A 144179-nucleotide genomic window follows, 5' to 3' on the forward strand; every position below is an offset into this window, starting at 1 on the left:
ATAGGCGATTGGCTCTTATTTAGAAGCTGGGAATTATTCTGCCATAATGTGCATTACACTTTCTCAGTAAGTGCACCGTCTTTCTGTACATAAAGTATTTGGTATTACTGGCTTTATCTATCCTGTAATTGGACAATTTCATTCATGGAAAAAATTAATCAAGGCTCATTGGGAATATATTTCAACAACAGCATCTGCACCTGAAAGCTTTTGCTTTTAAGAAATACATCCACACCACTAGGTGTCAGTATAACTCCCAAGATTAAGATCATATCAGCTAGCGAAATATATATAAAAAAATACTGAGCGCACCTTAGAGCAGAAGACATGCAAGGCACATCGGATATGACAAATGTGTCTCTCTGACCACTCTCCACTTCCTTGACTGCCACCATCAGAACCACTGGTGTTTTCTTGCTTGTTTATCTGATGCGTCTGACAGCTAATCTCTCTCCAACTTCCAACAATCACACTTGTAGAGTGTAAAAAAAATGCTGGGGGAAAACTCTGACTGATGAAATCAGTTAGTAGTTATCATGCTAACCATTACCTGTCGGTTCCTCTGCTTCAATTTAAAAGGGCATCAATTTCTGAAGAAGAAACCAAGGGCAAGAAGAGAAAAGGCAGCCAGATAAACAATGACCTTGTATTTTTCTTTGTCTTTTACTTTTTGATGGAATGTTTAGAGCAAGTGAGAGCTGGGGAGACCTCTTAACCTCATAGACACACAAATGATAGAAAAGAGAGTACTTATTTCAGATGAAGTGCTTATTCTGGATGCTTTTAGTCTTTGTATTGAATCCTGAACTGAAAGAAAATTCACTCATAAAAAGGAGGGCTATTATCAAATAAAACTATTAGTTAAATCATTAATTATTTAAATGAAATTAATCACATCAGGAAAAAGCTCTCAAATGAAAAATTACACAAAGACAAGTAAATCAGTATATTAATTTATTGTTTGTTTGATCTATTAATATTTATGATTAATAACAGTTAAACATAAAATTGACCATTTTGCTACTTCAAGGTTTGAATTTCACTGATGACAGGGAAATATGGATCTTACATTTTTAATTAAAAAAATTAAATTGACTGGCTAATTTTTTTTTTTTCAATGGAAACAGTCCATATAGTGTTTCCTTATTTGAGACCTGAAGATATACAGTTAATATAAATATGGTTCTATTTTTTACTTCTGCAGTTAAAATAATCCAAACATACTTATTATCAATATCATTTAATCTAAAAAAAATATTATTTATTATTCTTGTGCACAAAAGTGGTCCATTCCCAGGGGCCTTTTCTAGCGGTATAATATAGCCTATGTTTAACTGAATTTCCCCTCTTAAACTTCCATGGAAACTTTTTACAAACGTTTTGCGTTTTGCACACGTGCCAGGTGAATAGGTTTTCAATACAATGCTCTTCCAGGGCCATTTATAACGTCCTTGCCTGTAAGCTTAAAAAAAAAAAATATATATATATATATATAAAAATATAAAAATATATATAAAAACTTTATCCAAATACTTTGAAACGAACTAAGCACTTTCGTGTCTAACGTTACAAGGCGGATTTGCAAATCACTTCTAGAGAGGAAATAAATATCCCTCACTTTCTTCTCTGATTGGAGATGTTATGGAAAGACATTGGAAATCCCCACAACATGAATACAGATCCCATTTAGCAAGAAGAAGAGCGGTAATTACATGCTATGCTGCAGTCTGACAAGATGAGGTGTTTATACCTGAAAAAACATGCTGCCAATTATGATTGCTACCAGGACCAGCCACGTAAACCAGCATGACCTTAACCTCTCTCAGCGCCCCGCTGAGACATACACGATAATGCATGCAATATACAGAGCATCAAACCCGTCACGCATACCTTGACAGAAAAGATCATCGTTTTTTTTTGCTTTGCTTTTCCTGTGTAGGAATTATATAAAGTATCACAGGAAATGCAATCCAGGTAGAGTGCGTTTCATAACCTATAGATTTAGACCTGCTCCTCCATTATCTCGAGTTACTCGTATTCTCCAGGCTGTTTCTCTTTCTCTTTCCATATTATTGATGACAGCAGCGAGCACACGGTTAGTCAAGAGCTTTTGACGCTTGACCCTGCTCAGTATTTGCTCTCTATTCATAGCCAGTGATAGCTTTTTGTTTGTTATAACCACCCAATTTATGCCTCTCCGGATAACCGAGAGCATTGATTGACTGACAGAGGGTTCAATGCAGATTGCTGGAGGTGAGGAGTGCCTGTAATGGTTCTGCTCCTCCATGCATTAAAAACTGCAACACATCATCCAAATCTCTTCGAATCACACATTATTAAGTGCTCAGCCTATACTATGAGGAATCGATGGTATAATAATTGCATTTGTTTTCGCCCCAAAATGAAAAAGGTTCATTATGTCTCGGCTCTCGGCGCGATGTTGTGGGCAGATTATAGTACACCGTTCACTCTTTCGGTTTTGTTTCTTTCTCTCTTCTAAATGTTCACTAATCGTTAAGTTTTGTAGCACTGCATGCAGCTGTCAGATGAACTGAACACATCCTCCTACACTCTAATTGACCCAATCTCAGTTTCTCGTGACAAACAACATGACCCCATGGCCTCTGAAATTACTACTTTGACTGTGAAACCTAAAAAAAGAACTAATTGCTACTTTAACCCGCTTATGGCATGCTCATGAAGTTTGACTTTAATTTCATTGACACAAAAAAAGTTGCCAGGATTAGTTTGGCAACAGCAGTTCAAGATCTAAACGAGTGTAAAAGCGAGTGTTCAGAATCATTAACTCATTTTTAATGGTCAATATTTTTGTGCTTGATTGCAAATCAATGTAATCTATATTGTTGAATGGCATTAGGTTAAAGGGTCAATGATGTATGAGTGGTCCACAGTAAAGAAAAGGTAAAATCTTTCAAAAAACAAAAAGCTTAACTCATGCCAATTACGTTCTTAGAAATGTAGTCTGTGTTGGTTTCACATTTCACATTTTCAAGAAAGGTTTCAATTTAATCCCTCTAAACATGTAAAAAGTAATAATACATTTTCCTTAAACCTTGAACAGATGAGAGTGTACATATAATCATTATTTAAAAAAAAGTTTTTAAAATATATTTTATAAATATATATCATCACTAATAATTAAATTCAATATTATTAATAAAAATCTTTGGGGGAGTTGCACCACATGAACTACAACCAGAAGTAACTATGTCTTGTTATAAAATGGTCAAATTATAAAAAAAATGTGGAGACTTGTTGACCTTGAAACACAGTTATAAGGGTCTGCAGGGATCTTCTCTATGATATAATTTCCAGTTTTACATTTTTCAGCATGTTTGTTGCACCACATGACAGGGATTTGGCTAGTTTTTCACGTTTATAATATTTTAACAAAACTTAACTTCACTGAACACCCCCAAAAAATAGCATTACACCACTGAGCCTAAAATGAAACATAAATGCTCAATTATAGGCTCTTAACATATTCAAACAAATATGCACTTTTGCCCTCATATTCTTCTTTGTCCATAACGCACTTGTTAGTGTATGCATGTGTGTGTGTGTGTGTGTGTGTTTGTCTTACTGGGACCACCCCTCCACTCCCCCTGGCTGTGTGTCACACTTAACAAGATTATCCCTGTGGGCTCCCGACACCCCTAACACCCCTGACCGCTCCCGCTGAGCCAATCACCCATGGTCCCATTCACACAAGCAGCCCCCTCTGCGCCTCACACGGGGGCCTTTCAGATCACAGACCGTACGCATCTTGGTTACCGTCGAAGTCAATATGGAGCTCCTGTCTAACCTCTTAGCCAGAGTGCTTTAACCAAAGTCACCTCTTTAAAGAGAGAGGATGATGGGTAATAGATTCTCTAGAGACCTGTGAGGGGCTGCAAACGGTCAGCGGGGCAGTGCTCTAACCATTAACCCTTGAGCCAAACTCACACCTCCACACAATCAGAGCTTGTTACGAGCTATTTCGGGTCAAAAAACTCATCCGTTCTTCTTCTGACATTCGCGATTCCATCCGAGACTCTCATATCAAAGCGCCTGCTTGCTGGCGGGCTTGTTCGCCTACATGCGTAACGACAGATCCTCCAGCCCCGCGTTATTCCTCCTCTGCGCTGATGTGAAGAGTCGAGCGTAAAATGGAAGCGATTTATTAACGAACCATTAGGGACTGCTTTATAAATGCCCCTTCCCAGCATGCTCGGCGGGTGGTGTGGCCAGGCGGATTAGGCCATGCCGGTTTCGGTGACATGAGAAAGGAAGTTCCCCGCCGTGCGTGTGAAGAGCGGCAAGGGAAACACAAAGCAGGGGCCGCCCTTTCCCCCTGCTCGCTACAGGGCCCTGGGTTCCAGGGGCCTCACAATGGGCTGAAGGGACATGAATGAGCTGGCCAGGCCGGTGGCAGTGGAGGTGGCTGGGTGACAGGGTGTGAAAGGGGCCAAGGAAGAAGAATAGCACAATGGGCCAGATAATGAGGTAGATTCCACGGGTCAGCAAAGCATTGCATTCACCTTCAGAGGTTCACACACACACAGATACCTGTGGGACTCTTGCCGCCCGCTCTCCATTCACAAAAATCAGCCATGAGGTGTGTGAGAAAGTTTCCCCCAAAAAAGATATGAGTCGGCCTACGTGTATTGTGGCACCTCCTTGGCTCGTTTTCCAGTCATAATTATAAGTTCTTTATTGGCATCAATGGTTCCATGAAGAACCTTTAACACTCCATTGCACAAAAGGTTCTTCATGGTGGTTCTGAAATGTTCTGAAAAGTCCTTTGGGGAATCTAAAATGGTTCTTCTATGGCATCGCTGCAAAACCCCCTTTTGGAAGCTTTAGTTTTTTAAAGTGAAGATGCACGTTTATCTGAACAAGCTCGCTGCATCGTAACCAAACGCAATAAAAACAAGTAGAGACTTGCAGGACAAGCCGACACAACTTGTACCTGCAATCAGCGAAAGGAAAAACAAAATTTTGGCCTGCTTTTCCGCACTGACAGATTGCCATCATGCTGTTTAGGACAAAGTGTGGCAGATCCAGTTTAACCGACAAATCAGGCCTCAGTCTAAGCGTAAGGGGGAGGATTAGCCAAACTGAATGGCTGAAAGAAACTCAAGGCTATCAAATAGCACATGTTCGTGCAGCGCTGTGCAAAATAGCCACATTAAGAGCTTTAGACAGGGGAATTGGCGCTTATAATGCTTTTAGTATGGAGCTTTTGTCATTCAGTTCAGTTCAGGTGATTCCAGACGAGCACTGAGCAGCCACATAGGAGCCGGGTGTTAAAATGGTTGTCATCTAACCACCCTCGTCGGCCTACTTCAGATAACCGTTTCACAGTAAGCGCGACCCATCAAAATTAGACTCGGTCACTAGGAAGTGCCTGCCATCGGTATCATCATAATCCTCCTCAGAAACATGAGGAACGTAGCGGAGATGCCCAGACATTGTGCTCTCCGGCTGGAGGGGCCGCGAGAGAATACGGACAGACAAGATACGCCTCCTCACTCTAGACAGGGCCTTTACAGCGCTCTTAATCTAATTAAGTAAATAACTTTATAAGTGATCACCTCTGTGACAAAACACTACTGAGAAAGCTAATTTGCTTCTTCCCCAGTGCAACAGATAATGCTGTTTTATTACACAAAGGTCACAAGGGAAATTAACTTCTCCCCAACAAGCAGATAAAAAGAGAATGCACAGGCACCCGGAATAACAAGTGCATACTGATTACATTCAACCCGGTGAGTCCCAGATGGGTTACAACAAGTGACCTTTCTCTAAGCTCCTACGAAAATGGGACATGCAAACGTCAACGCACCAACAGTGCATGCGAGCCGGTGTTTATGGGTAAAGTAATAGGGAAAGGCAAGAACTACAAGGTAGATTGTAGGGATTGTTCATTTGTCGGTGTTCGACCGTTTTTGTTGGGAAAGAAATGAGAAGAAAAAAGATTTTGTTTTTTCACAGAAAACACCCGAATGAATTGCACGACTGCAGGGAACACACGTTTTCCTGCTCTTTTTTTGTTGTGTTGAGTTTGTCTGATGTTTAGACGGAGATAAATCCAAGGTAGTGAAGTTATTGCCTCTGTTCACCTTAAAATGGAAGACAACTACGCAACTATGTTTTCTTATTGATTGAAATGTATGTAAATTTATACAAATTAAATATCCTGCTTATCATGGATTATATATCTGTGCTCACGGAACACAGATTCTGCAATTATTTGTTCGGCAAAACCACATTTTTATCAGCCATTACAGCACATGATCCTTCAGAAATCACTCTAATATGCTGATTTGGTGCTCAATTTCTTTACATTATCATTGAAATAAACAGTTGTGCTATTTAATATTGTCATGGAAACTGATGCCTTTTTTTTCAGGATTCTTAGAAAGTTCAAAAGAACTAAATTTATTTGAAATATACATTTTTTGTAACAGTGTCACAGTTTTTACTGTAACTTTGATCAGTTCAGTACATCCGTGCTAAATAACAGAATTAATTACTTTTTGTCTATATATGTTCTGAATAATTTTAAATGAAATTATATTCATGCTATTTATATATTCCTATGCATTTTAGCCTGTATTCAACATTTCACACTGTCAGGATCAGAGTGCAGACATAATGTTTTATATAAATCTGATAGATGTTAATCTAAATGGAGATTTTGGGGCTTTAGTCGTGACAATATCTCCCTGAACTATTGCATGTTTCAGAAAATGCAGGCTGGAGTAAATAAAAAAGCAGGGGGGAAGATTCACCGTCATTGATCGCGGCTCAACACAGACCCTGCTGACAATCTAGGGTATGCGCCAGTAATGTCCGCAGTCATCGACAAAATCAATGAAACTCATCCTTTCAATAGCATCCAATTATTAGCACAAAGTAAAGGCAGCCATCCCTGATAAATCACAAATACTTCATTGAGAAGACACTGACAAGATAAATGTTAATTGAAATGCAAATAATGTTCAGCCTACAAACAAGCTGCACTGTGAACAGTGAAAGTCAAATGTTCAAATATGAAATGAGGATCTGGTGGAGTTTCGTTTATCTATTTCAAGAACATCAATTACATTATTAGACATTCAAATTCTTGTATCTTTCAAGACTTAAATAATGAAAATATCCTTCTCGAACTATTGTCTGCGTGCCAACTATTACCAAGCTGTGATTCTGGCAGGTGCGCAGCGAAATTCCACCCTTCACCACGAGTGATCTTGATAACACATCTCCCATTCTAATCATCATTAATATCTCATCACGGTTTGTGTTAATTAAAAAAGCTACAAGGCTGATGAGTGTTAAATGTGATGTGGCTGGATGTTATATTCATTGGTTTGGCTCATCCCATCTTTAAGTAATTTTATAAATGTGCCAAACGTAATCAGATAAAGCGAGACAACTTTGTCTGGCAACTTTTTTTTCTTTTCTTTTTTTTTACAGAACCATTAAGCTACCCTGAAGAATGAAAACAACCGGTTCAGATATGACAAAATCATCATCATATACACTTTTTGACCTGCACGGCAGTCCTAATATCTTCCTCAAATTTAAAAGTCATATCCAGAGTTTAATTATATTACCTACCAAAAAGCAGATGGAATAAGGCGGCACAATTATTTAATCATTAAAACACAAATGATACAAAGAAAAATATTGAGCATCGGAGGTGGAATATTTCATTTTGTCCACTTATGAGTAAATGTTGATTATTTAAAGTAAAGAAATCAATAATTTACCTTGTTGTAAGTCATTATTATTTTTGATATATTGAATATTGGTCAATAATTATTGAGCAGAGCATAAAAAAATAAAAAAAATATGTGTATTTATTCCATTTATCAACTAAAATAAAATCATGTATAATTTTTTCCCCTTTCCTATTGGTCTTATTAAATCTCCATTGTTGCAAAGGTTCTTACATGATTTGTGATTTAAATTAATATACAGTCATAACATTATAAAAATCTCTGACAAGAAATTAAACCTGCCAATTTTCCAGGAACTCGATGCGTTTGCCGAAAAGCCCCGGTATAAGACTCGGTTGGACTCCATATTAACAGCATGAAAACATTTCTCCTGCATCTTCGCTAATGTTAAATATAGAGGCACTGTTTGTCTAACATTTTTGTCTAATGAGCCATGAAACACATTTGCTACTGTTGACCTAGTAATTTTAAGTAATATGGCTATTAAAAGCCATTATGTGTCAGTCAGCTGGAACAGAGTGGGGTTGAACTGTTCTCAGAGGGGTTTGAAGAGCACTGGTAAATCAGATCGACTGAAGCAGCCTTGCTGTTCGCACTGTGTGATAACCTGACTGAAGGTGTGCGGGCTGACCAGGGCTGGAAGTTTGTATCCACATGCCACACATTAGGGGAGAAAGTCACCCTTTAAGATCACTATACCCAATAGTTTGCAGTAAAAGACAGCGTAAAATATTGCACAACATTATTCTCCCGATTCTCCTTCATAAATGCGAATTCCCTCGAGAACCATCAGACATTCCAAGAACTAATTCCCTTGGAATATGCATGAACCTCGACCACACACACACACACATCCATACACGCACTAATATCCTCCCAGACCTCATTAATACAGTGTTGTGGATGACTGCTCTACAGGGCCTGACTTAGAATCACAGTGGAAGGCAAGAAAATCAGATTAAACAATTAGTGTCAATTAGCCCCGGCCAAATCATTCCACAAACAATTGGTCTCTAGTGCCCCGCTTAATTACGAGCGACTCTCAGCGCCTTATCAAGAGCCTCGTCTGGCCCGTGATTCATGTCCGACTCTCCACTGTCCCGCAGGCACCATCAATTATCCTCCTGTAAACAAATCCTTGATAATAAATGACATGCCTTGCCGAGCTCTATTAGCATAGCCTTATTTATGCCTGCTCGCTAGTCCCACTGCAAAACTGCAAGTGATCATGAGGCCCTCCTGATTAGAGAGGGCCGGACACTGGGGGAAACTGGGAAACGATGAGGATGTTAATAGAAACACCAGACATCCCGGGCAGAAATGATGTAGTGCACGTGTGTGTCACTGTTTTTTTTTTCTGTTCACCTATCAAAGTGATAAAGTTGTTCACAATATTAAAGATTTAAAAATAATTATATGGCTGCGTTTAAGTCCATTTTTATGCCCTTCCCTCACTAAGTTCCCTCCATCTTGTTCACTCGGATGTATGCCATTGCTTACGTTGTATGAGTGCCCACTACTGGCAGAACCCTTCAAATGTGTTTAAATGGAACCCTAAGCCCTTGGTCACTTGGAATCAGCAGGGGTGACAATTTATTATTCACAGTATTTTTCCTTATAAATTTGTTTTACGCACCATTCTATAGGGCCTGTATGTATGCTTGAGCTGTTACATAAATGAAAATGACAAGAATACAATAATCTATAGCCTAACTGTGTAAAAAAAAAAACAGTCAGCTTAAGTTAGCTACAAGTATTATGCAGTTAAATGCCAAATGAACTCAAATATCATTCACTAGAGTTGTGTGGGGGTTAATTAAGCGTGATCTGCTGTGATGTCACAATCATGTTGCATTGTGGTCTATGGATTTGCCTGAAGTGTGCATATTGAGTAGACTCTGACCTTTACACAAAATGGGGGGTCGAGTGTCTGTCCAAATAAACTACCCTTGCCTTCTTGAGGAAGTTGTATGCGCTTCAAAATGGCCTTGGGATTCACCCGAGAGGACGTGCTTATAGGGAAGTTTGCGAGTGTGTCAAGTGGAGTTAAACGCAGCCTAGGTGGATAATTTTTGAAAGGAAGATTTTTATTAAAATGATGAATTCATTTTTTTAATATGAATTCCATATTGATTTTTTTACCATGTCTTAATCATGTTTAGATAATGTCTTATGTGTAGCCTAATTTTTTATTTTTTTAACAAAACACTAGACTATTATGCTAGTACAAAAAAATCTAATTCATATCCTTGTCTTATCCTGGTTCACTGGAGTAAGCCTACAATAATGATTTATATATGGAGCTGTCGGGTCGGATTTCGTGGGAAAATGTATTTTGGATTTCGTGATTTGCTCTTGTGTGTTTACGCCATGTCCTTAAAGGTAGTTCACTTTCAAATGAAAATTAGCCCATGATTTACTAGGTCCTAGGTGTATATGACTTTCCTCTTTCAGAAGAATACAATCGGAGTTATATTAAAAAATATCCTGGCTCTTCCAAGTTTTATAATGGCAGTGGATTGCAACCAACAGATTGAAGCTCAAAAACTTCCATCCATCCGTCTTAAAAGAACTCCAAACTGCTCCGGGGGATTAATAAAGGCCTTCTGAAGTAAAACGATGAGTTTGTGTAAGAAAAATATTCATATTTAACACGTTACAAGGTAAAATTCTAGCTTCCGGTCAAACGGCCATTCGCAGTCTACTTGCCCCTAATGCGCAACTTACGAGATTTACGACGTCAGAAGTAATGTAGAGCATCATGGCGTAGAGTAAATATCAGCAATACGTCGCATTACTCGCATAATTTGCGCTTTACACTTAAGCGGAATCCGTATGTTTGTTTGGCCGGAAGCTAGTTATTTTACTTCATAAAGTTTTAAATTTGAATATTTTACTTACACAAATTCATCGTTTTGATTCAGGAGGCCTTTATTAAGCTTGATGGTGAGTAAATCATGGGCTAATTTTCATTTGAAAGTGAACTAATCCTTTAAAGGAACACTCCACCGCTTTTTCATATTAAACTATGTTATTCCCTTAACTAAGACGAGTTGATACATACCTCTCTCGTCTCAGTGCGTGCACTCAATCGCTCTGGCGCGCGGCGACACTTTGATGACACTTAGCTTAGCCCAGTTCATTCATTAGGGACCAAACAGAGATGAAGTTAGAAGCGACCAAACACCTCCACGTTTTCCCTATTTAAATACAGTTACACGAGTAGTTAGACGACCAAGTATGGTGACACAAAATAAAATGTGGCACTTTTCTAAGCGGGTAAAAAGGATAACTATAATGTATGGCGGAATAGCACTTGGGAGCACTTCGACTCAGCGCAGTAAAGTTACGCTGGTTCTAATGACAGAAGTGAGAGGGAGAGGGGGAGAGGATTCGAAGTGCTCCCAAGTGCTATTCCGCCATACATTATAGTTATCCTTTTTAAACATTTTATTTATATATATATATATATGGTTGAGTGTTCGTAAAAACAAATTTAAATTATAAAAGTGCCACTTCACGTGGAGGAGTGGCATTTTGCACATATATGAGCGGGTTGAAGAACTAAAGTTTTAAATTCATGAGGTTTTTATTCATTTAGCCTAATGTGTTAATTCTAGATGTTTATGTAAATGCGCTTGACTGACTCTATGGGCGTGCGCGTTGAACATTCGAGTAGCTTTCAAACCCTGGAGCGGCGCAGAGTTGCCATGGAAACGGTGCAGCAACACAAATAACAAGCAGCAAACTCCCTCTCTCGCTGTTGTTTTCACTGCTTTCAGGTTTAGTCTCTAAAACCACACAAATAATACACACAACTGTTCCTGACACTTTTCTTACGTGTTATTGGCACACATCTGTTGAATATTTACTTAATAGAAATAGTTTAGTGTCTTCGAAAAAGTCCGTTAGCATCTCACCCATTTTCAGAAGAGGTAACATTAACTGTTAGGCTAACCTAAACTCTTGTTTATAAAAGTTTGGGCTTTTATTTAAAGGGGTCATATAATGCCATTTTTGTACAAGCTTATATGATTCTTTAGGGTCTAAATTAAAAGTTTGTAATATACTTTAAATAAAAATTATCATTAGTATTGTAAGAAAACACTAATTTTACCTGGTCAAAAACAATTCTGTTTTCAGCACCGTTTAAGTGCATGCGTCTTTAAATGATAATGAGCTTTGCTCACCCCGCCCCTCTGTTCTGTGCGTACACCGTTTTTAATAATAATAGCCATATGTCATGTGGAAGGAGGCTGATGACGAACCCAAAAGCAGACTGAATGCTCAGACACAGTTTATTGTGACAAAACAGAGAAAACAAAACCCACGAGGGGGCAAAACAAGGGCAAGACAGACGAGGGATGACTAAACTAGACTAACACTAGACAAACTTGACTATAACAGTAACAGGATCAAACATCTACTTAGACAAGACTCTCAACAGATTTACTCACGGACAGATCTCACATTGATTGACAATGAACCAGCACAGGACAGCAAACACAAGGGGATTAAATAGGGAACTAATGATAACATAACAGGTGACACTGGTGAAGTAATAATGAAGACTCAACAAGGGTAACAAGGGGGCGGGGTAACGTGACGAGACAACGCAAGCACATGGCCAAACAAATGGCCATGTGCTGCACATAAAAACATGGGCCTGTCATGATTCTGCCACAAGACAAGAGAAAATCAAGAACAAGATGGCAGAATCATGACAGAACCCCTCCCTTAAGGAGCGGCTACCAGACGCTCCCTAAGGGAAACTAAACACGAGACATAACAGACTGTGACAAGGACACAAACCAACAAAACATGACGAATAACACTAATGGCAAAGATGAAAAAACAATCACAGGGTTAGGGTGCAAAATCAAAAACAATAAACAGGGCAGAGGAGGTGGAGGAAACACAAAGTCCTTGGGGGGCAGTCCAGGGAGAACAGGCGGACTAGGGGTCTTGGGTGGACAGGACGAGGGCTGACGGCGAGGGGTCCGGGCAGACATGGATGGGGACACATGAGGAACAGTCTTGGGAGAAACAGTCCGGGGTGATGTGGTGACAGGGGTGACCGGGGAAACACACAGGGGTACAGAGGGCGAAGAAACAGGAAACCAGACCGGGGGAACAGCAGGGGACACAACATGACACATGACATGGGGTGTAGCAGGCGGCTGAGGCGCGGAGAGAGGAATGGAGCTCACAGAATCTGACTCAGATCCCACGCTCCACATCTCCGCCTTGGAAACAGCGTTGTCTGTGGCTGTCTCTGTAACGGCGCTCACGGCAGCTGACTGGGGTACGGCGCTCACGGCAGCTGACTGGGGTACGGCGCTCACGGCAGCTGACTGGGGTACGGCGTTCACGGCAGCTGACTGGGGTACGGCGCTCACAGACTCAGTGGACTTAGGACTAGACATGACAGGGGCTTCTAGAATCTGGACAAGACGTTTTAGATATTCTGCAAATGTTTCAGCAGCAACGAGGACAGGCATCTCTTGATGAGCCGAAACAGAGCGCAAGACAGCTTCGGCAGCAGAATCAGCTGCTGCTTTCTCCTCAGCACTCACGGCAGTGGGCTGAGGAACAGCGCTTGCAGTAGCGGGCTCTGGAACAGCGCTTGCAGTAGCGGGCTCTGGAACAGCGCTTGCAGTAGCGGGCTCTGGAACAGCGCTTGCAGTAGCGGGCTCTGGAACAGCGCTTGCAGTAGCGGGCTCTGGAACAGCGCTTGCAGTAACGGCGGGTTGGGGAGTCAACACAGACCCAGGGGAAGACTGAGACAGAGGACAGAGGGCTCTCCTCCTCCTCTTCTTTCTCCTGGGTCGCGGGGCTGAGGCCGTAGCCGGACTTGTGACCGGTAAGGAGGGAGCAGCGAGGACCGTTGCTGGAACAGGGGATACCACTGCAGGCAAGGTAGATTCTGTGGAGGAGGACTCTGAAGCTGACTCCCACGACAACCGTCTACCTCGTTTTCCGCGGAGACTGATGGATATGGTAGGTGTCTTGGGAGTCGAGGTAGAGAGGGCTTGGTCCCCAAGCGTAGCAACGGCTAACACACGACCTTCCGGGATCACTGGCAGTGAGGCAGATGGTGGAGATCTCGAGGAAGAAGCCCTTGTAGAACCCTCTCGATCACCTCCTCTACTGCGGCCTCCACGGATCCCGCGAAACACGACCAACCGGGTCCCTTGAAAAGATTGTCGCTTGAGCTGGGAGGACATACTGTCTGCTGGGTTCTTTCTTGGCTGGTTCATTCTGTCATGTGGAAGGAGGCTGATGACGAACCCAAAAGCAGACTGAATGCTCAGACACAGTTTATTGTGACAAAACAGAGAAAACAAAACCCACGAGGGGGCAAAACAAGGGCAAGACAGACGAGGGATGACTAAACTAGACTAACACTAGACAAACTTGACTATAACAGTAACAGGATCAAACATCTACTTAGACAAGACTCTCAACAGATTTACTCACGGACAGATCTCACATTGATTGACAATGAACCAGCACAGGACAGCAAACACAAGGGGATTAAATAGGGAACTAATGATAACATAACAGGTGACACTGGTGAAGTAATAATGAAGACTCAACAAGGGTAACAAGGGGGCGGGGTAACGTGACGAGACAACGCAAGCACATGGCCAAACAAATGGCCATGTGCTGCACATAAAAACATGGGCCTGTCATGATTCTGCCACAAGACAAGAGAAAATCAAGAACAAGATGGCAGAATCATGACACCATAGTGTAAACCTTAGCCGCATTCATCATGAAGCGTGCAAGCGATTTGCAAAGATTAATATAAATATTAATATAAAGGTTAATAAAACGTTACACTCACTTCTTCTTCTGGAGGTTCAGCAGGAACACGAATAGTTGGTACCGATCCTTTTTTCAGGAGCAGCTTCTCAGCAAAACCAGCTTTTACCTTGTTTGTAAAGCAGTCTGGTGTGTGAAATGATTCGCGCAAGTACATGAAAGCATTGACGTTGATCGTGGGGAATATTCCCTTCGAAAACAAACTCAGCCACTGCGTCTTCAGCTAGTGGTGTCAACAATAATCGATTCGGCGATGCATCGCAATGCGGGGCATGCACGATTCAGCATCGATGTGGCAAAATGCGATAATCGATTATGTCACTGTTTATTTTCTGGCCTTGAGTTGGACAATAAAGTTGTGAAGTTTCAATTACTTCCGGGACTTTCAAACATCAAAATAACATTTATTAATATGTATTCTTGTCAAAATTACATATAAACATCTTTTCCTGTTCTATTTTGCCGGGAAATGCTTCCAACACGCTTGCGTGTCGCGTGAAAAATAGGCGTCGGTTCTATTTCTAGCATGCACGCGTTTTCCGCCTGAGACGCGCGTGTCACGCAGGCAGTGTGCAAGCTCCATGGCAAGCTCCGTACTACGCTGTTAACATGGGAGCCGGAAAAAAAACGGACACGCTACGCAGCTGAGACGCTCACGCCACGCAGCCAGTGTGTTGCCGGCCTTACGCGGTGTGTAAAACCTGCCACACTAAAATCAAGCACGTTGGCAATACAACTAACTTAAGTTAGTTTAAAACAAGTAATAAAAACTCGGTGAGTGTTTTAGCGCAATTTTCTCACCTCATGTGATCACAACACTAAGAGATAGTAAATCTTTTCCTGGATTTTTTTTGTGCGTTCCCGAGATTAGACCTTCCTTAACATAATGCCGAAAACCCGAAGTCTCTAGGTGGTCTGGTTGAGGAGTAGATAGAAGTGCAAGATTGGTGCGCACAGACGCACAGAACAGAAATCATGAGTTAACAATCGCAATTTGTCCGGTGGAAAATTGCGCTAAAAACACTTACGTTCACTGCTGGAAAAAGTTGGCTGTTATTATTGCTCTATTTAATTTCAAATGGTTACAAAGAGAAGAGAAACATTTCTCATTCAAAGCACTGAAAGCAGGTGATTTATGTTTTCTTTTTCAGTTTTCAGTTATGAAAATGCCATATCCAATACCCCGTACCATTCAATTTTATTTTATTTAATGACATTTATGTCAAAGATACAGGAGAGTGATAATACACACATAGCAGACATAAAATCTGTTGTTCAATATCTGACTGCTTGTATTTCATCAGTCACTAGTCATGACTGATGAAAAATTTGCCTTGTTGTGTGCAGTAGAATTTTGATGCATCGCAATGCATCGTAGAATCGAATTGAATCGAATCGTTACCTGGTGAATCGTAATCGAATCGAATTGTGAGGGCAGTGCCAATGCACACCCCTATCTTCAGCGGTTCGGATTTAGGAACATCAAAATGACTGCTGTGTTCCTTATTACACCCAAGAACAGAACACCACAATCGATAAGACACCATTCTGCTCATAGACAGTGCTCCAGTGTATCAACAATGACCGCACCAGTCCGCGTGGTCTATGATTGACAGCTCGCTCACGAGCGAGGGCGGGTCTGTGTTGAGACGCTGCTGTCAATCAACAATCGTGGGAGGGGCGTCCGACCGTGTGACGTCACACGGTCGCACGGCTTGATTTGAGACAGGGGAAAACATATAAGAAGATAAAAAAAAAAACCACTGGATGGATTTTTATCATTTTATGATGGTTGCGTACAGGCACTGCCAACACACATTTCAGTAGTTTTTTTTTTGTTAGTTTTGTAAAGGTTTTGCTGTCAGTTGAATGGGTGATAGGACGTTGGCTAATTTATTTAACGAACTGATATTTAACATGTATGTGCTGTTAATCGATGACGTCACTTACGACCCTGAAACTAGTTCAAATGCGTTTTGATCTTTCACGGTAAACAAATATTGATGAATGTTCTGTTATTTTAGCAGCGACAAAATAACCTCTCTACAACAGAGGGAAGCTCCACGATTTCAACATTTCTGAAGAAAGCTGCCAGAGAGGAAACACAGGTGAAGTGAGGAAGCTTATTAAATAACTTTACATCCATTTTTTCCCACAATATGTTTTACCTATATCACCATACATGTTTTTTCCTTCTTTTTATTATCTCAAATTTAAAAATTGTATTCATTTAATTTATTTTAAGAAGGCTTTGACATTCAAATGTCAGTGACGCTATATGAGCAAAAATCAATTAATATGTTCTAAAACATAAATTCTGTTATCCTAAGAAATTATTTTCTGTATATTCTTCTTTCTCTTTTCTGCATTTCACCTTCTTCTGTAGCTTCTTTCCTTTTATTAAACATGGAATTTTCTGCAAATAAAATAGAATAGAATTTAATAGGGGTTTGTATTGGTTTCCATTGATACCTAAATGTATTAACTGAAAACAATATACAATTCCCTATTATAATTTATAAGGTTTTTATTTGAGTTTATCAGTTCTATGCAGATTTCAAGGTTATGGATCAAGCACATTCCCAGGACTAAAAGTGAGAAGTGTATTAAAAATAAATGCGGACGTCGAATTTTGGTCGTTAGGACGTAGCCTACCTGCCATGCTCCAGCAACGTACAGTTATAACGTCGCCACAACGAATGCAGGAATCACAAAGTTATGTTGCTGGAACGTTATTTGTCACGTCCCACCGACAAATATGGTCCTTTGATGTTACGTCCTCGCAACATGACAGTTTGGTCACTGAGACGTACCAGTTACGTTCTTGCGACATGCCACTCTATCGTCGCCACGACGATTATGGGAATCACAAAGACAATGTAACTGTGTTAGCTGGGTTTGCATCCTAAGGGAGTGGAGTTAAGATGCGAGAAAAGGAAACGAGGATGCACAATAAGAAATGAAAAGCACCCCATATATTCGGTTTGTGAAATATTTGGCGCCAGTGGGTGGTGCATGCATGAATATTCATGAGTTTCCCATGTTGTATGTAGGTGTGTCTTTGAGACAAAAAAAAATATTACAAGCTCCTCAAATTGCAACTTCATGGGTTATTTCGAAAAGGTAAAGTTTCAGTGTTAATCATAAACTGCAACAGTTCACATTATCTAAACATTTTGTGTATTATTGTGTACTATGTGATTAACAGTGAAACTTTATTATCTTTTCGAAATAATTAATTAAACAATTTGCGATTTGAGGAGCGTGCGTGCACTAATTTCTCTGTTCCATTCGTTTGCGCGTGGTCTCAAAGACACGCCCACAACATGGGAAACTCATGAATATTCATGCATGCACCACCCACTGGAACCAAATATCTCACGAATCCTAATATATTGTAACACAGGCGCTGGCGGGTTATTCGTCAGAACATCGGCTGCTGTCTTGTGTGGCTTATAGCTACAGTAAATAGTGTTGCGTAGGATTTTAACTAGTCAGATAGCATCCTAACATGTTTTAAACGTCAACCCTAGTTGACCTCTATGGAACCACCCATTGTCAAAACAAACCTCTAACTTCAACAAGTGAAAGTGACCAAATCTGCCTGTGCCAAAACCAAATTCAAACGATATAGGTAGACAAGACCCTTACTTGCTCTGATGACTTTTTTTCTTCAGTAGGCTTTGTTGAAAATTTCTGTCAGAGGCTTGATACAGCGTCACAGACCGACCGGCGATCACAGGTGAGGATTCATCCGCGCAGTACCGAAGCACAACCGACGTAAAAGAGCTACTACGCAAGTAATATGCAATTTCAAAGACAGATGGCGATAGAGAGGTCAAGGTTAATGTTACATTACATCACATGCTAGATTACCAAAAGACAATTCTGTAGCCTACAAAGAATTATGTTGCCAACTATGAAAAAAAATCAATAAATATCACTTGTTTTCATAATATTTTTATTGTACATAATTTTCATTCAAGTTGTTTTGATTAACATTAAAATGTTAGCCAACTTGCTAGACACATGAGTGAGAATCTGAAATGTGTTTTATGAGAGTTTATTATTGAAAAGTGCACAAGGCCATAGTGCCCACAGAAACATGTGAAGGTTACCCTTCCAAATTACTTCTTACCCATCATGCACTTGCATTTACAAAGGAGGGGAGGAGCATATAGCAATTACACTTATTTAATTTCAGCTTGGTACAATGCTGCATATCATTCCTCACAAAATAAGCTCCGCCAACACCCAAACCTACACTAATTCTTTGATGTACCATGACAAAAAGCACACACAATCTCACACCCCCACACACACATAAATACACGTGTTGCAGGGGGAGACAGCAGGCGTGATGACATGTTAAATTACCCTAGTGATGTATGGTTTAATGAACCCCCTTGTGTTGATCATGCTTCACATTAATCAGCCGGCTCCAGCAGATTCCCTTATTTTCTCAATGCTCCCCTGATAAACTGCAATTTCATTTAACCTTGGACAGCAACTTTAATAGCTTCCACAGGACAACTGTCAATACTTGCCTGGGTATACAGTGATTAAATTGCATGGCGAGAAGACTGTCCTGACTTCCTTTATCAAGCCCCTCCCTCATCTCTCCATTCCTCAATTCTCTCATTTTTACTTCCTCAACAAGATTTTTACTTAAGGAGGGAAATGCACATGGGGTTTTGAATGCCAAGTTGGACAATTTAATAAAAATGATTATGATATCATGGCCATTCACTGAGTAGTTTTGGGCATGTTAATAATATGGCAATGTTAGTGTATTTGGTCTTTGAGGATTTGATCTGCTACGCATGCTTTTGCTGCTGCCAAGCAAGTATGGACTTGCTATTGCCGTTAGATACACAGGCACATTTCTGTGAGCATATATGCTGCATGAATAGACATATATAAATCCTGTGTCCGATCTAGGCAGGTGGAGCTGGGGAGGTGGAGGGTTCCTGAGAACTTTGATAGTGTTAAGACTAGCCTACAGCGAACACTTACACATATGTATCGCAGATCTCATTTAGCCTAAGCCACCTCTAAAAATGAGTCAAGCAAAGAGAAAATTGGAGCCAGTAAAAAAACCCAATAAAGAGCTAAGCATAATCTGAATGCTCATTAGCTTGTACTGTATGTATCCACATGTTGTAATGCACACAATCAAACTAAAGATACAATTTCTCATATCAGTTACATCTTTATTTCCCCTAAAGTGTCTCAGACTTGCAGAACATGGTCGTGTGTCTACTGCCAAAAGTGATTTCATACATATTATTTAGGGCTTTAGGGCTTTTGTTCAGCTTTCTTTTTCAGATGAAGCAGTGCTGAGAACATCAGATCCAGGTCCTCCAAAAGAAGTAGAGAGCCCAAATTTGAGACCTTGGCGACTGACGGCACCAGAAGATTTGAACCGGCAATATTCCTAAGGTCTCGGTGGCATCTTTCTGCGGGTTTTCTGGTAAGTGCCTAGAGAAAAATATAAATAAATAAAAAATATATAATTTGAGACAAAAAGTGTTTGACAGACATTTCATAAAAAGGGAGCAGAAGCAAACTATATCTCTTGGTTTTTAGGGCTATTTAGTACAATGCTTGTAGGATTTTTTTTTCTTCGAGTACAGGAACATTATTTGTTGCAATGACATGCCGCCAGCTATCTCTAGAGTCTAGCTTTGCAGGTGCCTGCTGACCTCAGCACAGTTACAGCGCCTTTCTGTCTGTGACATCTAAATTCTCTTCGTGTCAACCGAGCACAAATTATAAGCCAAGAGACATCAGCTGACTGATTAAAAACAAGTGTCAGGCTATGGAAGGACAAAGGAATGTCTGTGAATAAATAAAAAAAATCAATACACCTCCCTCCCCAAGTGAGCAGTGTATGAAGAAGACCATACTCTGGAGGGCATCAACTATAACATCAACAAATATAATAAACATAAATGTAATAATTGAGATGATCTGTCAGTGATTGCATAAGTTTGTTTAATCGCAATTATTAAAGTGGTCATCGGATGCCCATTTTCCACAAGTTGGTATGATTCTTTAGGGTGTTCATGTAAAGTTTGTAATATACTTTGGTTAAATTTCCTCAATGGTTGTGTAAAACAACAGCCTTTTTATCTCCTCAAAAACAGCTTTGTTCACAGTAACCTGTTTCGGAGCATGTCTCTTTAAATGATAATGAGCAACTGCTCACCCCACCCCTCGCTTCCATGGGGGGTGTTGAATGGCTGAGGGCAGAAATATGCTAATATGGGACAGTGGGCGGAGCATGAGCATTATGAGATCAGTGCTCAGAAAATCTAAACGGCCTGATTATTGAGAGTGTTTAACCTTGCATCACAATAATTTGTGATTGTCAAAACATTTGGTAACTAAACAGAATTATATTAAGTTTAGTGACAACATGTTACAATGTTTAGCTACATGGTACAATGACTGGTAGGCTACTGTTTTTATTCTTGCTTGACATCTTGATTCAATATCGATTCATTTAGATAATTATTAGGTACAGTAGATACATGTTCATTTTTCTCAAGAAAAAAATCTCACTAATGCTGTAAACATAGCCTACAGAGAGCCCTGTCAGCTGGTATTATTATTAAAGGTTAAAAAAATAACAACAAATGAAATAAAATGTGTTTTTTATTATAATAACAACTTTATAATATGATATAAGTAAAAAAATATAATATGTAGCCTAATATAGTGGACATATTTTAACAAAACAATTTTTTCTAGCCTATATATGGTCATTAAATGGCTTTCCTGAGGTAAATGTAATGTTATGTGACATTGTTCTGCAGCTGTTTTATTGACCCCTTACCCCTGTTGAAAAACACTGATTGATCCGAGGTATATACATTTTGGTAAGTCGGATAAGGTTATTTTTCAGATAGGAATGTTGTTCCAGGATCAGCAAAATATGTCGATGCAGGAACTAGGGCTGCACGATTCATGCTAAAATGTGAATCACTATTTTTCTCTTACACGATTCTCATTTTTTTAACCAAAGATTATTGCACTCAAGTACAAAAAAAAAAAAAAAAAAACACAGGACATTCAGTATAATAAAGTGCAGGAGTAAAAAAAGGAGTAGGCCTACATAGTAGCCTACTTACATCTACTGTGTTTACGGGAATACTCGACTTGGCTGTTTTATACATTTGTGTTTATTTGGCCGTTTAGGCGCGCAACCGAAGACAAAGGCTATACTATATGCTTGTCCGCGTTGCGCTCGAATCATCAACTGAAATCTGCGCGGATTATCAAAAATAGGCCTACTACACATTTATAGGACATAAAAGGGTCTCTGCGGCAAAAGTGAAAGTAAAAGCACAGCAAAGCACAGCACCCGTTTCAATAAAAGCATATTAAAGTTTATATAGCCTACTTTTACATTTTCGCTGCTGTTCTAAAATGATTTTCTGCTTGAATCCCAGTGCAGGAGCTGTAGGTTACAATTTACATATTACCACAGAAACGTAAGCGGTTAGTTGATTGCTGTGGTGACACTCGCGAACAGCAATGAACACGCACTTTTGCGGTACAACCGCAAATATTATTGAATATTATTATTATTATCATAAAATAAAATAATACACGGAAAAAGAAATACACGGAAGTGAATCGCCATCATTAAGAAATGACATCGCATTTATGTTTGAATCGAGATCGTGATTTTTTTTTTTTTTCTCGATTAATCGTGCAGCCCTAGCAGGAACATGTCTTGACAAACTCACGGCGAAACAGGCGTGCTGATTGGAGCCCAAAGAACACTGAATGTAACATTATGAAATCTGAAACACTTTTATAGGCTATGTGAAAATAAATTGGATACCTTTAAAAAAAAAAGAAAAGAAAAAAGAAGTTGCTGCCTTAAACTTTTTAAGTAGCCTACGTGATTTAAGTTCAATCAACTTGGATATTTAAGTAATTTCAACTTAAATTACATTAAATTGACTTTAAAAAAATAGTTTAATCTTGTATAGCTTATAAAGAAGTTGTAAATTGCTTAACTTATTTTGATGAGTTAAAGCACTGTAAAAACATGTTGTCAACTTATTGATCATATAAATTTTTTTTTACAGTGTACTAATAGTTTGCTGTCAATGCAGACTTTTGATCATGGATGCTTTTATTTGGAAAAGAAAATACAATATTGTGAAATGTTATGATTGTTTAAAATAAGTCTTTTCTATTTTAATCTATTTTCAAATGTACAACTTATTCTTGTGAAAACAAAGCTGAATTCTCAGCATCATTACTCCCGTTTTCAGTGTCACATGATCCTTCAGAAATCATTCTAATATGCTCATTTGGTGCCTTATCAAAAGAAACATTATCATTATTTATTATTATTATTATGTGTGATTTCAAATGTTCTCTAAACAGAACCTGAAAACAAATATAATTCTGGATCATTTCATTGTCTAATACTGTAAGTCTAAAAAGTCCATGAAACACTTCACAAAGTTATACTAATAGAAGCAAACCAATGACAATCATGCAGGGCCCCTCTAGAAGTGAGTTTGCTAAGTTAAATGTTTTGTCACAATGGCAAAAGAAAAAAGAAGTTGCTATTGTGTCACCGCAACATAATGAGGTAGGCAAATACTTGTCTCTCCGCCCTGTCTCTCCCCTGTCCCTTCCCTCCCTTTCTGTAGTGGTGACAGGCACACGCTCTGGTCTCCATTATGGCTGTGGATGGACAGAATGGGCAGTTGTGGATAATTACTGAAACTGTAGGAGTCAGGGCTGACTCTCAGCACTTTACTCAGAGCCACTGGCTCTATGGCTGTCCCTCACATTGACAAACTTGCACACACCCAATGGAGTAATGTAGGAGACAGAAAAGTGAGCTATCTATCTATCTATCTATCTATCTATCTATCTATCTATCTATCTATCTATCTATCTATCTATCTATCTATCTATCTATCTATCTATCTATCTATCTATCTATCTATCTATCTATCTATCTGTCTGTATTTAAAAGTTGATGAATAATTCTTGACTTATATGTTATTGTACTGATTTTTTTAGGTTGACATATTTAGTGAATATTTCTTTCATATTCATGGTGCATACTTTTTATAAGAACATGCTCACATTAGCAGCTCAGTTAACTGTTTGCAAACCATGACTCAGAGGCATTTTTCCCTCTTTTTGTCCGCATGCTTTTAATCTTTCAAATAAAGACTATTATCTAATTAACTAGACTAAACTACAACTTAAAGAATGCCTTTTAGAAAGAAGCAACACCAGTCTACCCAACACACACACACACACACACACACACACACACACACACACACACACACACACACACACACACACACATAAACTGCTACCCATCCCTCCCAGCCAAAGGGGCTTCCATCCAGGCTGACAATAACCCAGTGGCAGCTGGTCGATCGATACCCGACAAAAGCTCTGAGGTTGGGGCAGTCAAAAGATTGTTAACTAGCCATTTCATCTCACAGACATTTAGATGATTGTTTCGTGCTTCACTGCACTCCTTCAGCGAGGGCTGCTGCCACACCTGTGCAGGGGCCTTTACAAAGCCTGCTTACCCACTCCTGATGACCTCACTGGACAGCAAATTGCCCGACAAACCCTCTCACACAAAAGCATTGCTCCTGAGAATGCATCACACTTAACCATGCATGGCTGAAGGAACACAAGTGATAGATACTGTATTTGCATTACCATATTGCCAATAGACTACTACCTATTTTTTTTTTTTTTTTTAAAAAGCACTTATGTAAAAACGATGGAAATGTGTACTGTGACATTTGTTTATTTATTTATTTATTTATTTTAATTGTTTGTTTATTAAAAACTAATCTATCTATCTATCTTTCGTTCTGTCTATTTTTCTATTTTATCGTGTATTCTATCATTCTAGCTCTCTCTGTATATTTATTTATTTATCCATAAATCAATCTATCTATCTATTTATCTATCTATCTCATTCTATCTCTCTCTGTCTGTTTATTTATTTAATTATTCATTCATTTTATTATATCTGCCTGACTGTCTGTCTGTATGTCTGTCTATCTATCAATCTTTCATCTGTCTGTCTATTTATAATTGTATCTATTATTTATTTATTTTGTTTTTATGTTTTTATTTATTATTGATCCATATTTTTTGACATCTGTCATGTTGTATTGTCTGTGGGATAAATATAGGCTATATATTGCCTATATTAGGGGTGTAACGATACACGTATTCGGATTGAACCGTTCGGTACGAGGCTTTCGGTTCGGTACACATTACAAACCGAACGGTTCGTTGGACCATTTTTCCTGCCGAACAACATTTCGTTATTTCAAATGTAGGCTCATAATCGACCACAACATTGCCCAACATCAAATGACAAACGCGGAACGAAACTGCGCTAGGCTACTCCTTATTTTGTGCTTCACGGACCGTTTATCAGTTTTGACCATAGACTGTAAAAAAATAGTTTTGACCAGTTCAGCGCGAGCCGATCTTGATCAAGCGACACTACACCGCGCTAAGAGATCCAGTTAAGAAAGCATTTGAATTCGCCACTGAAGTAATAACATCGCTGCGAGTCCGAGATCTAGTGAGAAGCATTCACATTTCTCCGTTATTAACGGATCAAACAGCGCTGACGTGGAAACCAGGAAGAAGCATTGTGCTTTCAAGTAACGTTACGTCGGTTTTATTTCGACATTATGAATAAAATTGCTGCCCTCAGATGTTAATCTGAAATAAAATAAACCTTTGTTTATTACTATTACATTTATTTTTTTTCATAAGGAGCTGTTTTTGTTTTATATGCTCCTAAGAAGAGTCAAGTAGGCTAGGCTATAGCTCCATCATTGCTCAAAGTTAAAAATGACCATACTTTATGATGTTAGTTTTAGTTTAAAAAAAAATAATTAAATCTTCAAATTTCTCTGGCATTTCTTTATTTTTGCTGTATCGGAAACGTACCGAACCGTGACACCAGTGTAGGCTATCGTATCGAACCGAACCGTGAATTTTGTGAACGTTACACCCCTAATATATGGCTATATAATCACTTTGTGATTATATTGTAGATCTGAGAAACTCATGTCACTTGTCACCATATTGCAATCCAAAGGATTAACTTTTGAAACATCTTAACGCCCCATGCAATCCCCAAATTAAAGTTTTTGATCAAAAAAACGTTTAAAATCATAGCAAAATATGACCTGTTGTCATATTTAAAACCTAAGAAAATTTACATCTGTAATTTATTAAGTGCATTGGCTCCTACTGTGTTACATTAGCATGTGATTTGTTGGTTAATTAGAGGGCTTATGATAATGATAATGACCACATAGCCCATGATGCCATGTTTCCAGGTGTTTAGCTTTGGTGATTAGCCGCTGGATGCCTCCTCCCCCATCTAGTGTCCACACAACACTGATTAAATCAAGATGAATGAGTTATTGGACACGGGACACATATAAGCGATGTACGCTGATGTATGTCATGACAAATACCACCTTATCTGGTTGGTGTGAATTCATTAATTACCCAAATGCAGCTTATTTTCGTTGCCAACAGGGTGTTTTAAATACACAAGTGCCTAGAATAATGTCATAAAATGACATGATAAATGTGTTTTTGAAGGGAGTACGCTGTGTGCACACTTGTCCTAGTGATCATATGTCAGCTTTTACACTCCTGTGATCATGTCTATGGTTGTGTGATCCAGCAAAAAGTCAGCACATGGTCTGTGGCCCTGCTCTAGTAGTTCAATGGGGTTGTGGGACGTGGGCCGAGGGTTGGGGCTGGGATGTGGATGTGGACTAGCGCTCTCTGAGGTTCATCCAGGCAGAGCCAGGCTTCCTGCTCCTCCTTTGTCACACCATTTGGGCTCTTGTGTCTCGGGCTTCACTGCTCTAGCCTCACTTGGCAGCCCTGCACACACAGGGACATCTGGTCTCTCTGTCCCACCTCCTGCTGAAAAGAAAGAGTCCGGCCATGGCCCCACATTTATGATATTTTACAAAAGCATTACACTGAACTATAGAAACAATTCATAATGCTTGAAATAATTTGTAAAGCAAGTGTGTGTATATATATATATATATATATATATATATATATATATATATATATATATATATATATATATATATATATATATATATATATATATATGTAGGCTATGTACACACACACACACACACACACACACACACACACACACACATATATATACAATTCATGGCCTATAAACAACTACTTTTCTTTTTCTTTTTGCTAGAACATTTAACCTGTAATCCTTTAGACAGAAAACACAGATTGTTAGTAAATAAACTCTTTAGCAAAACTATATGCCAACTTTAATCTTATTTAACAAGAAAATCTGAATTTCGATAAATAGATAGATAGATAGATAGATAGATAAATAAATATGCATAAATATATATATATATATATATATATATATATATATATATATATATATATATATATATATATATATATATATATATATATATATATATATATATATATATATATGTTTAAACAATATATAATTGTCTTTCATGAAAGTATTAATTTATTTTTTAAATCGATGCTTTCAACGTTGTCCTAAATCTTTATTACTAGTTTCGAATTCCGGCAATTAGTCTGATGTTCGGCAGGACTCGGACAGGTAGACCACTGGATTATCAGTTTTCCTGGATAATCATAAGATTAAAGAGGAAAGTGCTCCCACCATCTCCGGGACACAGCCGCTGACTTCCCCCCTTTTCTTTTCGCAAAATTATTGAGAGCAAGCAATATTAAACCCATTTTGTTCGTGCGCACTGGGCCAGAATAACGCGATGATTAGGGCCACGAATGGGACAGGTTTCTTCAGCTTGATTTCATGACGGTAATATAGCCCATGCATGGGAGAAGAAAGGCAGAAATGGGGACATCTGTTCAATGCAAGCCAAAGGGAACCTCAGTGGCCTATATGACATCTTGGGAAAGAAAGCAACAGGATATTACATGCACTAACGTTTTGTTGTTGCTTTTTACTCCTGGTATATATATATATATATATATACAAAAATATATACGTTTTGTTTTGTTCGTTATTTTCTTTAGTTTGATGATTTACAGTATTAAACCTCTGCTCTGATATGTTATACACCACGAATGAACTTATTTATTTTATATAGGCCGCTATATTTATTTGCACATTTTGCCCCTTTACGTTCTAACCTTTTATTAATTTAATTTTAATTTTTAAAATTGATTAAATTGTTAGCAGTGTTTTAATATTAAAAACACACACATTGCTGCGCATGTATCTAATGCTCTGCAGATCACACAGTTCTCGCGCATCTCTCGCGCTGTCTTGTCAGAGGACATGAACACATGTTTTGATTATACCACCGGTGGCCGAGCGGCTCCTCCGTTATTCGTAATTAAACTCAATTCCCAAAGTAACATTTATCTTCCAGGGTCTGCGCGTTCCCTGTGCGCGAGCGCCACTACCTTCTGCTGTGCGAGAGGAGATGCGCGCGGGGTCAATCAATAAACCGAGGACACAGACACGGTATGTGCATCATGCATCTGTTGCAATCAAACAATGCTGCAGTTTATGGGACATTTGTGTGTGTGTGTGTGTGTGTGTGTGTGTGTGTCATTTGTATTTTGGTTGCGCATGCACGTTATGGATGTATATTGCCGCGAAGTTTTACTACATTTAGCCTGTTTGTCTGATGCTTTGGTATGAAAATGTTTTACTGTGAGATAGAGATTCCATAGTTAGAAATGTTATGGGGTTTTCTTATTTTTCTAATTACAAACCTTCTGAAAAAAAAAGAGAGAGAAGTAGCTAGTGAGAAAAGTTAAATGTTGCTGTATCCTAATGTTCTGGAAAACTGAAGCAAAAGTTGTAGGTTACGTTTATTTTATTTATTTTTTATCTCAGTTGCATTCAGTCTGTAATTCAGATGAATTTCACGACTGAAATTTCAAATCGGCGCGAATGATTCCCTTTTAATCCGACGTCTTGGTTCATTTTTTGTTTCGGATTTTATCTCCATTTTGAGTTCAACTGCTTCTTGTTCTCTGAATTAGAAAGGGTAAGAGGAAACAACAGAGCTGTTGTGCAAATCGAAGAAACAGAGAAATGAATCTGATCAGCCATCTATCACTTCTCGCAATAAAAGAGGCGACACGGCGGAGGCAGATGATTTGATGAATAATCTTCGGTCGTTTTAATTAACTTTTTTTGCTGTCCTATAATGACCAAGTTGGTCAACGGAGCCGGTCAATAAGAATGTTAATATCAAACAAATAAAACTTCTCATGATTAAAAACCTCCTGCTTTATTAAATTTGAAATTCAAATGAAATTTATGCCTCCGGTCCACGGCGCATGTAAATAGAGTAGCCAGGGCTGCATCATTATCCTGAGAGCATTTCTGCATTCATCGTCCTGATATCAATAGCTCGCCACTGTATTGCTGTTGAGAGTTAACAGAACACAAAAGCCATATTCCAGCTTGTAAAGACGCTTACATGCATTATGTGAAATGTTTTTTTTTTTTTTTTTGTACTGACCAACACGAGTTAACAAGTTCACTCGTGCGTAATAAAAACAACAATATATTTCGGAAAACACACCAGTCCTGAAAAAGCCTTGTTTGTTACTTGTCGTTATTGTGTGTTTTATGGAGAGCGGGAGAGAGATGTCATAATTCTATGAAAGTTGCGAGAGTTTGTAGGCCTATTTATTTAACTTGCAATGCATATACATTTTAAATGTAGGCTAAATTTTGTTTATTACATGAAAGTTTTATTAAAAGTGGTAGTTTTCCAAACAAAATCAGGTGGTCAAACATTTGAAGATCAGTTCAAATTATAACCTGTTCGTTTTGGTGCATAATTTCTTTAAAATAGTAGTTTGAGAACACTGTAAAAAAAAAAGAAAAGTTGCTGCTTTTTAAGCATTAAACTGAGTTGAATCTTGTACTCATGAAACAAGTTGAAAATTGCTTATTTTGATGAGTTAACGCATTGCAAAAAACACGTTGCAATAACATATAATTTTTTACAGTGAATCTACAAAACAACCTGTAAGACAATGACAACGACTTGCATAAGAGTGATATGACAGTTGCTCTTTTACCATTATCAAATTGTAGCAGACGTTACACAGTAATAATACTAATAATAATAATTCAAAACAGATCAGGGGCAGTAAACTTATTAACCTCTTTACAAAAGAATAGAAAAGTTTCCCCCAAAACTTCCAGTCCTTCTCATTTAACTTCAGTTTTATTATGAGGGGGGTGTTGGAAGGGGTGGAGATCTTGTCTGAAGTGCTCTATCGATGACCTCACGCTAGAATGTGGCCGCGTGAAGGTACGGCTCTTCCTGATTGGTCGCCCGTGTCACAGCGGCACTTCAAAGCCGTGAGAGGAGCTACAATTGTGCTGGAATGGGCGGACCACATCATTGTATTGCACACCTCTAAAAAAACAGTGCTCTGATTCATAAATATAAAAAGATCCTCTGAGGAGGGCACTTTTGTGATGGCAACTTCACTTCTAGGGGTGAGTCTAAGGAGTTTCGTGCTGGTTTAATTAGTTTCCTTTATTGTCCTGCCGTGGGGATTAAAATTTCTTGGGTCAGCCGGGGAGAGAGTCACTTGATTATGTTTTAAGCGAGAGAAACGAGCAGGAGTTCCATTTCTCAACTACGACATTGTATGTATAACATTCATTGGTATTTATATGCTGTGTTTCGCTTTTGTTTTATGCTTGCGACTGGTTGTATTTCTTTCCTACCACCATTCAGGTATGCTAAGGTTGTTGGATAGCAAGTCAAAACTGTTCTCTTAATGCACTTAGTTCCCAAATGCACCATCTTTGCTTACCTTCTAATTCATTTTGTTCCAGGAGGAGCCGAGATTGGGGTCGACTCCTTTAGCCATGTTGGCTGCGACGTGTAACAAAATCGGGAGCCCGAGCCCTTCTCCTTCCTCTATTTCGGATAACTCCTCTTCGTTCGGAAAAGGATTCCACCCGTGGAAACGAGCGGCGGCCAGCAGCTGTAGTTTAGGGTCCAGTTTATCCTCTTTCACTCGGAATGGTGGTGGTTTAAGCGACTCTTTTGGCACGAACTCTTCCACGGGATCCAGTGCCTTTTCCTTAACTTCTGGTACTTCACCCAACTCTCACTTCGGAAACGACTACTCCGTTTTCCAGGCTTCTGTTTCCAACAACTCTCAAGAGCCCAGCCACCAGCCCATGTTTATTTCCAAGGTGCACACGTCCGTGGACAGTTTGCAAAGCATTTACCCGAGAATGAGCGTGGCGCATCCCTACGAGTCGTGGTTCAAGTCCTCGCACCCTGGCATTCCCACGGGGGATGTGGGCACCACGGGCGCATCCGCGTGGTGGGACGTGGGAGCCGGCTGGATTGACGTGCAGAACCCGAACGGGGCCGCGCTCCAGACGTCCCTTCACTCCGGTGGGCTGCAGACTTCTTTACACTCTCCTCTGGGCGGATACAACTCAGACTACTCGAGTTTAAGCCACTCTGCCTTTAGTACCAGTGCGTCCCCGCATCTCCTGACCACCGGTCAGCACCTCATGGACGGATTCAAACCCGTGCTCTCCTCGTACCCGGACTCCAGTCCCTCTCCCCTGGGTGGAGCGGGAGGCTCAATGTTGACAGGGGGTCCGACGGCCTCGCTGGCGGGATCTCCGCGGTCCTCAGCGCGGCGCTACTCGGGCAGAGCGACGTGCGACTGCCCGAACTGTCAAGAGGCGGAACGGCTGGGTCCAGCTGGCGCGAGCCTCCGAAGAAAAGGGTTACACAGCTGTCACATTCCCGGTTGTGGGAAAGTGTACGGCAAAACGTCGCACCTCAAGGCTCATTTGAGGTGGCACACCGGAGAAAGGCCGTTTGTGTGTAACTGGTTGTTCTGTGGGAAGAGGTTCACGCGCTCCGACGAGCTCCAGCGACATTTACGCACGCACACCGGCGAGAAGCGCTTCGCTTGTCCCGTGTGTAACAAGAGGTTCATGCGGAGCGACCACCTCAGTAAACATGTCAAAACGCACAGTGCCGGAGGCTCGTCAGGGTCGGGGTCTGGGGCGAGTGGAGGGAAACGAGGGAGCGACACCGACAGCGAGCACAGTGTGCCCGGTAGCCCCTCGTGCCACTCACCTGACCTGTTGCAACCTTCCGAGTCTGTCCAGACCACGGGCATGAACGGCCGAGCGAACTCCATCGATTAATCCCATTCAAAATGCACGTGACACAATTTCTCGAATGGACTAAACTTATTTGACGGCTCACAAAAGGTTGTGCTGTTCGGTCGGTAACACTTTATAAAAACTTCCAACAATTCAAGTTGTTAACGAACGTGGTAAAACGGTGAACAGATCGATAAATAATACACATTCAATTATCAATATCATGTGATGTGAAACAATATAAACCAAAGTTTCATTCCTTTTTAGCTAGTTGAATGTACATTAACTAATTTTCTGTTCAGCTTGATAGCTCCTATTTGTTAAGGTTAACAGTAAAAGTTATTATAAAGTGTTACTGGTGAGAAATAACCGTGTGGCCATTTCACTTGGATGTTGTAAAGTGATTTAATTTACGATTAAAATGTAATTTACAATGAAGTAATGTTTTGGTCTGCACAGATACTACGCGACATGAATTTGGTAAAATGGTGAATATTAAAAAGGACATAATCTGATATGTGCATTCTGATGAGGGTTTTGTCGAATAGTCTTATTTTACTTACTGTTGTTATGAAACAGAAAAAAAAAAAAGTATTTTACCCATCAGTGAAGTGGCCTGTCATTGCTAACTTTTTTTTTTCTCAAAACCAAACTGTGGCACTTTATTCATGAACACTACTAAAATCCAATTTCGTAAGGATAAATTGCCGTAGTGTTGAATAGACTTTGTTCTGTCATTTACAAATTCATTTTTTTATATTCGGGGGGAAAATAGTCTATATATCGCACATTGGTCTTTGTCGAAACTACAGACTACAAATCCTAAGTTGTATGAATTGTACTTATTTCCTGTTGCTGCAAAAAAAAAAAACTGTACATATTGAAAATAAAAAAAGAATAGACTAGAAGGTTATTCCACACTGGTGTAAAAGTTGGGTATGTGTTTGCTCAAGACGCAAATTTTGAATAGTATTTTTTAGTTGCATATATACTGACTCTAGTAAATATCCAAAACTGTATACGGGAGTGCTTTTTGTGAAGAAAAACGTCATATTTATCCACGAGTTGGACTTGATTTTTATTTTTTATTTTTTTGGAGGTCTGTCTTAGACGCACTTTTGAAATGATTTGTAAGATTTTCAATTCAGAATACAGTGTTTAATCACGTTTTCTAATTTATGTAAGCATGCACATGTAAGGTGAGCGTTTATTTCACATCATTTATTTGAGAAATTGGCTTTCTAATTTAAGCCACTCAATAAAGTCAACATGGATTCAGCCACAGTGAACGATTTGCCGTTTATATTATTACTGCAATGTCCAACTTCTATAAATGAATCTGTCATCAAGTGCAGGACCTGTTACGCCATTTCATTACCAATTGAAAAAATAAATAAAATGTGTTAAAATGTTAAAAACTGCAGTTGTTGTGAAACCCACGAAATAAAGCAACTTTAGTAAATTGACGTTACAACATAGCACATATTTAATTGTAACTTACACATTCCTTCCTAAGAATATACAATAAACGTAAACCTGTGTTTCCGATATAATTTACACTTAAAAACATATATAGGCTAGTAAACCCGTTGCCTTAAAATTAAATAAATACAAAAAAATACGTTATGTGAACTTTTTTATTTTTATCTCTTGATTAAGCATGAAGTTTATTTACTAAATAGTTTAAGGCAACGGGTTTCCTCAATTTCTTTAAGTCAGCTGATCACTTTTTACAGTGTAGGTTGTTTTATTAGCTACTTCACGGAAGATACAGCCTACTTAGAGTTTTTTTCAATAAATCTCAGAACCAAATTACACAAATTATTCAGTGGGATTTTTGTGTTTTTCTGAGTGTCTTTCGAAAATAAATTAAAGTTTATTATCAGCGATAATGTGTATGAACAAATTAAAATGTACAAAGAAAAAAAAATGCACAAAAAGTTAAAACAGGCTGACCCAGAGAAGAGTTTACATTAAACAAGATTGTTTTACTTTTTATGAATAATTTCATAATTATTATTATTATTGGGTTTTTTTTAATCAGAGGAAGGAACGACAGCAGATAATTATTGATAATTACTTTTATTAAAATATCGGGGAAAAAAATAAATCATCTTAACAATAAACAGTACATATCAGACACAATACAAGAATAAAGTAGCCGTTTCTGTCCGACTCCGAGAGACAGTAAAGTTAGCCGGTGTGGGGAAAAAGGTCCAACATGTTGGAGGCTCAAACCACGAGCACGAGCGCCCCCACGCGCTCATGAGGTCAGGAACAAAACACTTGTGCAATGCGCAGAGAACCAATATTCACATTCAAAGGGTTTATGTCTACTGTACAAACTCATACAACCTGCAAAACATGTGTAACTGCCTTGTTGGGGAAAAAGTGTCAAGGGAGTTTTACTGTACATTGTTTTATGTACAATAAATAAGCACTAGGCTACTTTTAACATTTACAATACAAAATATTTGTATATAAAATTTGAGAAAAATAAATCTATAGATATACAACATCTTTCTCGTTTTATATAAGAATAGTATCTTTTCAATGAGCTGTAACAAAGTCACAAAAAGCAAAGAGCAAAGAAAAAGAGGTTCAATATTTAAATGCTGTTTTTCAAATAATATTGTGCAGATATTGATGGTAAGCTTCTTAAAATGAACTCACGCAAAAACAAGCATTTTTAGACATAAACTGTCATTTCAATTTAAATGCAACCATTCAAGTGCCTTTCATTTTAGATTATACAAACACTAGATTCAATCAAAGGGAGTTGAAGTTAGTGAGCAGATACTTGTGCATTGACCAGAGCGTGGTAGGCCCCTTGCTTGCTCATGAGTTGGGCATGTGTTCCCTGCTCAGTCACCTTGCCATTCTGAACCACCACAATCACGTCAGCGTTCTGAATGGTGGTCAGGCGGTGGGCAATGACGATACACGTGCGGCCAAGCCGAGCGTCATCAAGAGCCTTCTGCACAATCTGTATAGCAGGAAAGAAAGAAGTGGTCAAAACTTTCATTTTTTTTTTGGTCCACATAAATTTACTATGAAGAGCACATAATAGTAAATGCATATTTAAAGCAGCTCTTTATAAATGAAATCTCTTGACTTGATTCATAGGTTTGATCTTCTTTTGTTTCCTTTTCTAAATGTGATAAGGCAGGTTGTGTACAGTGTAAATCTAGGATTTTCAAGGCATTCCCTAAAAGCAAGTTCAAACTAGCAAAAGTGCCATCTGCTGGTTGAAGACAGAAGTTCATATCGTTAGCCTCAGCACAATTGCCTAAGTCATTTTTTGTTTCTTCTGGTTTTCCAAAGACATTGAAATATGACTTAGGCAATTATGCTATGAGGCTAACGATATGTGACCCTGGACCACAAAACCAGTCACATGGGTCAATTTTCTGAAATTGAGATTTATACATCAACTGAAAGCTGAATAAATAAGCTTTCCATTGATGCGTGGTTTGTTAGGATAGGACAATGTTTGGCCGAGATACAACTATTAAAAAAGAAAATCTCCTTTAAAGTTGTCCATTTATGTTCGCGATTTTGCTGCATTCACTCACAAAAATATCTTTTTTTATATATTTACGGTAGGAAATTGACAAAATATCTTCATGGAACATGATCTTTACTTAATAGCCTAATGATTTTTGGCATAAAAGAAAAATCGATAATTTTGACCCATACAACCTATTGTTGGCTATTGCCACAGATATACCCGTGCGACATGTGACTGGTTTTGTGGTCCAGGGTCACATGTTGTCCGAACAGCGTCAAAAAGGGAACAGTTTTGACCAAATCACATGAACCTGATGATGACATACTCTTTAAATATCTTTGCGACAGCCTTTACATGTGTTACAAACCTTCTCGCTCTCTGTGTCGAGGGCTGACGTGGCCTCGTCCAGCAGCAGAACTTTGGGCTTGCGGACCAGAGCTCGAGCGATCGCTATCCTTTGCTTCTGTCCTCCAGACAGCTGAGCGCCTTTATCTCCAACTCGAGTGTTGTATTTCTGAAGGGATATAACATGTGTATATAGATGATGAAAACACAGTTTTTATGGATGGCCTTGAGCATAATATAATATAATATAATATAATATAATATAATATAATATAATATAATATAATATAATATAATATAATATAATATAATATAATATAATATAATATAATATAATATAATAATTGTAACACTTTACAATAAGGTCCCAATATTTAACTTTAGTTAATGCATTCACTAAAATGAACTAGCATTGCATTAACTGGCATTAACTAACAAACATTTGTTATAGAATTTATTAATCATTCATTGTTAGGTCATGTAAGTTTAAGTCCATTAAACAATATTAACAAATGCAACCTTTGATTTTTAATAATGTATTAGTAAATGTTGAAATATTTCAAATAAATAAATGCTTTAGAAGTATTTTTTTTAAGCTCAAGTTAACTAAATTTATCAAATGGAACTTTATTGTAAAGTGTTACCAGTATATACTACCGTTCATTTAAAAAAAAAATAATTATTACTTTTGTTCAGCAAGAATGCATTAAATTGATCAAAAGTGAAAGTAATGACATGTATAATGTTGTAATCATAATATTATAAATCCTGTTCTTTTGAAATTTCTATTCAAACAATGCCGGAAAAAAAAATCCATAAAAATATTAAGCAGCACAACTGTTTTCAACATTGATAATTAATGTTTCTTGAGCAGCAAATCATCATATTAGAATGATTTCTGAAGGATCATGTGACACTGAAGACTGGAGTAATGATGCTGAAAATTCAGCTTTGATCACAGGGATAAATTACATTTTAAAGTATATTAAAATATAAAACAGTTATTTTAAATATTAATAATATTTCTCAATATTACTGTTTTACTATATTTTGATCAAATAAATTGTAGTGTACATGTTTGTAAAGCTAAATGTGTACACACACACACACACACATTAACGGAGACATCATGCATACCTCTGGAAGGCCAAGGATAAAATTATGTATGTTGGCCTTCTTCGCAGCTTCCTCGATCTCCTCCTGGGTGACGTCCCGGCTGTTGTCTCCATACTGAATGTTCTCAGCAATGGTGCAGTCAAACAGGATGGGCTCCTGAGACACCAGCCCCATCTGATTGCGCAGCCATGCCAGGTTCACAGTTTTGGTGTCATTACCGTCTACAAACTGCGCAACATGCAAAAACAAAATCAGGCATAAACTGATCACTTGACCCAACATAATGGGTTAGACCTGAAAAAAGCACCCGGTGAACTCACCACTTGGCCTGCCGCAGGGTCGTAGAAACGTTCTAGAAGCTGAATGGTGGTGCTCTTCCCACAGCCACTGCTGCCCACCAGGGCCAGAGTCTGTCCCTGAGACACTGATACATTCAGGCCCTGCAGGACTTTCACATTCTGACGGGTTGGATAGGAGAATTGGACATCTCGGAATTCAACATGCCCTGAAAAATTTGTCTGAAAAAAGGACAAAGAATATTATTTCATTTGTATTTAATTGAATTTCTTCTGAGAGCTTCATGCTCCAAACTCCAAATGTCACACTCACTGGTCGGTCTCCGGACTCATCATAGATATCAATGGCTGGTTTCTTCTCTAACAGCAGTAAGATCCGCCCAGCCGCTGCTTTGGCTTTGGCAAAGTCAGGAGCGAATGATGAGGACTGGCCAATGTTCATCGCAGCAAAGACAATCACAGAAAATACCCTGGAGAGGAACCAACACATTAACACGGTATAGAGTGTGTATGAGATTTTCAAAAAAAAAAAAAAACATTGATAAATCCTTCATACAAACTGTACTTACAGGAAAACATTTTCATATTCTGTGTAACAGCGTGCAATAAGCCAGGCTCCGAAGCGGAAGATTGCAGCATTGACCAGGTAAGGAATGGCTTGTGCGAGGGCAAATGTGATTCCGTAGATGGGTGCTTTACACAAGCTAGATCTGAAATATCACATATTGCTTTCTGTAAGATTTGGCTGAATCAGATTTGATGTTAACTGAGCGTGTGTTAAGGCAGGGATTTTCAAAGTTTTGCCATCGCGTAAAATTAGCCATTTAAGATTTCATTTTAGAGATTTCAAAAAATAGTTTTTGCCTATGGCCCACAAATATAATAATGATACTCTTGTGAGCAGTATTATTTTAGTATTATTTATCTATTTTAGTCAATTATTGTATATATATATATATATATGTGTGTGTGTGTGTGTGTGTGTGTGTGTGTGTGTGTGTGTGTGTGTGTGTATTTATATATTTTCATGTATAAAGACTAATTTATAATGCATGAGTTAAATATTAAGACTTTCCAAATTAAATAATCAGATATACTTTACTTAAGTCAAAGCAAACTATTAAATATATTTAGATTTAATAAATATAAAAATATTTTTAAAATAAAGTATATATTTATTAAATATACATGTATACATTTCACACAAATATTTTCAAAAATAATAAAAAAAAGTAATTAATTTTTTTTAGTTAACCCTATTATCACAGTTATTATCAGTTTTATTAACTAAAACTAATTTCTGTTAATTGAAATAAAGCTCAAATACAATAAAATATAAATATTAGTTGAAAATGGGATTACTTGAAATGTTGCCTTGGCAATAAACTGAAATAAGTTTAAGTTGAAACTAGTGCTAGGCAAAGATTAATCGTGATTAATCGCATCCAAAATAAAAGTTTGTGTTTGCATAATATATGTGTGTGTACTGTGTATAATTATTTTGTATATATAAATAAACACATATGCATGTATATATATTTTTTATATATATATATAAATTATTTATATATATTATAAATTATGTATAAATACATACAGTATATACATGCAAATATTTCTTAAATAAATACATGCATATGTGTGTATTTATATATACAAAATAATTATACACAGTACACACACATATATTATGCAAACACAAACTTTTATTTTGGATGCGATTAATCGCGATTAATCTTTGCCCAGCACTAGCTGAAACACTAAAGTTATTAACTTTAAATAAATAAAAACTCATAAGGGAATTACTTAAAATGAAACTAAAATTAACATGAGAATTTAAAATTAACATTTTATCTTTTGCCCTCTAGCACCTCCTTGTGGTCCCTGGACTTCAGTTTGAAAACCCCTCTATTAAGGGGTTTTAGTATTTTAGTCTTAAAAAATGACTTACTTATATGGCTCGCGCAGGCTGTCAATAAACTTTCGGAAGAAGACCTCTTCACGGGTTAATGCGACGACCGTCTTGAAGTTCTCAACGGTTTCTGTGGATATCTGAGCAGAAGAGTTGGAAATGATACCATCAGCAACCAATTAATCTTACGTAATCATTTACAGAATAAACTGAATCACACTGTTCTCAAACCAAATCAAAAAAAGGGTCAATGACCAGGGTACCGTACCTTGCCAGACATCTCCAGCGCACTCTGGTCTTTGGTGGTGTGTCCTGCCATGGCTCTCATCTGGATGAAATTTGCCCCCGTGAGGAAGGGGACACAGGCGAGGATGAGCAAGGTGAGCTGCCAGCTATGGATAAACGCCACAATGACAGCGATGCCAAGAGCACAGATAGTGTTTGTGGCTAGTCCTAATCTGGATCCTGCTGCCTAGAAATGAGAAAAAGACACAACTAAACAAGCTACTTGGACAACGGATCTTATTGTACAGCATGTGTTCTTTCTAGTCATTAAAGAATCTGGTTTCCATGCAAATATAAAGCAGCACATCTGTTTTCAACATTTATAAGAAGAAGAAATGGTAACACTTTATTCCAATGGTCAACTTTAGACATTCTACTGACTATAAGTAACTTTGCAGCTAGTAGTAGAGATGCGCGGTTGGCGGTTACAGCCGCGGACTCCGCGGATAAACCGCGGATCGGGCGGATGACGTGACGAAAAATAATATTTTAATTAAATTCGGGCGGGTGGTGGGCGGTTGAACTAATCAAATGAAAAATATATGTATACATACAATCAGCGGATGGCGGGCGGGTGCGGTTTTGAAAATTGGTCAAAAACGTTGGTGCGGATGGATGGCGGACGGATGATGAGTTTTGTGATGCGGTTGCGGATGAAATAATAGCCCATCCGCGCATCTCTAGCAGCTACTCAATTTACTCTACTAACCCGAAACCTAACCTACTAATACTCTAGTGAGAGTTAGTTGACATGTAGTTCAAATATGAACGGAGGTCTTACGGGCTTGGAACGACATGAGGGTGAGTCATTAATGACATCATTTTCATTTTTGGGTGAGCTAACCCTTTAAGTGAAAATAAAGGGTTTTGTTTACTTTTGTGCGCAAAAAGTAAACAAAAATAACGACTTAATTCCACTATTCATTTCCTTCTCTCTGGGCCTCGGGCTATTTCACGTAGTGTTTTTGCGCAGCGCGTCTGTGTTGTACGTCACACGTAGGCTCACTATTGGCCGACGCTGGTCATGTGTGATGCGTGTGACGTACAACACAGACGCGCTACGCAAAAACACTACGTGAACTTCAGAGAGAAGGAAATGAATAGTGGAATAAAGTCGTTATTTTTGTTTACTTTTTGCACACAAAACGTTTTCTCGTCGCTTGATAAACTTAAGATCGAGCCACTGATGTCACATGGACTACTTTGATGATGTCTGTATTGACTTTCTGGACAAGGACAGTATGCCGTCCATTTACTTTCAATGGAGGAACAGAAAGCTCTCGGACTAAATCTAAAATATCTTAAACTGTGTTCAGAATATGTACGAGCTTGGAACGACATGAGGGTGAGTCATTAATGACATCATTTTCATTTTTGGGTGAGCTAACCCTTTAAGTGAAAATATGAGCTTGATAAAAATGATCATTCTAGAAGAAAATTTCAGATGCCACTTAGAGGCTTTTGCATCTGAACTCTTCACATACAGTATATATATATATATATATATATATATATATATATATATATATATATATATATATATATATATATATGTACCTGTGGATTCAAATAAAGTTGCACTATTAATACCAGAAGCTGTAGTCAAATGGATTAGCTCTCACATAAATACGACTGAGAAACAGATTCAGCCAGGCCTATAACGGTTTAAAGAGATGGATGTAATGAACCAGAGCCAAAAACACAGGCTGCATCCACAGTGAAAGCTTAATTACTGGTTCTGATGGCAAATCACTGTGTTCCACTCACCCCTTTAACCAGAGACGCATCTGTGGCTAATTTAGTGGTCAGGACTCCCACTGCATTGTTGTTGTCATCAAACCAGGCAATCTCCTGTTAAGAGACACAGGCTTGAGGATGAAGCACCCATCATTTCAATAGCCATTTGTTTTTTTTTGCCAGATTAGCTCTCAACTGCATTACTGCTATATAGTGATGAGTGATAGATGCAGGAAATGTGCCGTACCTGTCTTATCATGGCGTTGAAAGCCTGCCTTCTCAACCTCATGGTTAGAAGCTCCCCAGATTTACCAAACATGAAGCCCTAGAAGAGGAAAGAGCAACAGATGTGAAACTTACATACAGCAGTATATATGTGTGTGTGTGCATTTATTGGAAGAAATCGTAAAACAGTATCATTTTTTGAAACAGTGTTTTAAAGTACAATAATTTGCTTTTATTCTACACTACATTCGCATTTATATTTAGACATCATCAACTATTTTAGATCTAATAAACGCAGCCTTGATGAGCACGAGAGACTTCTTTCAAAAACATTGTCAAAATCTTGCTGAACCCATATGCACACTAGATTTAAATGTGCAAAAATGTTTGCTTGTTAGGTTTTCTGGTTGGTTAATACTAATATGAAGTTTAGTACTAAGCTAACCACTAACCACAAGTATAAAGCAATGGAAATGCTAGCGAACGCCACTAAAAACCCAACAAAAATCTCACCTGGAAGAAATAAGTGATAAAGGCCACTGCTCCAACTAGCAGAAATAAGAGCGAGAACATCATGGTCTTCTGTCGCTTTACGTCAGGGTCGACCTCTGCAAACACCTAAAAACAGACGATTATATCATGGGGAGATGAGCAGGAAGCAAAAATTTACACAATAGAGATTTTTATTCAGATGTATGAATAAAGACAAAGGACACTCACACCAATAATTTTGGCAAACAGAATGGCCACACAGGGATAAACAGCTCCACCCACAAGGCTGGCCAGAATGCCCACCATCAGGTAAGGCCATTCCGGCTTGTTCAGAGCCAGAATTCTAGTGAAAGGAATTTCTGGAACGTTTTCCGTTTCCTACAAGAGAATTTTTAAATTCATCTAATTACTCCATTTATGAACTCTCAATAGCATCAAAGCAGTGGAGATTGTGGAGTATGTACCTTTTTGTCTTTTTTGGATTTCTTGCTCTTCTTCTTTCTCGAGGACCGTCTCTCACTGCCACGTCTTAAGCTTCTTCTAAAGGATCCACTCTCCATTTTCATTTCCTCTCCTACTTCGGGAGTCTCTGTGTCAGAAAATTCCTCACCGGTGTCTCCCTCAGAAACATTCAGAATATCATCTTCATTGGCATCAAGATCATCACTTGGTCTATCTGAAGTCTGTTTATGTAAATAAAAAAATAAAAAAACGTTATGCCAAAGAAACCCAAATATGATGCTCTCTTGTGAGAGACCTTCCCGTAAAGGATTCAGGATTGTGTATACTATGTAGCATAGGCAATATATTAAGTGTGATATTATAACGGGAATATTGTTTCCATTATAATCGTCTTTTATATTGTCATGGCACTGCAAACAACACACACACACTTTTATATTGTCATGGCACTGCAAACAATACACACACACAACATTATTCAAAAGTTTGGGATCTGTAAAAATGTATGTTAAAGAAAGTAAAAATTTTATTCAGAGAGGTTGCATTAAATTGATCAAAAGTGAAAGAAAAACAGACAAAAAGAAAAAAAATTCATAATGTTACCAAAGGTTTCTATTTCAAATCATTGCTGTTTTTCAACTGACTATTCATCAGAGAATCCTGAAGAAAAAAAAGATTCCAAAATATTAAGCAGCTTTCTGAAGGATCATGTGGAGTAATGGCTGCTGAAAATTAAAATTAAAATTTTTAAAATGCCAAATTACTTCACAATATTCCTGTTTTGACAGTGTTTTTGATCAAATAAAATGCAGCCTCAGTGAGCAGAAGAGACTTTAAAAAACATTAAAAAAAATTACTGACCACAAACTTCTGAAAGGTAGTTACATCTTATATAATTTTATATTATAATCATATATAATTATTAAATAAATATATAATTAATATTTGTTGACAAATTTTTTCTACTAACTATAAAAATATTATAAGATGTATAAACCTTTCAAGTAATATAAATAATAATAAAAAAGTGTATTATTTCTTACTGGTATTACTGTTAAAAATACCGGCTGTCAATAGAATAAAATAAAGGTGATTAATTTCATGGTTTCTAGTTTAGCAAGCAAAATAAAAGAGTAAGAATATTGCTAAAAGTATTTGAAAAAACAGATTTCGGCAACAACAGCAGAGAAATTCATAAAGTCAGTTCTGTCCTGTCCCACTATGAGATAGCTCCCATGTAGAGAGACGTACATGTACCTGTTGCATTACGAGAGAATAGTACACTCCTTTTTTGGCCATGAGTTCTCTGTGACTGCCCTGTTCCACCACTTTGCCGTCGTTGAATCCTGCAATTATATCTGCTGAACGAATAGTCGACAGGCGGTGTGCAATCACAATGGTAGTGCGTCCTGCTCTGGCCTAAGAAACAACACACACAATTATTTATCGCTTGTTTATCGCAGTGTTGCAGTTTTGTTGGTTTTAAGTACTACATTTAAGTACTGAGTAATACTACATATACTTACTATAGATTTAAGGTAGGACTAGGATTTGGTTTAGGGTTAGTTACATGTAATTATGCATAATTTACTCTTTTTACTATGGTAAGTACATGTAACATACGTAACAAGGACACTGTAAAATAAAGTGTTACCAAACTTTGTTACCATACCAAAAACTGTAATAAAAGATCTTCGTATTCGCAACTGCAACTATATATTTTCCAGTACTCATGCAAATGTCCTTCCTGCGTGTCACAGAGAGAACTGTTTTGCATTACCTTGTCTAAAGCTGCCTGAACGATGGACTCGCTCTGTGTGTCCAGGGCTGATGTGGCTTCGTCCAGCAGGAGGATTTTGGGGTTTTTGACGAGAGCTCGAGCAATGGCGATCCTCTGCTTTTGGCCCCCGCTGAGTTGAGCCCCCCTCTCGCCAACCATAGTGTTTAGCTTCTATCTCAGAGAAAAACAAATTTTAAAACATTTAACCCCTTTTCAGACTAAACACAACTAGTGTAGTACACATACAGTCTAAAATGCTCATTTAAATAGAGATCCACCCATTTAAAATTCTGGTCTATATCCCTAAGAGATCACCGTGATTTTGCCAAGTAAGACATGTTCCTGGATCAACACATTTTGTTGTGTCCTGTCGGAAAATGTAGTCCTAACCCTATCCCTACCTGTAAACCTAACCCTACCCATAAGTTATCGCTAAAATCAGAGGGAAATGACCGGTGAATAACACTGATGTAGAAGCACCTAATGCTGACTGTAAGTCTAAACTTGACATGAACTGTAAACTTGAAAATGTCCCTCAAATCTGATTGGTTGTTTGGAATGTTGTTCCAGGATCAATAAAGATGTTGATCCAGAAACCTGTTCTACTTGGTGAAATCCGATTCACCTAAGGGAAGCAGATAATTAATTTCACTGATAAACTGATAAATGGCCGATACTAAAGTCTATTTTGTCAAAAAAAAAAAAAAAAAAAGTAGGGCTGTCAAAAGATTAATCGCGATTAATCGCATCCAAAATAAAAGTTTGTGTTTACATAATTTATGTGTGTGTACTGTGTATAATTATTTTGTAAATATAAATACACACACATGCATGTATATATTTAAGAAATATTTGCATACATATACTGTATATATTTATATATAATTTATATTTTATATAAATATAATTTTTTTATATATAAATTACACATTTTTCTTAAATATATACAAGCATGTGTGTGTATTTATATATTCAAATTTAATTATACACAGTACACACACATATATTATTTAAACACTAACTTTTATTTTGGATGCGATTAATCGCGATTAATTTTTTGACAGCCCTAAAAAAAAGTAAACACTAAATTTAGGCATCCCACCATATGACAAATTTGTAGAAATTTGTACATTTGTAGATTATATGTGTTACTAAATTATTATTATTATTGTTAAAGATTAACTCTGAGGGAGCATTAGATGGTGGAAAAGGTAATCTAAATGTAAAAATAGGGGAAATGTGTATGCATTTTTTTTTATTATATTACATTTTACAATCACTTTGTTACTATTTTCAGAACCTTGATGTCATTTTTCACAACTCTAGACACAAAACTCACAACCAATGATCAAAATGCACATTTTTCAAAACTCTAACCCTTTTCTCAATTGCTTGGATACAATACACATAAAACTTAGATCATTTGTTCATTCAACAAAAATCACCGGTTCAATATGACACAACTTAACATCAAAGTACTACTATTTCAAAAGGCAATTCACACATTACATTTCAAATGAGTGTCTATTCATTTCCTTACAATGATCTAACTATCAATTGATACAACTGCTCAAAATGATAAGTACCTGTTGCATTACTCTTAATGCATAGTTGTATGGAAACAGACAAACAATCTTCCATGTTTACTGTAAATCATGAAAGTTCCAAGATAACGAGATTCATTGTCACCAATTAGCGTGGAGCATGAACCAATTAGACTACAATATCCATGGATGTAGCCTAATATTTTATCATAATGCTTCATCAGACACTGTGTCTATGGTCCCAAATACTATACCACCTTTTCAGACTATTTACAGTACTGCACTGTATAGATAATCACTCCTGTTTTGTTTCTTACAGTACAAGCAAGCAAGTTGAGGAACACTGCATTTGATGTTTTACAGTACTGTCTTTTCTTTTCTATTTCCTAGCTAATTATTTTTGCTTTGATTCAAATAAACCTATAGCCGCTTTCCGACCAAGTAGTTACAGGAACTTAGTTATAGGAACTGTCCACTTCTAAACAGTTCTATGAACTACTCTCCCCCAAACTCGGTTTTGCTGTTTGCGTTCGCACTGGCCAAGTGGCCATAGGAACTGGTAGGAGGGGTAAGGGAGTGACGCAAACACGGTGACTTTTATTTTGACGGCGCGACGGACCTTTATTTTGGCGGCGCTGAGAACGCCAGAGCAAACAATACTCTTATTCTCTGTGTTTATTAGTTAGCGATCTGTCACAGTACTGTTTAATATGTTATTAGATAGAACTGTTATAGAAAGTAGACAGTAGGCCTATATGAAAAAAAGGTTATTAGCCTATGCCGTGTGGTTGATGTCCAGTGTTGCTAGCTGGGTAGATAAACTGGCTTGGTCCCCTCAAAGTTGCGTTGGATTTTCTCTTCAGCATAAAGGTTTAGAGACCCATCTATCACTGTTTTCCATGTTTGTATAGTTAGTTTCTGGAATAAATAAAGGCTATAATCTGTGTGTTTACATTCTAGCTGTTTTAAAAATGGCGGGTGCTGGTGTTCCGCGTGCGTTCGGCCAATCAGCGTACACTAACGTCATGGGAAGTTCCTATAGTGCTGGTTTAGACCCTACTCTGAAGTAGGACCTAAATTAGTTCCTCCAAATGGAGTTCCTAGAACTAAAATCGTTCCTAGTTCCTGCGGTGCGAACACGCCGACATCCGGGTACTTTAGCCAATAGTTCTAGGAACTGTGAAAAGGTTCCTCCGGTCGGAAAGCGGCTTATGTTGTGATTGTACTGTAGTTTTTTGCATCAATATGTTACAAACTTTGTTCAATGATTCCACTGTGTCTGTAGTATTCTCTCTACTACTGCAGTACTTTTACAGAGATGTATTTACTGTACATGTAGTACCATAATGAAACCTGTATCACCTATTTTGCTCTACAATGTATAATGATTGTACGAACAATGACACAGTGAAACTATCGGTTGCTTGTGTGTGGGTGATCTACAGTTATGTTTCAATGGTATTTCACAGTAAATTTGTTTTTCGAACCAATGATTGTGCAAGTGCAAGATTTCTTTAAAGATGTGAATGCACAATGCAATGTTTTGAACATTAGACAGCCTGTGTTACAAGTGATAACCGTTTTGAGTTTTGTGTCTAGAGTTGTGAAAAATGACATCAAGGTTCTGAAAATAGTAGCAAAGTGATTGTAAAACACTAACAAATATGGTGCTGATATATTCTGCATTTCCATTTCTTAGACACTGTAATTTATTGATATCATAATGAAATCTTTGGTTCTGCAGTATTCAATAACTTTAGGGGTAGAACCGAGTCAAAACCTTTTTATTAAAATTTGACACTACTCACATCTGGTAGTTTGGAAATGAAATCGTAGGCATTGGCCTCTCTAATGGCTCGTTCAATATCCTCATCAGTGGCGTCTTCTCTGCCGTAGCGTATGTTCTCTGCGATGGTGGTTCCGAAAAGAACAGGCTCCTGACTCACGATACCCATGTTCTCCCTCAGCCAGCACACATTTAGAGAACGGATATCATGACCATCCAGAGTCACCTGCACAACCGTACACATTTCATAAACTACTAAGTTCTTCATGACAACATATTTTGACTGACGTGAAGCATTGAAGGAACGCAGCTTTTACTGAGAGGTGAAATGATTTATGGTTGCTCATTAGAAGATTCTTTGGGCATATCAGTGTTACCTCTCCTGAATCCGGGTCATAGAACCGCTGCAGAAGCTGAATTGTCGTGCTTTTCCCACAGCCACTGGCTCCAACCAAAGCAATGGTCTTTCCATGAGGCACTTTCAGATTCATTCCCTGTAGAATCTGCGATGGGACACATTGTATCAGTCATCAGTATAACACCATTTCTACGACTGGACAATATATTATCACCATATCGATAATACGCCAATTTTACAGACATAAAATGTATCAGTATTGGTCGATAGAAAACAATGATGGTCAAGCTTTAATTTATGGTCCAATTCTTACTATTAAGTACCTATTAACTATGACTTTTTCCTCAATTAACTAGGTATTGGGTTAGGATTATGGGATGTAGAATATGGTCATGCAGAATAAGGCATTAACATGTGCTTTTAATAAACAGCCAATATACTAGTAATATACATGCTAATAAGAAACTAGTTAATAGTGAGAATTGGACCCTAAACCAAAGTGTTACCAAAATTATTAAAATAAGTAATTTATTAACACTTTAAAAGTAATCTTATGCAAATCTTAAAATGAATATCCAATTTCCTACTTATCTTTTATTATTTAAATGATGAATTTTGAATTATAACATTTTATTTGTATGTAGACAAAAATAGTATCTAATTTTAATAAAGCCATTTATTGGTTATCAGCCATAACATAATTATCACTAATTCGAATTAATCCAAAAATAATTATAAAAATTTGCTGCTGTACCTTCACATCTTTTCTGGAGGGATAGCTGAAGTTGATGTTCTTGAATTCAATATCTCCTTTCACATGGTCTGGTTTGTGACCTTCTTTTGAACTGCTGTCAATGGGACGAGGCTGCAACAGTCATCCAGAACAACAATATGGGCATACATGTAATAAAAAATAACTTTATTATGAAGAATGAACACAGATTGAAAGTTTGTACCATGTCAATTGTTTTGTAGACCTCATAGGCCGCACCCCGGGCCTTGGCGATGCTCTCCAGGTTTGGAGCGCCCTGACCTAAAGAGAACGAGCCAATCATCACAGAGAAGAAAACCTGAAAAGTAACAAAGTAAGTGGTTATTAAAAAAGTGTCTCCTGCTGTATCTTTATTCAGAAATTCAGATAAAGTCTTAAAAAACTTACAGTGATGACCCTTCCGATGGTGTAGTTCTCCGGTTCGTCCACAGACAGTTTTGTTCCATACCAAAATGCCAGTGCATAGGTGCCAAATATAACAAACTGTGTAAACCCCATGGCCACATTAGTGGTTATAGCTTTCTTTACCCCAAAGTTCTTTGCATCCACCAAGTTTTTCTCATACCTAAAATACAGAAAATAGTTTGTCACAGAAAACTGTCTCTTTGTACACACACACTCAAAACAGTTCGGTCGCATTCTTCACATTTTAGAGGACCCAATCTTATCTCTCACATTTAAGTGACAAATTTGTTGTGAACTGGATGATTGAAAGGTACAGAATGTGCTCACTTTTCCACTGCTTTCTTCTGTCCATTAAAAGCCACAACAGTCCTGATAGCGACCAGAATCTCTTCAGCTACTGCTCCTGCTTTAGCATACGCTGAAAGCTCCTTACTGGTCAAGGTGGCAAGAATCTGTAGGAAAACAGATTCAGTAAGATATGACAGAAAAGTAAGATATTATCTTGGGCTCTACAACTTGGGATATTTCACTCAAAAAGTTTCATTTTTGGGTGAACTATCCCTTTAACTTGATTTGCCTGCCTACATTTGTATTTGTACTGAAGCCAAATCAAATAATTACATTTATAAAATATGAATTATTGAAATAAAATATTGTAGCCTACACGACAGGTTCGCACTGCGAATTTTCGGTAGCCTACGTGTCTGTCGCTTCGGTGGTACGTGCACACTATCAATACAGCGTTAGCCTATTAACCATTAACCACCAATACTAGCAATACTCTCTGTGTTTTGTTACTTTCTGTGAGAAACAAAGTATCATCTTTCAAATTCTGTCAATTTGATCACGAAATTCAAACAATAAATGCTGTTTTGTCGCTCTTTGGTGTGGCGCGCGACAGATCGCTATAGGCGCCTCAGTCAGTTCAAGTGGCAGAACGGAGCGCGAGTGAATGCGATCAAAATAGACATGAATGAACATCTGAAAGTTTGTTGAAAGATACAGTAGGCTAAACCTTACTGATCATATCTCGTGTAATCGCTCAATCAGTGTTTCAAATGCGGGAAGACATCAACAAAACAGCTTGTAAACAAGATGCCAAGTAGCATTACATGTCAGATGAGTCATTCAGTGTCCACACACACAGAGAAACGAACAGGAGAGGAGAATTTCGCATAAAATAGCTATGCGCTATTTTAGCATAAATATTCATTATCTATTATCTTATTTAATGTAGGCCTATGTTTAATTAAGTCTGTCATGAAAACAAGTTATGACAGCCACTGTGTAAAATAAATGATTACGTATTTCATCAATGAATTGGAGTAGAAACATAATTTTATAATTAGATTGAGAAGTTAATGCAAAAACTGCTGTATGTGCAATTTACATGTTTGCATTCAATTTGTTATTTGAGCGTAGATTATTATATCTAAAAGTTTAGTTTTAGATCTAGTTTACAGCATTTGCAGAGATTTAAGGCTGATTTATAGGCTACTTCTGCGTCGGACCTACGCCGGAGCCTCTACGCTGTAGGCAACGCGTTGGTTTTCATTTATATTTCTGTGTCATTGTCCGCGTTGACGCGCGCAGAGGGAGCATGTGAAACCCGAGGGAGCGGTCCTAGATGACCAATCACAGCGCTTGCGTCCGCGTAGAGTTGACGCGTTGTTACATTTTTGGAGAGGTGCACGTCAAGGCCTCATTATACTTCTGCGTCGGACCTAGGCCGGAGCCTATACGCCGTAGGCAACGTGTTGGTTTTAATTTATACTTCTGTGTCGTTGTCCGCGTTGACGCGCACCTAGGGAGCATGTGAAACCCCGAGGGAGGGGTTCTGGCAGACCAATCACCGCGCTTGTGTCCGCGTAGAATTGACGCGTTGTTACATTTTTGGAGAGGTGCACGTCAGGGTACGCCGTAGGGTACGCGCGCTACACACAGCCTACGACATAGCTACGGCGGCAGTTCGACGCAGAAGTATAAAACAGGCTTCAGGGTACGCCGAAGGGTACGCGCGCTACACACAGCCTACGACGTAGCTACGGCGTAAGTTCGACACAGAAGTATAAATTGGGCTTTAGTTTATCCTTAAAGCTGCAGTCCAAGGTTTTCCTCTTTGTCGCCATCTCTGTTCGAAATCTGCAATTGCAGTTATTCGCGTAATTATCAACTTTACGTGGGTTGTGCCTCGGCACGTCACAGATGAATCCAATGTTTTGAGGAGAATGAGCGGCTGTCAGTCACCGCGCCGGTGTGGATACAGTCATTCGGAATCACAGATTCTACTTTTTGGAAGTATGACAAACATAAGAATTTTCACTGGAAAATGTAATCTGAACAAGTAAGTAACATCCACTTTTGTTCTGACCAACTAAGGGAAAAAAAGCATTGCAGTAAATCATGCTGATTAACGATCGCTTATCATATCATGTCAAACCGTGCAAATTATACTTTGTTCTCAAATTGATAATGTTAACAACATCAGCATTGCATGACTACATTTAATGCCTTTCTGATATTTATCCTTGTTCTCGCATGGGCCGGTTGCAGTCTCTTTTTTTCTGTAGCCACTCCAAAGTCCGAAGTCTTTTGCATTTTACAACGGGTGAATCTCTAGTTGTCACTGATGATTTGTCGTTTGAACCTTTCTAGTTTAATTATATCAAGTGCTGTGAGAAAAGGCTATAAATCTCCACCTCCAACATCCTCACACGCAATATAGCCTACTAGCCAAGACACCTTCTTAATGTGTACAGATGTGACATAATGACGCAAAGACATGCTCGAATTTCCCACGGAAACCACTGGAATTAAAAACATTTTGAATGTTTTGAATCGAGCTATAAGGCAAGCAGATAGTTTTGAACACTGGCTGGTTATACTTACTCAAAATTTTATTTTGGATCATTTTTAACCCAAAAAAGTTACGGACTGCAGCTTTAAGAAAAGTTTCATTATAATTGAATGTATTTAAAGACAGAGGCACAATTTTTTCAGTAAACCACTGTTTTAAAAAAGTAGAAAAGGCCATTTTATGTTTAGTTTTTGTTTACTAACATATATATAGTATGTTAGTGATGTACTGAATCCAAACCAAATTATTATGACACACACACACACACACACACACACACACACACACACATATATATATATATATATATATATATATAGACACACACACACACGATATATGTATGTATCATAAAGTTTCTATACAATATATTGTGTAGGGTATAATATACATTGTGTATAGGTTTATTCATGAAACCATTTGATCTAAAAAAAACAAAAAAAAACAAAACAAGGAGCTTTATACATACTTTAGACCAAACAGCAGCCGATCCTGCTAAGAGGGGACTGACGGCAAGAATGACCAGCGTCAGCTTCCAACCGTAGATAAAACCAATGATGAAACCAGTAAGAAATGTGCAGAAGAACTGGACAAACACACAGATCTTGTCCCCGAGGCCATCGTTGATTGTGTTTATATCACTGCGTTGGGAGGGAAAAAAGGAGATCCATACACCAGATTAAACACCTGAAATGTAACCCAAGAACATATCAGGTGACAGAAACAAGAGTCTGGAACATGGTTGCAATTCACTTACTCTGTAAGTCTAATGTTCAGCTCTCCGATCGGATGCGTGTCGAACCATGACATCTGCTGGTGGAGGATGGCATGAAAGTACTTCTCCCGGATCCTCTTTGTTTGCTTCGCAGCAGTTAGCAGGAAAAGCATTACCTGGAATGTTCCCAGGAGCAAAACCGCAGCACCGATCGCAACAAAGTAATAAGCATATCTGTGTAAACAAACCACCGGCTTACGTTAAAGATCAACAAAGAAATGAACCAAAGGTAGAAACTTAAGGACTGATGTTAAAAATAATTAGGAAACTTCTGTAAATTATTAATGAATCTGACACCAGACGGCTCTTCACCTTGTCATTTTATCTTCAATGCCTATTTCAGGGGAACCTGCCAAACACGTTGTGTTGGTGAGGGTGAGGGTGAAGTTTCCAGTAGAGTTGCCTGCAAACATTTAGCAGAAACATTTCTTGAAACCAGTAGTTCCAGACCACCTCATTTAAGTAAATATTTATGAAATAATTGCTGAACTGTAACACTAAGAGTAAAGTTTACATTAGCAACTCAAATCAGCCCAGGACTGACAGACTTTCAGATATTTGAGAAGGACTTATGTCATTAGTTCACATGGATGTTTCCTTATTTGTGTTGTTGTACTATTAAATATAGGCTACCTGTCATATTATATTGCTGCCCACTCATCACAAAGCTGTCAGTCATTTGTCCGAACACCACGCACATGAGAGGCAATGCAACCCCATGTGCAGCTGCGCACAGCAGGCCGATCAGCATTAGCAGAACCTCCGGACAGGTGGCATACCGAAACTGCAAGCCAACGACAAACGTGAGTCAAACGCATGCCTTCTGCCCTCAGGTGTGTCATCGCATGTTACATCACTGCTTACAAAAGCTACAAATTAATTGTGTGATGTAGAAGAGATGCACATTCTTACCAGCTGAAAAAATCCAACTGTTTTCACCGGCTCTTTCTTCGGTTTGGGCTTTTTTTCCTTTTTGCTATTTAAACAGAACATATGAGAAAAAGCCCTCTAGTTTTACATTCTGGGCATTTTTTACCTTTATAAAAAGCCATATTGAGGGACATAGTCATCCATTTATGTCAAATACTTTAACTGAATTAATTAATTAATACAGTCAAAACGGTGTCTAAACCATAAACAAAATAGAATATTTTGAAAATAGTATATGAAATAAAATGTTAGACCATGGGTTTGCAAACTTGATGCCTCCTTCCTAAAATATATCGCCAAAAGAACTGATTAACCCTCAGAGAGTCTTCGTTTAGCAGTCACACTCAGTGCCTTCCCGGTCAGAAGTGACCGGACACCTAAAAATGAAACTTCCTCCATCCCAGTAAAAACCAATGCAATTTATTTTTGTTCTATAATATTTATTCTTTTTAAATTAGTATTTTGAGACAATTTGATTGAACTTATTAATATTTATGCAATATTTATAGTCCATTTTTTGCCATTGAAAATAATGTTTTTTTTTTTAATTATTATTATTTTTTATTTTTATTTTTCTATGCGGTATTTTCGGTTAAAATAGAGACTAGGCTTTCAGAAAAAAAATAAAAATAAAAAAAATAAATCAATTTATTAAACATAAAATTAAATAAATCATGTTATTGCATGGGTTTACCACTAGATGCCTGTAATAGCTCTAAATGGAGATGCTTGTGAATTCTAGTTGTTTTTGGACCAAATTACTTACTTTTAAGATGTGGATTGATTGTATTTTTTTAGAAATTCTCAAATAATACTTTTTGCCAAGGTTTATAACATTTTATTAATTATTATTTTAATAATTTTAATAATTATTATATTAATTATATATATATATATATATATTAATTATAATTATTAATTATGTTATGTTTTTCACTCTTGATGTTTTAGAGTTTCACCCCTTCATTGCTGAGCACTTTTTTTCTGCATCGTGGCCGATTTGTAGCGAATTTTTGTGTTTTTGTCAATTTCCCATTCATTTACTATGGGGGTCATTTTTGACCGAAGACCATGAGTGTGACTATTTTTTTTACGACCACTTAGCATGCTCGGATCATGACCTCAATTTTTTTCTGTGTTCACATACCTAATGCCAGAAAAGTCATAAAGTTTCGTAACATTCCAATGAAGCTGTGATTTTTAAAAATTCAAAACAGATTTTTTGTAATCTGAATTTATTGGTGTGTATGTGTATAAAAGTGTGTTTCTATGTGTGTGTGTGTGTGGGTGGGTGTGAATTTTTTGCACTCTTGATGTTGTAGAGTGTCACCCCTTTACTGCGGTGTACTTTTTTTTAGAATCGTGGCCGATTTGTAGATTGTACAGACAAAAATTCAGAGAATTTTTGTGTTTTTGTAAATTTCCCATTCATTTCCTATGGGTCGGTCATTTTTGACCGAAGGCACTGAGTGTGACTATTTTTTTTACGACCACTTGGCATGCTCGGATCATGACCTCAATTTTTTTTTGCATACACATACCTAATGCCAGAAAAGTCACCAAGTATCATAACCTTCCGATGAAGCTGTGATTTTTTAAAATTCAAAACAGAAAATTTTTCGGTCAGAAGTGACCGAAGACTCTCTGAGGGTTAAAATATTATCTGACTGTTAGATGTATTTAATTATATTCAAATGTATTTAAATACTTTGGTTTCACAGAGAATACTGACAATGGCAAAGAGAAATTGGAAGGATACAACACAAGCACAAACTTTTCTTGAACATTTTGTATATACCAAAGAACGCTTATAAACACTTTTTAGATTTAGATTTATTTTTGTTATTTTACCATTACTATTGGACATTTAATACCACTCAAGTGGTCAAGAAGGCACAACAGCAATACTTCCTTAGAAAACTGATGAAGTTCAATATGCCATCTAAAATCCTTATGAACTTCTATAGTATTGAAAAAATGTTAACAAGCTTGTCTGTGTGGTATGGAAACAGCATTAGAGGACCAAACATAATTGCCAAGACTTATAAGGAGTGCAGAGAAAATCACTGGTGCTCCTCCTCCAACTACTGAAGAATTGATAACTGTGCCCATGTATGGTCTCTTTATGCTTCTGTCGTCCAGTAGATGGTATCAAAGTGTGAAAAATTAAAACAACTTAACTAAAGGTCAGTTTAATCCTTATAGGCGGTGTCCTCAGGCTAAATATAGTTTTTATGGAGAGTGAAGGACTTATGCATACTACTCAAGGATACTCTTTTACTAATTCAGTACAAATCTTGAACAAGGACATATATATATAGACAGTGTAATGACACATCATTATCATTCATGCTGCAGATTTATACTTATATTTGACTTTTTATTGTAAATTTTGTAATTATATATTGGGCAGGTTTCTTTAAGCTTTTCTTTTGTGTAACACATGCATATGACAATAAATTCTCAAAAAATAATAAAATAAAAATTAATAAATATATTATAATAAAATCTCGTGATTTCTGGCCTGTCTCACCCTCAAGTCATCCTAGTCATCCTAGGCGTCTTTCAGACGAATAGAATCGGAGTTATATTAAAAAATGTCCAGCCTTCTGAAGCAAAGCGATGCATTTGTTCTAAACATTAAACGTTTAAAAAGTTATTTTACTTTAGAAAGTTTTAAATATGGATATTTTTCTACACAAACGCATCGCTTTGCTTCAGAAGGCCTTTATTAACTCCCCGGAGCAGTGTGGAGCACTTTTATCATGGATGGATGCGCTTTGATGGACTTTTTTGCCATTATAAATCTTGGAAGAGCCAGGAAATATTTTAATACAACTCCGATTGTATTTGTCTGAAAGAAGAATGTCATACACCTAGGACTTGGGTGAGTAAATCATGGGCTAATTTTCATTTTGGAGTGAACTATCCTTTTAAAAACGTTGTAAATATCGCTGATATTTTGACACTTTTGGGGGAATTTTTTCCCCTGGATCTGATTAAATTCTGAAACCGTATTACATTTTTTCTTTATTTTATCAATTAATCTACTTGCAAAGCCAAATTACAAAACCCAATGCAAATCAAATGCGCCCAGTTTTTCTTTTTTAGACAAATGCTTTCTCACAAAAACAAAAAAAAACAAAAAATCTGTTTCTACCTGAACAGGCCTTTGCCCTTTGATTTGGCAGAGGACTCCTCCTGTGGTGTGTCTTCCTGAGGTTTCTCATCCTGGGTGTAAGCTAGGTTGACGAAGCCCTCAGGTATCACCTCTGGGGAAAAGGGGTTTATGTTTACTTAAGGAAAAGGCAGGGCAAGTCTAAGGTGTCTGCAGAATCTAAATAATTCATTCTAAATGATCCAGCACTTTACAAATTAGACTATGTAGTATATACTGACATTGCTTACTACAAATATCATTGGCTCTTATAACAAGTGAGGTTTTCACAATTGTGTGAAGAAAAAAAAAGTGTTTGTCAACTTAATTAATGTAAATATAAGTGTGTGGTGAATACAGAGAACACACCATGCGAGTAAGGTGGAGGGTCTGCCGATTGACCGTTTGGCTCTTCTTTCATTGTGATAGCGCAGTGTTTGTGTTGCTAGATAAAGAGAACAATCTGGTTCATAAGGAGGTACACATTTAAAAAATAAAGTTCACAATTACAATCTTTTAAAATAATTGAATTATTATTATTTTTTAAACAACCATTGTACTGTTGCTTTAAGAACCTCAAAATCAAACCCTCATCTGAAGAATCTAAATGTTTTTAAATCTCCACACTCTTAGAAGAAATGATTATATAGAACCTAAAATGGTTCTGTCAGGTGGATTCCCATGGGATAATTTTATGGATTTAGTTTTAATTAATTAATTTTGTTTAGTTAAACAAGAACGTATTATGTAATCATGAAATTTCTACTTATATAGAACCTTTTTGCCATAAAGTGTTCTATAAAATTGACTCAGGAACCCTGTGGTTCTATATAGCACCCCATTGAACCCTTTTTTCTGAGAGTGCAAAGAACCTTAAAGGCAACACAATAAGCGTATATAGCAAAAAAACAAAACAAAAAAAAAACTGAAGAATCTATTTTCAGAAATGTAATAATGTATTTTATTCAATGCGGAGAGAGGATGAAAAATATGGTAATGGTGCAAATAACAGATTAATTACAGGAAAATTATATTATTGCGCTCATATATTCTTATAAATAAGCTATAGGACCTGTAAATACTCATAAAAAGACTTTTTCTTTACTCTTATTATCTAGCATGTTGGTGTTTTTACATAAGTCATCATTCATCCCGCCTCCACGTTACCTAACCAGTTATAAACGTAGGCTAAGTGTAGGCACCAATTAAAATATGACATGCTATAATCGGAAATGGATAAAATAAAATAGCCTACATTTTTTAAAAAATACAAAAAAAACTGTCACCCATATTCACATTTCTATATAGAAAATATAATATTTTGATGGTTTGTAATATTTACCAGAAAGCACAGACTAAGAAGTAGACTAACCTTACTACGTAGTAGGCTACGCAAACAAGTCATTAATATATAAATCATTTTTATTTTTTTATTTTATTTTGGCTTACCCCATGTGGTGATCGCAAATGTTCCAAGCGGACATACAATATGGAAGTAACGAAGACTCCTGTGACATGATGTTATATAGCGCGGTGTGCTACCTGGACACGCCTCGTCCTGTGGGCGTGCAAAGAAGGAAAACTGTGACTTTTGCTCTTATAGCGGACAATCTGGGTTAGCCTATAAGGTCATATGAAAAAATAAAGAGTTGATAAAAAGATACGAACTTGGTTCCTCATAAGATTTAAAGATGGGGGGAGCAAAAAAAAAACAAAAAAAAAAAAAAACTTTTTGTAGGCTATATTTCAGTTGCCATCAATGATGTCTGCTATGGTGCGCGTTCATCAGTGTTCATAAAAAGAGTTTTTTTGTTTTTTTTTCGACGAATTACTTTTTCCTATCCACATTCGATATGCTCTTTATAGGCTCTACAAACAAGACATTTATAGGATAATTAATAACAGAGAACAATGTAAACGCTCTGACGTTGTGAGCGTTTTCAAACAATTGTTCTGCAGGTTTGAGCATCCCCACCATAGCAACCAATGGCGTGAGTCTGTGGGCGGGATTTACTGTTTGATCGACCAATGGTAGAGGAGGGTTAGACGAGAGTAGAGTTCGTCAAACCTGTTTGAATACTGTCATAATTCTTGCAATTCTGTTTGCTGCAATGTCACACTTCATTAGTGTAATTGGGGAAAAGTTCGTCAGCACAAATTTCATGTTGTTACTAAGCCTTGGCTTAAATTTTAAATAAAGTTTAGTAGTATAATTAATAATAATTAATGGCAGGTGTGTCTGTTGTCATCAACATTCCGATTCAGATTGTGAACATTCAGCTGATACATTTATTAAACCATAGCAAAAGTAAATTTCTTACTTAAGTTAATTTTTCATTTAAAATTAGACAAATCTGCTATTATTTTAATCTCCAATATGTCTTTAATGCTTCGCTAACTTGCAGAAGACACAAGCAGGGTTTAAATCCCAGTTGTGCAGGTGGGGCATGTTGTCACACTGCGTTACAATGAGCTCCTATTAGAAATATGCTATTCTTTCGTGGTATATCAAGAAAAAAGTATATACTGTATTAATAAAACAAAATCACATAATCATAGACATGTGAGGAAAAAATAAATACTCTGAACCCTAAGTAGATTTACACAAACTTTGTGCCCTTCTCTCCCCTACCAGTATTTAGTGCTTGTATTGTTTAAATTGTATTGTATTGTATTGTATTTTATTGTAGTGTTTTGGGATGTTTGATAATCTGCAAGGCTACTCAAAAACTGCTTCAAATATATAGCACACCAAGTCAAAATGATTGAAGGACTGCAGCTTGACTGAATTGAGCTGAGTGGATGTAGATGTGTGAGAAATCTAGTGTCTTTGTCAATCAAATCAAATAAGAGATACATATTTTTGTATTAATAATACATGACATAGACAAACTGGGCCTTAAATTTCACCACAAGATTTGAACAAAAATCCAATCTTTAAAAAGGGGTATTAGAAATCTTTCAATGTAGGCCTACAGGTTTTGAATTAAGAACATCAGCCTTTACCATAATTCACACAAAATGTGTGAATTATCACATTAACAAAGTTTCTGAGAACAAACAGCTTGTTGTTCTTACTGCTTAGACAATATCTAAGATCTTGTCAGAGTGTTGCTTTTAGAGCTGTGGCGACCTCTTACATATATTAACAAAAACATGTCAACCCAGTCTTAGCATGACTCAGTCCCTATTTTGGCGCTGCGTGCAAACCAGTCATATTTATATAACAATGGTTTTATGAATAAACTCGGCTGAACTACTGAACTTTAGTACATGATCAAAGAAATAATTTGAATATTTGTCTCCTCAGATAGCAAGTCAGCACACTGGTTTGGTGATCTTCTCAAGATTATTAGTGAACCCGCATAAGAAAAAATTCTCTGTGGGAAATTCCTCCCTTTTAAATATGCGTGAACCTGTACAGCAGGTTTCTCATTAAACACAAACGTTTTTCACAATGCAATAACCGTACGTTTATGTTTTGATAAAGAAGAAAGTTTACTTCTATGCAGGGTTACATACAAGACTAATGGTATTTAAGGAAAGGGTTTTACCTTTGTCCTTCAGATATTGCTCAAACAAAAGATTATGAACATTTTGTAATGAGATTTATTTTAGTTTCAAGTGGCAGTAAATATATACTGCAGATTGTACAGAATAAATGAAACTTGGATTCCCACTTTAAAGAAACAACACAATGTCACCTTTGACTGTTTTTTAATGTTATGTAACGATATCTATTTTTTGATCAACATCAGGTGCCATGCTCAAGAAATAAAGACATTCTTTCTCAGGACATTCCGGCTCATCTGATCACCTGAAGCTCTGGGTGATGGGGGCATGAACTCAAATGACCACAGATGTCAATGTTGAGCATTAGGATTGCATTATCAGTGTAGATCTTAAAATGTTAAGATTGGTCGCCTGGAAGCATGTGATTTTTTAAGATTTTGTATTTTATCTTATTTTCATGGAATAAATGTATCCTAGTTGTGTTAGCATGTGATAGTTTTGCAAGGATTCAGTCTTTTCCCCATGCAGGGACTGTTGAACAGGATATGCAAATAATCAGAACAATGATTTTCATCAGGATGGAATGATAAAGCTGTTTAGCGTACTGTTAAACGCTAAAAATATCACGCAAGTGAACTTTTTTTCAAATGGGTCAAAATAGAATGCAAATGTTTGGTTTAGGTTACATTTTCTGAAATAAAATATTTTGAAATAATGAACTGAAATTTATTTATAAACATTTATTAAAAGGTTAATTTCAATAAAACATTTGAATGCATTTGTCTTATGAACGAACATGATTTGATTTGATTTGATTTGATTTGAATTTGAATTCATTGAATTCATAGCTGAACTAACTAAAGTTAACCACTAGAGGGTGGTCACTGACATTTAAAGGAATAGATCACTTCAAAATTAAAATTTTGTTATCATTTACTCACCCTCAAGAACTCACCCCATTGACTTGCATGGAAGGAAAAAAAACTATTATTGAACTATTCCTTTAGTTAATGAGTCAATAGCAGACCTGCTGAAATATACTTGTGATTTTTATGTTACAGTACTCATTATTAATGAGATATTATAGGCTATGGCAAAAAAAAAAAAAAAAACTTGATGTTTGAGCACACAGATTTTTGGATAAACTGCACTTTCAACATGACATTAAAAATTCATAATCTAATAAATAAATGAAAAAATAAATAAGTAGTTAACTATGTTATATGTTTATTTTTTCAAGAAAAAAAAACTACCTCTCAATTTTATTAGTGAATAGCCAGAGAGGAAAACTAAAAAAAAAAAAAAAAAATGTTGGTTTAACTTTTTAAGTTTTTTTTTTTTAAGTGAGTAACCTGGTTGCCTTAAAATTTTTGGTTGATCGAAATAAAAAATAAAACATTTTTTTTTTAAACCATATAATCGTATTTGGTGAATTTACATACAGAAGCAAATTTAGGAAGTTTATGAAAAAAAAATCGTTGTGTTTGCTTTGTTAAGACTATTACTAATAAATAAAAATTTCGATATTTCATATTTGGAATTTGAAATGCTGCTGCTGTAGTTTGTTTTATTTTCAAACAGAGACACATTTTTTCCTCTCATGAATTTGCATACCGAAACCACTTTTTCCATGTAGTTTCAGGTGTTGCAACGCTCTGTGTGTGTACATAAAGTGGAGGCTTGTGGGTGGTGGAGTTTGAGAATGACGTTCAGTACACTACGCTCGACTGTTCGGTACTACGTATCCCAGTATGCACTTATCCACTATTCAAGCAGAGAGAGGCACACAGAAGTGTAAGGTGTACAGTTGGTATCACTCCCCGCTGATTAAAAAGTTCGCGTAAGGACTGAGTGGAAAAACTACCATGGTTCAGGTAAGTGTTTTACGTTTCAGCAGTTTTAAAATATTTTTTAGTATTTAGGCTAAACTTGTCCACCAAGACTGCACTAATAAGTAAAAAAAGAGAGGCGTATTTAATTAGTCGACATCAAGTATTTCACGTGTTTTGATTTGATGTGCATGCATATTGTAGGATAGCGTGTCTTGAGTGTCGTCCTAGCGTTTTATTAATCCTTAAATTATTACATGTAAGCTATTTATTTAATAGAGAAACTTGGAGAAGAATAGAACGCTTATGTTTTTAATGTGGGATGACGTTTGCATGCGTTATACAGGACAAACAGGTGTATTGTGACGTGGCTGATGCTGCAGGGCGTGTTAGCGCGTGCTGATTTGAATAGAGAACTCAGCCCTTTACTATACACTGAGACAAGATAGACCTGTTTTCATGCATTGCCACTGCATAATACGCATTTAATGAGTCATTCCCGGAGACAGGACAGAGAGGATACTGGACAGTGATTCAGAGACTCATGACAGAAGAAATTATTCAAAACAACAAGAGAAGTTTCGCTGACTGACTCAATGAGACTCTTTATGAATAAAGTTTGAGTCATTTATTTGTAAACGTCAATTGTTGAATGTTTACTGTTTGAATAAACTGCATAATCCAAATTATTAATATGATTTTTTTGTGAAAACATAAATTGTATGTTATTATGTTCAAAAAGTTTAATGTCAATTTATTTTCTGACTGCAATAGAATGATATAGGTTTCAGTTAGAAGACGATTGAATTCTCTAGCTCTTTACAAAGGCTTATATACTGGTTCAGATCAACAGTTTCCTGAAGAACGTGTAATAAAACAAGCAATTAATTTTCAATAACCATAGGGCAGGCAACTCAAGAACACTATACAGCAAAAATGATATTGATAAGAGAGGTCCTTACTGAACCTTTATTAAAAAAAAAAAAAAGAATATATATATATATATATATATATATATATATATATATATATATATATATATATATATATATATATATATATATATATATATATATAAGAATGTATATCAGATATTTTTATGTTGGATTAGATTAGAAAACTTTATTAATCCCTGTAAGGGGAAAGTCATTTGCCACCGTTGTACATTACAAACAACACAAATAGACAATTAAACATTAAAATCAACAACACAATCAGTCCACAAACACAAACTTCATTAAAAAACCTGACTGCAGTATGAATAAAATACCTTTTAAATTGCTCTGTAGCAAGACATCATTAATCTTCCTCTAAATTAACTTTTAAGTCCACTAAAAGTACAGTGTAGTGGATGACTTTCGTAAGATAGAATATTTTTTTTTTCTTTTCCTTGTTCTCTTAATTTGTTCATTCTTTTTCAATAGCTTTGACATTAGAGACAGACATTTGATCTTGGATATACAAAATGGCAGCCGCAAAGATAAAGTCAAACAGTCGTTCAGGAAATCTGCTTCGGAGTAGATCGGAGGGGACGCTGATAGATATAGATGAGAATGTGACCATCAACAACAACAACCTTCATGGTAATTATGAAGTTCTCTCTCTCTCTCTCTCTCTCTCTCTCTCTCTCTCTCTCTCTCTCTCCACTATTTTATTCAGCCACTGTATTTCCATTGAATTTGTTAAATGTGAATGCCATTTTCAAAATATTTTATTTGCTTCCCAAATATAAGCTACTATGCAAACTAATGTAACTCATAACAAATACATGTATTAGGATTTTTTGAACACATGAGAGTTTCTCAGCTCTCCTGTGACATTTGAAATCTTCTCTTTTCTTAGGGGGTTATGCTTATGAGATTGGAAAAACCTCTGAGTGGCCTGTCATACCGAAAGAAATGGACAATTCAAAACAAACTACCAACCCCTTCTGGAATCAGATGGGCAAGTCAAATCCATTCTTAAATGATATCGTCCACACCAGCACCTACGATTCTGGAGTGTCCATGAAAGAGGATCCCTTATCTCTCTTCGACAGTATTAACGAGGACTCTCTCAGCACATCATCAGATGAAACAAACTTTGCCCATCTTTTAGCACCCAGACAAAACAATTTAAATCGATCTGGGAGGTGGAGAAGTGCTTCGGATATACTTGACAGCCTTGAGAAGGAGGAGGACAAGAGGTCAATGGGACTCAGCTCTCAAGAACCATTCCTGAATCCTGACTTTGAGTGGTTGAAGAATGACAGAGAAGCTTACAAAATGGCTTGGTTAAGTCATAGGCAGCTAACCAGGTCCTGTTTGGATCTTAGTCTAATGAAACAAAGTCTTGGATGGGCCCAGACTCAGGCCACAGACATTCAAATCTGCTGCAAGATTGACCACGCTGGAGGCTCTGTGCAGTTGCCAGACTCCGATATCACTGCTCATGTTCCCCAGGGACACGTCCCACCAGGTGAGATCCAAGAAGTTGGCCTCAAAGTTCTCCTTGATCCTCCCACTGGAATAAACAACAACTACACTACAACTCTGGGCCCTCTTTTAGAGGTCAACCTCAGTAACCACAATGTTTCGGGGGGCATTTCGCTGGAAATGAGAATGGCTGCTAAAGTAAAAAATGATCCGACAAGCCAAGTCTTGACCTCTTTTGTGGGTCTAGTCTCTCAAAGGAAAGAGGGACCTTATCAGAAAATAAAAGACTGTTACATATACAATGATGTGTTACAGATGAAGCTCTTTGATTTAAAACCACACATGTATGTCATAACTGCTGCCGAGGCCACTGTTCTGGAGCAACCTGCAACATCAGTATGGGATTACTTGGATCGCCAAATGACGGTGGCCGTCTATGGTCCCAAGCACATACACCCATCGCTCAAAGTAGTGCTAGTCATATTGAACCATAATAATATTCCACCTAGGCTCCCTTTCTCTGATATCCAGAGGGGTAACAGGAATCTGCCCCCTGTTGTCTTGGAGCTTTGGGGAAAGCATCAGTTCAACCCACAGGGCCTTCAAGATCTTCACATTAATTCTAGAGTGTTGGATCCAAACTTCGAAGTGAAACCGGTGGATCAGAATAAAGAGGTTAAGCAGGAGCAGCTTAAAGCTGGAAAAGTGCTCCATCTACCATTAGATCTGGTCAAGGTTGGTGGAGGTGAATTGAGTCCCTTCAAACTTAGCATTGAGATGAAGGATGCCAATAGTCTCACTTTGGGAGACTTCTATGTCAAATCCCCTGAGGCTGCCCCTCTGCGGTCGGAAAAACACAGCCAAAGGCAGGCAGATCGCCAGAGGGAAGTGACGCCCATTCCAGAGGAATCAATCCCAGAAATCCTCACCCAGAAGTTTCAGGACAGACCTGTAGATTTACATTGGTATGGGGTAGCGATAAAATCGATTCTCAGACAACCGAGAGTGGAATATCTCCTGGAATACTTTAAAGGTGATACAATTGCTTTGCTTTCTAAGGAAACCGTTAGATCTATAGGACAGATGAAGGTTAAGGAATGGTACATCGGCTTTCTTCGAGGAAGAGTCGGCTTGGTGCACTTTAAGAACCTAAAGCTCATAACCAAGGACCAAGTCATCGACTTCACAGGAATTAAGCTCACCACGCCTGTCCTCTTGGATAATATGACAATTCCTTTTAAAAAACTCACCTACATGTACTCTGCTATTCAGACCTTGGTCACGGAGCACGTCAAAGGCTGGAGAACATTTGCTGAGGCTCTTGGTTACTCCGAGGTCTCGGTTGACGGCATCTCTAGGAGACATGCTGAAACTGAGGCAGAGAAGGTGGCCTGTGTTCTAGAAAAGCTGAAGGAAGACTGTCATGCAGAGAAGATTAAGAAAAAGTTCCAGCATGAGCTTATCACTGTATGTATAGTTTTTTTCTGACATACATTTGTGCACAACAATATTTTGAGGAAAACAAGTTGTTTTATTAATTATTTATATTCCCCACAGGGGTTGTTAAAGATGGATGTTCAAGGCGTAGTAGCCCATCTCATCCAGGATATAGTGATTCTGTCCACAGCAGTGGAGCTTGGAGTGCGATGGCGGGAACTAGCCGAGCGACTAGGGAAGCTCTCCAGTGCCCAGATTGCTGCCTACGAGGCACCACACAAAGGGAAAAATGGAGAAGTTAGTGCACAGGTGAGCTAAAACCCAAAAAGAAATCTTCAGAATAAGCTCTGACCCAATCCTAGTCATGTCATGCCATGTCATATCAATATTTAATTATTATATTATTATTTATACAGTCCTAGTCAATCATTTGCCATGTCATATATTTGATTTATTGTTCTTTATTCATTAGTCAATGTGGAAGCCTGCGTATGACTTCCTGTATGCCTGGAGCAAGCGGTATGGGGACGGCTACAGGGATATGATTCAGGACCTTCATCTGGCCCTGGATAAGATGAAGAGCCCAGTGACCAGGCAGTGGAGACAGATTACTGGAGCTCTCATCACTGTCAACTGCATGGAGGTCCTAAGGGCATCTGCCTTCCTCAGAGGTTAGGGGACAACTCTTGAAGCACCTGCACTTCATATTGAGGTGATCATGTTGAGTTCATGCTGATAGCTGTGCCATATTTTTAGATGTCATAAATATCTACATGCATCCATTCTTTGAAAAGTACTGAACATTTGTTACTGCATATACATGTCTGTATATTATATGTGTTTTATTTTATAGACACTTTATTTCATGTTGAATTTACTAAGAAACTTGTGAAAACCTTTGTCTGATTCTTAAAAGACTCTTGAGTTGCTACTAAGTCCCTTATGCAATATTAATGTTTTAAAGGGTTGTTGGTGGAAAAAGAAATAGGTAATTTGTTTGTTAGTTATGATTGAGATGAAAGCTGAAATATATTTTTATTCTAGCTGAACTGCCTCAAGGTCATCAGTTTTCTTTGTTTTACTTAAACAATTTTGCTTGAATTGTAAGTGCCTAAATGAGTATGTTTTAATATTTGAAGCTGTATGTGGAATGTCTGGTAAGTGTTACATGCATTTTGGCTCTCCTGGAATGTGACTCAGTGTATCATCATATCGATAATCCCAGGATATACCGTTATACTATTTAACATCATATATTTGTTACACTTAAGTATATTGCTTGATTCTGGCAAATTGTATTTATCTATTTTTGTATTTTGTGTTTTTCTAGTTGTCTTTTTTAAGTGTGCTAACTACAGTGTTTAAGAGTGAGGGTCCTCCTTGTATCATTGCCAACTTTTCCTGTGTTAGAACCGTCTTAAATCTATTTTGTATTGTTGTATTTTTTAATGCTAATACACTCTGAGATATGTTATAATAATTAAAATATAACCACTTATGTCATGAAGGAGCTCTGTAATAACAGGCAAATATAATAATAATAATAAAAAATGGTTTTAAGTATTTTACTCTCAATTACTTCATTCAATTTTTTTTTAAATATCTCATTTAATTTAAAATGCACAATGGGCAGCATATCATAACTGCACATGACACTATATATGCATTGCATGCTGGCTAGTGTAGTGATGTGAAGCTAAGCCTCACTTCCTTTCACTGATTTAAAGATGATGCCATTATTTTGACACCAATGGGTTCTCCAGTGACCTAAATGTCACAGCTTCATTTACAGTACAGGATACTTATAAAGCTCATTAGCCTTCAGTCATGCTAGCCTCTCTGAACTGTTTCAAAAGGAAGTACAGTCCGTTGCTTAGAGATCTCGGGCGTTCTCAGTCACACATCAGCAAAGTCTCTTAAAATTCCCAACCTTTCCTAAACATGTTAGCTCACCAATGTGTACTTCACCCTTTTCTGTGGTATCTGTTGCATATTTAACTTGCGTGTTTACCAAGGCCTTATCCTGCTAAGAGCTTCATTGTTCAGTGTCACCCTCTAAATGTTCAGCTCAGCTAAGCTGTATTGGCCTTTTACCAAGTCATGATTATGTACTAAAAAATTACGGCATAAAAGCCCAGGAGAAAGTCAAGTATGCTAAAGGAATGGGCTACCATAAAGTCAGTCTTTGAGAAATAGATGCTTTTTGAACTAAGGGATGGTTCATCAAAAACAAAATCATCAATCATTGCTATTCCAAACCTGAATGACTGACTGACTTCTGTGAAACGTAAAAAACGCTGGACGTTCATTGTATGGACAAAAACATTCTTCCTTTGGGTTCTCATTCACGTTTGAGTCGACATGAGGGTGAGTAATCGATGACAGAATTTTCATTTTTGAATGGATGAACAATCTCTTTGATTATGAATGGACAATTACAAACCATCTCACATCTACATGATATTAATGTGATTGATGTCCAAAACTCTGGACTTAATTGAATGGTCTTCTGTCTTACAGCCCACGGGGGCTGTTAGTGTGTTATTTTAGATAACACTGACCCACTACAAATCTCAGCATGCGATGAGGAGGGCCTAGAGCTCTCTGATTGGTTATATAGAGAGAAGTTTGCAAACTGAAGACCAAATTAAGGTCTAAGCAGCACTGACCCAAATAAAAGACAGAGGTTTCTTGAGGAAAGTTCGGTGTACTCATTTTTCACCATACATTTTTTGATTTTTCATAGATTACATAGAAAACATTGTAGTTCACTTTTCATAATTACATACATTTACATACTCTTTTCATTTCATACATTATGAATACTCAACAACTGAATAACTGTATTATAGTTATGCATAACAAACATCATTTACATGATATTCTTACTGTCACTGTCATTTATCACAACTTTTAATTTATTACATCTTTCACCTAGTTTCATGCCTGCATGTGGTTCTTCTTGGTGGGAGAGGTGGCTACTGTTTGGATAGGGGGCAGGAATGACCCGTACCAGACCTGACCAGCCAGAGAACATCTGGGACAAACCATCAGCATTACCTTTAAAGGAGCCACAAAAGGGCTATATAGGAACTATCTGGTGACCCTTGCATTAGTGTCCTTTGCCTTTGAGATCCATTGGAGGGGGTGCGTGAGCGGTCCCCAGAGTAAAGGGCCGGCTGAGGAGGTAGTATCTTAACTTCATGATCAGCGCTTCTTTTTCCACCTCAGCATACCTTGTCTCTGCTGATAATAACTTTCAGCTGATATAGGTCGCTGGATGTTTTGCCAATTTGATGGTTTGAGACAGGACAACTCCCTGCTCCATTTCAGAAGCATCCATCTGCTGGGTGAAGTTCAACAAGAAGTTCACGTAGTCATGAAGACATAAGGTTTCTCTTTCTGCCACTGGGCTCCACTGCACCTTATCTGGCTGTCCCTTCATAGTCAAGTCTGAAAAGGGGCAAGCCAGTGCCTGAGACCCTGCCAACCTCAGAAAGGCACATATATGTTTTTTGGTGGTGGGTTGAGGGCAGTCTCAAACAGCTTTTTTTTCTTTATGGAATCCAAAAACGTCCCGGCCGATGTGGTAAACCAGGTACCGTGTCTCGGAGAGGCACAGGTGGCATTTGTGGGGGTTGGAAGTTAGTCCAGCCGGACGTAGCGCAGACAGCACTTCCCGTAATCGAGATAGATGTTCCTCTCAGCTCTCTGAGTGGACTATGACGTAATTCAAGTAAGCCACAGTGTACTGTTAATGGTTTTATGATCACATCTATAAGCCTCTGGAATGTTGCTGGGGGCCCATGAAGCTCAAAGGGAAGGACCCAGTACTGCCAATGTTTCTACGGAGCATTGAAGGCCATTTTGTCCTTAGCTTGAGGGGAAAGTAGACCTGCCAGTACCCCTTTGGGAGGTCTAAGGTGGAAATATTTCAGGCCCTCCCAAGTTGGTCGATCAGTTTATTCAAATTTCACCAGAGGTTCTTGTTTTTCTGCCGTAATGATGGCAGAGCGGTGCTTCGGTACCCAGTGAATCAGGAGGTAGACATGGTAAATTAGTTCAGCTTTGTTCGGCATGGTAGATTTGTTCTTTACTTTACTAGTTACTAATATATATACATTTTACTAATTAATATGCTCTGATTACGTAACTTACGTTGTTACCCCCAATACTGACTGGTATGTTACTACAAGTTACATATAATAGAACACTAACATTGTCAAAAACCTCAATGATGGTCTAAATTTCTCTTTTTTTCATCCTTTAACGTTTGGTTCTATGCAATTGTACTTCAGCAGGTCTACTAAAAGAGTGGGAGGCCCGGTTAAAGGGATACTTCACTTTAAAATGAAAATTCTGTCATCATCACTCAAGTTGTTTCAAACCTGTATGAATTTATTTATTCTGCTGAACACAAAGGAAGATATTTCCAAGAATGTCAGTAACCAAACAGTTAACTGGTCCCATTGACTTCCATTGTAGGAAAAAAAAATACTATGGAAGTCAAGGGGACCAGTTAACTGTTTGGTTACTGACATTTTTCAAAATGTCTTCCTTTGTGTTCAGCAGAAGAAAGAAATTCATACAGGTTTAAAACAACTTGAGGGGGGAGTATATGATGACAGAATTTTCATTTTAAAGTGAAGTATCCCTTTAAGGCTTGATGAAGCTGGGGATAATAGAGCGTTTTTCAGCATGAGAGCAGTGGAAAACAGCCAGTAACATACAGTAGAAACTGTGCCTTACTGTGCCTTGCCAAAACATCATTAACTGCTCTTTGAATTTTTGGTGAGAAGCCTTAGCTGTTGTTTTCACATTGTATGGAGTTACATCATATTGTCTGGTATGTGAGGAAATGGTACGTTGTGCCCCACAAAGCAGCTTTGCAAGAAAGAAATTTGCAAGAACTGATTTGTTCCATTCTGCAAGCAGCTCACCTTTGGCATCCATTGAGCAATAGAGTAAAGCCAATTCAGCTTTAAGAATTAAGGTCATTACCTACATTGAAATGGGGTAGAATAAAAGTCTTTTATGGAGTTTTGGCTAGTTAGGTGTTCATTATTTAGATCTAAAGGCTAAGCTGAATATTATTTTATAAGCACATGATCCAATAAGCTCCATTAAGAGTTTTCAGTTCTCCCTAAGAATCAAAATTAAAAGACCATCATATTATGGCTGAAAACTTTTCATTATACTTGCCAACCAAAAACAACCCTATTATGCAGTGTATTCATAACATCAACTGCAGGGATTTCTTGGTTGTCATTAATCTTAAGAGTTTTTGAGACTTATTGTTAATGTTCCTTTAAGCTTTTCAGTCAAAAACAGACATGTTCATATTCATCTGTATCATTTTGTATTAGGGGTTTTTGTTCAGACAAAGAAAAAAAAGTCAAAATCAGTGGTTCTTAAACAGGGGGCCATGGACCCCAAGCCGAAGGGGCCTCAAGGTGACTTTAAAGTCCCCCTGTGGTGAACCAAAGACAGTCTCAAAATCCCATTTGGAAATCTGACATCACAAACTAACTTGTAATCATGTGAATGTGTGATCGTCAACGAGTGGATCTCTGAGCTGATGTGAGTGAGTGGACAATTTCCATTCTTATTTGCATATTACAACCGTGATATAGATAGTTGGTAGGTACTAAATGAGGTAAGGGTGTAGAGTTACATTCAAGCTATTTAAGGCATGAAGAATTTTTTTTTTTTCAAGGAAAAAACTTTTAAATATGTAATTTTTGTGATCAAAGATGAGTTTTAAGGGATAAAATTAAAGAATACATGCAAGGATACTTTAAATTATTAAACAATAGACAAAACAACCATTCAAATAATCCAAAACCAATGGTGGTGCTAGACACTTTTGAAAATTATCCCCGTAGTAATATTTTACTGGGGCACAACAGTATTTCACTGGGCCTTGTGCTCCCATATAAATCATTAGGCTTTGTGTCAATGGAAATTACTGTAAGTGATCTGACAATCATTTTCTCTGATAACCCAAGTGAAAAACTTATACAATAAGTTTATTTCATATCTACAAACCATTAACATATTTACTGACATATCACCTGAGACTTACTAAACATTATAATTAAATTGATTTGGTGTACTTCATTATTGCACATTTCTTAATATTAAGCCTAAAATGAGTTTTAATATCACTATTAGTAATAATAGTATGATTGCTAAAAATCAGCCTTTAAATGCAAGATATTTATTAAAGTATACTTGCAATAGTTCCACTTTAGCACAATCAAATATATTTAAATACATATTTAGTTGGACCTCAGCACTACTTCTGGATAATTAAAGTGCATTAAGTACAAAATGAGTTGTTCCAATTTAGCAGACTTTAAGTATATCAATTGCAGGGTATTAAGTAGCCCACATAAATATGTACATGTATCTGAAAGTATACTTAGCATAAAATAAATGTATTTCAAATACATTTGGGTACATTTATTTTTCACTAGGGAATATTTAAGCAGTCAAGTCAGCTGTGTTTTCTATCAGATGTTTAGAATCAGAACTGTAGTTAAGCCAGATACAGTGCTATGCATATGTTTAGACCCATGCTAAAGTTGACTAAAAAGAGGAATAAAAAATCATCTTTTGGAAACTGAACTTAATGCCTTAATTTAAATAATTAGGAAGAAATCCAACCTTTAAGGACACCAATTTTCTTTGTGAATGAATAATGTATCGTAAATAAATAAATGTTCTTCCTTAAAATACAGGGTGCATAAGTTTGGACACCCCTATGTTAAATTCCCATAGAGGCAGGCAGATTTTTATTTTTAAGTTTTTTTTTTTTTTTTTTTTTTAGGATACTATGCATCCTGATAAAGTTCCCTTGGCCTTTGGTATTAAAATAGCCCCACATCATCACATAGCCTTCACCATACCTAGAGATTGGCATGGGGTACTTTCCATAAGATCATCTCTCAATGCAAATCAAACAAGCTATTAGGCTAACTGAAATAAAACCATGCCAATCTCTAGGTATAGTGAAGGGTGTGTGATGATGTGGGGCTATTTTAATTCCAAAGGCCAAGGGAACTTTATCAGGATGCATAGTATCCTAAAATATATATATATATATATATTTAAAAATAAAAATCTGCCTGCCTCTATGGGAATTTAACATAGGGGTGTCCAAACTTATGCACCCTGTATTTTAAGGAAGAACATTTATTTATTTACGATACATTATTCATTCACAAAGAAAATTGGTGTCCTTAAAGGTTGGACTTTTCCTAATTTTTTAAATTAAGGCATTAAGTTCAGTTTCCAAAAGATGATTTTTTATTCCTCTTTTTAGTCAACTTTAGTATGGGTGTCTAAACTTATGCATAGCACTGTATATAATCAAATAAATCACTCTTTTGATCTAATCGGTCAAACACTTTTGCAAAAGGGTTTTTTTGTGATTCAGTTTGATTCACTTGCACACTAAATCACTTGCAGGATTGGATGGATGAAAGGCTATAAACGCCCCTAGCCAAAACTATCAAAATATTTCTTATTTTAATTCACCCCCCTCAACAATGAGGTATTGAAAAAAATGTGTGATATATTAGGGAGCTTGAAAGACAGGATTTCTAGACCTGAAAAGTCATTAAATTAATAAAATCATAAAACTTCAAGAAGATGTTTAAAGTGAATATAGTTATGCCACTATAAAAAAATGTTAAATAAAACAAATATTAGCCAACATTTGACAAGAAAATACTAGCCTATATAAAATATTCTACTTAAAAATGTCATGTTTTATTCAATGTGTTACTTGCCATTTCTTTTTGTGAAATTTACAAGCAATTTTAAAGTGAAAACTGTTTCCAAGTATTGTGTGGGCAAGATGTGTATGTTCATCCAGTTTAGAACTTTCAAGGCAAGTTAATGAGGAAAAACAAGGGTAATGACCGGAAAACATACTGGCTTCACACTTCAGAGGCACAAACAGGGAAAACAGGCTTCACATTGCACTGCTTCAAAACAGTGACCTCCTATGTAGTGTTATTGTTTCTTTCCTGAAATGTGGCTATATGTCACCATAAAGCAAAATTAAAATGTTTTTATAATGCCGTTATTTAAAAAGCTGAATAACATTGAATGAACTGCACTGTATCATTTATCCAGCTACATTTTTAGCCATGCGTGCTTCGTCTTAAAAATACAGTGGACCAATTTAACACATTTTAATGAAGGTTTTCAGGCGGAGAGATCTCATCCTGTGCTGCAGATCTCAGAGAGTGAGTGAGAAATGCCTGGAGGTAGATCAGCACAGAGCGGCCATACTCGGCAGTGTCAGAGTCCCTTTTTTCATGAGCACTGAGGCACATCGAACTGAGATTAATGGGATGTGACTGGCTTTATCGCAGGACCCTTTCACCGGTTCACGTGGAGAGGGTGGCCGAGCAGTGTTACACTCACTGAGGGGCATCTGAACACATCAGCGTAGATAGTGGGCCATGTCTCTGGAGTTTATGTAATGATGAAAGATAAAAATAGATCTTTTTCACCCCTCACCGAGCTATTTCAGAGTCATGGCTGTCATAATACATTTGTTAAACTAAATTAATACTAATTTTGTCAGATAGAAACAGCGAGGAAGTCACTTCCAGCAGTTATGTTGCTATTAAGGGACTAAGAAGGTAAAGTTACTGAATTATTCAAATATTTAGACTTAAAAGTTAACCAGTTTTGGACCCCATTGACTTTCATTGTATAGGCAAAAATTGTTGGAACGACATGAGGGTGAGTAGTTCATGAAAGAATTTTCATTTTTGGGTGAACTAACCCTTTAAAGGCATAGTTAACCCAAAAATTTAAATTCTGTTACTCGCCCTTAAGTAGTTCCAAACCCATAAGACTTTTGTTCATCTTTTTAGTTTTATTATTTTTTTATCTGAGAGCTTTCAGAGCTGCTTTGTTTGTGCAAAAAAACAACTTTATTTACGAAATTTCAATCTCCAGCAAGCATTTACGAGAGCACCACGACGCATGTTGTGTTGATTCGAGAGCAGTTGCGTAAACGTGCATTGGAGATTAATATTTGGTAAATAAAGTGGTAAATTATTATTATTATTTTTTTTTTTTTGCATGAACAAAGCACTTGCATCGCTTCATAAAATAGAGGTTAAACCACTGGAGTCACATGGATTACTTTAATGATGTCTTTACTACCTTTCTGGGGCTTGGAAGTGGTAGTTGCGTAGGCTGTCAATGGAGGGACAGAAAGCTCTCAGATTTCATTAAAAAGATCTTCATGTTCCGAAGATGAACGAAGGTCTCACAGGTTTGGAGCGACATGAGGGTGAGCAATTAATGGCAGAATTTTCATTTTTGGGTGAACTAAACCTTTAAGTACTCATTTTTAATAATATGTCTTCAGGGAAGTAGGCTGCTATAAGGCTGTGTGTCTTTATCGTATGTGTGTTAAAGATCAGGCAGTCATGTGACCAACATGTCCAACTGCGTATAAGAGTTCTGAAATCAGAGAAACATGCATTTATATGCAGTGAAAAGCAGGAGCAGCGCACAGATTTGAGCTTTTTAGGAGACAAAACTGACACCTGAGTTAAAAACTTTAAACGAAACAGTTTTTCTTAAAGCTGGAATGTGTAGTAGAAGATCTGTAATAGCTGGTTGGCGAGGTGAGAGAGGGATTTTCTCCCTCTGACTTTTTCTCACAGTCTGAGGAATGATGCCCGGAGGAGCATGTGCACCAAGCAAGCGCATCTTTGGAGTTTGCTGGTCCTCTCTGTCTTTCATATGGGACTCGGGGTGTCCTGCATCTCTCTGGGCGTGCTGGGGATCAAACAAGCCCTGTGGCCGCAGAAGAGCCAAACCTCCTTTTATACACCGGTATGGAGTGGCGTGTGTGTAAGTTATAGATTGTTCATTTATCTTCTGCATGGGATTAATATACTATATGACTATATTTGAATCTGAATGATAAAATGAACATTTTAAATGCAGATAAAACGGTGAATTCTTATCTTGTGTGCTGATTTTTACTCAATTAATGTGATTTCTACCACTTTTTTCTCTTAAACCTGATATTATTATAGCTTTGAAGTACTACAAATCAACATATATTATATTATATTATTATCAGTTTGCATAAAGGATATTATGTTGTTATATTTTTCTGCCAAATACTTACATTTATTAACATCTGTTTAATTGCTGTTAATCATTTATTCAATTATAATCATTCACATGATTATTATATTAATTTATTGATATGTATTTCACCCTGTGGTGAAAATGTTGTTTATATGTGGTGTTTTTAATATAAACAAATCATGTGCAAATTCATCAGTCAACACCATAGAGTCGTTCAGGTATGACGTCAGAAACCAGAAGACTTATCCGCCCCTGGTTCCCTTGGGATTTTCCAATGGGGGAACTTGATACTTTGATGTTTTGCTCTAGTAAACTGAAGGCATGAATAAATAATTTTTCACAGGAAATATAAACATTTAAATATGTCATTTTGATTATCAATGATGAGTTTTAAGGGATACAATTATTGACTGCAGGGGGACTTTAAATAAAGTTTATTATATTACATTATGAATTTTATTTAAACACTTTTCTCTTTTTTTATTTACTTTAAATTCTTTAACTAATCTTATTTTTAAGTATGGAGTTAATTGGACTGATTTTTAACTTTACGATTTCCAGTTTGCAACTAAAATATGATATCCAGAATGTGTAATATGAAACTGTACTAGAATTTAGATATTCAGTAAAAGATCTCTGTTTTTTCAGTTTCTTGTCTGTGGACTATGTGGGATACTGTGTGCGAAGAAGAGAACTGGACCAACTGTAAGAGGATATTGACACACATCGCAACAAAAGAAACACTTCTTATCTAATCTACTGTATATACACACATTGACAGAGATAGCCACTGTAAGCCGACATCAGCTTGTAAACATTGTCTGTAATCCCTGCTTTATCACTCTCATGATACACTATCATGTAAAACAAAACTTTAATAATGCTGTGTAATTACTGTTATCTCATTGTTGTTTTGTTCCGCCTCGCATCACAGATGATCCTGTTTTCAGCCTGTTGCATCTGTGGACTTATTGGGGGAATTCTCAACGTCCAGTTTGTGCGAGCGATGGTGAAACGGGCGGACAGCCTGTACTCTCTGCACCTGTCCTTCCTCTGCCTGGCCAGCCTGGGCATCTTGAGCTGCACTCTCTCCACCTGGCTCACCTGCAAACTCGCTAGCAGTGAACAGAAAAGGCTGTTTCTGGAAAGGGATCTGTCCCTGCATCACTCCGTGGAGATGGGCGAGAAGGTGATGGCGGTGTGCGGGTGAACTATCTAGGGACTGTGAGATCTAGTTTGCTTTTATTGTTAAATGTAAAAAAGTGCAGATTTGGTTTGTAGAATCAAAGACCCTTAGAGACAACAAGTCGTTTCACTCGGCGGCCATCTTTAAAACGTCTCTCGGGCAGCTCTGATCCCTTTGAATGAGGAAACATCAAATTCTCCAAAGTTGTTCACCAAACTTACGGTTAAATTTCACATTTGAAATCTGACAACAATCCTAAATGCACAAATCATGACAAAAAAAAAAAAAAATTTCAGGTGCAGTCATAAGTGCGTTTGTATCCGAAATCGCATACCCTCTTGAGAGTAGGCACTTATTTTGAATAAGTAATTACTTCACGACTGTTCATTACAGTATGAGTGTGTGCAGTATGAATGTAATTTGAACGTATTACATTTGCCATGTTGTCATTATCATGTGACCACCAGCTTCAGTTGCGTCGCTTCACTGTCATTAATCCTCTCCCATTGCCTCATGGGATATAAAGTGTCTATCGTATACACACTTCAGAATCTCACCGGAAGAAGTACGTCATCCGGGTACTTTTTGCGTACTCTTTTATGAGTACTGTAGCAACTCTTTCTATAGCAACCGGAGCTTCTAACGGCAGCTGCAGTGACACAATGACTTTATCAATTGGCGATTGGCTCTTTTATTTAGAAGGCGGGACTTATTCCACCATATTGCGCATTGCACTTTCTCCTAGTGCACCGTCTTTGTAGTCTATATAAGTCTTTGGTAGAATTACTTAGTTTCAAGTTAAGTCATGATTGTTTGTCTTTCATAAGATAGGAGCTGTTCTGTTTCGATTAGTTATAAAAATAAATCCTGGAATACGACCATTCTTAAAGGGATACTTCACCGATTAGCATTAAGCTTTGTATCAGTAGAAACCCGGAAGTATTTTCGAATGACCGTGCTTCCCTCCCTCATGTCCCCCAGAGACGAGAGATCTCTGTATTGAGTGTCTGAAAAAAAAAAAACTCTGATGATGCAAAAAACGGCATTTTGCGTCATCGGTCAACCCGCCCATAGGGGGTGGGATCTCGCGATAAAACCAAGGGTGTAGATTTGGTTTGAACAATGGGGGTGTTGAAGTTTGGGTCTGCATATTTTTCATGTGATCGTGGTATAAATATTGGGGGGGTTGTAATGCATAGATTTAAATATTGAGGGGGTTATCTCCCCCCCAACCCCCCCACAAACTACGCCCCTGGATAAAACGGTGTCTTTTCTGTTCGAGTCAACTAGAAGCCTAGTTGTATCATTTTTTCTGATACTGCCCTCTGTAACCGGTAGGCGTGGCTTCGGAGTGGCCTCGTATAGGGCAGCAAAGCAAGTGCATTCTGGGAGTTGTTGTCTTTTAATCCACATGAGCCAAAAATAAATTTTCTGGCTTTTCTCAGTCTAGAAGGCACCAACTCCTAAAATAATTTCAAATTTCTACTACATAAATGACCCAATTTAAATACACATTCAACTTTCCAGTGGTGAAATATCCCTTTAAGGATTTGGTTTTGTGGCATGAATAACATTAACATAATGTTTAGTAGCATCTTTGGTAGGTCAGTCTACTTTATTCCTGGTTTGACAATCATGCAATTAGCCTACATTCCAGACATATTTTAACTGTCACTGGATGAAGACTTAGGCGTGATGGTGTCAGTTTGCAATGCCGAAGACTTCAATATGTCAAACCATCGAAAGGTTAAAAGGTCAGGTATTAGGTATTTTAATGTTAACCTTGTAAAGCATGACATGTGAAATAGGCTAGTAGTTAGAGAAATCTTTTGCCCAAACTGTGCAAAAATATGCAGTTTAGTAAAGTTGCTGATATTTATTTGGCGAAAAATGGAGATGAAATTTTTATAGCTTGTAATGGAAATCAATGAGATCTTAACAATATAGCAGTTTACTTCCATAAATGCATATAAATATTAATTGTCACTCTATATCTCTATAGGCCTATGTCTTAGTTTCAAAAATACTAAAAGGCATTTTACTTGCAAAAAAGCACACACTATCAATAAGACGACTGAAGACAAATAGTAGATTGTGTAGCCTACAACACAGTTTTTATCATGTCTGTAATTTAGAGAAATTTGTGTATTGATACAATGGACTTCATATGGTTAAAAAAAGCAGCATAGGCAAACTCTTTGTGTGTGTTTATGTGGGAGGGAGAGAAAGAGGAAGTGATCACACTGACTGTTTTCTCTGGCCTGTCAGGAAGTTCCAGTGTAGCATGCTACGCACAACAGGAGCACCTCACTACCGTAAAGCTTCCAACCTTCGGATCTGCATCCAATAACCAGGCTGTGTTCAAAGCACATGCAAAATCGCTGATCAAGGATTTGGTACTCTGGCTACTGAATGCCAAAAAGCAAAAATATTGCAGTCACAGAAGTAAAATCCAATGCTGTTAACCTGTTATTTAATAACTAAGGAGGACAAGCAAGCATGCCGGTCAGTGACCCTGTGAATGGCTGCTAATATTCGGAATTTACAATACAACAGCGACATCTGCTGGTGAAACGTGTGTCAGCACCCGAGTGGAGCACGATTCACGAAGTAGGCTACCTTTAACAGCAGAAGAAAGCAATCAGGGATTACTGAAGATCTACAGGTATTTACAGACAGTGTTCGAACTACATAATGACTTTCAGGGCAGAAGACTTTTACCTAAAGCGCTCGAGCGTAGTAGCCTAGCCTACTGTTACGTTCTGGCGTCATCGACTTATCGAACTTTTATAATTACTGACACGTTTGAAATCTCTGTTTAAACCATATAAAGGGAATATGTGCTTTTACCTTTTGTTTTGACCCATTTCCCTTCATGCCAAGACCATCAAGAAATTGACCTTTATAATTGGCTTTAGCCTATAGCCTAGCTACAGTGTTTCTGTTTAGCTTCAGTTTTATGGACTCAGAGATAAATACAATTAGGGCTAAGTGAATCGAAGCATACAACATACTAGATATCTATGCAAATAAATATTTTTAAACAAAATATGTTGTTTTTTTTTCTGCCCACGAAACCTTATAATTTCTCAATTAAAGAGTTTAGTAAGGGCCTACAAATTAATGACCTTTACTTAAATCAATGATCACACTTGTTATGATTCCTGTCTTGTGTGGAATTTTGTCATTTCCTGTCCTGTACCATGTTTTGTAGTCCCTTGTAGTTTTTCTTGTTTATTAGGCTCCCCAGGTGTTTCTGATTAGCCACGCCCCCTTGTTATCTTGTTTAGCTTGTTAGTCTCTGTATTTAAACCCTGTGTCTTGTTTCAGTGTTTGTGGGTTCTTGACTTTGTAATGTTCCATGTTCCAGTGAATTCTGATGTGGAGTGCCCTCAGGTGGCTCTCAAGAGCACTCCAGCTGATGACCGTTACAACATTGATCATTATTATTAGATAATATATTATTATAGCCTAATAATTTTTTTTTTTTTTTTTACACATCATTCATTAATTTAGTACACCCCGAAAAATTTCAACTGTTTGGTTATCCATTTTCTTCAAAATATATTACATTTTTTAGTGACGTGACGTGTAGCCAAAGTATGGTGTCCCATATTTGGAACACACACACACAGACGGAGCAGTGGAATATCTTCTTTCTGCGTTCAGTAGAAGAAAGAAATTCATAGAGGTTTGGAACAACAACAACAACAAGGAATTTAAATTTTCAGTTGAACTGTCCCTTTAAGAGGCATCACATAACAGCGATACACTACTGGACATATCAATAAAATCCTTTCTCCTTTCAACAATGGGCCCCATGACAGGTTAAATATCTGAATGCTTTCTCTGTGAGGATCCTAGAGGGCGCTGTTCCCTATAACTCAACCCCTGCTGCCCCCTTACTCCCTTCTTCCACTTTGTGTCTCTGAAGCTGACAGCTTGTGAACCATTCACAAATCATGGTTATGAACAGAAGCATTCCTTTGTCCTCTGGGTATATAGGGCTTCATTTGGTCCGTTCCCATGATATATGCTGAGGGCAAGAAGTCATTTAACACACAATTTATTACCTTCCTGATTTATAACCCATGTAAAAGATATGTGGTCTCTCCACTTCCCTCTTTACTCTTTGAATACCCTCTAATAATTTTGTGACTGATGATGTGAATAAGGAAGAAAGTATAATCATTATACAGATAAGAAAACAAATGCAAGGCTTGCCTTTTCCTTGACCTAGACCAGGGGTTCTCAATCCTGGTCCTCGAGGGCCACTTTCCTGCAGAGTTTAGCTCCAACCTTGATCAAACTCACCTGCCTTTAGCTCTCTAGTAAACCTGAAGAGCTTAATTAGCTGGTTCAGGTGTGTTTGATTAGGGTTGGAGCTAAACTGCAGGAAAGTGGCCCTCGAGGACCAGGATTGAGAACCCCTGGTCTAGACGATCTTGGTCATCCATAAGCACATCCATAAAATGTCTGCATTGTTTTTGAAGCTCATTTAGACATCAAGGGTTTTTCAGGTAAAGTTGATCGCTTTTTTAAGTAAGAAATAATACAGACATTGAATAATCAAAGGTAAAATAAAACACTGCATATCTTCACTGTATGGATTACCGGTAAATATAGTTTGTTCTTTATTAAAGCTACTAAAGTTATTCAGTCAAGTTAGTGGTTCTCTTTTTTTTTCTTTTGTTGTTTGATTAATATTAAGGACACAGACAAAAGCAGAATATAAGGCTGCTGTCACTTTAAAGGAGAACTCCGGTCAATTTTAACATTGTTTGTTTAACATTGTTACAATTTTTGTAAATTTGGAGTGCTGTCAAAACAGAGAACAACGACAAAAATCGGTGTTGCCTACACCATGTTATCCTCTTTTTAAAATTTGCACCCTGTTGACTTCAATGGGGCAAGTTTTAAACCTGCTTTTAGCCTCTTAACATCCTTGATGTGTCATTACAAGTGCCCAGCTAATGTGAGTGATTCCTTCAGAGTGATCACAGGTGAATCTGACTGCAGTAGCTGTGAAAGATATGAATAAAAATGATGTTATTTAAGCCAGCGCACATACCTGTATTTACATCCTGTTTTCGGTCGAAGTCATCATTTTTTCATCATTTTTATTCATATCTTTCACATCTACTGCAGTCAGATTCACCCGTGATCACTCTGAAGGAATCACTCACATTAGCTGGGCACTTGTAATGACACATCAAGGATGTTAAGAGGCTAAAAGCAGGTTTAAAACTTGCCCCATTGAAGTCAACAGGGTGCAAATTTTAAAAATGAGCTCAATGTTAAAATTGCCCGGAGTTCTCCTTTAAGAGCTGCATATATCCAATATATTGTAACTCATGCGTTTTATGTTATGTTCATTTAAGACATTTGACAGTTCGAGCACAATAAGCCGCCAAAGAGAACTGAATAAGGTATTGCATGATGTCTGAGGGTGTCAGCTTTGGGTGTGTGTCAGTCAGCACGAGCTCTGCACAAAGCCACCCGAGTTCGAGTCTCGGCTCGAGGTTCAGGCTTGTCAAGCCAGTTTGTGAACAAACTTTAGCCTCAAATTGTGGCATCTTGCAAAGCATTCCCATCTCTTGTGTTTTTATTAATGACATAATCAGCGATTATTTATATAATGCAATCAAACTGACTCTTGGCCTCTAGTATATATCGTCACTTTTATGCCATCTTTCATGGTACGAAAGGTTTGTACATTATCATTAAAAAGCAATTTCTCTATAGAGAAAACGAATGGGATTTTCCGACGATTTGACTTTGTTCCCTACATCTCACTAACATTTTAAAACTTCCCCCATTTTATCTTAGATAAACATAAACACACCCTGTTTAGATGGAAACTATTTTATGGATAGTTATCAGAGGACGACTTGCTCAATCAGCTGGAACAATGTTTCTTTAAATCAGTCAGTTTGTTTCTCTTGCTGGTCGCTTTCCACATTCGCTCGTCTGGATGAGCGGCGACCTTGTTCCACTGACTCATGCGAGCAGAGTTTGTGACTCACAGTTGGCGGTGTCTGAGGGATGAGCTGTGTAAATCATCTCTGTTCTTCTCCCCTCCCAGAGCCACCGAGAACTTGGGGTAACCTGGACCAGTGGGACGTTCTCTCCATAATTGCCTCTCTGAGCATTAAACCACACAGCAATCACGATATGAGTGAGCATTTGGAGGAAACTAGTGGAGACAGGAAGTAGTCCTCTCGTATCGTTTGCTGGCTCATCACTCTGGCAGAAGACGCTCGGAAAATTAAATGTCACTGTGTGGTTCATTTCAGAGGTGCCGCTGAGTTGATTTTGAGTGCAGAAAGTTCTACTGACTGAAGTTCAAAAATAACTGTTGCCCTTGGCTATCACGCTCTGTTGAGCTGAACTGATACATTACCGTATATATATCAGGCAATGCATAGAGCAGCTTTTGTTGTTTTGACCACTCGAACAGAGGGCTCTACCAGGTAGCGGCGTGTGTGGTGAGTGCTTTAGATGGAGAAGATGAAGGGAATTCTCTTGTGACAGATCACTGACGCTGTAGCAGCCGAGCTCTGCCAACCCCCACCTATAATGCAGAACACAGGCATGGAGAAGTGCAGTGAAGGATGTGGTCAGCGGGAGACAAGGCTTACCGACTTTATTAATGACTCATTAATTGTCTGTAAATGTTAGAGGTGATTTCCCATAGCACACCCTTTGGTAGCCTACACTCCGCCTGATCCTAGATCAGAGTGGAAATTTGACGGAGGGTTATTTTTTTCACTGATTAAGCGTGTGTTTGGGAATTTGGAAGTTCTGGGAAACCTTACCCATATCACCATTTATAAATAGTTTCACACTTTATAAAGAATGAGTATTTTTGTCTTGTTTTCCAGTAAAAAGTAAAAAATCCTGTTAACATTCAAGATAATAAACTGATTTCACAGAAAAGACTAAAGTATTCCCATCAGACTAAAATGCAAGTTGAGCTATTTGAACTGAAAGCAACTTGCAATAAAAGGTTAATGATGTGCATCTTGAGAAAAAACAATGGCCCTGTTCAGAGAATACATCTTTAAGTCTATCTTTCTTACACAATTGGATTTTCTTTTCTCTTGATTTAGACATATAATTAACAAAAAGGTGTCGTCTAAATCTCATTATCTCCACTTGCCTCTCAAGTAAATATTATAGACCTTTTTAATCAGATTAATTTCCTTTGATTTTTCACAATCGTCATTTGGAGATACTACAATTTCTAAATATTTGTATTCTTTGATAACTGTAAATGTATGATTCAGGCTAGTTTATTGTTGTCTAAGTGAATCATGCAGCCTCTCCCTAGTTCACCATTAAACACCAGCCCCTCATGTGTGGTGCTGAGAGTCAGCCGAATCCTGAACAGACAAACAGCGACCCGCCGTCACCTCTCTAATGTCCAGCAGATGGCTGTTATAGGCGTGAACTGCAGGTGCACATTCAAATACCTGCTCTAACACACATGCATACGTGCACACATTTTTTTGCACTTAAATCTTTTTAAGTACAAAAAAGGCTTCACACAGACCTCGCTCATTCTGTTTCCAGTGGCAACTGAAAATGTTGTAAAAAAAACATTATTGATTTGTCCACATTTTTAAGGTAAATGGTTGCAAAGGTATACGTGAGTATATTAAATAACTTATGTTCACTGAAATTCATGAAACTGCATAATACCTCCTAAAGTGAAAAGTTATCTCAATCAGACTTTTTTATATTTTATTTTACTAAGGCATTTTTCAAATCTACAGGATGCAATAACATTAGTTGCTGCAAATGCATGCATAACTAAAATAGCCAGTTAAACATAATGTGCACCAAGCATGCTCTCATCAGTTAGTATGTTAGAATGGACCAAAACACCATATTACATACTAGTTTATATGCCCTAAAAGTGAGTATTCTTTTTGAGAAGAAAAAGTAGATTCTTTTGAGTAGGCTTTTTTAACAAACTACCATGTCATAAAGGCGTAATACCATAAAACAGCCTGTCACAGATTTTGCCAAGACATGTTCCTGGATCAACATAATTTTGTTGATCCTGGAACAACATCCCTGTCTTAAAATGTAATCCTAATCATATCCCTACCCCTAGACCTAACCCTACCCATAATTTATCCCTAAAATCAGAGAGAAATGTCAGGTGAATAACACTGATGTAGAAGCACCTAACACTGGTTGTAAGCCTAAATTTCACATAAACTGTAAACTTGTCCCTCAAATCTGACTGGTTGACTGGAAGGTTGTTTCAGGTTCAACAAAGATGTTGATCCAGGAACAAGTTGTACTTGGTGAAATCACATTCACCCACAGTTAACACCCTCATTTACACACTCCACATTGTAATTGGTTAAATTTCTGCTTCTCAAACAATTCTTCCTGTATTGGAAAAAAAAGGGGCCTGTTGATCTGTCAGTAGTGGGTCTTTCGTGCTGAGAACGCTCATGGTTTTTGCATAATGATGCATTAAATAATTGCCAGATGTGCTGTATCTGTTTTGCTGTTGTGCTATTTGTATATTTATAAAAGTTCACAATTTAGTTGCAAATGAAAAATAATTCAAGAAAACAGTAAAAAAAAAAAATCAAACTATAACTAAAATCCCTTTTAGGGAATCTCTAATGTTGCCTTCACGTGCTGTCGGACATATATACTGCTAACTTTTGAAGTCATGATTACGAGCTTGTCACATTCAAGTGCTTTGTTGTCGGAAAGAACAGGAATGGATTACAAAATATCCTTATAAAACTGAGTACATAGTGCATAGTATAAGTGCATTAACAACACGAATCATGGAGGACACCAGCTTTATTCATGCCTATTTATTGGGCAAATCATATTTAAATTCACGTACTTTTGTAGTATTTTGTAGTACAATTGAGTGCATTCACACTAAAATTCCAAAATGAAAAAGTGCACTTCAAATACCCTGATGGCTCTGATGTTGGATTACACAATAGCCTTATAAAATTTAGTACATAGTGCATAGTATAAGTGCAGTGTGTATTGTATATCACTTGGGACACAACTATAGACTTGTGCTTGATTATTTTTCTGCCGTATATGTATCATCGCACACCAACATTCTTATACAGTGGCTGTAGTAATCTCTCTTTTTCGTCGAGCCCCATCTCAGCAGAGCCCTACATATCTCAGGAGAAAGCGTCTATAGGGCAGCACTAAGTTCAAAGTGGCGTTTCCAGGAACCGTGGCCTGGAGATCACTCAGGAGGGGTGTAGCTTTCAGCGTCCTGCAGGGAAGGGCTGAAGGGTGGTGGAGTTCTCACTGCTCACTTTGCACCTCTTTCCTCGCAGACTTTCTCTCTCACGCTGCCTGTTCCTCTCGCTCACCGACTGTATCTCTCAAGCTGTCCGTCTCACTCTCACGCTCTGCCTTCCGTGAGCTATTTGACTTTCTCCAACTTCAGTTGCCTGTCTCGCAAACTCTTTGCTTTTCTCCCTCTCACACTCCGTCTTCGTCCTTCTGTCCATCCGTCTGTCTCCCTTGAGCAATTCGCACTGGCTGAGATGGGAACCTCATAGTTGTGCCGTTAAGTCACTTCATTAAAGTTAAACAAACAAGCCGCCAGAAGCTCCGAGAGGTAACGTGATATTCAGCCCAATATCATGAATTCAGATTATTCTTTGGGCTAAAGTGAGTTTTCACCACACATTTCTGCCAGTGCATAATAAAGAAACTGTGGCTGTCTGCGGATCGTTCCAAGAAAAACATTGTTTAGCAGGCCAGTGATTGTGTACTGACAGGCAGGAGTAGTTCCCTGGGAAAACTACGCTTGTAGGTGAATTGAACGGTTGGTGTGATGGAAAAATTGTGATGGTGCAGACAAGAGGAGAGATATTGTTGCTGCTCCCACACATTTTTGGAGATCTCCTGTTTCTAAAAACCTCCCAAAAAAAGGATCGTCAGTGTAACGCGAGGCCTTAAAGCTGACAAAACGAAAAATATTCAGACGTCTGTGGCTCTAACTGCCCCACTTGAATCGAAAGGGTCACACAAATTTTAATACCTCAGACAACCAGTGCATGACCCCTAAACACAATCTCTCCCTTTCTGCATCTCTCCCTCTCTTCCCCCAGCTGCAGAGTTTAGGAGTGTTGGTGGGAGGACGTGGTGGCTATGCTTCCCTCGAGTGCAGGCTGCAGAGCCAGCGGGAGCATCCGTCCCCTTTCTCTGTTGTTTTTGGCACGGGACGCCCGGTCCCTCCCCTGCTTGCACTCCCTCAGCCTACAACCCTCAACCTCTGCCTGTTACCCCAACGTCCCATATTCATCCCCACACACAGCTGTAGCACTCTATGTGACCCTGACTGTCATCGCACACACACACCAACAAACAGGCATGCAGGAATATAACTCAAGTTTAAATAGATAGTCAAGTATGTTGATAACCAAGTATTTCACTTTGATTCATAGCATGCTGGTACACACCAAGGGTGCGTTTCCTGTACAACAACGTAAGTTAACTTAACTTATGATGCGTCGTTGGAGAAATTAACTAGCTAGTTGCGACTGTTTCCCAAAACTGCAATAACATGGTTGCAACTCCATCGTTCGAACCACATTGGTTCAACAATAAGGGCTTTCGCACCTGAGGAACGTTTTCATAGTGCCTATAACTATTGGCAGAAGTACCCACTTTTTGGAGTGTTCGGGAACTGGGAACAACTTAAATATAGGAATGTCTTTTGTGGGCACTAAATTAGCTCCTACTTCAGAGTAGGGTCTTACCCAGAACAATAGGAACTAGCAGTGGTGCAAGTGTATGTTGATTGGTCAAACGCATGCCATACAAAACACCAGCACCTGCCATTTTTAAAAAGTAACACGGTTTACATATACTTGGTCCACGAACAATGAAAAGATGGATGGACCGACGCAAAAGTCCAGTCACTTCTCAATAGATCATGGCATCCTCCATCCTCCAGTTGACGTTAAATGCTGCGCTTAAATGATGTCGCTGTCGGCCATCTTACGTCTCTTCAGAGTTTCTACTGGCGCACCAGGAAAATGTTCCTAGGGGAAAATTTAGTTCTTAGTGGACCGCCTAGGTGGCTAGATCCTATAGCTGAGTGCCTATAACTATCCAGTGCGAAAGCCCCTAATATAGGACTGTTGTAAATGACGTCACATGCAAGTGCACTTCGGCTAATTAATCAATTCAAGATTGCAATTAATGTCAAATTTTTATAGTTAATTTACTCAAAACAACAACAAGCACGTAATCATGTTGACGTGCAGTATATAATTGTAATTGGTGTACATTTTACTACCATAGGCTATATGTTGCCTCTTCATTGTTGACACGCTAAAATATATTGATTGAAATGTATGTATGTATGTGTATATATATATATATATATATATATATATATATATATATATATATATATATATATATATATATATATATATATATGGGATAAAAGATATGTTGGCCTGTACTGCATGTTAGCTTGCTTAATGTGCCCAAGAGCATGATCAATTCCTAAAGTTATACAAACAAAGGTTTGCAATGCTGTTTACGAACGTTGATTGGAACTATGGTTTCAAGAAACGCTGAATCATTGAACTGTGTTAGTAACAGATCTGCTGAAAGAACTGTTCCTGCAATAACCTTTAATCTACTTCAAGCATAATCATATAGTGATCTAAGCAATGTATCTGGCATTTTCTATTGTTGTCACTGCCACAGATGCCCTGTGATTTATGGTAAGATGGGGGAAGATGCCCCCCTTAAGAACAATATGTATTTACATTTAAACTGTAAATATTTATATATAAGATTAGCATGTGGGGGATGATAATGCCATTGACATCTAGTATGGGAAAAAAAATATTATGGCAGTCAATAGCTTCCGTCAACTGTTCGGTTACCAACATTCTTCAAAATATATTTTGTGTTCAACAGATGAAAGAAACTCATACAGGTTTGGAACAACATGAGGGTGAGTAAGTGACAGAATTTTCATTTTTGGGTGAACTCTCACTTCAAGAGAAATAAAAACATTTTCTAAATTACTTGTCATAACACAAAAGGTAAAATTGATCAAAGTTACCCACAAAAAAATACCATAGTGTGTGTGTGTGTGTGTGTGTGTGTGTGTGTGTGTGTGTGTGTGTGTGTGTGTGTGTGTGTGTGTGTGTGTGTGTGTGTGTGTGTGTGTGTGTGTGTGTGTGTGTGTGTGTGTGTGTGTGTGTGTGTGTGTGTGTGTGTGTGTGTGTGTGTGTGTGTGTGTGGTCTGCCATGACATTCTGAGTAATGATTTGGACTGGTGTGGAGCAACTCAGTGGCCCCAAGAACATTAAAACAATGGAACAGTGTCTAATCTAAAAGCATAAAGCAGATCATGGGCCTCAAACAAATTTATTATATAAATATAAATTCAGCAAATTTACTGAAATTTGATTGAAAATGGCTCTGAATTGGAAAAATGAATGCTGTCAGAGCAGACTTGTCATGTTAAACTGGTAAAAAGAGGAAAAGCCAAATATTGATTCAGTAAAGGACTGAAGGACCGAATTCCATTCATTAATGCCACACCACACACTATACACCTTATGTAGCCCCGCCCTTTTTCAGCACTATGCTCGTTGTCTTCCGGTTTGTATTTCCACAACATTTTACTGAACCATTCCTTTCAAAATCTTCCCGGTCTTCTGACATGTGTTATGACTAACCCGCATCAAACAATACAATGATCATGCTAACTTTCGTTAACTCTACACTAAATAAATCCACCTCACCAGCTAATAGACAGCGATGCCATAGAAATATACTGAGCAACCCAAAAACGGAAGTTCAAACACAAAATTCTAAAGATGGCTGTGCGCTTGTTTCTCTGGCGCACAAGGTTTATAGCTACGACTTTCACAGTCATCGGTTTGCCTTTCTTTTCTTGCTACACAAAATCTTCCCGGTCTTCTGACATGTGTTATGACTAACCCGCATCAAACAATACAATGATCATGCTAACTTTCGTTAACTCTACACTAAATAAATCCACCTCACCAGCTAATAGACAGCGATGCCATAGAAATATACTGAGCAACCCAAAAACGGAAGTTCAAACACAAAATTCTAAAGATGGCTGTGCGCTTGTTTCTCTGGCGCACAAGGTTTATAGCTACGACTTTCACAGTCATCGGTTTGCCTTTCTTTTCTTGCTACACAACTATCTGTCGCCAATTAGTTTTAGTCAATACCCATTTCACAGGACTTATATCACACATTGAAGACAGGTATAGATATTTAACCTGCTAAATATCTTACAGGCATCTGCGACACATCGGCACTTCTCTCAAATTGCGTCTTAGCTGCTTCTATTCAAACATAGCAATCGTCACCCATGTGAACGAGCAAAATTTCGGGCTTTTGTGGGTGATCTCCATTGGCGAGTGGAAAATCAGGACTAAAATCGTGTAGAAATTATGTTTCATTAACAAAGTTCGGGAGAAGCACGTTCAAATGTTCTATCAACATATCATCAGCAATTAAGGCGTCTATCCTATCAGCATTATTGGAGGCCTATATATATATATATATATATATATATATATATATATACACAGTTGACTCTCCTACGTTCCTCAACAGTTTCCAGGATCCCTCCACCACCCCAAATCCTCACTCTTGGCTTGACAGCCATGAGGCTTTGTTTCCAGGCGGACTGTCTAAGAACACGACACACACATCTCCTGGAAATCCTGTAGGATGCGACCAATCAGATGACAACTTTGAAACTCCCAAAGTGTTTTCCATTTGTGTGCCTTGCATATCAGACGTTTAGCCAACGGTTTGTGGGCGTGACGTCTGACACTAGCCACATCCAGACCAGCACAGTCCTGTTCACTGAAAGCACTCATTCATAGTCCAGTCCTCAGATCCAGACAGACTAGATCTGTTTATATTCATCCTCACCTCTCTAATCTTCACCCATATCCGCTCTCTTTTTCGGTCCAGACAGGTCCTATCATGAGCCGATATGATGTCTGGAGTCTGCCTCTCATCATGGTGTTAGTTCACTGAGGGCCTTAATATAATGAGAATAAACTGCTAACCCAAGCCCTCCAGCAAACATCTATCTGTAAAAAGTGATCAGTTTATTTACTTAAAAAAGTGAGGAAACCCATTGCCTTAAAATTATTAAAGTCCCCTGTAGTCAATAATTTGATCCCTTAAAACTACATATTTAAACGTTTTTTCCTTGAAAAAAATTATTCATGCATTAAAATAGCTTGCAGTTCTATGAATATGCAATATGAATATGAATATTACATGAATATGTAAATTATCCCCACCTCCATTCACTCACACCAGCTCAGAGATTCACTCGTTGACGATCACACATTGACGTGATTGGCTAAGGTAGTTTGTGACGTCAGAAACACCAGCGATTTCCTACCGAGTTTTCGAGACTGTCTTTGGTTCACTGCAGTTCAAAGGAGAAAATACTCAGCAATGGTGATGACTTATTTGTACATGGTTTGTCTTAAAGCATATTAAAAACACCACATAGACATATAAACAACATTAAAAACTTGATTTTCACCACAGGGGGACTTAAATAAACCTTGTGCGTAATTGAAAAAATAAAGTTATGTGAACTTCCACATAACTTAATTTTTTTAATTACGCATGAAGTATATTTACTTAAAGGAACACTCCACCGTTTTTTGAAATAGGGCTTATTCACCTTCTTTCCTACATTTAGATAGGTGGGCAAATGCATTTTTGTCTCAGTGCATGCATTGTTTTAGTTTGACAGGGTCGGCGCTAGCTTAGCTTAGCATAATGAATGGAATCCTTTGTTGCCAGCTAGCATGTCCTGAGTAAAAGTGATATAAAAAATTAAAAAACCCCACCTAATTACTTCTTGTGGCCTGCGTATTCACAATGAATACAAATAGTGATGCAGATTAACACTAGGCGATTTCCTATGCAGATATTGACTTGGGACTATATTAGGGGGAAGCACAGGCGAAGCACTGCTACTTGGGCGCAGAGATATCACGCCCAAGTAGCAGTGCTTCGCCTGTGCTTCCCCCTAATATAGTCCTTAATATACAAGTCAATATCTGCATAGGAAATCGCCTAGTGTTAATCTGCATCACTATTTGTACCTGTGAATACGCAGGCCACAAGAAGTAATTAGGTGTTTTTGTTTTGTTTTTTATATCACTTTTACTCAGGACATGCTAGCTGGCAACAAAGGATTCCATTCATTATGCTAAGCTAAGCTAGCGCCGACCCTGTCAAACTAAAACAATGCATGCACTGAGACAAAAATGCATTTGCCCACCTATCTAAATGTAGGAAAGAAAGTGAATAAGCCCTATTTCAAAAAACGGTGGAGTGTTCCTTTAATAATTTTAAGGCAACAGGTTTCCTCACTTTTTTAAGTTAAGTCAACTGATCACCTTTTACAGTCTATCTATCTATCTATCTATCTATCTATCTATCTATCTATCTATCTATCTATCTATCTATCTATCTATCTATCTATCTATCTATCTATAAATGATTTACCGGCCTGTTTGGCCTACCAAATATACAATGGAAGATGGAAGAACAACTTGGTTAGGATATCCTGAGAAAGGGATGGATATGCTTGAGCAGAACCCCTAATAAGCCTTCAACATTTTGAAATCAAAGCTTATGCCTCCCCTTCAAGACCAGTTGCTGATGAGGTTGTGGTGAATTCGAAACTACTCCATATATTAAAACACGCAGACATACAATGTTGATGGTTTGTTTCAGCACTTGACAGGAGTAAAGGCCCAAAGAGACAAGGATGTTCCTTTCACACTGTGGCTAATACATGATAATGCAGTCATTGGTCTGGCTCCAGAGCAGTGCTGGATCTGGCCTGACGGGAGGAGCTGTAAAATATCCGATTCTTGGACTTCTCGATATCTGAGTCAGAGCATGAATCATCATCACATACTTAGTGCAAGTCAAAATCCTCACTCACTCAGCAGTCATGTGCAGGGAAATCGATTATATGCCACGTGTGTGGTGTTAGATGTATAATGTAAATCCAGGACCTGACTTTTAAGAGACCCAGGGAGCTGAAACAGGACTGCAAAAACATTGGACTGAGCCGAACCAAAATCCCCATGTTTATCAGTCCCCCGCCCTGGCTGCACAAATTGTGCAACAACTTGAATATTGGTGAATATTGGACATAAACAAGATAATATATGTCCCCTTGGTAAGGCTGTAATAAGTGTTATTATCGGCTGGTAGCTGAAAGACCTTCGGATATACTGAGTGTTGTGTACTCTGTAATGTTATCCCTGGGTAAGAACATGAAGCATCACAGGGTGGAAATGTAAGACAAATTGCTGCCTTACATTTTTAAGTACAATCTCCTTGGATGTTTTATTAATTCCAACTTAAATTGCATTAAACTGACTTTTAAAAAAATTAGTTGAATCTTGTTTAACTTAAAGTTGAAATTTGCAATGAGTTAAAGCAATTTAAAAACATGTTGTATAACTTATTGATCATATCATTTTTTACAGTGAGTATTTGTTTCTACTTTGTCTTGAGATTGTTCTGCCTTAAAATTGGATGATTTGAGATTATTATCAGGTGATCTGTGAAAGTGTAAACTGTAAATGTCACAAAGTTACCTCCCAGATCAGTATGTTTTTCTGAATGATTTCAAGATAATTTTGTGTCTTTGATGATTGAGTCCGCTGCCAATTAAATTCAAACACTTGTAACTCTAGTATTATGACTTTGGAATGAACAAACTACATCAACCAGAATATCACGACCCCTGGTGGAGAACATTTATCAGTTCACTTTATATAAACAAAACTATAAACTTACAAGTCTGTGCAGTGTTACAGTGGATAGTATTTTATGTATGTGTTAAAAATAAACAGATTCTGATCCTTTACACTTAACATGTTTAGGTTTTATGTCTTGGTTTTGGATTTCAAATTGTTCTCCCAAGTGAAAGGCTGTCACAATCAAGACTGATTATGTAATGTATATTTCATGGAAATTTCTACATTGAGTCTGAATTCACTTATTTGAATATATTTTCAGACAAATGTATAATTCATAATTAATTTCTAAACACAAATCAGATACACGTTTGTCTAATGCGTGTTTACTTCGTAAAAAAACACGTTTCTTCAGATAGTGTTATTGAAAATTGTTGACATGATAGGCCTAAGTGTAATGTTTCACTGGACTATGTTATTAAAAAAATAAAACATTCTCAGAAACTAAATGTTGTGGTCGTTGTGAGTTTGGTTCAAATAAAATATTTTCGTGTGATGAAAGACCCAATAACCGAATTAAAGAGTAGGAGGTTATAATTTCACAGGAAATACCGAGTTGATTAAAAAATGTCCTGACTTTGCATTCGTTGTTTTAAAATCGAATCAAAGCACAACGAATCATTTCGGTTAGTTGAGCGTGCAATCGCTATTTTTTTCTGTTCACCAAAGAACTGTCAGACTTGACAAGGAAAATATCTTGAGTTTAAAAGTTCCCCCCACCCTCCTTCTCACGTCTTAAACCTTCTTGGCCAATCATCTCTCTCCTCACAAACACTTCACCAGACTATAAGAACTCCCCAACTTTTTCCCTTTCAACCTAACTCAAAGTTGCTTGGAATCCAGGATACCTAGTTATTTCCTCCAGAATACGAAACATACGCTTGGAATTGTATTTCACCCTCATGAGGGAATAACGTCTCTATCCGCACGCGCTTTCAGCAGACTTGAGCGAGATGCCCGAAGAGCCCGCGCGAGACTCCTCCAGCTCCCCAGTGTCTCTCGCGGACAGTCTCAGCAACAGCGACGGAGAGCCCGACAGGCCACCGAAGAGGAGCGCGAGGAAAAGACGGTCTAGCAGGAAAAACGGGGAGGATTCCGATAGCTCGACCCTTGGGAAAAGGGGGAAAAAGTCAAGCAACAGCAGCAACAGCCCTCAGTCTTTCGAGGAGCTGCAGACACAGCGCGTGATGGCGAACGTGCGTGAGCGACAGAGGACGCAGTCGCTCAACGAAGCGTTTGCGTCTTTGCGCAAAATCATCCCAACTTTACCGTCCGATAAACTGAGCAAAATACAGACGCTGAAACTCGCCGCCAGGTACATCGATTTTCTCTGTCAGGTTCTACAGAGTGACGAGCTGGACTCCAAGATGGCAAGTTGTAGTTATGTTGCTCACGAGCGCTTGAGCTACGCGTTCTCGGTTTGGAGGATGGAGGGCGCTTGGTCCATGTCTGCATCTCACTAGTGCGCAGGGAAACTTTTTTTTTGTTTTTGTTTTCAGATGGTACGCTTTCACAATATCCATCGCCTTTAATGGTGTAGCTTTGTAAACGATTAAACCTTAACTAAATTCTACACGTTTAGGCACACGTTGCAAAGCCAACAACTGTTGCATGTAATCAGATCGGATTTGTTTACTAGCAGTAAGGCTTTATTTTGAGACAAACTGCCTCTCTATTTAGAGATGGTAATAGCGCAAATAAATAATGAAGATTGGGCAAAATGTAGCTCACATCTAAAAAAGTTGCTAACCAGCTATTGCATTGTTTACTATCAGTACGGCCTATTGCAGCACATAATTTCCACAATCGATTCGAATTTTCTCTGAACAAGGGGTTTCTGTAAATAATGTTTTATATTGTCCCGCCTAAATCATGCTGTTATTCGCAGGTGAAAGCCACGAACTTGGAAAACACGAGGACCAATGCGTCAACACAATGCTAGATTTCTACATAATCTTGGGGAAAACGGCAAATGTTCCAACAGAGGTCATGGCTATTATCGAGAGAAGGCCACGGACAGCGATTTGTTGCGCGTGCGCTGCATATGGACTTCCTTGCGAGTGTTATTGACGACGAATGTTGGAAATGTGTGCATATGCATGTCTTTTATTTTTTTAATTTTTAGTTTTTTGAAGATTCAGTTGTGCATAGCTTTCTTTGAGAAAGTGAAATTGCATCACAAGGACTGTTGATGAGAAGACGGGGAATGAAGCCTCTAGTTCGAACCCTGTGCAAAATACAAAGTTTTAGTACAATTCTATTTATTTATTGATGACACACTATTTGAAATGAAGGCAAATGTATCCTGTGTCGAAATGCATTCTTATTTTTTTGTTACCTCTGTAAATAAATGTGTATTTCTGCAATAAAAATGAAGAACCTTTAAGAAATATTTCACGTTATAGTATAATAATTCATTCACGTCATTCGTGTGTCCGATTCAGGAAAATTTAGGAAACATTTAGAAAGGGGAAATACAGTAAATACTCATAATTACCATTCCTTTAGTGTTATTATCACGGGTTGACTGACATGAAAAGCAAATCAGAGACAAAATACGTTAAGAAAAAAAAAATCTGATCAAAACAATGAGGTATAGCCTAAATTTGTATCTTTAGTTTAAAAAAAGTGACAATTTTTATCAATACAATATAGATTATATTGTCTCCTTATAAAATGGAGAGAAAATGGTGCATTATCACGTAAGAACACATCATAGATGCTTTTTCTGCGGAGGGGGGGGGGTGGATTCATGGCATGTACCACTAAAATTTAAGTCAAAACGTTTTTTTTTTTTTTTTTTTTTTTACAGTTGCACTAAATATCATCGGTTTCATCAAGCTTGAGCTTCACAAAAACGCACGTGTGTCAGGGTCAAATCCCCAGGGACTGAAATGGATGTATAGCCAGAGGCTGCTCCAAAAATACTGTGTGCAGGAAAAAAAGCAAGCTACTCATTAGTTTTGTCTGTGTTGTGATGTTATTTTCCGGCTTAATTCATTTGTAAAAAAAAAATAAAAAAAAATAAGAGCATTGCAATTTATAAAAAGTACACCAAGTATAATTCAATTCACTGGATGAAATCGAATGATTAATTAAATGCTTAAATTGCTATAACTGCGAAAGGCCTTCGTTACATTTTTCGTTACATATGTAAAAAGTGATCAGTTGACATAACTTAAAAAAAGTTAGGAAACACGTTGCCTTAAAAAATATTAAGTATAGGCTTAACAAACTTCGTGCGTAAATGATAAAAATTAAGTTAGGCTATTTGGAATTGTCAAGTTCACATAACTTTTTTTTTTTTTTTTTTTTTTTTTTTATTACGCATGAAGTTTATTTTCTTGATAATTTTAAGGCAACGGTTTCCCTTTTTCTTTTTACAGTGTATGGCGTTAAATAAAGGTATATGTAGTATACTGTCAGTTGACTTTGGTTTTATATGAAGTCTGGGAAAGTATTTTGGAAACATGGAATATTTGAAATAAAAGCACGTGCACGTTTGAAGGTGTGTAATTGGATTTTGAGGCATGTGTGGAATTCCCAGATGTCTATGAAATTTAAGCTGCCTTCAGCAGGACATGGGAAGGTGGGGTGGATGAAGCTGGCCTGTATGCTTGCTGAGCAACTGTAATGTTAACCTAAATAAAATAAAATAAAAACCTTGAGAGACATACAAACGTATTACATAAAAAAAAAATGTAGCCTATTTAGGAATAATTTTTTAATTAGTTGCCTAACTGGTTCTCATTTTGACATAAACGTCATAAAGTTCCCAGTGAACTTCAGGAGAAAAGTTTTGAGTTCATTTCCACTTGTAAGGCTTTTGGCAGATGGATGTTAGAGGCACACGAATGAAACTTATTTTGAACAGATGTTAGCATTTTAGAGTCACGTGAATTGAGCAGATGTTCAGATGTTGAGGTCCGCCTTTAAATAGACTATACTGAAAAACTTCGAAACAAAGCGTCGGCTTTTCTTGAAGGAATAGACGCGCGTGGAGTGACGCTCGTTGTCCTCGGAGATTCGCGGTCTATACGGTGATTTCAGACTTTTGCTCTAAATCACGGCCCGTGGGATCCAGTGTCGAGAAGAACGCGAGTGGGAGTTTCCCAAATAAAGAAACCCGTGTAGAATCGCTGTTCCAACAGGTACTGTAGCCTATGACGGTGCTGCTTATCCAACATTGTGCATATGTTTAATTTTTGTTTGTTTGGTTGGTTGTTTGTTTGTTTTTACGTTCGGTCGAAACGTGAATGAGTTTGTGGCCTACTTGTCTTGAACGCCAGAAATAAGGATATATCTATAAATGATTCGCTATACTTTACACCCTAAATTATAATTCTGATGTGGTGTCACATATAATTACTTTTATTATGACCCGATAATGATATTTGACGCGTAAAGTTGCTCTGATGTCAGTAGCCTAATCAGCTTTCCTAAACCTGCTTAAATAACAGACCAGTGTTATGCAGTATTATTTTTACTGTTATTTTTAATATTAGCCTAACAAATATGGAATTTCGGGTCTTAGGCTACATATTATAACTTAACATTTTCGTGGGTTGCAGAGTTCTTAAAAGGCTATAATATTAAAAAGGGATTCTTTGTTCCGTGAAAACCAAAATGATCAAAATAAGTATTTTAAAAAAGCGAAACGGACCTTTATGTAGGGTAAAAAAAGAAAGAAAGTGGAGATGGAAGTCAAAGCGAGCACAGCTGGCTCGCTAAAGCAACAGCTCAACAACTGCTGGCAATTCACTTTATGAAGGAAAATCATTTTCCACTAAAACGACAAGCAGATCTTCTGCTCCTGGAAACAGGTGCAACTTGCAGCAATCATTTTAAGCGTGCGAAAACTGATGCTCCATTTAATGTGTACTGGATGAGCTGATATAGGCCTACTTCATCTTTCAATTTTGTAGGGTAAAAAAGACACGGTGTTCATGCATGCGTTGTGATTTAGCGGAAGTGGGCCGTGCAGCAACATGTTTTATCAATTCTTTTTTAGCTAAATTACTAATAAGCCTATAGTACCATTCCCAAACGGTTTTTTCCCCATTGCATTTCTGTATTGCAAACCATTATATATTTTCATGTGCAAGATTTTAAGCTTTTATGTTTTGAGTTGTACATTTATTTAACACGCTAACACCTGTCAGTTAGCACTATTAACGATAACTTTTGAACCTTCCATAGTTTTATTTGTTTTAACTGTTAAAACTGTTAACCGTTTAAACGTGTGGTTTACATTTATCGTAAATATATAAAATAAATAAATAAAAGTACTTTTGAAAAAACATTTGTCATGTGACATGCTGCAATTTCTACATTAAAGGCTTGGGCTCTTTAGACCGAGGGACCTTAGAGTGTAACAATCTGGAGATGGTGCAGGGTTACAGTTATGCTCAGGTCAAGGTTTGTTCCTGGAGTAAGAGTTAGGGTTATATAAAACAGAAAATGTAGGCCTACATCTTAAAATCCCTTAACTTCCGATTTGAGCAAAGTGAATTAAGTCACACAATTAAATTTCAGTATAATAATTGAAGAGCAAACCATCTGGCAATAAATATAATATAAAAGCGGTCAAATTGTATGTTATGTCAAGATCATGTAATAATTCATGTGAAAAAAGTTAAAACAAAAATGTGAACCTTTAGAAACTTATAATATACTTAAGTTTATTTTTATTGATAATACTTATTTTGAATCAAAATGCTGTTTACTTCTGTAAAAAGCAAACCTTACTTTGAATCGATTTTATCATTTACCAAAAATGTGCAATGCACAATTCATGGTAGTTCATATATATTGTATAAAGTTAAGTCAAGTCACCTTTACTTATATAGCGCTTTATACAGATTGTTTTGAAGCAGCTTTACAGTGATAACAGGAAAATGATGCATTTTGGCTGTTGTTCAGCTGAAGTCAGTTCAGTGTTGATTCAGTTCCGTTGTGAAGATCATCAATTATTAAGTTAGTTAATTTAATCTATAATGCAGTTTTGCCAAACTGATGTCATCGTCCAGTTAAGTTCTCATTAAACAGCATCAGAACAGTCAGATCAATAATATTGTTGAATATTAAGTATCCCCATCTAAGCAAGTCTTGACAGTGGCAAGAAACCCAAACTCCATCAGGAAAAAGAATAGAGAAAAAAAATATATTATCAGATGTTTTGAAATCGGATGTTAAGATGTTTTAAGATGTAGGCCTAATATTTATATATGTACATATCGTCACCTTGGAATTATAAGGGTCTATCTGACATTTGTGTCAAAATTGAGTTATTCATATTCTTTTTCTATGTCAACTTATTTACATATGTGATTTTTTTTTAAGTTTTGTACATTTTGGACTTTTTTTAGAAAACAAAATGGATCTCCACAAAGGAGAATGAAATGCAAAAACTTTAAAGCTCAATATATCAAAACTGCTCAGAATGCAGATAGACCGTATAATTCCAAGGTGGCGATATATATATATATATATATATATATATATATATATATATATATATATATAAATTGAATATGCTCACATTTATTGTCACTAATGTTGCTTTGTAATGTTGATTGCATATAGGAGACTAAAACCTACAGGCACATTATGGGTCTTTTCAGCTAAATAGTGCAGTTAAAATCAGTAACCAGGAATGAAAAATGCCTTTAAGAATACTACCACTACCACTGAGAAAACTGTCATCCTTTTGCTTTTTGGGAATGATAAAAACTGACAGTTTGGTTGCCTTTGGCCTAGTGCTGCAAGTGTAGCATTAAGAGTGACAGAGCATCAAAAGTCCCCTTTCAAACGCACTCAACAAAGAGAGCGCTGAACCCCGATGTTTACGCAATGCTTAGCACACGCCACCCAGGGAGCAGACAAGACACGCATCATGCTGCCGCTAGGGGATACACAATGATGTCACACACAGGAAATGGCTGGAGAGACTTGGCACCTCGCGGTGGTTGGCCCAGCATCCACTGGCTCAGGAGGGCTGCTGCGAAAATAAACAGGCAATCAGAACACTGCACGAGAAGTACACAAATCCATTGTGATGTTTCATGGATAATAAAGGCAGAGTTTTCATATCTAGAGAACTGTTTATTTGTGCAATCTGCTTGTCCATAAATAGACTTGTCTTTTGCGGGACGGATAAACAGAACGTGGAAGTTAAAGCCGTTTTTGTCCTGCTTTCAAACTTTCCTGTCAATGTTTAGTGATGTTTACTGGGTGCTCAGACGAAAAAGAATACGAAAAATTGGATTCGTAAACGAGCTTAAGAAATACATCCTGGACCTAAAATATCATTTTAAGCTGCCATAATTTAACATGATCCTATAATTATGAGTATTTACCGAGTACATTCACGTTATGAATTAAGGAATAGTTCTCCCAAAAATGAAGATTTACTTAACCTCGTCCGTGCCTTTCCAAAATCACATAATTTTCTTCTGTGGAAGACAAAAGAAGATATTTGATATGCCTCAGTTGTTTTTGTCCATATGTCAATGGGGTCCAAAAACATTGATTAACTCATGACAGAGCCCAAATCAAATATTGCAACATATTTAAATGTCAGTAACATCAACCCAATAACATCAAACAAGTTGATCAATGATTTCATTTGACAGACTTTTGGACCCCATTGACTTTCTTTGTATGGACAAAATCAGCTGAAACATTCGTCAAAATATCTTCATTTATGTCCCGCAGAAGAAAGGAACAGAATGAGGGTGTGAGTAAATGATGACAGAATTTTTATTTGTCTGTGAATTGCTCCTTTAATAACGTCAATGTATTATCCATTTATTTGTAGCATACTGTTACTTAGCTTTTGTTATTTCAGTGAATTGGTGCTTTAGCTTTGTTAAATGGTAAACCCCAAGTATATCCCCAAGACAAAGTAATCAAATTCTGAAATTTTATCAAGCAGCTCATATTGTATCACTTAACACCATATCTTCTGTTTGGCAGTAAAGTACCTCATCTGGCTCCAACCTGTCATGAAGGAAAATGTCTAGTGACTACACTGTAAAGTCAGTTTAATGTAATTTAAGTTGAAATGACCTAAACAATACAAGTTGATTGTACTTAAAAATTTGAGTTGAATCTTGTATAACTTTTTAATGTACTTTAAATACTTGGATGACAACAACATGTTGTCATGACTTATTGATCATATGTGACCCTGGACCACAAGTCGCAAAAGTCACATGTCGAACGGGTATATTTGTGGCAATAGCCAACAATACATTGTAGGCTATGGGTCAAAATTATCGATTTTTCTTTTATGCCAAAAATCATTAGGATATTAAGTAAAGATCATGTTCCATGAAGATATTTTGTAAATTTCCTACCGTAAATATATCAAACATTTATTTTTGTGAGTGAATGCAGCATAATCGTGAACATAGATGGACAACTATTAGACGATTTTCTCATAATATGAGCCAAATATTGTCCCATCCTAACAAACCATACATCAATGGAAAACTTATTTATTCAACTTTCAGATGATGTATAAATCTCAATTAAAAAAAATTTTACCCATGAGACTGGTTTCGTGGTCCAGAGTCACATATAATTTTTTTACAGTGTATAGTGAAAATACTACTAAATGCATAATACAACTTGCAGCACTGGCACGAAATAACGCCATTGTCAGGCAAAAGAAAAGAGAACCGAACGTCAGCTTTCATGAAGGAGGCCGACTAATTACAATGGCCAACTTTCTGACAGCGCCATTAAATAAACACAAGTCTAAACATAAGTCCTTTCAGACATCTTAAAGCTTCTACAGAGCACTTTGTTAATATCCACAGATGTCAAATTAATGCACTTTTCCAGAATCATTTACTGGAGCAAAAAGTGAACCCTTAGGTATGTTATGATTGGCTCATTATTAAAGCTCTCCATCTCATGGTATTTTAGCTTGCCTTGAAATGTTCAGTACTAAGGAATCTTTCAGAGACAATGTGTGACTGATGCTCTTACCAGTCAAATGGCCTACGTCACTTTCTCCGGCCCAGGGGCGCTCACCCTAATGACACCCCCCACTCTCCCTCCTATGGGGTCGGCTCCTGAACAGCTACTAAGCTCCATAGAGTCATTAACCTGGAGCCCATCGGAGCACTGAAACACAGGCCTATTTTTTACCACTATATGAGGAAGATAAGTGATGTGTTGTTTCTTGGGCATTACAATGATTCCCCTTTTCCTTCCTCTGGATGTCAGGAAGCGTAACTGGGGCTAACAAGGCAAAAACAGCCTTGAGGTTAAAACAGGAGGGTCATTATCATTTAACCTCTACATCCTAAGCATGATTTGGCAAACATGCTAATAATGTCACATTTCATGCTTTTATTTTGTAATTAGCTAGATTTTGTATTCTAATCTGGAATTTGTGCATTTTAACACTATAGAACCTGTCAAAAGTTTAGAAACATTACAGTTATTTTTAGGCTGCATTTATTTAATCAAAATATTTTTTTAAATGTAATTTATTCCCGTGATGGCAGGTTTCAGTGTCACATGATCCTTCAGAAATCATAATAATGCTGCTCAGGAAACATTTCTTCAATTATTATTAATGTTCAGTTGTGCTGCTAATATTTTTGTGGAAATGGTGATATTTTTTTTCAGTATTCTTTGATGAATATAATGTTGAAGGAACAGCATTTATTTGCATTTATTAAATTGATTTCTAAAATGTATTATTAAAAATAAATCTTTTGGAACATTATAAATGTATTCACTGTCACTTTTAATGAGATTAATGCTTACTTGATGAATAAAAGTATAAATGTCTCTCTGTTTTAATATTACCACATATGTTTGAATGGTATCATTGTTTTCAATATTAGGCAGCACAACGGTTTTCAACATTGATAATAATAATAAATGTTTCTTGAGCAGCAAATCAGCGTATTAGAATGATTTCTGAAGGATCATGTGACACTGATGCTGAAATTCATCACAGGAATAAATGACATTTTTAAATATATAAAAAATTGAAAACAGTTATTTTAAATTGTAGTAATATTTCACAAGATTGTGTTTTTTACCGTATTTTTGAATAAATAAATGCAGTCTAGGTGAGCATAAGAGACTATAAAAACATTGTAATGTCTCCAAATTTTGACAAGGTGGTAATAAAAATGAAATATCACATATTTTTTAATGAGAGCGTGTTAGTCTTATCTGACCTTAAACAGGCCTTCATGTCACTTTTGTGGTTGATATGATACATGATATGATATTTGATATTTAGACTAAAAAATGTATAGCCTTCAAATAGTTAAAGTGTGTGTTAATATGTATTTGGCTAAATTAAAAATGTATTTATATACACAACCCTCTATAACGGTTGTGTATATAAATATTCACAGCTATTCATGTGTGAAGAATGTGTCAGAATCAGACCATAATCATTGGTTCTCATGAAGGTGAGTCAGTCTGATGCATCTTTCAGTTCATTTCCCAGCAGGATGACGGTTATGATTTATTGTTAAAGGTGTCACGTTTCAGTCCAGCTAATTTAAATCCATAACCTGAGATGCAATAATTAGAAAAGCACAAGTAAAATTTTTATTGCAAATGACAAAAGTACATAAATAAAGTATTAACATTCAAAATAAATAAGATTGGGGGTAGTTGTAACACGTTTATTCCAGTGAATATCTAAGCCAAGTTTATTAAAAAAAAAAAAAAAAAAAAAAAATCTATATACTACACACAGACATACTACTACTAGCACATAACAGTAAGCCATTAAACAGCTTAATACAAGGTTTCCAGTTAAAATTTAAACAGTAAAACAAAAATGAAGTATTGTAATTAATCATCTGTTACAAAGCATATGACTCTGACAACTATCTCGAATAAAAATGTGACATCTTGTCCTGGTATTTATGAAAAGCTTAGTTTCAGTAATTAGACTTTTGACTCAAAACCTTATACTGTATTTATCGAACTTCACAGAGCAACTGGCCCTGTATCCCCCTATTGTTATTGTTATGAATTTTCAATAGTGAAAGGGTTAGATCAGAGCACATCTGTTCGGTATAGAACAAAAATTCTGTGTGCAGGTTTGAATCTCTTTATATTATAGACTATTAGGCCTATTATATTAAATACATAAAATCTAATAAGAATGTGACGAATATGAAAGATCAGAAAGTTTTGATGTGATACATGTACAAGGTCATTCTGTTTCTTATTTTCAGTGGACCTTTGATGTAGTTTCCCAAAAATCCTGCAATGAGATCGGAATCTTGATGCATTTTGGTAATGTTGAAAGTCTGTTTTTTATGCAGTATGGCCTGCTAGTAAAGCCGGCCTTAAAGAGACTAATAATATTTCTATGTGCTATATCTGATGTCTGAGTGATCTCTGCATGGCAGCTTGTTAGTTAATCTCAAGTCTCTTTGTCGTAACATGGAGGATGACATGAAGCTCTAACTTATCTGTGCGTCCCCGGGGAACCGGCTCCAACCTGCAGAGAGGCAAACCAAGTCACTTGTGACCCGGGTATTAAATCAAGTTCAAAGCATCCCACGGCATGCTCGCAGGTTTTGTGTTACGCATACGCTGTTGGGATCTGGTCAGCCTGCCTTATGTTTGGTCAACCCTGGGGTTGCCCCTTTGACTCTTTCTCACAGCTTGAAGCGTGCGGAGTGACATTTCTACTGGCAGGAAATACTCATTTAGACCTTGAAGGAATATTAAGGTTCAATACAAGTTAAGCTTGGTTGATTACCACACAATTGATTTCAACTTGTCGCTCCTTTTCTTAAAAAAATTAAATAAAATCTGGGTTATAGTGAGGCACTTACAATGGAAGTGAATGGGACCCATCCGTAAATGTTAAAATATTCACAATTTTGATATAAAGTCACAAGATGTAAACAATATACATGTTAAAATGATGTCAGTGTGGAAAACAAATGCTTACTGACATTTTTTTACCACCGTTCAAGTATGGGGTCGGTATGTTTTTCAAATGTTAAACGTTCAAGAAGTCTCTTATGCTCACCGAGGCTGATTTGATTGGCTCAAAATACAATAAAAACAGTAAATCTGTGAAATGTTATTACAATATTTGAATTGATTTTAAAATGTCATTTTTTCCTGTGATGACAAAGCTGACTTTTCAGCATCATTACTCCAGTCTTCAGTGTCACATGATCCTTCAAATATCATTATAATATGCTGATTTGCGGCTCAATAAACATTTCTGATTATCATCAATGTTGAAAACAGTTGTGCTGCTTAATATTTTTTGAAGAAACCATGATAGATTTTTTAACAGCTTTTATTTAAAACAGTAATGTAACATTGTAAATGTCTTTACTGTCACTTTAAAGGGTTAGTTCACCCAAAAATGAAAATTCTGTCATTAATGACTCACCCTCATGTCGTTCCAAGCCCGTAAGACCTCCATTCATCTTCGGAACACAGTTTAAGATATTTTAGATTTAGTCCGAGAGCTTTCTGTTCCTCCATTGAAAGTCAATGGACGGCATACTGTTTACGTCCAGAAAGGCAATACAGACATCATCAAAGTAGTCCATGTGACATCAGTGGCTCGATCTTAAGTTTATCAAACGACGAGAATACTTTTTGTGCGCAAAATAACGACTTTATTCCACTATTCATTTCCTTCTCTCTGGGCCTCGAGTGAGTTCACGTAGTGTTTTTGCGTAGCGCGTCTGTGTTGTACGTCACACGTAGGCTCACTATTGGCCGACCTACAACACAGACGCGCTACGCAGTTACACTACGTCAAATAGCTCGAGACCCAGAGAGAAGGAAATGAATAGTGGAATAAAGTCGTTATTTTTGTTTACTTTTTGCGCACAAAAAGTATTCTCGACGCTTGATAAACTTAAGATTGAGCCACTGATGTCACATGGACTACTTTGATGATGTCTGTATTGCCTTTCTGGACGTAAACAGTATGCCGTCCATTGACTTTCGATGGAGGAACAGAAAGCTCTCGGACTAAATCTAAAATATCTTAAACTGTGTTCCGAAGATGAACGAAGGTCTTACGGGCTTGGAACGACATGAGGGTGAGTCATTAATGACATAATTTTCATTTTTGGATGAACTAACCCTTTAATCAATTTAATACATACTTGCTGAATAATTTACAAATGTGTCTTTTTAGACAGGCTTTTCGGTGACTGTATCCATGTGTCTTTTATTGCTTGTGGTGTAAAGGGATATAGTTCACCCAATTTTTTTTAATTTTGTCATAATTTACTCACTCTCAAGTTGTTCCAAACCTGCATGAGTTTCTTTCTTCTGCTGAACACAAAAGAAGATATTTTGAAGAATGTCGGTACCATTGACTTCTATAGTATTCTTTTTCCTACTATGGCTTCCGTCAACTGTCTGGCTACAAACAGGTTTGGAACAACATGAGGGTGAATAAATGATGACAGAATTTTCATTTCTGTGAACTATACCTTTAAGACCGCACTGAGGTCTGCACTTATGTGTTTTTAGGCCAAGCTGAGGGCCTTTGTCATTTTATCTGCTTATATAAGGTGTCCTTGAGTGTCATGAAAGGCGCCTATAACAAAAAATATTATTACTAAAGCATTAATTTCTTAAAAAAAAAAAAAAAAAAAAAAAACTCTTACTGACCCTAATCTTTTTAAGGATAGTATTTCTTATTACTTTATTGCTATGACAGCATAATGCCTAAAACAAGCATCAAATTTATCGGGACAATTTTACAGCTCAAATAATACACAAGTTAATTACAATTATCAGCATCTATTTCTGCTTTTGAATCCTCCAATTACTTCTACTGCTCTGTGACCTTGATTTTTGCCTTTGAAAACAAGGGACCAGTCGAAACTATTTTTGGTGGTATAATCAACATTTTGCCACAAATTCTGCCAGTTGAGCTTAACTTGCATTGAACCCAAATGATTCCTTTAAACCGTTCCAGTATTTACCATCTCCTGGCTTGCATATTTAAATGCATACAAATCAAAACTCAAAATACAGTCTGTGAATGTACAGTGATGAAAGCTGGTCGATCGCCGTGTTGTCAACACGTGATAAATCCTCGAAAATCATGAGAATTGCATAACTCATTGAGAACAAAGCAGACCCATTAGGTCAACAGCAGCCCATTAGGACTTTCTGCCTGAAATCAACATGTTAAATCTGCCCGCTGGCATCACTATTTTCCGACTGCACATACCACATGTCCGATAAGACGAAACTGTGGGGAAACTAGGTAGAAGAGGCATGGCAGAACGTAACGCTGTTTTAAAGCTCAACTGTCTGGCACCATTGATCGTGTTGATTAGCCTGCCTAAAGAATGTGGACATTCACGAAAAGTGTGGAGCGTTCTGAACTGCGCAGTGGCATGGGACAGTAATTACTGCCTTTTCCCTGCGACACACCATTAACTCTTCATGGGCTGTGGATGAGTGCAAACTACCAGCCTTGAAGGAAAACTCCATTCCAAAACGCCATTCCGTCCTCCTTCCTTGCCGTTTCACTAACATTGTAAAGCTGCATGATGAGTACAAGGATTGATTGAAGAGTTAAATTTAAATCACGAGCTTAGATTGGACAGAAATATGGAGAAAGCATTGATTTCAGAGAATAATACAAATATTGCATGTTGGGTTTGCAGGTGCCATTATATGTAATTATTCTGCTATGATGTTAAGATAAATAAGTACTTCAATGCTGAGCCAAAACAATCTGTGAGTAAGATTTCATATCATTTTCAAGAACTCATCTTAAGCATTATTTTCAATGTTTCAAATATATTTTTTCAAGGTAAAATGTTTTTTTTTTTTTTTTATTTACAAATTTCATGAATTCATAAATATGCCTATCATTAGTCGCACCACATGATAATGACTAAACTTTTCTTGTCATAAAAAGATCAAAATAAATTTCAAGAACCTTGGCACAGTTGTGATTTATTGTCATTTCCTATTTTTTTATGTTTATGCATGTTGGTTGGACAACATGACTTTGATTTTACAGGCACGTTTTTCAAATATTAATAAGCAGTTTCTAAGAAATAACTAAAAGGTTTAGCCAAACTACTGACTTTTATTTTTAAGAATGTAATTTTTTTTTATTCTGATATCAGGACAGTTGTATCACCCTGATATTTTTCACTTTATGCCCTCTAAAAATATTAAAATTAATTTTAATATACATTCAAAAAAATGCTGGGTTTGTTTCAACCCCATGTTTGGGTCGAATATGGTCAAACCCAACCGTTGAGTTTAAAAAATGTATTAAAAAATTTAAACCAATGGTTGGGTTCGTCCAAATTTGACCCAAACATGGGGTTGAAACAACCCAGTATTTTTTAAAGTGTATTTAAGTCATTGTGTATAATGTATTTTTTAATTAGTTAATTGATAGGACAAAAGAATGAGCGTCACTTCCTTGACACAAAGTAGTTGGAGTAAAGGAACACAGAAAATGAATGTTTTGTTCTCCAGTTTCTTCCTCCACCCACACATGAATACTTAAACTTCTACCTGAGGACAGAAAGAAAGGCCTGGAAATCTTGGAGTCTTTCCACTTCATTCCCATGGTTGTTTGCATCTATTAAAAGTAGTGGCCTGATCACAATCAAATATTTTGGTACTAGTACAGTTACTTCAGCTTCTGTGACGGATGCGATTTGGTGATCGGAGCTTTTAAAATCTCAGATTAAACCAGTTCAGGTGACCTTTGACACTGGGCCCAAAACCACACGAATGCCCCAAGGCACATAATGGCTGCTTTCCTTCATAATAAAGTCAGCATTAAAGTGTGCAAATTAGAGTAACCACAGCAACCAAATTAGAAGGCCAACAGCTCTACGAACACTTTTGCGACTTCAAAAGGTCTGCGAGCTACAGACTATGCAGGGTCTGGAAGAACTGGGCCTGGTTTAAATTAAGAAGCGACTTCCACATGCCTCACAAACGCAAACTCAAGAGAGACAGAAAAAATAATAGAAGGAAAACCAAAAAAAGAAAAAGTGAGAAAGGTCCTTGGGAATGCCTCGCTGAACCAGCTCTCTGGATTCTATTAGGGCCAATTATCTTATCTGTTTCATTTCAAAGGCTGACCCAAGGGGCTCAATGGCATTTCAATACTGTGTTCATAAACAGACTGCAGCCTGCCGACTGGGTCATTACAACACTCAGACCCCCTGCCTGGGGTGATCAAATATTTGTGTGCTTTTGTAAATAATGCTTACCTTTTTTTTTTGTGCCTCCCGACAGGAAACAAAGGTTGGCTTTTTCGTGCAATGTATTTCGCTCTGCAAAGTATTTAACTTTTGACATCTGGTGCTGATAGTGCGCATACATTTATTTCCATACATTATATTCTGTTTCGAGCACAAACAAACGTTTACTGCTTATCTTTCCCCTCAGTGCATGTTTTAAATACATTGTTTCATAATTCAAGCTGTTCCGATAAGGTGAAAACTTGAAGACCATCTTGGTTTCATTCCCAGAGTCACTGTAATGGCTCCCAGTTCATGCATCAACTGTATCAGTGTAAGGAATGCAGTCCCTACGCAAATCGATCAGTCCAATAGTATACTAGATGACAGTTCAAAGTTTCCACCCAGTAGTTACATAACACCCTTATGACTTACAGTGTGATTTTCCACCCATGCTATTCTCACTGCTCTTTTCTTAAACATGCATCTCAGTAAGTATGCGAGTTTCTTTTTAATGATTTATATATCTGAAGAGATTTCTCTAATTATGGTCCCATGCATTACATAAAGCGTTTCTTCTCAGTTTTTTAATCCGTTACATACATTAGGGTTTTATGTTACATCCAATGTTTTTTTTAATGTCATGTATTACAGTGATGGTGTTTTGTATTTGAGTGAATGACACTTTAATCTTTCAATTTAGTATTAACTCTCAGCTTGAGGGAAAGCTTGATTCATCCTGTGACTTTCTGATCACCACCTGTTTTTGGAGGTTGGCAGTGTATTACAAAGGTACAAAAGTTTAAGTTGGTATATATCAGTTTATGAAATACATGTTTTACTGTGAATTTGAGTGTATGCTTTCGTAGTGTGAGATGTATGTCATTGACATGCACCTCATTTATTTTATTTAAAAGTATTTAATAAGAAAATGTAGCTTGTATCATTGCTTTAAACAAAGAATCATTGTAGTATGGATCAGTGACAAATAAGTGTGTCTGTGTTAATACACTAATTCAATATATCCCTTTTTAATTTGTGCCATTAAGTCAAAACAAGTAATACAAATTATATCATAATGAGGGGGAAAATCATTATTAAAAATGAAAATCTTTGAAAAGGAACCTCTATTAACTAATTTGGTATAAAATACCTTTACAATGATGATTAAGATGTGTAAGGAAATGATTCAAGGTGGAAAATCAGAGACTTTTTACTTGATGTTCACAATGCACTTTAAAAATCATTCAGTTGGAACTTTTTTTGAAATGGTATAAACGTTTTTCCACAAACCAAATAAATCCTACATGAATACAAAGAAGTTGGCACAGGTGTTTTAAACTCATTTTCATTATCACTTATTCATCGCTGACCCACATACTACAATGATTCGTTATTTAAACACACAGAGCAATGACAAGCTCATAGAGAGAAAACACTACTTCGTCAAAGGACTGGCAATGAAGTAAGTATGGATACAAAAAAGAACCTAAAGGCTAAGCTGTGCCAAGATATTTACCTTTAAGGGATAGTTCACCCAAAACTGAAACTTTGTCATCACTTGCTCACCAGCAAGTTGTTCCAAACCTGTATGAGTTTCTTCTGTTGAACACAAGTGATGATATTTTAAAGAATGTTGGTAGCCAGACAGTTGACGACACCCATTGACTTCCATAGGAACAACTTTATGGCGAGCAACAGTTCATTCACTCCTTCAAGTGAACTAGTGGACTAAGGTTGGGAATAGTGATTGAGGGAGGTATAGGGGCGATTTCAAACACAGCCAAAGACAACAGTTAAAGAAGGTGGAAACAACATAAACGGTTATCAGAGGAGGTCAGAATAATGTGCCCTTCAAATGAAATAAAAATATCGTAATTATAAGCAAAGTATTTACGAGTGGGAAACTTAGAATTTGCAGAAACGCTAATAATATAGACATCATATATCTATAATATAAAGTATAATATAAAGTCTGTAGTGAATTAGAATGTTATTTTAATTTTACATGCTTTATTTAAATCATTTTAAAGGTGTGTTGTGTATAAAGTGTATAATCACTCAAATTTTACGGTTTGCTTCATGTAACAAACATTTAGTTTTCAAACCATGTATAAATTAATAATTTTCCCAAAATTTTATTCAGAAGTAGTTATTTGGGCTTATTGTTCACAATATATTTATTTTGTGTGTATAGGCTACCTCTGTGTTATTTATCAGACTTGAATGCATGATGTTGTAATAATAAAATAAAATAAAAGTGTAATGCCCGACTCGGAGGTAGCTCTAATAGCATTGCTGCTTTTAGTTAGTTATTCCTCAACATTGAGACATTTCAAGCATTGTTCAATCTCTAAACATTAATTTCTTATCAAATAAATAAATACAACAGATAAGTATACATGTGTGAATGTCTTCAAGCATATAACAAAATAAAATACTACAATGATTCGTTATTTAAACACACAGAGCAATGACAAGCTCATAGAGAGAAAACACTACTTCGTCAAAGGACTGGCAATGAAGTAAGTATGGATACAAAAAAGAACCTAAAGGCTAAGCTGTGCCAAGATATTTACCTTTAAGGGATAGTTCACCCAAAACTGAAACTTTGTCATCACTTGCTCACCAGCAAGTTGTTCCAAACCTGTATGAGTTTCTTCTGTTGAACACAAGAGATGATATTTTAAAGAATGTTGGTAGCCAGACAGTTGACGACACCCATTGACTTCCATAGGAACAACTTTATGGCGAGCAAGTAATGACAAAGTTTTCAGTTTTGGGTGAACTATCCCTTTAAAGGAGGAGAACTCCGGTCAATTTTAACATTGAGCTCATTTTTTTGTACATTTGGAGTGCTGTCAGTACAGAGAACAATGACAAAAATCGGTGTTGCCAACTCTGTGTTATCCTCTTTTTAAAATTTGCACCCTGTTGACTTCAATGGGGCAAGTTTTAAACCTGCTTTTAGCCTCTTAACATCCTTGATGTGTCATTACAAGTGCACAGCTAATGTGAGTGATTCCTTCAGAGTGAACACGGGTGAATCTGACTGCAGTAGATGTGAAAGATATGAATAAAAATGAAGTTATTTCAGCCAGCGCAAATACCTGTGTTTACATCCTGTTTTCGGTCGAAGTCCACAGTAGTCGATTGTCGAGTTCACGCGCGTGATCATAGGTAACTAAGCAACAGTGGAGAACTCGACAATCGACTACTGTGGACTTCGACCGAAAACAGGAAATAAATACAGGTATGAGCGCTGGCTGAATTAACTTCATTTTTATTAATATCTTTCACATCTACTGCAGTCAGATTCACCCGTGATCACTCTGAAGGAATCACTCACATTAGCTGGGCACTTGTAATGACACATCAAGGATGTTAAGAGGCTAAAAGCAGGTTTAAAACTTGCCCCATTTAAGTCAACAGGGAGCAAATTTTAAAAAGAGGATAACACGGTGTAGGCTACACCGATTTTTGTCGTTGTTCTCTGTACTGACAGCACTCCAAATTTACAAAAAAATGAGCAATATGTTCAAATTGACCGGAGTTCTCCTTTAAGGTAACAGACCACCTGCCTAAGCACAATCTGAATTATTTAAATCTGGATTCATGCTCCCACATGACGGTTCAGGGAAACATCATCCCAGAAATAACACTGACTGGTCATGCTCTCTGGCCTGCATCATCAAACAGCACATCAAGCAGGGGCCCAATTCATGGGCCCTGACAGGGCCCCTCTCCAGCTCCAGTGTCCAGAGTGACACCCGGGTGTGGTGGGGTCCCATAGGCCAATTTAGGTAATCATACAATTAAGCAGCTCCGTCACAGAACTTAAACAATGCAGGTCTAATCAGGCAGGAGCTCCGTTGTGATTGAACAGCAATGGGGGGAAGGGGGCAGAATGAAAGGGGTTTGGGTCCTGGAGCTGAAATAGAGACCCTGCCTCATCACAGAGATCCTTGCCCCTGGAAGAGCCGCCCTTCATCACGGGCACACCAGGAAATGCAAAGGACGGTGGGGTCACCGCCGATTGGCCTGCTATGTGCCGTTGTCATGGCTACCATCCCTGGGGCCAATGAAAACAGATGACAGGAACAATAATATGAGGTGTAATCACCAAGGTCAGTTGCCTTCACTCCAGTCCACCTCACCCTCCGGTCTGAGCTAACCCATCTAATATTGACATTTTTTCCAGCATGTCGCAAGACATTTGGAGGAGTTTTCTGTTCATCACAGATTCAGTATGACTACATACTGAGAGAACCCTGCCCTAACTTTTATATTTATACCTCCTTGTTGCATAATTTTTCAAGCAAAGTCTGCCATCCTCACATAATTACTTGCAAACTGCAATGTCTGTTTTTAGACAATGGTGCGAGGACCTTCTTGGAATTGCTCCGTTTATTAAGACTTAAAATGTAATAAGTTTCCATTAAAATGGATTAAGTTGTCTTTAAAAGTTGTACATTTGAATATGAACTTTAAAAACTTAAGAAAAGAACAGTCATAAGTTTTAAACAATTTGAAGTGGTAAATGGCATTGCTTTGGCGTTAATTTTATACTCAGCAAAATTATGTATATTATTAATTTAAATAGAGCTAATTGTTCCTCTAAATATTGCTTGAGGACTTTTTTTTTTGTGTGTGTGCCAACAAATGGAACCCAAAAGTAAATATAAAAAAATGTCTCAGTTTTGTTTTTTTGTTTTGTCTATGTCTATTTCATGATAAAGTCAATGGGGTCCAATGATGTTTTTTATTACAGTAAAATCACTATTACAGTGTATATTCAAACATAAAGTCCTCCTGACCCAACATCCCTGGTAATACAGATTGAACAGTTTAATTATAGCGACTGAAAGCTTTAACCACTATTAAAACATATCGCAATCATTTTACTTTTATTTTGTCACTCTGCCAAAGTATTCTGAATTGCTGTACAGTTTTTTTGAGCATTGTTTTTGTCTTGAAAAAATGATGTCAGAGCTGCATGGCTAAATCTTTTATCACTTGCCAAAAAGAACGAGGGCAAATAATTGCATCCAGATGTGAGGCGTTCTCATTGATAGCAGCCTTCATTTCCTGCCTCTGCTTTTTCAGACAACCTATTACACCTCAGAGGGAACTGCTGTTAAAATATACCGTCATCTTGTAAATCAACACTAACTTTGGGCAAGTGTCATTTAAGAACATCTAAACACATCTCCAGGTCTGTTATGTTTCACAGCGAGTTTTTCCAAGAGTGTGCTGTTTACTATCAGTCATGAATGTGATCGGCCTGTCATATCATCAGGATGTGCTAATCAGAGCACATTAACGAGAGCTGGGTAATTAGTGGGTTCGCTGTACAAAGCTCATCATGCCCTATGGTTATCAGCTGATGTGTGAAATGAAGGATGTACTTTTCCTTTGCATCACCTTTTCGATGTTTTATACTCCTTTTGTCTTGGTGATTTGAAAATATGCATATGAATGCAAAATAAATGCACAGTGAATAAATAAATAAATCACTTAACTTTTTATTTGCCATCTGTTTTTAAAGGTAGGGTAGGCAATTTTTGGAGAGAGGCTAGCAATAGCGAGCTAGCTTTGAACATCTCCAAAGCCACGCCTTCTTCGAAACACATGAACGCTTACAGGGAGCAAACAAAAGCGTCACAAGAGATATGGCGTTAAACTACCTCATGTCTCAAAGCACATAACATTACAATTAACAATGAACATAAACAACTTAAAGAGCTCTGACCTGTACCACCTGACTTCTGCAGATTCATTTCAGCATTGATGGTGTTGCCATTGAAACACATAAATTCGAGTCACGAACCACTCCATGTAAAACGTCACAGGTTTCCATCTCTTCCAAATTACAGTAGTTATGTTGTAAACACAGCATAAGCTTGTTGTTTTGGTGCAGGAGGAACAGTAAAAGGTGGATGTTGTTTCGGCATTCGGAACGAATGCAATGATTGGACGAACATTTTAAGGTCCTGTGCCTTCCACAGATGACATATATTGTAAATGTCATTCTGACATAATATATCTACTGTATATACATAGGCCTACATATAAATACATTTAGACCACTTGACTTAGTGATTGCTATCAGGATGTTGAAGCAAAATGTCTCATGCTTCAACTATAAGACATTTTTTTCTGAAACAAATCACCTACCCTGCCTTTAAAGAGATAAATCTGTTGCTAATGGTTGTGCTAATAAATAAAGTGAATTAATGAGGCTTTAGTTCATAATCAATGGGATGGAAAGGCGTAGCGCCAAACACTAGTCCTGAACAGATTAATGAAATATCGCTAAAAAAAACCCCCTCAAAATTAAAAAAAAAATCCGCACAATGAAAATTGGCCAAAAAGCTCATGAGATTTTATTGTCCAGAGGCCACAAATAAAGTGCAAGATGCGCAAAAGGTTTTCGGGTTCAACCCTTCATCAGTGCCATGTCATAATGAATGTGCTTTTGTTCATAATGAAATTAAGCTTTTTTGTATAATATATAAAAAAAAATTGTAGATGGCTTTGTTTTAAGTGTATCTGAAAATGTACACCATAAAAGTGCGGCCTGTGTGCTATATTTATATATTTTGGTTGCTAAAACGGCTTAAATTACTTAATTTTCAGCCTGTTCTTCAAACAGAGCTATTGTAGCGCACAAACTCTATGGACCACTTTTGGTTTGGCACATTCCATTGGTCGATATTGTTTGGCAAGAGCTGCAAAATGATTTTATATTTGTGTTTCACAAGAAAAATGGTGTAATGTAACTTTAACATAACACAATCTTAAAACTGTATTCAAAAGTATCAATGTTTGATTTCCAATTTTTTTTTCATTTCCATTATTTTCTTAAAAATAAACGGCCTAGAGGCAAAATTCTATCTCAGACTGATGTCGGGATTGTTTGGAAGCAAAAGTAAACAATACAGTGGGGTTGCCTATTGACTCAGATGTCGTGTTTAGACTGTGATTAGTCTTCACAAAATGAGAATTCCTGACAGAGGTTCTGAGACGGCATGGCATGATAAAATAAACGGAGAACCGCGCTGTTTCAGGGCGAGTTCCACAGACCATAAACTTTAAAATCCATAACCGGGCCCCAGCGCTCATTGTCTAAACGGGTGGTCGCCCACCTCTCGAGTTCCGTCTCCTTCATTTTCGTCTTTTTAGCGTGTATACATACTCTCCATCTTTTCACCTCCTTTGCTTATTTCCTCCTCTTTCCTCACTCTCTTTCTCCCTTCGCACCCCGTCTCTCCCTCATCTTTCACCATCTATCTGGCCTGTATTTGTGTTGCAGCTTCCTGCTTCTCTCCCACCCACTGTGTGGAGGGGCTAGGAGCTTACCTTCCCTGCGTGACACAACTTTTGGCCGCGCACGGGGAGATGGTGGAGCATGCTTCACTTCTAACTGTGTCACCATCCACCTGAGCAAACACTTTCTGGCGTAACAAGGGAGAGAGCAAGAGGAATGAAAGCGAGAGAGCGACCTGTCGGGGGACTATCAGTGGAGGCCTGGCATTGGTGCAGCCAATATATCAAAACATTAGTCTTGCGCCGGGCCCAGCTGAGATCTCCTTCTGGACATGGTTCTGCCTAGACTTCTTTTTTTTTCTTCTTTCCTTTGTATTTTCTTGTGAGGGGCTCCCTCCAACAGAAACACATTCTTGTCTTGCCTCACTGCTGTCCCTTGTTTGTATTTCTCATTACAAACAGCATTACGTTTGCAGGGCTCAGGTCTGGCCAACACACACCAGCCAGATTGTCAGGTCCAATGGTATGCTGAGTTGGATCCAGAGAATCCCAGTTTCCACTTAGTGCATAAGGGTAAGATAAAAGACGTTGGCAATAAAATATCGGACATAGGAGCAATGTTGGGAAGGCTATATTTGGAACTGTAGCTTTGCAATTTTTGTTCTTTTTCAAGTAGCTGTCATGTAGTTCTTGACTAATAAGTATCTAACTCAGGGGTGTTCAATCCTGCTCCCGCAGGGTTTAGCCCCAACACACCTGCCTGGAAGTTTCTAGTGATCCTAAAGATTAGCTTGATTCAGGTGTGTTTAATTAGGGCTAGAGCTAAACTCTGCTGGATAGCTGCCCTCCAGGAGCAGGATTGAACACCCCTTGAAGTGCCTGATCAATAACTGCACTAATTGGTTGACCCTAACCTAACACTCACAGCTGAGTCGTTGCTTTTAAGATCTGTTCAAAGAAGAAACAACAACAGTTGAAGGCTGTGTCCGAAATCACCCCTATACCCCTAAATAGGGCACTATTTGAGGGGGCAGCTATTGGTAGTGGTGTCCGAGCCCATAGTGCCCTCACTCAATCCCACAATGCACAATAATAACGAGTGTACAACCGATGAATGCTCAATGGCTAGAGAATACCCATAATGCACTGTCAGAGTCACACGCCGAATGAATTCCCGCGTCTGACCAGAAGATGACGCCTACAGCTGAATCATCCATCCATTTTCCAAACTACTGGTCCAATGTGGCTACAGCATAATATCATACTCGTATAAACTATTATTTTTTTATTGATTATTACATAGTTTAATTAAGGTTTATACATAGTTTCCATGAGACCAATATAATTATTTTAATACTAGAGCTGCCAGTTTGCTAAGTTTTAAATCATTATTAAACAGCACAAACTATGCAAAAGCGGCAGCCCATCCGGCACACTCAGTGTCTGAATTCCCGAATTCTGGTTTTCATTCACTCCTTCAAGTGAACTAGTGGACTAAGGTTGGGAATAGTGATTGAGGGAGGTATAGGGGCGATTTCAAACACAGCCAAAGACAATAGTTAAAGAAGGTGGAAACAACATAAACGGTTATCAGAGGAGGTCAGAATAATGTGCCCTTCAAATGAAATAAAAATATCGTAATTATAAGCAAAGTATTTACGAGTGGGAAACTTAGAATTTGCAGAAACGCTAATAATATAGACATCATATATCTATAATATAAAGTATAATATAAAGTCTGTAGTGAATTAGAATGTTATTTTAATTTTACATGCTTTATTTAAATCATTTTAAAGGTGTGTTGTGTATAAAGTGTATAATCACTCAAATTTTACGGTTTGCTTCATGTAACAAACATTTAGTTTTCAAACCATGTATAAATTAATAATTTTCCCAAAATTTTATTCAGAAGTAGTTATTTGGGCTTATTGTTCACAATATATTTATTTTGTGTGTATAGGCTACCTCTGTGTTATTTATCAGACTTGAATGCATGATGTTGTAATAATAAAATAAAATAAAAGTGTAATGCCCGACTCGGAGGTAGCTCTAATAGCATTGCTGCTTTTAGTTAGTTATTCCTCAACATTGAGACATTTCAAGCATTGTTCAATCTCTAAACATTAATTTCTTATCAAATAAATAAATACAACAGATAAGTATACATGTGTGAATGTCTTCAAGCATATAACAAAATAAAATCTTCCACCAAATTCCTTACAAGCAAATGTTGTTAAAGTTAGATATGCCTCTTAAAGGCATTTCACTCGAGACCTTGGCAGTGGGGCTATAAAAAGTATTTTGCTGACAGCCATCAAACAAGCGATATATGATTGCACTGTCAGTCTTTCTTGGCGGATACCAGCATTTTATTATTAAAACCAGCATGTTGTCTTTCTCTTGATCCTTTTTTTCATCTTTTGCCAATCCCTGCTATAGAGGCAATGTCACTGTGCCATACCTCAAGAAGACCGGAGCCCGTCTTTCAAAACAGTCCCAAAAAGCCTCATCTCTAGGAGCTGTGGAACATTATGTATTCTGGAAAAGAACTCATAACTCAAAATAATGGCAGTCAAAATATGTCTTTCAGGAAAACAGTCAAAAATGAAAAATCAATTTCTTTTTCAATGGAACACAAACAGAGATTTGTGTTCATGCTGCTCTTATCGATTCAATAAAAGTGAATGGTGACCAGGAGCTGGACCCCCTGCAGTCAATAATTTCATCCCTTGAATATTTATTTTTTTTTCCCTGTGAAAATAATTTATTCATGCCTTAAAATAGCCTGAATGTAAATCTACACCCTTGCTTCATTTAGTATACAGACTCATAAATGCAAATTAGTCCCTGCCTCCATTCACTCGCACCAGCTCAGATCTATCTATCTATCTATCTATCTATCTATCTATCTATCTATCTATCTATCTATCTATCTATCTATCTATCTATCTATCTATCTATCTATCTATCTATCTATCTATCTATCTATCTATCTATCTATCTATCTATCTATCTATCTATCTATCTATCTATCACAATGTGCCAATTTAAAAAATGCATATATTTAGTTTGCATGAATACTATTTCAGAGCTTGTGAATGACAAATAAAAATTCAATCTTTTATATTGTTTGACAGCCCCTGGTCATCTTCCTCTTTTTATCGTATGGCAAAAAGCAGCATGAAAATTCTACTTAAAATGTCCTTTTTTTACAAAAGATTGAACATCAAACAGGTTTGGAATGATCTGTTCGGGAGTATAACAGAATTTTCATTTTTGGGTAAATTATTCCTTTAATCATGTTGCACCAACTATTTCTATGGTGCAAAGTTACAATCCCATTTTATTCTCAGGCTTTTGACTCTTGTCCCAGTGCAGAGGTCCATTCCTCATTCAAACAAAAATTACAGTGTCTCAAGCATTTACCACCCCCCTCAAAAAAAAAAAAAAAAAAAAAACAAAGTGCCTTCCCTCAGCACAGAACAGGATCCAAAGCAATCTGTTATCAATTTGAGGCTGTGTATCCAGGGAAAAGCACATGATTCCATCCAAGATATAAACGATAACAAACGTGCTTGAGGTCTTTTGAAGTTACGATGACAACATTCTCTAAAAAAAAAAAAAAAAAAAATAGTGGTCGAATTTTCTAGAGTTAACAGATATAAACGGATGGAAAAAAAGTCCAAGATTTCCAGGCTTTTGTTTTTTCCTTAGGTGAAAGTTTAAGCATGTGGGTGGAGGTGGAAATTGAGGGACTATTTTTAGTTAGTGGCAGCCATTTCTTTGCATTCTCTGCAGAGATTACATACAGTAAATGGAGAAAACATCTGCCACTCAGTAAATCCTCCTGAAGGACTTCAACTAATCTTAACACCTACTTTATTTTCTTTGGCAAGAGTCAAAGTCTTTTTTTTTTTGCAAAGCTGTGGACTTCCAAAAATGTTACAATTTAAATAATGAATATTTTGAGGCCTGTGGATAATTATGTATATGTGCATCATACCCTTTCTGCCAAAGTACCAGAACACAACACAACCAGCGATGCAGGCATGTGTTGGCAGCGTCATGTGTGACACTTCAGGCATTCAGTCGACATGCCTATGAGGCCTGAGCAAAATTCCAATCAGAAGAATGTCAGTTTCTCCATTCACATGAATGAGACCCACACTAGAGCTCTGATTATACAGAGGGCAGCTGCGGAAGAAAGCACCTGTTCCATCGCCAATTCCCAGAGTTCTTGGCATTAGGTAAAATTTTTCATGGCAGAGTACCCTTAGGCCATATGAGTTGGCGGTGCCAGCTGAGTTTCAAAATGTAAATAAGGGCTAGTGTTAACTGCAGTACATTGAGAGCTGAGGCATCCAACGACTCAAATCAGTTGATCCCCGTTAATAAAGAGTGATTTCCCAGCATGTTACGACTGGCATGCCAGCCTCACCAGAGATTCTGTTCCTGTCAGGACGGATGTGTTAGCTTTTAGCTTCATAGCACTCAGCTGATGTTTAACTATTTACCATACAAAGTGACAATATACAATACTGTTCAAAAGTTTGCCGCAAGTAAGATTTTTTACATTTTTTTTGGAACTTAATATAGCAGCCCAGTCAGTAACATAATGTTGGCCCAGATCTGGCCCACATCTGGTACGTGTGAAATCCACGTGTACCAGATGTGGGCTGGATCTGGGCCAACACTATGTTACTGACTGGGAAGGATGCATTCATTTAATAATAATTAAAAAAAAGCAATTTGCATTGTTACAAAATCTTTTCAAATAAATGGTGTTCTTTCTATTCATTAAAAAATCCTGAACTAAAATGCATCACAGTTTCTACAAAAACATCAAGCAGCACAACCTTTTTTAATTGTGATAATAATAAGAAATGTTACTTGAGCAACAAATCAGCATATTAGAATGATTTATGAAGGATCATGTGTATAAAATAGATTCTAATTGTAAAAATGTGTTTAATCTATAAACCTATGAATTCTGACATAATGTTTCTAATCCTTTAAAACTGTTGTTTGGTGTGTGACTGTATTTTGTGCTTGCGGCCAAAAACACCAGGAGACAGCCTTTTAAAACCGTTTTCAGCTCATTTAACCAAGGGTGTTGGGCAGATGATGGGGGCAGCGGTGCTTAGTCAGCTCTGTTAATTCATGCAACAGATGTGAACACTCTTTACTCACACTGTTTATTTCTAAATGGGCTTGACTTTCACTTCCACAACAGAAGATTGATTATGTTATTCATCATTGGAAACCAGTGAGTAAAAAGCATCTATGGTTCTGACTGTGAGTAAAAGCATCAATAGGGTACAAACCTTTGGCAGGCCTCTAATAGAGGCCTGTAATAGAGGCCTTGCAAAGTTACAAAATCTAACCAGGTAAATCTCCAAAAATCTCTTTTCTAAGATATTCATTGGCTATAAAATCACATTTACAGTACTTGGAGGGAATGACAAAAACAAAATAGAGCAGGGTAAAGCTGGCTGTCACAAAGAGGCCCGGTTTCTCAGACAGGGCTTAGATTAAGCCAAGATTAAGCCTTAGTTTAATTAGGACATTTAAGTAGCTTTTTATAAAGTTGAGACAAAACAAATTGCTTTCAGTTAAAGGAATAGTTACCCCAAAATGAAAATGATCCCATAATTTACTTACCCTCAAGCCAGGTGTATATGACTTTCTTCTTTCAGTCAAACACAATCGGAGTTAGCCTATATTAAATAATATCTTTGCTCTTCCCAGCTTTGTAATAAAATTAAACAGTGTCCGAGTTTTTGAATCCATACGACTCCAGGGGGTTAATACAGGCCTTCTGAAGCTAAGCTATGGGTTTTTGTAAGAAAAATATCCATATTTAAAACTTTATAAACTATAATCACTGGTTTCCTGCAACGGCTGTACGCGTGTTCACGAGAGAGAAGTTGAAGTTTTAAAGAAAAGTGTTGGAGGATTTCGATATGAGAGAAGAGGAGCTATGTCATACATCAGGTCAGAGGTCACCCTTCCACCGGAAACTCGACTCTCGTGAACACGGTAGTGATTATAGTTTATAAAGTTTTACTTTTCTTACAAAAACCCATCGCTTCGCTTCAAAAGGCCTGTATTAACCCACTGGAGTCGTATGGATTACTTTTATGATGGATGGATGTGCTTTTTGGAGCTTCAAAAACTTAAACACTATTCAATGCCATTACAAAACTGGGAGAGCGAGGATATTAATTAATATAACTCCGATTGTGTTGTTCAGCTGAAAGAAGAAAGTCATATACATATGGCTTGAGAGGGTGAGTAAATTATGAGATAATTTTCATTCTTGGGTGAACTATACCTTTAAGACTGCTCAAACATGCATTTTAGTCTGGGACTAGCCTTGAGCCTTGTCAGTGAAACAGGGCAAGAGAAGTTGTCTCAAGGGCGACATTTGAGTGAATAAAAGGTTTTACGTTAAAAGTCCACTTACACAAATTTGTGTTTTCGATTCATAAAATTTTATTCAGAATAGATTCAGATTCTGTCGGTTGGTTTCCAAAACATTTTAAAATACAATTTCAATGATTGAATGAGTGATTCATTTCATCTAATGAAAAACTGCCTTTTTCACTGGTATTAATATCAAGGTCAGGAGCATAACCTCACACCCTCAGTGGAAACAGTATTACAGTACATATGCTTGGCTTTATGCAAAAGCAACGTCTGCACCATAAGTTTAAGAAAAAAAATATTTTTTACCGGAAATTTGGCTCTAATACATTTATACTGCATCCTTGATTTGATATCCAGCCATTTCAGAAGTGCACTAAAAAGTTCATCTTTGCCAACTTCGCCCCACTGAGCGAGACAAACCTGCTACATTTAATATAAGCTTCAGCCCGAGGCATGCGAACATGAACTTTACAGTGACTTTTATGGTACCCCAGCTCAGCAGTGACTTGAAACTGCAAGAGCGACGTGAAAAAAAGAAAAGAAAAAAGAAAACTGGCCCCACTGGTTATTCCTGCCAACTGTGTGATGACGTTATTTACACACTTCTAGGGAGAATTGTGGTAGTAGTGACAGTTATAGTGTTTTGGACCTGTGTTTTATGTTTAAAGTGCAATGGTTGCTGCACTGCATGCCTGTGTTATCTGCCTTATCTTCCAAATGTTCTCCTCAGACAGCAGTCACTGACATATTGTGGATAATGCACTTTTATAACACGTTTCTCTCTTCAGCAGTTGAAGAGAGTAATATAGGAACATATTATTTCTTCCTGCTATACAAAATTGCACTGGAAAAGGTTTGCGCTAAAAATACGTGAACAAGGTTGTTCTCTTACGAGAGTTCTCTCGTACTGCGTTCGTAGAACGCTGCGGGAAAAGTCTCTTTTCACGAAATACTGAAGCAAAATTATCCTTAATTTTCATATTTGTAAAACGCATTGCAGCAGTGCACAGCCAAGGCGAGACGGCTCGCTCACTCATTGGCTGTTCTGCGGCAACTGCATGAGCCTATCGAGCGAGGGCTGATGCAATATCAGACCAATGAGAGCGCTTCGCGCGCTCCTCGTCACATCCCGCCGAAACGGGTGTGGCCATCCCCTATAAAAGGAGCTCGAGTAGGCTGATTCAACTGATTTTCATCTCTTCAGCGAAGCTCACGCATCGCTGGATCACGGAGAAGCAAGCGTCGTCGAGGCAAGCTATTCAGCGGGACGAGCCCTTGAAGCCGCTGGCCTTCGCCGCCTCTACTGCCGTACCTGCTGCGCTTTCCGGCGCTTCATATCCTTTACCTGCTCTGTTCTGTGTGTGTGTGTGCAGTGTTCCCCGAACACTCACCCCTAAAAGAGCCGCGTCTTTATCAAGATGCCATCCTGTGGCTCGTGCCGAGCCCCGCTCACCGAGGGAGACCGCCACGTTATTTGCGTCTCCTGCCTGGGCGAAGATCACGCAGCGCTCGCGCTCGCTGACGGCGGCTGCCCTCACTGCGAGCTTTTGCCGATGGTGACTCTGCGGACTCGCCTGGCACATTTCTCCGAGCCTGCGCCCCCCGCCGCGGTGCCGCGCCGCAAGAAGCGCCGCTCGCAGCGGGCCCCGGAACCCACCTCTTCCCGACAAAGCTCGCCGGCTCGCCCGCCAGCTTCGCCGGCTTCCCCCGGAGCACTTCCCGATGCTCAGCGCCCGCAGTCTGCCGCCGCTTCATCTGAGGAAGTTGTTTCTGAAGCCGAGTCGGTCGATAAGGATTCCTGCTCTCTGCTAGCTTCAGGCAGTGAGGACTGGGCGAGCTCTGCGGATCTCACGCCTCCTGCCCGAAAGCCGTCGGCTAGAGCTAGCATCGAGAGGGAGCTCATGCGAGTACTCGCGTTGGCCGCGGCGAGCCTCGGCCTCGAGTGGTCTGCACCGGAACTCCCCTCGCGCACCCGGCTTGATGGTAGCTTCCTCCCTGGTGAGCGTTCTTCTCCTGTGTCTAAGCCCGCTCCGTTTCTTCCTGAGCTTCATGAAGAAGTGGCGAAGGCCTGGAACGCTCCCTTTTCTGCACGAACACGTTCGTCTGTATCCCCAGCATTTTCCTCCCTGGATAATGCTCAGGATCGAGGCTACCTCACTCTGCCGCCGGTGGAACAGGCGATAGCAGCCCACCTTTGCCCGCCCTCTGCTGGACGGCGGACTAAGCCAGTGCTGCCGTCGAAAGCCTGCCGCATGACGTCGTCGCTGCTCGCGCGGATCTTCTCCGCCGCTGGGCAGGCGGCATCGGCCCTGCACACCATGGCCACGCTTCAGGTGTTCCAAGGCGATCTCCTCCGCAAACTGGACGAGATAGGACCTGAAGCTATCTGCATCACGGACCTGAGAAGCGCGTCGGATCTTTCCCTCCGCGCTACCAAGGCTGCGGCACAAGCCATGGGACGCTGTATGGCTTCCGCTACCGTAGCCGAGAGGCATTTGTGGCTGACGCTCACGGAGATGGCTGATGCAGAGCGCAACGCGTTCCTCGACGCCCCGCTATCCTCCGCTGGCCTCTTTGGATCTTCTCTCTCCGAGTTCGTGGAGAGATTTTCCGAAGCCCAGAAAGCGTCACAGGCATTCAAGCACTTCCTGCCGAAGCGCTCCAGTTCCGCAGCGGGCCGTGAGAAACAGGCCCCTCGGAGCTCACAGCCTCAGCCTCCGGCCGCCCCCTCTCAGCGACAGCAGCGCAGCTCACGCCCTCGCTCTCGCTCTACCAGCCGCCGCCCCACTCACCGCGGGCCGCGACCAAGGGTTGTGTTGAAGCCGGAAGCCCCAAAGAAGTCCTAGCACGCCTAGGAAAGCGCAGGTGTGTAAGCCCCGTTGCGACCGGGCCCTCACCAAAGCGCACCGCTGTCTCAGTCCCAGGAATTGCGACTGCTTCAGCGTTCTCAGCAGAGCACAAGCCCGCACAGCTGCCCGCTTGCCTGCACACAAAAGCCGTTTTTACGGCTACCCAGATAAATCCCGAAAAGAGTGTATTTTCTGGTGTCCCGGCCAAGGCCGATGGTGCTATAAATGTAGTGTTGATGCCCACTTCCCTGTGCCCATCCCTACACACAAGCACAGCCCTGCACACAGGGCCCGTACTCATAAGATCGACGCAGTTCGATCGCGCCACAAACATAGTCAAAGTGCCCACTTCCCAGTGCCCACAAACGCTATGTCTGGCAAGCCACAGGCTCCCTGTAAAAACGGGACCTGTGAGCACCCGCTCTGTTCAAGCAGACAGCGCGGCCAAAGCAGTAAACGTGCCCGGTCCCCGCCCACGTTCACTTGTAGGCTGCATGAGTCCCATGAGACCTTCTCAGACCTCCCTCGTTCAGATAAACACTGTAGCGGGGTCGAGGATGAGCGTGTTGCCCGCTGTATTATGCGCGCTCCCCGCCTCAAATGTCACAGGCGTAACGCCTATGCTAGCGCGCCCCGAAGCGCCGCCGTCGCACAGCGAACAGAGCGCGCTTCGCATCCAACCCCTAGCCGGCCATGCAGACGCATGGGCCGCGCTTCCAGGGGTTTCGGACTGGGTGCTAGACATTATAAAGAGAGGCTTCTCGCTACAGTTTTGTCGGCGCCCTCCACGCTTCACAGCGCGCGTCGAAACTACGGTGAATTCAGAAGTAGCACACCTGCTTCGCGCCGAAATATCAAAACTGTTGAGCAAAGGGGCGATACAACATGTATCCCAGGCTCAAAGCGAAGGGGGGCTATACAGCAGATACTTCCTAGTCCCCAAAAAGGACGGTGGTATCAGACCCATACTAGATCTAAGACGACTAAACAGAGCTTTAGTGAAACGCAGTTTCAAAATGCTCACAACCAGCAAAATCCTCGCGCACATTCGCCGAGAAGACTGGTTTATGTCGATAGATCTAAAGGACGCGTATTTCCAAATACAGATAGCGTCACGCCACAGGCGATTCTTGAGATTCGCCTTCGAGGGTCGGGCATACCAGTATACAGTCCTGCCATTCGGCTTGTCCCTGGCACCCCGTACATTTACGAAGTGCATGGACGCAGCGCTCGCCCCCCTCAGACTCAGGGGCATGCGAGTGCTGAACTATTTGGACGACTGGCTGATCATAGCTCAATCACGATCTCAGCTCGTGGAGCACAGAACCATGTTACTCGATCACCTCGAGAATCTTGGTATCATGATCAATTGGACGAAGAGCTCCTTGAACCCCAGCCAAACTATTTCGTTTCTGGGCATCGTTCTGGACTCTCGTTCTATGACGGCGCGGCTGTCGCAACAGCGCGCGCTGCGCATACAGCACGCAGCGAGGTCCTTCCGCTGCGGTGCGATTATCCCGCTCAAACGTTTTCAGAGGATGCTGGGCCTCATGGCCTCAGCATCATCAGTTCTCCAGCTGGGCCTGCTTCGCATGCGCCCTCTGCAGTTCTGGTTGAAAGCGCGAGTGCCACGCGGAGCGTGGGCACTCAGCCGATTGCGCCTCAAAGTCGATCAAGACTGCGCAGCAGCCCTGAGACCATGGGCGGCGGGCGATTGGTACCGTTCAGGTGTAAGCCTGGGGACTTCCTCGAGAGTGAAAGTGGTGTCTACGGACGCATCCACCTCGGGATGGGGAGCGCTGCTCGAGGGCAGGCCGTTCTTTGGCCTCTGGTCAGAACGAGAAAAGCTCCATCATATCAACTGCCTGGAAATGCTAGCAGTTCACAACGCGCTGACGCGCTTTTGTCCCCACATCAAGGACCAACACGTCGTAGTCCGCTCGGACAACACGGCCGTGGTGTCCTACATAAATCGCCAAGGCGGCCTCGGTTCCAGTTCCCTTTACAGGCTGGCCGAGCGCCTCCTAATATGGGCTCAGCGCAACCTGAGCTCGCTGAGAGCGGTGCATGTGCCCGGGACACTCAACCTGGGTCCAGACAGGCTGTCCAGGAACAATGTTCCCACGGGCGAATGGTCTCTACACCCACAAACAGTCCGGCTGTTGTGGCAGAGATTCGGCAGAGCGGAGGTGGACCTATTCGCGTCCCCAGAAAACGCTCATTGCCCCGTGTTCTTTTCAAAGAACGACAGCGCGCTGTCCCACAAGTGGCCGCACTGCCCGCTATACGCGTTTCCCCCAGTCTCCCTCCTACCTCAGGTGCTGGAGCGAGTCAGGGAAGTGAAATGCCCAGTACTGCTTATAGCACCGTTCTGGGACAACCAAGCCTGGTTTCCAGTCCTGATGCAGTTAGCAGACTCCGCTCCATGGCCAGTGCCATTGAGGAGAGATCTCCTCTCGCAGGCCAGGGGCTCGATTTGGCACCCACACCCAGAGCTGTGGTCCCTTCATGCGTGGACGTTCAACGGTTACCCGTTAGCCTCACGGATGGAGTGCTGAACACCATCACTCAGGCTAGAGCGCCTTCCACCAGGCGGCTTTATGCCTCGAAGTGGTCGGTTTTCTCCAGCTGGTGTACAGCTCGGGGCCTGTCACCCCTCGATTGTGAGGTGACGGAGGTTCTCTCCTTCCTACAAGAGCTGTTGGATAAGGGCAGATCCCCTTCCACGCTCAAAGTCTATGTGGCGGCTATCGCAGCGTGCTCGACAGCAACGCCAGGCCAGTCACTGGGTAGGAACGATTTAGTCATCCGCTTCCTCAGGGGAGCTAGGAGGCTGAATCCCCCCAGACCTCCCTCAGTCCCGGTGTGGGACCTTTCTACGGTCTTGGCAGCCATGAAAGGCCCCCCCTTTGAGCCTATCCAATCTGTTAGCCTCAAACATCTGTCTTTCAAAACGGTGTTTTTGATGGCCCTCGCTTCGGTGAAGCGCATAGGCGATCTGCACGCGCTCTCTGTGAGTCCAACGTGCTTGGAGTTTGGGCCCAATGACTCCAAAGTCATACTCAAACCTAAGCACGGCTACGTGCCGAAATCCCTCAACACTCCGTTTAGGGCTCAGGTTATTTCCCTGTCTGCCCTGCCGGGGTCAAACGAGGAAGGGGACTCGAGCTGTCTTTGCCCCGTTAGGGCGTTAAGAGCTTATGTGTCCCGCTCCGCTGCCTTCAGACAGACGGAGCAGCTCTTTGTCTCGTTCAGTGGACGTTCCAAGGGAACGGCTGTTTCGAAACAGAGCCTGTCCAGATGGGTGGTTGACGCCATAACAATGGCTTATACTACCAAGGGCCTTCAGTGCCCGTTGGGCATTAGAGCGCATTCCACGAGAGGCGTTGCCTCATCGTGGGCCTGGTCTAGCGGGATTTCCTTACAGGAAATATGTACGGCGGCGGGCTGGGCCTCGCCGTCTACATTCATAAGGTTCTACAACCTAGAAGTTCCCGCCTTGCAGGCCAGGTTGTTTTCGGTTTAGCCGTATCAGCTGTCTACCACGACACTGATTTCGCAGGCGCACAACGCCACCGAATACTTCACCGCACTTGCAAGCCAAGTGTTTTCGGCGTATTCGAGTCAGCTGTCTAAACACGGCACTGATATCGCAGACGCACAGCGCCGCCGAAGTTCTCTGGGCAGAATTGTGTAAGACCCATGTTTTCCCACATTAGCCAGGCTCCCTCCTGCCTATGTGATGTTATATCGCGTCTAGAACGCACCTATTTGGGCGAAAGTGTGTAAGTCCCACATTTCCCACATTAGCCAGGCTCTCCCTGCCTATGTGACGTTGTATCGCGCTTAAGGGCGCATCCATTGGGCGAAATTACGTAAGACCCACATCTCCCACATCAGCCAGGTTTTTCCCCTGCCTATGTGGCGCTGTTTCGCGCCTAAGGGCGCATATATCTGGGCAAAAATTTGCGTAAGACCCACATTTCCCACATTAGCCAGGCCTCCCCCTGCCTATGTGATGTTATATCGCGTCTTAGGACGCAGCTATCTGAGGGTGGTTGTCCCCCCCCCCCTCCAGACTCTCCGAAGTCTACCGGGTGATTATGCACTGTATACCTGGACTAGCTTCCAGTGGTCGGTGTTTTTCTCATCCCAGCGCGCACGGCGTCTTACAAGTGGTTCCCGCAGCGTTCTACGAACGCAGTACGAGAGAACTCTCGTAAGAGAACGTACTCGGTTACTAACGTAACCTCGGTTCTCTCTAGAAGAGGGAACGAGTACTGCGTTCCCTGCCGTGCGCGCGGTTCGCTCTGGTTCGCTTCGGCGATGAAAACCAGTTGAATCAGCCTACTCGAGCTCCTTTTATAGGGGATGGCCACACCCGTTTCGGCGGGATGTGACGAGGAGCGCGCGAAGCGCTCTCATTGGTCTGATATTGCATCAGCCCTCGCTCGATAGGCTCATGCAGTTGCCGCAGAACAGCCAATGAGTGAGCGAGCCGTCTCGCCATGGCTGTGCACTGCTGCAATGCGTTTTACAAATATGAAAATTAAGAATAATTTTGCTTCAGTATTTCGTGAAAAGAGACTTTTCCCGCAGCGTTCTACGAACGCAGTACTCGTTCCCTCTTCTAGAGAGAACCGAGGTTACGTTAGTAACCGAGTACGTTTTTTTAGTCTTGTTTATTTTCAGCGTAATGTTGGCCTGTATGACTGGAGGCTGGCTGTGACACTCCAGTTCTCACGACTGCCAATAAATGTTCGAAAATACGAAAAAGAAAAAGAAAAAACCTTTGACACAATGATAAAAAAAAGCGAGAAAACTTTGCATTGAGCATGTAGTTTCGTCAAATATGATCACGTAAGGAGGTGTTATCAACTTACATCTTTACAGTGCTCGACATCCTCCACTCAGCAACGAACAGAGCTTAAGTCCCGTTTTTTTACGCAGAATACGCACTTCCCTCGCTAACTACCCTGCTCTGTTTCGTGCACTCTGATGTACGTCTACCTCATTGCTTACGTTGCATGAGTGCCCACTACTGGCAGAATCCTTGAAATTGAAATGGAACCCTCAGTCCTTGATCACTTTGAATCTGCTATGGAGCGGATTTATTATTTATAAAAAAATAATAAAAAAAAATCCAAATAGGCATCAAAATTGGCCTGTATGTTTGGGCTGTTAAAAAATTAAATATAAACAAATATTAATTCATAGGCTACTTATATTAAATATAAAATATAAATATAAAATAGTTAAACGTAGCCCAGATTGTGTGCTCTTTGTCGAATTCGTGAACAAATGACGAATGAGTCGCTCTTTTTTTAATAAATCAGTCAATAAGATTTACGAAACAATCTTCAACTCGCATGAGAGTTTGAGGTTTAAATCAGATTCGCTCAGAAAGCGAATCCTTCAGAGCAGCTTCTGGCCCTGTCCCAAATGGCACACTTCATATGCACTTTCGGTCTTGTGAACTTACAATGGCTGCCACGTGCACGTGTCCTTTAAGTCCATGAGACCATTGGGTGTCCCATTTGTCATCTTAGGTTTTAGAAGGGTGCTCGTGAGCCCGGCGTTACGTCACAAAAGAGCAGACTCAGAGCAAGACTGCGAGTGTTTAGAGTGCCATTTAGGGACAGACAACTGTGGTTACAGTTCTCTCACTGAACTGCAAATAATTGTTCGCTTTAGTCTGATTCGAAATAAACTGAAAAACGTTATGTAGCCTATTTTTAAAGTTTGTGAGACTCAAATTAGTCCGTGGGGTACGTTTACATGACAATGATATGCTTAAAACGGAGAAGTTTTTCCTTTGAGGTTTCCGCGTAGGGACGACACCATTGTCAAAACGATAATCATTCTCACGGATCCGCAAAAATGACTAAAAACGCTGTATTCTGCTGCCAGGCCATCAGATGGCGATGAAACACTATAGACTGAACACGTATGTGCATGATGTCATCGTTTTCAGATATTCGCGTTTTTGTTGTTTACACTGAGACCTTTTTCAAAAACTTGCACTTTGAAACCTGTTTTCTAAAGTTCGCGTTTTCAGGCACCCAAACCGCTGTTGTCGTGTAAATGAACGGCCAAAACACATACATTTTTTTTACGCTTTTAGTTGAAAACGATGTCGTCTAAACAGCCCATAAAGATCCCTGATCCAACACACCTGTCAGTAATTATCAAGTGCTCCTGAAGATCATCTGATTCAGTTGTGTTTGATCAGGGTTGAAGAAGCCATAGGCACCAATTTATGTTTCTGCAGATTGTGTCACCGTCGAGTAACGAAGGCTGTCACAATTTGAAGGCTCCTTCAAATGCGGCCTTCAAATGCGGCCTCCAAATGCGTCCTTTGTTTCTCATGAAATGAAGGATACACCAGATGGATCCTTTCCAGCCTTGCCTACCCCAGAATCCATTGCGCGCCAGTGACGACATTCACTGAACAGTCCTCCGTATAGACCGTCCCATTTAAAAACGCTCAGTCTGACCTTCGTGGCCTTTGAAGGATTCAGTTGGCACTTATGGTTGCTTACTAAATGTTTTATTTTTGGAGCTGATGACTCCTTTCTTCAGTCTAAAGCCCTATGCTTCTCTGTTCGTCTTGAGAAACTGCAACACACCTGACTGGCTTGCGCATGAGTATCATATTCTATTATTACATACATGCAAAAACACCAACGAGACGGATCCCTCAAACAGAATTATAGTAGTGCGATGATAAGTTCTGAAGTCAAATGGAATGATTTCCATTTTTAATAGGCCGCTCTGTCTGCAGCGCCTCTGCTCCATGATCACACAGGCTGTGAATGACACTTATAGGATTGAACTGGAAGCAGGATAAAGCTCAAGTCGCCAGCAGTATGCAGAAATCACAGTCTTAAGAGTCCTCTGGGTGCTGTTCCGCCTGGCGGTGCATTCAAGCAACACTTTCAAACATGTCCTGCCCAACTAACTCCAGAGGTCCCCAGCCAAAGGTCTGCTTTATGAGCCCTGGAGCTCACACAGTCGGACTGGGAAGGCAGGCACATAAAAAAACGCCTGGCCATGGATATCAAAGCCTCGTTTTTTCCTTCTCGCCCGCTCTTTATCATTGTCTTACAGTTTTACTTTCTTTCGCTTCAGACTTTAACCAGGGATCGTCTCTGAAAGTTGGAAAACGTTCTGTAAAAGTTCTCTTAAAATTACAAACAAAATGTTCTTGTAGTAACATTAATAGAACGTTCTCTCAAAGCGTTCTTTAAATGTCTGAGAGTTAATAAATCAAACGTTTAGTTTAATAGTTAGCAGTGTTTCATTAGTTATAGGTGCTTTATTGGCCTCAGTTATTTCATTATTTTATTCTCAATTTTTTTGTTGTTAGATTGTATTTTTTTCTTGACATGTTTTTAGTCTAAATGAAGTTTGTGGTGCATTTGGATAATGAGGAAACGAATGTTGGCCAATGCTCTGTGAAGGTTCTCTTAATATGTTAACCTGATTTCACCAAGTGCACCATGTTCCTGGATCAACATCTTTGTTAATCCTGGAACAACATTCCAATTAACCAATCAGATTTGAGGGACAGGTTTACACTTTATGTGAAGTTTAGGCTTACAACCAGCATTAGGTGCTTCTACATCACTGTTATTCTCCTGTCATTTCACTCATATTTTAGGGGTAGGGATAGGGGTAGGACAAAATTTCACAGTACAAAGTCACAGTGACCTAAATATTACAAACTCAATGTTATTGCATTAACATAAATAGAACATTCTCTCAACGTTATCAGATTCTTCTCAAAACCACAGCATGGATTTCATACAATTTTAGTGTACCATTCTTTACATGTCCGTGAGTTAATGAATCAGCTAGTTTGGTTTAATAGTCAGCAGTGTTTCATAGTTATGTGCTTTATTGGGCTCTGTTTTATTGTTGTTAGATTGTATTTATGTCCAGTCTTGTTTAACATGTTGGAAGTGGTATTGAAGTTTCTTTGGTCTAAACATTTCAGTTTGAAAACAACACTTTGTGGTTCAATTACATAATGAGGATATTAAACATTCTAATAACATCGGAAACTTAATGGCAAAATGTTCTTAAAAACATAAAACTGTTTGTCTTTTTTCTGAAAACCTTCCTTGGCCCTAACTGATTGGAGTGCAGTCAGCTCTTCCCATGGGAACCCTTATCCCGGGCCACTGCTCTTCCTCACCCTCACCTATCAGCCCGACCAATCTGACTGTGATATACAGCAGGTCCCGCACGCTGCCTGCTCTTTGAACATCCCCTTCTCCATTCACTTACCTCGTTAAACATGAAAAGGAAGATCAATGCTGTTGGAGTCACGATAACCGGCCGGATGACGCTGGCCAGTGAGACCGACAACAATTCTGTGGGTCAATGTTATGGCAACATTTCTTCCTTTTCAATCATCGAGGGTGGAGGACTGCCGTTCTCCTAACAGCAAAGGGCGAGACGAAAACTGGCTGTCCCAATGTCTCACTCTCCCATTTTGGCTGCTTGTAATACACTGACGTCTCCTGGATGAGGTCTTGACCGTACAACGTGAAACGTTGCAAAACCACCAAATAGCTTTACATAATGGGTAATGATAACCCAGCATGAGCCACAACGTCCCCATCAGGCAGTTACCACTCTTATATTTTGCTTTTCAGATATATTATATGTCTCACGATGAATCCAATGACAGAATTTCTCCATTGATGTAATGCCCATGATCTGTCAGTTAAGCAAAGCATAGTTTATTGCCAGTCAATCACAGTCGGCCAACTTGGAAGCAGCCGAATAATTGAACGGCACACCATGTACATTTGGTTTGACAGGCAGCAAAAAATAACACCAACACCAGGCCCTAGAGAACTGGGCATGGACGTGTCTCCAAAATAAATGATTCCACACCAGAGAGGAGCCTTTACAGTTCACACTCCTTTTTTATTCGATATAAATTTGGATCCCGGGTGGGCGTTTTATAACTCTTTCTTGAAAAGAAACGCTGTTTCCTTTACTGGCTGCCAGGATAGTCTCAGCAGTCTTGTATCACACCTTGAGTTTGGTCAAGGCAAATGGAAAGGACCACAAAAACACACACACACATCTGATTTCATCGTCTCACGTTTCCATGCCAGTCCATTGTGGAGTTGTTAGATACTAGGAATACTAGACGTGGCATTTTCTGTCCATCGCACTGTAAAAAGTTTCAAAAAGTGGCTTTTTAACATCCTATTACAGTCAATCATTCCTACATTCATTCAGTTATATGATACATTAACACAAACTAAACCATGTTGATGCTTGTTGACCATGTTGATCCAGATGGATCATTCAAATTTATAGTGACAGGAAAAAAAGCTACATTGTTGAATAATGAAATACTTTCACCTACCCCAGATTAATATGCAGGCAATTATGCATTTATACATAGAATTTTGACTATTTACAGGTGGCACACTGCAGTTGGATCACTAGTTCAGACTGGGAATTGTCCGGGCTCCGGCTAAGCCTACCTTGCATAATTGGTTAAACTTGACCTGGTCGCTTTAACCCAGGTTATATATCATCGTCTTGAGGTTCACTTTATCTTAACGTCTTTAATGCAGACTTAGGGAACCTCTCATGTTCACTTCAAAGCCTCGTTCCGAAAGCCTTCAAAGTCAGAGACTAAAACCTCTGGATTGCCCTTAGAATCAGAAGCCGGACTCTGGCTGAGTGTGGGAAAGTTTGTTAGGGAGCGACTGCATTTTACACTCCAATTCGGTTTATTTTTGGAAATTCACTCATCAACATCTTCATTGAAAAGATTGTCCAGAGAAGTACAGGATGGAAAAGAACTTTATTTATAAAAGGTGATCTGTGACAGACGGGAAACACGTACGGTTACAAACTATATGTGACATTCTATCGTTAGCGGACAGTTCTTATTAACATCCAGTGGAAAAGACAACAGGAATGAAACAGGCCAGCTCAGGTTGACTCACAGGCTATTTGTAGACATAGTGATGGCTCACATCAATTAAACACGTTTTCCTCTTTAAGTTGTTTTTTTGTTGTTTTTCATTCACAAAACATAATTTCACACCAAAAGCTTGAAATAAAAAAAGAGGAATACAGGAAAGATGGCTCGCTAACAAAAAATGACAATAGTTTCTTGATCACGCAAGTTGATCTGAGCACTTCATGAAGAAAGACGGCCAACGAATGCCTCAGGAAAGAACAGAACAATTACCTTCTTTTTTTTCTACCGAAGAAACATCAAGCCTGCGTGTCGTGGTAAACACATCACGTGGGAATACAGAGGAAATGATTGGTTTTAAAAGGGGGCTCCCCCCGCCGTCTCCTCACTCACTTTGTAATTTGCCTCAACAGTAAATCAGAGCTCACTGCTGGGCCCTCTGACTTCAGCATGGAGTTGTCCTCTCCCAGCATTCCTGCGCTCATGAATCATTCTGATTCCTGGCTTCCACCAGGCATTTCCTCTACAACTCTCTCCCTCTGAAAATTCAGCAAGGAGCAGAGTGCCTTCGGTTCGGGCCACAGGAGAACAAGGAACACAGAATGTCATTCTAGAGCTTTCCAGATCGTGTTCCAGCTGTTAAAGGAATATTCCAGGTTCAATGCAAGTTAAGTTCAGTTAAAGTTATTGGCAAAGTATTGATTACAAAAAAAAAGAATGGGGCCAATCTAATAAAAAGCTCACAGTTTTATTAGTATAACCACAAGGTGTAAACAATATGCTTGTTTTAGTGTGAAAATTTGCTTTCTAACTAAAATGAACTTTACAGCTCAAATAATACACTAGTTTCAATAGAAGAATATTTACCATTTACATACAATTATGGTATTATATTATATTATTACTGAATCTTCAGATAAAAATGTTTTACCTTTTTTTAATTTTTAAGAAAATGAGAGTCAAATATATACCACAAGTGCTGTCAATTAATCATAATTTGTACTGAATCCGGAATATTCCTTTATTCCTTTAATTTCGTTGTTGTTGTTTTGTGCATTTTACGTTTACCGACTTTGTCCTCAGACTATCTGTAAGTCTTTCAGCAAACAATAAGCTTACTCTTACGTACTGTAACATATCTTTATAATAACATTCATATAAAGCAAAGTAAGATCTATAAAAAATCCATAGTGCCATGGGAAAAAAAATCACAGAAATATCCTACAAGGGCTTTGAGTTGCAGTTTTTTCAAAGGGCGGATAGAAAGTAGAAAGGATCTCTTAAATTATTATTTCAACAAACAATCAAGAATTGCTTCTTAGCATTTAAAAGACCAAGTGGGCTAAAATTCTCATCTTATTCAATTATGTACAAAACATACAACGTACAATACAGATCACTTCACAAGTTCACGAATGAGAGCTCCCAAAGCAATGGCTCTGTGTCGTGTAAGCATGTCGCGTGTGTGTCAGCCTGTGCCTTCGTGTGCAGACGTATCTGTCGTTTCATATCATGGCCTGTATCACCATCCTCCCGTTCACCTGGTGAATGTAGGAGCTCTGCCTGTCAGCCAGGCTCTGAGTGGCCATTGTCTCGTCATCGCTGGCTTCGGGCTCCTCCTTGACCCGGATGACCCCAGGATGAGTGTCCAGTGGCTCGATGGGTGATCCGGAGCTGCGGTTGCTGTCGGGACTGTGCCTCCTGATGACACCACCAGAGGGCGAGCTGTCCTGCTGCATGGGATGGTCGTGTAAATCCTCTCCCTCTTCCTCCTCGGACTCCTGCAGGTGGACGTTCGGCTGACGGAGCTGCTCGATGGATTTCGATAGCATCTAAGGAAGAGAGAAACACGGTTTATTGTTACTGGAGGTTCTGTCAGCGATGAGTGATTTACACAAACAGTGTCATTTACCAGAAGTGGAACTCATACACAACAGCTAAAAAGTGAGGAGGAATCTAAACCTCATGTAAATATAGCCTACGTCAAGTAAATATAGTCATTGTGTCCGGGAATTAGCAACATACTTTTTATATCTCCTACTAAAGCTGGATGTAAAATTACACAGGTGCCCTATTTAGCACATGTAAAAACATTCAGTTATTAAGCCAGAGAGCTAATCCCTGATTTCACAGCATTCATGACCTCATTTCCCTCAGAAATCATTTACTTCTAGCTACATCTGTTTACAGACCGTCCAAAGAGAGATTATTTACTCTTCAGTTGCTTCCAGCCAGTTTTATGGTAAAAACTGAAAATAACAGGATCAATTAAATTACACTTATTTTCTCTGTCTTTTTTTAAAGGATCTATTAATTAAGTTAAATTAATATACTGTATGACTTATATACACCTCTTCTATAATTTATTTTGATATTTTTGGGGGCATCAAGTTAAAAATGTCAAGGTGATACAACTTTCCTGATATCATAATAATAATTAAAAAAAAAAAATTAAATAAAAATAATTTTGAAAATGAAAATGAATGTAGCTTGGCATAATCTTTTATTATTATACCTTTGAAAATATAATCGTAATAATATTTGAAAAAAAAAAAATTAGCCAAATCAACAAGTCATGTGGTGCAACCAAACCCAAACATTATATTATACATGTCTCCAACAATATCAAATTGAACTTTTTGTGGCAAGGCAAATTTAGTTTAGGCTGTAAAATATCAGGTGGCCAACAGCCTCAAAAAATGAATGACATGTATGAGTGATTATTAATTCATGATATTTGTAAAATAAACTATTTACCTTGAAAAACACTTTTTTTTCCTCTAAGCCTTTTTTTGTATCATATCTGTGATTTGCTTGTCTGCTATGAATTAAAAAGCTGGGTGAACATCCTCTAAGTGTGGTGATTCCATAATTTTAATTTTTGCCAGGGGTTGTAATGATTAAGATGTGTGCAGTGCACATATATTCAATGTGAAGGGATAAGTTTTTACTTGATGGTTAAGACCTCATGGCATTTTTACAGTCATTAAACAAAGTTTTCTTGAAAATGGTATAAAAGTTTTTCAAATTCATGACACCAACATGATTTGAAATAGGCCTACATTTCTAAGAACCCGTTTGAAACTATATATATAAAAAAAAACAGCTGCACTCTGCATTTAACTAATTTTCTATTTAAACATGATTTGCTAGTTTCACATCATTTAAACATGAAAACCAAATCAGTTAGCAACTTTCAAACTACATTCATGCAACTATACCAGTCATTCGTGACCCAGACCAGACTTCTGTTTTTTTTTTTTTTTACATGCCCCTGGTGACTGAGGCCATAACAATAAATAGGCAAAACAAGTGCTCTCTAGGTACTTTTGATCTTCATGTCTGAAAATTGCACATGTAACCTTGAATTTCCCATAGCACTCTCAGCAATAATAAGGCAGATCAATCTGCAAGCTCCCGCTAACAATGGAGTCTTTCACAGCGCGAGCCTCCCGTGTCGCTAACCTTGCATGCGCGGCAGAATAATTGCACTTAAACGGATGGCCAGGTCACGGCTGCTGGTGCACAGAAACACAAATATTTCCACAAGGGAACAAAAGTATGTATTCTATCGACTTTGGTGCCCATTTGAACTTGTCCCTATGCAATTTTGTGGTGTTAGCATGCAACTGATGCCTTAAGCTATGCTAATTCAAATGCCGCTTCTGAACCCAGTACATGTTTTTCCCCTCACATAATGGAGATGGGCTGTCCAACTTTAGTTCCCATGTGAACTGAATGGTATTTCAAGGTAAATGTGTTTTATGATGACAATATAATCATTCAGCTTCATCCTCATCTTCCCATGACAGCACTGAGAGCGTTTTTAGACCTTTAGATCATTTGCTTTGCTCTGAAACAGAGACTTAAATTGTTCAAATGTTGCATTTACTTCTTGGTTCGGTTCACAAGGCAACATCAAAGCAAACCAAAGTGTGTTGATGCTAGTCACATGTGAGACCAACTGTCCTCTGCACTTGTTTATGTTCTGGGATTTATGTGAATTTATGTGCGTTTTGTGGCTTTATTTTCATAAAAATGTATACACACACTTTTATGAATGTGTATATAAGCCTTCATTCCCACAGTAACTGCTGCTTTTTACATAGGCTAATGCATTTCCCATTATGAATTTTCATATAGCTTGGTTCGTTGGTCCATTGGGTTGGATTGCTTTTTCAGGCTGAAACCACCCTGTTCAGGCCATCTCGGGCCGATTCCCAGACAGCAACATAGTGTCGGCCCAGATCCGGCCCACATCTGGTACACATGGATTTCACGTGCCAGATGTGGGCCGGATCTGGGCAGACACTATGTTCCTGTCTGGGTTGTTTTGATGTGGGTCCAAGTGCGATTGCCATGGTCATATTTGCCTAAACGAACCAAGACCGATCTCAGATTTTGAGAAAAAATGCTCAAAACGAGCCAGGTGTGAAAACACCTTGAAATCATTGCTGCACTGACAGTTGGCAAAATGACTGTACCTTGTTGATGTGGATCTGTTGCTGGTACTGTTTCTGCTTCTCCAGGAAGTTCTGATGTTGCTGCTGAATCACAAGTTGAGCTAGTGTGCTCTGGGGCAGCGGAGCAGATTGGGTGCGGTTTAAGGGCCGGTGACGAGGCAGTTTGGGTCGGGTGCTGCTTGGAGAGCTTTCCATCATGGCCAGCGGAGAAGGGGGATGCACAGGACTTTGACCTATGGAACAAAATGTATATAGACAATGTTATATTGTTTATAATGTGTTTATAATGAATAGATTTAGGAATACTAAGAAGGTTGATGTATAACTATAAAAAATGAATGAGGGGAACTGGAAAGGTAGTGAAAGATGTCCTAGGTCGACCTAAGGTATGCGTGTAAGGGTTGATGTCAAAATCATAATTTTTGGGTGAACTGTTCCTTTAAAAGAAAAAAAAAAAAACTTTAGGCCACAAGCTGAAAGGTTACAGGTTCACACCCCACAAGGGACAATCTTGAGCAACCAATGTTGTGCTGCTGATCAAGGCACTTAACCCCATGTTGTTCCAGGGGGACTGTACATTGCCATGTGAAAGCCGTTGAAATAAAATGTATTATACTCTATTGAACGAGAATAGAGAGTTCTGAAGTATTCTGAAGAATCCTGTATGTTCTCACCAGTAGAGAGGATCTTTTGGTGGCGAAGTTGTTCCTTCTGGAGGAGGTGCTGCAGGAGAGCTTGGTGGCTGCTGCTCACTTTGGTCTCCATCGCAACAGACAGGGGAACTGGACCCAGAAGGTGCGTGGGCAAACCCTGAATGACCGCTGATACACCCCCAGCCTCAACATGCTTCTCCTGAAGTCCTAAAGCAGCCTGACAGGTGATAGAGAGGATATTGTCTATTGTTCGCCCTCTTGGTGAATCACTTGCAAAAGTTTTGAATATACTGATTCAAACCTCAATGTGTGCTATGATAAACAAGAGATTATGTTGAAGGGTCTTGAATATAGCATTAGCCAAATACAGACAAATTTATTCAGGTTTATTTAATTTTCTAGGTAAAGAGCAATAAGATACTTAAACTGCAAATTAAGTGAAGATTATTTGGAGCTACATTTAATTATCCTGGTTTGGCTGGACTTTAAACAGCAGTAATGGATGAGGTGAATGGGGAGGGCTGGAGTGCAACTGACACCAGACACTTAAGCACAATATTTATCTAAGGCCTATAAAATCCCCCAAGGTCAAAGGCCAGCACCCTGAGGCTACACATATCATCCAGTCAGCCAGTGATGGCTAGTCTTTCAACAGTCAAAGCAATATGCAGCTGAGCCAAGGCCATAAACTACATTTCCCCTCGTTTATCAGCGTAAACATCCACATAAAACGAATTAGAAGTTAATCAGTTTTGTTGACAAGAGTTTAAAAGAGACATTCAAATTAAAAATGTGATTTATTAATCATTCTATTGTATTTCATAAAATATTAGAAATATGTAGTTTTGCACATAAGTTTCATGGTTATTTTGAATAGACTTGATACCGCTCAGCATCAAGTGATATAATATATATATACTCAAACTATATATATATATAAACTATATCTTCACTTTATCTCATGTATATATATATATATATACATATATATATATATATATATATATATACATACACACACACACACACACACATATATATATATATATATGTGTGTGTGTGTGTGTGTGTGTGTGTGTGTGTATATATATATATATATATATATATACACATATGTGTGTGTGTGTATATATATATATATATATATATATATATATATATATATATATGCACACACATGCACTTCTTCTGTACTCATTGCAATCTAATTCAGTGTGTTATGTTGTTCATGCCGAAAATCTAGACTCAGTGTGAACAGGTCTTAACGGAGGAAGTTATGAAAGAGGATGCGCATGTCATTATTTCACTTGCTTTATAGATGAAATGAACTAATTTAATAATTGAAGATCTTTACAACTGAACTGAATCAAAACTGAACTGACCTCAGCTGAACAACAGCCAAAATGCATAATTTTCCTATTATTACTGTATTATTACTGTATAACTGTAAAGCTGTTTTGAAACAATCTGTATTACATAAAGTGCTATATAAAAAAGGTTACTTGACTTACACTGATGGGAGAGGAGGCAGCCGGGAGACCCAGGGAGATGTTGGGCAGCGATGGAGACGTATAGAGATTTAACATAGACATTGAGCTTTCAGGCCCTAATAACCTCGACTGTGACGGCCACCGCTGTGATGGAAAAAGAGAGAGAGGGGAATGGAGGAAGGGGAGAGAGAAAAAGAGATATTTTGAAATCCCACTACGGACCATTGGAAAGAGCAACAGCAACAGAACAATAAACTTTAATGTACTAAAACGAATGACGGTTTTGTTCCTGCCACAGCGGAGCTGAATGAGCTCAACGTGGAGAAACCCACAAATGCAGAATGGTATCCCAGTCGCTATCATTTCACTGCATCAGAGAAAAAAAATGATCAGTTTTCGACTGTACTTCCTCCACCCAGTGGTGCGGCCCATCAGCATGTGGCAGAGAGGCTGTACTGTTTATCCTTCAATCCCTCCTGCCTATTCGCTGACCTGTATGTGGATATCCGGCCTTATTTGACCCAGGGGACCAGTTCCCTCTGAAAGAAGATACCCAATGTAACGGATCACAAACACGGCTCGCTTACGAAACTGGCGCGCTGTCTGCGGGTAGCACCTCGACCCAGCGGTCCGATCCATGAGACGTCAAGCTTATGTCAATACAATAGCGATCGGGCGTGTTTGTGTTGTTAGCGTGTCTTTGGCTACCAGCGGCTGGTGGATCAATTAAGCTCAACCACCCACCACCTCGACCCTGGATCACAGCGCAATAAGCATTCCTTCTCGGCTATTGCATTGGAGGTCCATGGGAGTGTAAACAGTGGTGTTGAAGAATAACACAGCTGCTAAGCTGAGGCTTCACAGAGACATGTCACATTTGCCCAGAATACACCTCTTTGTGAGCAAAGTCCACAGGGACCTGGAGGAACCG

At 38.5% G+C, this 144179-nt stretch overlaps 6 protein-coding genes across 9 annotated transcripts in view; 4 read left to right on the top strand and 2 right to left on the bottom strand.

The window, feature by feature from the left end:
- Nucleotides 1–30144: 30144 nt before the first annotated feature.
- On the top strand, nucleotides 30145–31857 carry sp8b (sp8 transcription factor b; the record flags this gene model as incomplete). Its single annotated transcript, XM_081387927.1, has 2 exons — nucleotides 30145–30165; nucleotides 30511–31857. The coding sequence occupies 2 exons, from the start codon at nucleotides 30145–30147 to the stop codon at nucleotides 31855–31857; spliced, it is 1368 nt and encodes a 455-aa protein (XP_081244053.1).
- Nucleotides 31858–33879: 2022 nt separating this feature from the next.
- On the bottom strand, nucleotides 33880–58130 carry abcb5 (ATP-binding cassette, sub-family B (MDR/TAP), member 5). The gene is made up of 29 exons (XM_081387949.1): nucleotides 58010–58130; nucleotides 56930–57005; nucleotides 56564–56675; nucleotides 53386–53449; nucleotides 53107–53257; nucleotides 52786–52876; nucleotides 52456–52647; nucleotides 52168–52339; nucleotides 49169–49293; nucleotides 48824–49001; nucleotides 48621–48734; nucleotides 48419–48529; nucleotides 47684–47809; nucleotides 47329–47532; nucleotides 43977–44147; nucleotides 43454–43615; nucleotides 42199–42417; nucleotides 41963–42112; nucleotides 41756–41860; nucleotides 41265–41342; nucleotides 41048–41131; nucleotides 39264–39467; nucleotides 39035–39135; nucleotides 37653–37793; nucleotides 37397–37553; nucleotides 37108–37305; nucleotides 36809–37015; nucleotides 35694–35840; nucleotides 33880–34801 (listed from the first exon to the last, which is right to left on the bottom strand). The coding sequence occupies exons 2-29, from the start codon at nucleotides 56979–56981 to the stop codon at nucleotides 34601–34603; spliced, it is 4017 nt and encodes a 1338-aa protein (XP_081244075.1). The 5' UTR covers nucleotides 56982–57005; nucleotides 58010–58130; the 3' UTR covers nucleotides 33880–34600.
- Nucleotides 58131–61768: 3638 nt separating this feature from the next.
- On the top strand, nucleotides 61769–67315 carry macc1 (MET transcriptional regulator MACC1). The gene is made up of 5 exons (XM_081389892.1): nucleotides 61769–61947; nucleotides 63327–63485; nucleotides 63745–65783; nucleotides 65874–66062; nucleotides 66226–67315. The coding sequence occupies exons 2-5, from the start codon at nucleotides 63368–63370 to the stop codon at nucleotides 66427–66429; spliced, it is 2550 nt and encodes an 849-aa protein (XP_081246018.1). The 5' UTR covers nucleotides 61769–61947; nucleotides 63327–63367; the 3' UTR covers nucleotides 66430–67315.
- Nucleotides 67316–75479: 8164 nt separating this feature from the next.
- On the top strand, nucleotides 75480–77100 carry tmem196b (transmembrane protein 196b; the record flags this gene model as incomplete). The annotated part of the gene is made up of 3 exons (XM_081388886.1): nucleotides 75480–75644; nucleotides 76539–76595; nucleotides 76825–77100. The coding sequence occupies 3 exons, from the start codon at nucleotides 75480–75482 to the stop codon at nucleotides 77098–77100; spliced, it is 498 nt and encodes a 165-aa protein (XP_081245012.1).
- Nucleotides 77101–94675: 17575 nt separating this feature from the next.
- On the top strand, nucleotides 94676–96373 carry twist1b (twist family bHLH transcription factor 1b). Of its 3 annotated transcripts, none has more exons than XM_081387898.1 (2): nucleotides 94676–95422; nucleotides 95809–96373. In XM_081387898.1, exon 1 carries the CDS (start codon nucleotides 94874–94876, stop codon nucleotides 95381–95383), a length of 510 nt encoding a protein of 169 aa, XP_081244024.1. In that variant the 5' UTR covers nucleotides 94676–94873; the 3' UTR covers nucleotides 95384–95422; nucleotides 95809–96373. The 3 variants fall into 3 exon arrangements, with proteins under 3 accessions (XP_081244024.1, XP_081244025.1, XP_081244026.1); XM_081387899.1 differs by having other exon boundaries at nucleotides 94676–95290; XM_081387900.1 differs by having other exon boundaries at nucleotides 94676–95235.
- Nucleotides 96374–136503: 40130 nt separating this feature from the next.
- Nucleotides 136504–144179, bottom strand: part of hdac9b (histone deacetylase 9b) — a 28713-nt gene continuing 21037 nt past the window's right edge. For both annotated transcript variants that reach the window (XM_081388292.1, XM_081388293.1), the window contains exons 8-12: nucleotides 143270–143392; nucleotides 141780–141975; nucleotides 141127–141338; nucleotides 138184–138474; nucleotides 136504–137278 (exon numbers count right to left, since the gene is read on the bottom strand). In XM_081388292.1, the coding sequence (XP_081244418.1) occupies nucleotides 137060–137278; nucleotides 138184–138474; nucleotides 141127–141338; nucleotides 141780–141975; nucleotides 143270–143392 (1041 nt within the window). In that variant the 3' untranslated portion in view covers nucleotides 136504–137059. The remainder of the gene's footprint in view (nucleotides 137279–138183; nucleotides 138475–141126; nucleotides 141339–141779; nucleotides 141976–143269; nucleotides 143393–144179) is intronic.

This window comes from Scardinius erythrophthalmus (genome assembly GCF_964197995.2).
Source record: "Scardinius erythrophthalmus genome assembly, chromosome: 16".
NCBI classification, from domain to species: domain Eukaryota; kingdom Metazoa; phylum Chordata; class Actinopteri; order Cypriniformes; family Leuciscidae; genus Scardinius; species Scardinius erythrophthalmus.

Excerpts from the sequence above, each read along its gene's own strand:
- abcb5 (XM_081387949.1), bottom strand. The coding sequence starts at position 56,981 with ATGAAAGAAGAGCCAAACGGTCAATCGGCAGACCCTCCACCTTACTCG. Across the intron at positions 42,113-42,198 it reads AATCCAAAAAAGACAAAAAG|GAAACGGAAAACGTTCCAGA; the intron begins GTACATACTCCA and ends ATTCTCTTGTAG. Across the intron at positions 41,861-41,962 it reads TGTTTGCCAAAATTATTGGT|GTGTTTGCAGAGGTCGACCC; the intron begins GTGAGTGTCCTT and ends GTCTGTTTTTAG.
- macc1 (XM_081389892.1), top strand. The coding sequence starts at position 63,368 with ATGGCAGCCGCAAAGATAAAGTCAAACAGTCGTTCAGGAAATCTGCTT. Across the intron at positions 65,784-65,873 it reads TCCAGCATGAGCTTATCACT|GGGTTGTTAAAGATGGATGT; the intron begins GTATGTATAGTT and ends TATTCCCCACAG. Across the intron at positions 66,063-66,225 it reads ATGGAGAAGTTAGTGCACAG|TCAATGTGGAAGCCTGCGTA; the intron begins GTGAGCTAAAAC and ends TTTATTCATTAG.
- twist1b (XM_081387898.1), top strand. The coding sequence starts at position 94,874 with ATGCCCGAAGAGCCCGCGCGAGACTCCTCCAGCTCCCCAGTGTCTCTC.